At 39.9% G+C, this 144,179-nt stretch overlaps 3 protein-coding genes and 2 long non-coding RNA genes across 17 annotated transcripts; 1 reads left to right on the forward strand and 4 right to left on the reverse strand.

Annotated features, from left to right (window-relative positions):
* Nucleotides 1–4,435: 4,435 nt before the first annotated feature.
* LOC123766881 (uncharacterized) lies at nucleotides 4,436–6,596 on the reverse strand. Of its 3 annotated transcripts, none has more exons than XR_011223340.1 (6): nucleotides 6,406–6,596; nucleotides 6,139–6,298; nucleotides 5,329–5,617; nucleotides 5,071–5,185; nucleotides 4,833–4,923; nucleotides 4,436–4,632 (listed from the first exon to the last, which is right to left on the reverse strand). It is a non-coding gene; the product is annotated as an uncharacterized lncRNA (long non-coding RNA). The 3 variants fall into 3 exon arrangements; XR_011223341.1 differs by having other exon boundaries at nucleotides 6,139–6,208; nucleotides 6,406–6,594; XR_011223339.1 differs by lacking the exon at nucleotides 6,406–6,596 and having other exon boundaries at nucleotides 6,139–6,343.
* Nucleotides 6,597–11,786: 5,190 nt separating this feature from the next.
* On the reverse strand, nucleotides 11,787–50,324 carry Klp64D (kinesin-like protein 64D). 2 transcript variants are annotated; one of them, XM_045756332.2, is made up of 13 exons: nucleotides 50,135–50,324; nucleotides 46,860–47,081; nucleotides 46,069–46,274; nucleotides 44,238–44,428; nucleotides 43,872–44,011; nucleotides 41,885–42,082; nucleotides 41,486–41,657; nucleotides 40,764–40,852; nucleotides 39,612–39,742; nucleotides 39,134–39,314; nucleotides 37,935–38,171; nucleotides 37,044–37,169; nucleotides 11,787–17,907 (listed from the first exon to the last, which is right to left on the reverse strand). In XM_045756332.2, exons 1-13 carry the CDS (start codon nucleotides 50,138–50,140, stop codon nucleotides 17,767–17,769), a joined length of 2,040 nt encoding a protein of 679 aa, XP_045612288.1. In that variant the 5' UTR covers nucleotides 50,141–50,324; the 3' UTR covers nucleotides 11,787–17,766. The 2 variants fall into 2 exon arrangements, with proteins under 2 accessions (XP_045612288.1, XP_069163592.1); XM_069307491.1 differs by lacking the exon at nucleotides 11,787–17,907 and adding an exon at nucleotides 35,719–35,775.
* A 5,710-nt stretch (nucleotides 50,325–56,034) lies between these two features.
* Nucleotides 56,035–78,017, reverse strand: LOC123766875 (death-associated inhibitor of apoptosis 2). 10 transcript variants are annotated; one of them, XM_045756327.2, is made up of 7 exons: nucleotides 77,865–77,932; nucleotides 65,553–65,677; nucleotides 60,821–61,931; nucleotides 60,408–60,584; nucleotides 60,044–60,189; nucleotides 57,610–58,489; nucleotides 56,035–56,947 (listed from the first exon to the last, which is right to left on the reverse strand). In XM_045756327.2, the coding sequence occupies exons 3-7, from the start codon at nucleotides 61,611–61,613 to the stop codon at nucleotides 56,754–56,756; spliced, it is 2,190 nt and encodes a 729-aa protein (XP_045612283.2). In that variant the 5' UTR covers nucleotides 61,614–61,931; nucleotides 65,553–65,677; nucleotides 77,865–77,932; the 3' UTR covers nucleotides 56,035–56,753. The 10 variants fall into 10 exon arrangements, with proteins under 10 accessions (XP_045612283.2, XP_045612278.2, XP_069163593.1 ...); XM_045756322.2 differs by lacking the exon at nucleotides 65,553–65,677 and having other exon boundaries at nucleotides 77,865–78,017; XM_069307492.1 differs by lacking the exon at nucleotides 65,553–65,677 and having other exon boundaries at nucleotides 77,507–77,932.
* A 2,339-nt stretch (nucleotides 78,018–80,356) lies between these two features.
* LOC123766879 (uncharacterized) lies at nucleotides 80,357–105,550 on the forward strand. The gene is made up of 4 exons (XR_006773879.2): nucleotides 80,357–83,999; nucleotides 88,789–88,921; nucleotides 94,278–94,423; nucleotides 105,412–105,550. It is a non-coding gene; the product is annotated as an uncharacterized lncRNA (long non-coding RNA).
* A 26,849-nt stretch (nucleotides 105,551–132,399) lies between these two features.
* Nucleotides 132,400–142,747, reverse strand: LOC123766877 (uncharacterized). Its single transcript, XM_045756331.2, has 3 exons — nucleotides 142,362–142,747; nucleotides 137,525–137,701; nucleotides 132,400–133,141 (listed from the first exon to the last, which is right to left on the reverse strand). The coding sequence occupies exons 1-3, from the start codon at nucleotides 142,462–142,464 to the stop codon at nucleotides 132,768–132,770; spliced, it is 654 nt and encodes a 217-aa protein (XP_045612287.2). The 5' UTR covers nucleotides 142,465–142,747; the 3' UTR covers nucleotides 132,400–132,767.
* Between the last annotated feature and the right edge of the window lie 1,432 nt (nucleotides 142,748–144,179).

Here is a 144,179-nt window from a genome sequence, read left to right on the forward strand (position 1 = left end):
GGAATCTGGAAATGCACAACAGATGTTCTGCTAGCTGCTGAAAGACCATATAGATTTTTTATACCAAAGACTTCTACAAATTAGAGGTATTGTCAGGCAATATCAGTGACAATGTTGCTGAGGTAAGGAGGATAGACCAAAAAGCCAGTGAATGTGAACTGATACAATGTGGTTGCGACTGGCAATCCCAATCAATATGGACGAAGAGGTGGTAGCCGCGGGAGAGAATCAGTAATAGTGAGAATCCGTCTTGGATAAATATCCATGGAGATTCGGAGTGGAAACAGTTGGGCAGCAAAGTTGCAGAATCTGTAGTGATGGACACGGCTTTGACAACTACCCGAGAGTGTGAACATTTTAAGTCATTAGAAATGTGTAGCATAATACCCACATTAAGCTAAGAAAACAAACATACTGTTAAGAGATTTTTCCCGTCTTGCACCTGCACGATAACGTAAGACTTTAAGGATTGACAATGTTGTTCTTCTAGTTTTGAGAAGCTGTTCACGTGATAGTAAAGTCCCAGCTGTGTCTGGGTACAAGTGACAGGATAAACAACCCAGCTATTGGAGTGTTGTACATGTTGCTATGGCGGTGTGTTCACTCACAGGATGAGTGGCGCTGCCCAATAAACTCGCCCCTCGGGGCAAAATCTAAATTTAAAACTATGCCTTGCCCGTCATCACTTGGTCTTCTATATATATGAAGGTACATTGGGTCTGAGTACGTAGCATTGATGATTTAACTTGTAAAGCCAATAACCCGGAGTTTCGGGCAGGTCCTTAATCAGAGATAAATTTTGCTAGAAATTACCTACTTAATGTTAAGTGTTAACCCTCGAATTTTACTTTAATGTACCCGTTATCAACAGGTACATTGTAGCATAATTTGAAGATTAATTAAAGGTGAAATGTAAAATCTACGTTAAATATAACCATATGAAGGCAATGATTACAATGTTGAAGTTGTATGGTTTAGGTACGTTTTGGAGGATTGGGGAGCACAAGATAGTTCTCGTCTAAGAACTTCCCATATTGGTTTCCAAATGCATGATAGAATTGAGTTAGCAAAAACCTTTCACTCAAAGGAAGAATTAATTACCATCTTGGACTGACTTTGAGCAGTCTAAGGGCAGTAATATTCCGGGACTATCAATAAAAATCTCTTCAACTTGGTGAAATTCACAAGTTACTCAATCATGCGGTACTTCCTGCATAATAGAATAAGTCGTCCAATAAGTAATTATCAATAGAAGGCACCAAACCGGGAAGGCTATGTAGCACCATCAAATGTGCGGGATAATCAGAGGGCGCTAAATATCACCAAGGATGCCAATACGAGAAAAAACGCATAAGGCGAACGATATCAAAAGTACCAGTCGCCAAGAATTCTATCGAAGGACAAACGACCGCGAGGGGCGGTCGGAAAACAGGTCATCCAATAAGGGTTAGCAGACGCCTAGATGTCACCACGGCTAGGCTTAGGCTCGGCTAAAAGTACCTCTGGGAGTTTGTAACATCTACTGATGTAGATGTGACTAAATGAAAACTGTCAGCAGAACTATTGGCGTATTTTGCGTCGTCATATACTGGAATGTGGAAAATCGCAGAATTCAGAGAACACCATCAATGGAGTCCAAGAACTTCATCCATAATGATGTGCTGCCGGGCATCTGAGGGAAGTATCCAAAATGTGCCCACTGTAGGTGCAGCCTGCACGTGACTGTAAAGCTGCCGCCCAGTTGGGTGGCGGTAAAACTGCCGCCCAATTGGGTGGCGCACATTACTAAAACTGCCGCCCAATTGGGCGGCGGTAAAACTGCCGCCCAGTTGGGTGGCGGTAAAACTGCCGCCCAATTGGTTGGCTGTAAAACTGCCGCCCAATTGGGCGGCGCACATTACTAAAACTGCCGCCCAGTTGGGTGGCGGTAAAACTGCCGCCCAATTGGGTGGCTGTAACACTGCCGCCCAATTGGGCGGCGCACATGACTAAAGCTGCCGCCGTTGTGGGGAACATGACTAAAGCTGCCGCCCAGTTGGGTGGCGGTAAAACTGCCGCCCAATTGGGTGGCTGTAAAACTGCCGCCCAATTGGGCGGCGCACATTACTAAAACTGCCGCCCAATTGGGCGGCGGTAAAACTGCCGCCCAATTGGGTGGCGGTAAAACTGCCGCCGTTGTGGGGAACATGACTAAAGCTGCCGCCCAATTGGGTGGCGGTAAAACTGCCGCCCAATTGGGTGGCGCACATGACAAGCTGCCGCCGTTGTGGGGAACATGACTAAAGCTGCCGCCCAATTGGGCGGCTGTAAAACTGCCGCCCAATTGGGCGGCGGTAAAACTGCCGCCCAATTGGGCGGCGGTAAAACTGCCGCCCAATTGGGTGGCGGTAAAACTGCCGCCGTTGTGGGGAACATGACTAAAGCTGCCGCCCAATTGGGTGGCGCACATGACTAAAGCTGCCGCCGTTGTGTTGTGAACATGGCTGAAGTTCTCCACCCAATAGGGTGGCTGTTAAGCAAGACTACAGAAAGTGTTACTATAGTGCCATGAATAGTGACTTTAGAGCCTCTTGAATCACTTGATATCAGAAGATTATTGGTGCGTATGTATTTATGTAAATGATTGTATACATGTGTACACGTTACATTAACAATTGTCCAGCTAGCTTCAAACGATTGTCACTTCCTGAACCCATTATGTGACTAACCCTTTTCACCTTCGCCCGCGGGATGGGTGTAGGGTGCACAAGACAAGATCAGACCTGTTATGTGACTATCAAACTTATGAACTACCAACTAATTTGTATATTTAGATGGTTTGAAGAATTTTAGAATCTTTTTACATTCTTTCATACAGTAGTCCAGATGGATACACCCATGACATCAATAGTATGGATAACTAGAGTTCATATTCATTGTCCTACTGCCTCGTATTAATCCAAGATTGAATTCTAAAATGGACAAGCAAACTCAAAATTGAGTGGCAGAGGCGTCTGACAGCTTTCTTCCAAAAGATCAACAGTTAATGTAGTCTCTAGCTCCTACACGAAACCATGTCTTCTTGAGATGTTATCTTGAGATGATTTTTGGGGCTTTAGTGTCCCCGCGGCCCTGTCTTCGACCAGGCCTCCACCCCCAGGAAGCAGCCCGTGACAGCTGACTAACACCCAGGTACCTATTTTACTGCTAGGTAACAGGGGTATAGGGTGAAAGAGAAACTGCCCATTGTTTCTTGCCGGCGTCCGGGATCGAACCCGGGACCACAGGATCACATGTCAGATGCAAAACTTTTAGCCCAAGAGAACAAGAGATCTTTGAAGGAGGACAAAGGTTGCTTGGATTAATGGAGTCAACAATAATGGACCAACGCAGGAGACCAGCGGGAGTGTTCACCAGTCTTCCCCGTTCAGGCGGCAGCCCAAGCGTCCGTACTCTTACTCCACCAGGGCGTCCCAACATGCGGCAGCCCAAGCGTCCGTACTCTTACTCCACCAGGGCGTCCCAACATGCGGCAGCCCAAGCGTCCGTACTCTTACTCCACCAGGGCGTCCCAACATGCGGCAGCCCAAGCGTCCGTACTCTTACTCCACCAGGGCGTCCCAACATGCGGCAGCCCAAGCGTCCGTACTCTTACTCCACCAGGGCGTCCCAACATGCGGCAGCCCAAGCGTCCGTACTCTTACTCCACCAGGGCGTCCCAACATGCGGCAGCCCAAGCGTCCGTACTCTTACTCCACCAGGGCGTCCCAACATGCGACTCACTGCCCGTCAGTGGGCGGCCACACACAAGAGGGAGGTTACAGTCTTCTGCAGTTCACGAGGTTGACGTTACTCTGGTTGTGGCCGACTCGCGCATCTTTCCTATTTTTAAAGTAGAAATTCACCAAATAAAAAGTATATCCATCAATGCAAGTATTAGTTCACACAATTAAAACTGATGGAACAAACAACATGCGTGCATCACTTGTTCCATATTTTAATAAATTTCATAGAAACTTCAGAGGGATATACTTTCGTTACTTTAACATTTATCTCGTGCAAAACTAAGTTTCTTCCAGATACTCTCACTAACAAACAGGCCTCCATCTTTGATACCTCGCGAGGTCACCGAGAACGAGGCCTAAAAATAGTGCCACAACCAGGTTTTACAAGGTAATAATCAAAAAGCATCAAACCGGGAAGGAGGTTTTACAAGTAACCCGCCTACACTCCTGTCTGTTGTGGAAGGTGGGGTGGGGGGGGAAGTTACTTTGTATGTGAACCAAATGTACACTGTCTTGGGACAAGTCAAGCCATTAATAATTTATTTAACTAGTTAAGGATTTATTAATTTTCCTAAAACTAAAAATTACCATAACTTCACTTAAGGTATTTGGTGGCAAGTCGTATACACAAATCAAAAAGTCCTGGGTAAGGTATTCAAGAAAATCATGTGCTAGTTTAAATTTTAATATTTTACAACTTAACCTTTCAACGAACGAGGCCATTTCCTGGCAAAAATATGTATCTCAGGCTGTTCCCACAGACGACAGACTGACATGCTGGCAATGTCCTGCCACTTTATGCCTTCGTTATAGATGTTCTTCAGTAGCCCGAGACGGTCCTCTTGGCCTTCCCTGTTGTCACCCGAGCCTGAGGACGGGAGTAACATCACAACTATTATATTCCTTATGATAAGACTCAAGACATCTTTAAGTTATTACCTTTCACGGACCTCTTTACACTTTGAGACCCTTATGAGTAACCTGCACTTTAATCTACCAAACACCCTGTATATTATGACAATTTGAGCTGTAATGACTAATTAATACAGTCAAACAAGCCATACAGACCCTCCAGTGAGACCAGTTGGTGCAGGACAGTGTACCCGGATGACCACCTCCAGGCCCTCGCCCCGCCCTCATAGTTGCTTCTCCACATGAACTGGATCACAATATTACGTCGTGTTACAACAATTCTTAGTCGTTAAGTAAATTAGTCCAGCAGGATGACCATATTAAATTTTTAATGCACATTTCAATTATTTATGACCATGTTAAACACAAGTCGACTCACTGAAGTGTTCTTTACCTTAAAGTGAAATTAGCTGGAACCCTCTGCCAAGACTAGCAGTAAGAGTTAACTTGATCCCAGCTGTAGGTATTAGTATTCACGCACAGTTCTTACCAGCCGTTGTTTCATGCATCTGAAACGGTTTAAAGTTAATTTAATCGAAATTTACTGTGACAAAAGCCATGTTGCGGCTTCAAACCTGCATCTTGGGTACTCTAAGCACATTTCTCTATGCGATTTAGAGTAACCAAATCAAAACCTTAATATTTTACTTACCAGGTATTCCACAGGATGGAGTGTGTAGTTCCCTGCGGCCTTTAAGGCCGGGAGACAAGCTGGGGGTGAGGGGCGAAGGGAAGCTGGTACACTTCCAGTGCAGGAAGGTGTTGGAAGGACAAGAGTGCCTGAAAGAGGACTTTTGGGAAGGGAGAGGCGAGACGAATACTGGTGCAGACAACTGGTTTTACTCAGGAGACGAAGACCACCACCACCACCAGGGACCCGTCTGGGGCATTGTAGTCCCCCGAGACTACACTCCCACACCAGTATTGTTAGCAGCAACATTCTGGAAAGAAATACCAGTTTAAGACGAGACCATTTACACTTAACCCTCCTGCAAGAATATGGTTAATAAGGCAAGCCAAGGTAAAAATTATTGACTTTTTTTACTATCTTTGTATTACAGTTAAATTAGTTCTAAGTTACTACTTTCGAGGATACTCAAACCAGTGGTTAATCCTCTAAGCTAAAAGGTTATAGATAATCTAAATATTTGTCGACAACTTTCGAATCAGGCCGGCTTTTTTGAAGAGGGGGGGGGGGAGAGCCAAGAAAAAACTATAGAAGACCGATTAATGCTACACCTTTGTAGCAACAGTGACTGCTAAATAATTTAGTTAAGCTGTTAACTTAAAGTAAAAACTAATCAATTGTCTACATTTACCAGAATAAGTGTCAAGATTGGCCTAAGTAACTAATACAGTAAACGTGTATGGCTGTATTGTATATTAGTAAACTACAGCTTTCTGAACTGCTAAAGTAATCCACTGTTGGGAAGTGTCCAAGAGAAACATCTGACTTACTTACTGGGCGTTTGTCCGGCTTGTGACAGCCTTGTGTAGACCTCCGAGGCGCTGACAACTGCACCACTACGAACCTGTAGTTAACTATCGTTTAGGTCCAATGGTCAGGACCAAGTATTCCCCTAACTTCTTACATTACAACTATTTACATAATACACTCAAGTCTGGAATTATACAATCAACTGAAATGCTACTATAAGGCAATTTTACAATATATATACGACAGGAAGTTACATAATTAACGTCTATGGTTATAAAAAAAACCAAATACCATGGATGGACATCCTGAAGATTAACAGAACCTAGTTCATGGCTAAAAAAAATTCACTTCACCCATTGCTAGAATTACATCTCTAGGTTGCCGAGTTAAAGTAGTCGTTAACTTAATATAGCTTAGAATTTATATTTTTTTAAGGGAGCAAAGGGAGGGAGAGGGAGAGGGTGACGCAACAAGGGGGCGAGGGAGGAGGGGGACCCGCCACACACAGCCAAACAGCAAGAGACGAACCTGGAACTAGACCAAAAGTGAGGTAAAACCACACTGAAGTGAGTTTTGTCTCATCGTTTCTTTTATAACCAGCAGCCAACCAACACCGGCCGCTGATTGGTTGGCATTCACCCTAAAGCTCACCCCATTGGTTAACATTTTGCGCGTCTGAAGTGTCAATTATCACTGGCCAACAGCCACTCCTTCACTTCCCCAAATACGAACGAGTCTCTAATGAACCAATAATGATCCCCAGCTTAAATGTTGGAAGTTAATTTCAAAATCTATTTCAGTTTAGTTTAGTTCATTTATTATGCACCCCATACCCATCTTGGGAGCGGTGGTGGAAAGAGTTACAGAGGCACATAATGGGTTCAGGGACTGAACCCAACAATTCATTTAGCTAAGCAAATTACAATCTTGATGAGCTAGTTACAAAATTCAGTATAAGTCTTCACATATTTCACAAACCAAATACAACATTCTATTGTAAATGTTGCAACAGAACAACAGGTACAACAGAGCAACATTTGCAGTAGAATCGGCAGTGAAGTAGTAGTCGTCCGTCAGTCCAGAACTGTTAATGGCCGCTCCACAACTACAATATACAATATATGCAGTAACAAGACTAACAAACACAACAACCAAAATTCCTGACGCAACACTGGATGATGTTAAATATTTGCTTTCAATTGACTTAAGATATTGTTCGTTAATGATAAATTAAGTGATTTTAACTTATTGAAGTGGGAACATTTATGCTTTATAATAACTATTAACGTCCCATGACAGGCAACTATATAAGACCGTCTCGGGATATATAACGAACATCTACAACGACAAGATAACATAACACGACATAGCCTCTCACCACGTCAAGTCTGTCACGTGACGCTAGCCTCTGATGTTGATGCCTCTCGTCGGTGAATTTTGTAACTAGCTCATCAAGATTGTAACTTGCTTAGATAAATGAATTGTGGGGTCAGTCCCTGAGCCCATTATGTGCCTCTGTAACCCTTTCCACTACCGCCCACAAGATGGGTATGGGGTGCATAATAAATGAACTAAACTAACTTGGGAACCTGTATACTGACCATTACTGCCTTCGACACTGCCAGTGTATCCTCAGGATGGATATAGGGTCCACTACAAGTCACTCAATGTGTATGGGGTCTACTACCATCCGTAGGAGGGGGTATATGGGGTCAACTACCACCCGTAGGATGGGTATGGGGTCCACTACCACCCGAAGGATGGGTATGGGGTCCACTACCACCCGAAGGATGGGTATGGGGTCCACTACCGCCCGTAGGATGGGTATGGCGTCTACTACCACCCGTTGGATGGGTGTGGGGTCCACTACCACCCGTTGGATGGGTATGGGGTCCACTACCACCCGTTGGATGGGTGTGGGGTCTACTACCGCCCACCCGTGTGTAATAGTCAACCCCATACCCATCCTTTGGATGGTAGTGGACCCATACTCATCCCATGGGCGGTTGTAGGCCTCATACCTATCCAACAGGTGGTAGTGGACCCCATACCCACCCTATGGGCGGCCGTGAATCATATACACATCATCTTGGCGGTAGTGGACCCAATACCCATCAAACAGGTGGGCATCAGTCAGTCCCATACCTATCCTTTTGGGTGGTAGTGGACCTCATAAACATCGTGTGCTTGTTGTGGACCACCTTACATCCATCCTTTTTGCAGTAGTGTACCCCATAGACATTCCAGTCACATCGTTTTCTGTTGACGTTCCTACAATCCATTCTCTTTTTGTTTTTCCTTAGCTTACACTATTGTATATAATGTTTCGCGAACGAACCATTATTATATGTAATACTTTATAGAGTGCTTCTTATAATTTACTGAGAAGCACCAAGATTTCTCCTAAGTGCTAACCTTTAACACGATGTACGATGCACTGTAGAATAGTGGTTTAAATCATGGGTTGAAACATTAGTTGACACAGGATGAACTTTCTTATAACTTTTTTTTAACAATTTTTAGTAAAGAGTAAACTATTTTAGTAGAGAGTATTCATCTGTCAACAGCTATCATCTTCGCTGACGACTTCACTACAATCTTAATTATTAAGCCTTAAAAATCATCAATACAAAAATAAGGAGCCATCGGTGGTAGCTATATAACGATAGGTGAAAAATAAATCTTAATTAATAATTTTAATAATTATTATTATTAATTATTTAACTTTGCCTCAAGTCAACTAGATTTTCTTAATTTTCTCGGAATATTGCTGACCTCAGGCTGCTCAGAGGCAATCAGAGATGGTAATCAATTTCCTCCTCACGAGCAAATGATTTACCTAAATTTGGAACACTGTGCTCAGTTCCACAAGGTCTCCATGCCGTCTTCTGTGCTCAGTCCCACAAGGTCTCTGTGCTCAGTCCCACAAGGTCTCCGTGCTCAGTCCCACAAGGTCTCCATGCTGTCCTTTATGTTCAGCCCCACAAGGTCTCCGTGCCGTCCTCTTTGCTCAGCCCCACAAGGTCTCCATGCCGTCCTCTGTGCTCAGCCCCACAAGGTTTCTGTGCTCAGTCCCACAAGGCCTCCATGCCGTCCTCTGCGCTCAGTCCCACAAGGACTCCGTTCTGTCCTCTGTGCTCAGTCCCACAAGGTCGAATTACTGACCATTCCCAGGATGCATAAACTGTATTGATTGCTTTGGTAATTATTAATATTCTTTTCACATTTATTGCCCAATACCAATCGGCTCTTTCAGAGTGGGGTGCAGAGCACATGTAGTGATACAGGGTACATACAAGCCAGAGAAAGGAAGACAGTTACGGGCTATTCATGCCCATGCCACCTCTTGGGTGGCTTAATCGTCATCAATCAATCGATCAATCTTGGGTGGCTTAATCTGGGGGAGGGGACGGGGGTAGAAATAGCCTAAGCCTTTGGGATGTATTATTTTGTCTCAATAAACATACTTGAACTTGGCTTACTCTTCATCAATCAATCAAGGAAGCCAGAGTGTATTCGTACACGTTAGGCTTATATCGAGGTCCCTTCCCCCCCCTCCCCACCAAGGACGAATTACTGACCCCCCCTAGAATGCAACCCCACAACAAGCTGACTAATTCCTGGATGCCTTCTCACTTCTAGGTAAACAGAGGCATTAGGTGAAAGGAAATGTGCCCAACCATTTCTGTCCCGCCCAGGATACTAAACCGCAATTCTTGATTGTGCATCGTGAACGAACCCGACTGTACTAGCACAGCACAGGGTGCATGTGGTGGTGCAGAGTACATGTGGGGGTAAAGAGTACATACAGGGTACATATGGAAACACAAGGTGCACATGGTGGTACAGAGTACATGTGCTGGTAGTACTGGATCCAATACCCATTCTGTGGGTGTTATGGTCCCTATTCCCATCCACTGGGGGATTGTGGACCCCATACCCATCCTGTGAACGGTATTTGCCCCCATACCCATCCTTTGGGCGGTAGTGTAATGTACCCTACCCTATACAGTATGTTGTTTATAATACATAATGTACGATCTATTTTCTTTAATTTGTGTAAGCATATCTTATTGTATATAATTTGGCACCAATTGAAATATTTACAGATAATTCATAGAACAATTATTATAATTTACCGAGAACTACCAAGATTCCTCAAACCTAGACTACAACCCTTCAACAGGATGTAGCTGATCCATGATATTCGAATAGGATGAAAATAATTACACAAAATTCTCCTTCATGTAAGGAATCATTGAGAATTTTGTATACCTCATATGTCAGACCAATACTGGAATATGTGGCTCCAGCCTGGAATCCACATCTGGTCAAACACAAAACGAAGTTAGAAAAGGTTCAGAGGTATGCCACCAGACTAGTCCGCGAGCTGAGAGGTATGAGCTACGAGGAAAGATTGTTGGAACTGAACCTCACGACACTGGAAGACAGAAGAGTTAGGGGAGATATGATCACTACCTATAAAATTCTCAGAGGACTTGATAGGGTATTCCAAAACTGACAGAGGAATTCATAAAGATAAACTGTTTAGCACAGGTGGGACACAGGTGGAAACTGAGTACCCAAATGAGCCACAGAGATGTTAGAAAGAACTTTTTCAGTGTCAGTTGTTAACAGATGGAATGCATCAGGCAGTGATGTGGTGGAGGCAGACGCCACACACAGTTTCAAATCTAGATATTATAGAGCTCAGTATGCTGAGGAATTTGTAAACCAGTTGAATGACAGTTGAGAGGCAGGACCAAAGAGCCAGAGCTCATCCCCCACAAGCACAACTAGGTGAGTACACCAGAAGTGGGAATGGAAAATTAAAATTAAAATTAAAATTTGAGCAGACTATTCTGGTGTCCACGGCGATGGGTTGGATACTATGGGACGTACTGTACTATGGTACGTGAAGAAGGGTTGGGAGTCTGGTGATGGCTAATAACTGCAAATCTACCACAGGAAAACTGCGAACATTAGCATCATAGGAACTATGAGCATCATATGACATTAAGTACTATGGTATACCGATGACAGGTTGGTTGAATGTCCCAATTTTCAGGATGTTCGTGTGTCTTACTTTACGACTGTCCCACGCAGTCATTTGTCTCTTGATAGTATTCTTGGTGAATCCGATACTATTGACAGCGCTTTATGCTCTTTTGCTCTCGTATTGGCATCCTTAGTGATATTTAGCACCTTTTAAATATCCTGCAACATTGATGATATTACAGTCTCCCTGGCTTGGTGCTTTTGATAATTACTTGCTTATACAACACACAATTTATCAGGAAATCCATTTAAACCAGACTAAAAAAAAATCAAATGGTCAACTTTTAATTTAAATTTGCCACTTTATAATAATACTGTACCTCCATTTCATCTGTCCTTTCCAAATAATCTTAATACAATTCCAAGAACAAACAAATCCTCTTTAGTAAACTTTCATTATCCTATCGACATGAATGAAAAGGTTAAACATTTCAAACAATTTTCAAATGCCTTGGTGGCTCTGAAGACTGATGCTTTATAGCATTTCCATAAATATAACGAAACATTTATACTTTAACTTCGTTCATAAACAAATACATTGTTTGTAGTAACCAAAGTTCTGGTGCATATTAACATCAAATTATAAGTGCTGTAGGTCCAAATAAATAATGAAGCACAATAGTCATGTTTAATAAATATCAAAGCAGCTGCTAAAAAAAAATGCAAGTCATAACTTTATATAAAATAATAGACAAGCTGAAGCTGAATACAATATTTAGATTTTTTGCAGTTTCAAGAAGCTGACTATACAGATGACTAGATTCTGAATATTTGAGCATATACGTGAGACGAAGCTTACAGCTACATCCAAACCCCCTATTAGAGAAGTTGTAAATTTAACATAATACTGTATTTTACACTGCATGAAAAAAACAAATGTAATGAGAATATCACAGAAGCTCATTGTAATCTGTTCTAAGAGTAGAGTGGATGCTGAAGCAAGCTAAAGCCATCACGCCATGGGCCCACACTAGATAATACAGAATAACTTGCAAAATACAGTATAAAATTCTGGGTAGTACAGTTTTGTTTATAAATTTATATTTATGCATGATTTTATAAATAAATTTATTATTCAAGAATGTGTGTTTTAGTATTATCTAGACTATTTTTAATCTTCTTGCATTGATTATATAAAAAGATTTTATTCATAATACTTTAATATAAAATACCGTAGTTAAAAAAAAATCGCTACAAAAACGCATCATAAATGAATGTATGATTTTTAAAGAATGTGTAAATTTATTGTTAAATGATAACCAGATCAAGAAATCTAAAATGGCATAGTACAGTACAGTATTTGAGTGTGTTAAAAGCTCAACACACATCCACTCCTCACTAAAGCCTTTCACTACAGCACTACTACAGTGTTACTTCATTTACCTGGATCATAATTATTCACCTTTCCTGATTATTTGGGTATATTTCTCATGTATCTGAACAGTTGCCAGATAAATAGAGCAAGGGCTTTCTCACATAATCAGGTGTCCGTACAAAAAAAAAATTACAATACCAACAAAAATATTTTGCCCTCTACATTTTTCCTAATATTAAATAATATTTTACCTGTTATAAATTAATTCCTCTTTTATAATATTAATATAACAGAGCGATCATTTATCCATGATCGCTCTGTGGTGTAACATGGGAGAGGAGCACATGGGTATTTTGTCAATTTAAGGTCTACAGTGCTTGCGTTGAGCACTGTAAACCTGTCAAAAAACCCATGTGTTCCTCTCCCATGTTACACCACAGAGCAATCATGGGTAAATTTCAAGGATATTATCTAATTTCACTCTTGACTAGGAAAGATGTCTTGCAGCAGTATTATGCTAAAGCAGATCACTACAATAATAATGAAAAGCAAAGACTGATTCATACAATTTTACAAAATACAAATATTTTTCCAACATACCGGTATTTCTTTGTATTTACATGAATTTTTATCACACGTCTGTTAAAACATGCTAAACTGTTTCACTATTTCCAATAAAACATCAAGCATTAAATATAATGAATAAATATAAATTAAGAAAGGCCACTTTCTTTTGGCCCTCAGCAGCTCCTAAAGTTAAGCACTGGTCTAGCCAAACCCTACAAACACATCTCATCCTTGCCTACCTGAAGCCAGAACAAGAATCTGGTTCTCCCTCTAGGCGAGGAAAACTTGAGGATCAGAGATCAACTCAAAACTGTGTAAAGACCCACCAGAAAGCATGTATGCAACAAAACAAGCAACACTTGAAGAAAATTTGGTACCCGATGGTAACTTGGCAAATGATCATTGCTACTAAGAAAGTACAGTATACAGTTTAACCACTGTGCTGCTCATCTTCCAAATAAGGCACCCCTCCCTGTGCGTAGGAAATGAATTCTCGGGAAAAAATTCTTTTTGATTTTGAAAATGTTAAATACCCTTCCCTGATCACAGATATGTATAATAATAATAATAAAAAAAAAAAAATGTAATTACTTTGGCTGCAATGGGGTCTGGAAAATGGCGTGTGATGTCACGATTTGGTGGTCGCCCGTCACTTAGACTCCCGAAGCCTGTCGCCCACCAGCTTCAACATGCGCGAGTTGCCACAAATATTGTTTTGTTAATTTTTTGCGTACATTTCCAAATGCATTTGTTTTGTTTTTTCTTGCCAATCCTATGTATAATGAACACACACACAATATTATGGCAGTAGAACATCCATACTGTCCCAAGACACTATTATATGTGTCACAAATGTGTCCACATATATTGCTCATATATCCAATATTTCATGTTCATTTATGTATATTTACAACATATTTACACACTATACACTATCACACACTATATACATTTACCATCAACACACTCAGAACTCTGCAAGTGTGAGCTGCCACACCCAGTCAGCTCTCCCTCACTCCTCCAACACCTAGCTTACTCCTCCCACCATACTGTTATTGTTTTTATTACACTATTTACACACGTTATGTATATGTATCTACATGATTTATTCACCATAACTATACAACTAAGCCGGTACTGTGTCAAAATAGCATAGTGGCCACCATACACCGCATGAGAAATCACACAGCAGCCAGCAGACGACACTACAAGTACAACGCTACCTCTCACCAAAATGGCTCCTCCCAACATACTCCTGTTGCTGTTATTACACTATATACACACACATTGTATATACCCATGTACATATGTGTTCACCATAGCAAACCACTAAGCTAGTATGGTGAGCAAAACAAGAGTGGCTGCCACACACAGTGACGCTATATGAATTCCCTCCCTCACCAAAATTCCTCCTCCCACAATACTACGCACATATGTACATGGGGTATATACACACATTGTATATACCATATACATATGTGTTCACCATAGCAAACCACTAAGCTAGTATGGTGAGCAAAACAAGATTGGTTGCCACACACAGTGACGCTATCTGGACTCCCTCCCTCACCAAACCACCACCTCTCACAATACTACGCACAGCACTACTTATACCACAATCCTGCTATTATCACAATCATGGTCACTAAATCCTGTAAATGAATAATTGCCCAAGTTTATTTTGTAAAGTAACATATGAAGTTGTTTGAATATTCCTAGATGGATGAAATAATGCTGTGGTGCTGTGGCTAGTGCTGTGAACATCGTGAACAGCATTGATTCACTGATATTTGAACTTTGTACACAGTCATTATCACACTCAGGCTCTTCTGTAATACTATCATGGCTAAATAATACCAGTTATATATATATTTTGACATTATTAGGCAATGCTGTGGTCACAAGCTGAACAGCAGTGCTGTGAGCTCATGCTGTGTGCACCAGCCTTGGTTGCTCACTCAGTACTGAGGCTCTCACACCCAGAAATGTTGCTCACGATTTTTTTTTTAAATGGCATCTGTTTACAAGAGCCCTGAGGAAGCTGATGTGAACCCCATGTAGCCGCAGGAGTTTTGAATCATACACTAAAAATATAAGAGCTCGGAGGCGCATTGCACCCCCCCCCCCCATAGAGCGCTTGCAGGCGCGTTGCGCAGTTTAATGGTTAAACACCCTAACAGTGATGTGCTTGACTGCCACCAGGTGGCAGCCCAGTCACCTGGGGACCCAGCCAGCCTGCACCCTCACTCAAGAGCTGCCCAAACCAAACCCTCCTTCCAGGCATAAAGAGCATCTTGCTGCCCAATAGTCACTGATAGGCAAGCTTGATTTCTGGGAGGGTTCCCTCAGTAGCTCACCAAGCTAACTCTCAAAAGCATCATGACCAGCAGTGTTCTGACAAGGCCAAACGATATAAGGTAAGAGTATTAGGCATCATTCAGCAATCGTGGAAGAGCCAAAAAATGAAAGACATCACAATGGGCAATGACAGAAGACAGTTGCTGAAGAGACACATGAAAGGTACACTAAACCATCTCATTCTGCTGCCTCAAATAAAAAGATTAATGTAAAACGAAGTGGTCTGCTACTCTGCTTCCACACAGGTGTACACAAAGCCTAAAAGTGCCATACTTTCAGATCAGTAGTGTCTTAAACCAGCCAAGCAATTGATACCTTGGGAAGGAAAAAGATGGGGATAAGGGTTAATAGGACAATATGGAAGCCAGAAGAAAGACAGGCCCCACAACTGTCTCCAACCTGGATAGCACGAAAGGAAGCAGAGGGACTAATGATTCCAGTCCAGGCAAAACGTATTCACCACAAGAGCCTCACGATAAGTATCGGTGCCATAAATACAGTACTGTACTGGAAGCCACGGATTACATAAGAAGGTAAACTGGTCCATCTGCTTATGGATGATTCGCGCAAAGGAGGCCTAGTCGACCAGCTATTGTGTTGAAATTGGACAAAAGCAAGACAGTTCACGAGAACTTTTGGCACGCACTTGAAAGTAAATGACACCGAGATCATATCCTCAGAGAAGGCCCCACAGGAAATGGAAACATAAAACAATCATGTAGAAGTAAGGAAACAATTATCAAACAGTGACCCTTATTAGAACTCTAGTTCCAGGGATAGCCAACATGACTTAGCTTAAGCATGAAGCAGAGGATGGGCTCAGTGAAACTAATGCTGTGACTAGACTAGTGAGGGTGCAGGCCAGCTGGGGCCTCTAGTAAATTGCTCTACCAACTGATGGCAATTGGGTACATTGTGATTCCAGTGTTTACACCATGGAAAATGATTGCCTTCTTACCTCCAGGTACCTAACGTGTTTGTAAGCAATTACTGGTAGATTTTGGGGGGTTTTGGGTTGATTTCCAATCCCCAAGCTTCTCTTGTCTTGAGAACCAGATATTTCTGAAGGGACATCCTACCCCCTCCAAAAATAATAAAAATTCATTGGGTTGAAGAAGTGCAGAAATTGCTTTATGTGGCCTTTTTGTTCAATCATACTGTACATCCACACATTGATTCAGATAAATGAAATGACACTGTACAACTGTACTAAATATTAAATTAACAGTTAGTGTCAAGGAATGAAGATACAATTTCCAGAAAATGCTTTTAAAAATTTAACCTAATAAAGCTGAGAAATGTTCAAAAAATGAAGTCGAGAAAAATATCTAATGCTATTGACAAATACCAAATATTATAGGTCAAATTTGTCCCATACAAGACCTTCTAGCCCAACAGAAAGCTTAAGGCCTAATGTAGTTCAGGCCTACATTATGAGTGCAACTGGCTCAAATCTTATTGTCTTCTGTATAATGACCAGTTAGTTATAATTTTATTATATTCTATATAATATTGGGCATAAACTAATTTTTATACTGTACTGCATATAAAATCCAGTTATTTTTGTTTTGTTTTAATTTAATGGGAGTCAATACCTAGCAATGAAATATGGGAATATACCACACAAACAATTCCTAGACTTTTGTGGTGAACTGTATTTTTCACAATGACGGAAGGTGAAAAATGTGGTGAAAAATAAGTGATGGCCAAGACGATGTTCTCGGCCAGTGATGTCCGAGAACACCTACAGTACCCAGTCCACACTGGTTTAATACGGTGCTACAGTACATCACTAACTGGGAAACATGTCTGGGAGTTGCTTGCATAATGCCTAAGTTGACACCATTAATACAAGAATACAATTATTATACAACAATAATTATTAACATATTGTAATTAAATAGAATACCTATTAATTTAATTCATCTTTACTGGAACCATATTTTTGTGACAACCACTTAAATAAACTATAAAGTTATCAAAAATAGATTGATTATACATGAAAAACATAATAAATTATAAGTTATTACAATAAACTACTGAATCTTGTGAGCTCAATTTAACTTGATATATACTGTACTGACAAACATCAAAAGTACTATACACCCCACATAGTGGGAAAAAGATCACATGATATATATATATACTTTATACAAATTAGTGTGATACCTTTTAAAGTATGGTATGACACAAGGAAAACTACAAATTCAGATTACACATTTTTGTATAATTACAGTACATTAAAAAACTAAAATCTACTCACTTCATTAGTAGAGATCTGCTATGATCTATTTTCCATGAAAATTAGGCATTGTTTAATGATTGCCAGTAACAGGCATATGTAAAACACTTAGCTACTTATCATATTTTCTTGCAGATCTACTGTGCTTTGGTCGTGGAATGCCTGACCTCTTTCTACGAGGCTTGGCAGTGGGTTGAGAATATACGTCAGGACTGTAGGTCTGGTACACCTGCCACATGTCGCCATCTTGGCTCTGAAAGTCACAATAGAAATGTTACACTCACACACTACATATACAATAACAAGTTTGCATTCCTATAAAAAACTAGTCATTTATTGTATTTTCTCTTTGTAAAGCACCTTTCTTAGAAACACATAATTGGTTATTTACAGCTAATTAGCCACTTCCAAATTATTGAACAGTATTTAAAATTCTAAAATCATAATGATTCAGATCTACAGATAAGGGGAAAAAATAGGCCATAGAAGCTACTGTATAACCAAGTTTCTATGACAAGAAATACAACTAGAAGATAAGAGCTACATACTACATAATGTCCCTTCAGATACAGTAATTCCTATTAATCCTGCTGCAAGCATATGATGTGAACCCTACACACTTATTAAAATCAAGGCCCTCACATCTGGAACAGAGGCAAGTGAAGCCATGTTATGCTGGTCCACAAAAATTCCCCATGACAGCCTAGAAATGCAAATATAAAGTTTCTTAAGAGCCCTGCGGAAACCACCAAAAAGGGCTTCAGAAGCACAGGTAGTCGTAAAGGTGCAGTCATGTGCTGCACACCAAGCAAGCACTTTATCTTGAAAAACCTTGCAAAGCCTCCTATGAAAGGAGGGGTGTCAGCTAGCCAGAAGAAACAGGAAACGTCACATTGCGGACAAGAAGGCAAAGCAGACCCAGACCCGAATGAGGCAGGGGCCAGCAAGGAAGTGACGACTGAACCCTGCAGAAGGAACCAAAGCAACCCTGCATAAGCCAAAACCAGTGCAACATTGGACAATGGGAACCTATTGAATTAAGACAAGTCTGAAGCACTGAAAGGCACATGTAAATGATATCTTGGGAGAGCAATCAAGGATTACCAGATCATGCAACAACATGGGAAGGAAAAAGCTCTCCAAAAGAGCAAAAGACCCTCCACCGAAGAAACCAATGTCCAGGATGGGTCAAGGGTGCACACACACATACTCTTTGGGCTCCCTCCCTAGTTCCAGAAGCCAACCATCATGGCCCTGGGGCAGAGCCACATTCCACGCCCAACCCTCAGGTGTCGTCCTAAGGAGACAACAGAATGGTGTCCAAACGGACAACAGAAAGGTGTTGTCCCGAGAAGAAAGATCAGAGGGAGAGTGTGTAGTGGTGAAGGTGAAGCTCCGCAACTCCAGCAGGAAGAGATAGCTCAGCTGCCTCCACTCTCAAAATGAATGGGACCACCCCCCAGGCCAAGGCCAAGTAAAACCCCAAGTGAACCCAGGCTCGACTCCAAAAAACACACACACACACACATCAGAGCTGGATCCAGGAGGTGGGGAAGAGACTATTAGTAGGGAAACCCCCCTACCCCTGCAGGGGGAAGGAAGAGAAGATGCAGACTTAGCCCAGTTCAACAAATCCATGTCCCTAAGCACCAAAATGGCCATCTCCAGAGCATTCAAACAAGCAACAAACTGTGAACCTTGAGCATGGGAAAATCACACCTGTAAAGCTGGCAAACTTCATAATGAGAAGCAAGCAGAGAGAGGAGACAATATGTGCACACATGATGCAGGACCCTGGGTCATATGTATCATTGATACAGCAGGCAGCTTGGTGTAGGTAGAGAATGATCACCATCCAGTGGTATAACCAACGAGCACCCTTCAAATGTGCACGTAGTGAATGTGGACTTGAAGGGTTGAGCTAAAACAAGCCACATTGCAGACCCATGTGGAAATTACAGGTACCAGAGCTTGAAGGTAGCTAAGAAGGGCAGCCAGGCAATAGAGGTGCTGCCAAAAGAACAGACAATGAATTCAGCCTGTAAACAATGTGGCTACTAAGGGTGTTCGTTGCATGCTTTATAAACATGTGTGTAAAATATACCAGGCCCACGCACTCTCGCCAAGATGTAAACATATGCATGTGAAGCACGCACTAAAAGAATAATACACAAACAAATGGCACCTGTAGGACATGAAATGATGGCCAGAACTTGGCTTAGAAGCAGTGGGTCATGCTGCAAAAGACTGGCCCAGGTAGCCCTCTACAAGTGGACTTTTCCACATCAGCAACATGAATGAGGAGTTAGGACTGAGTGGCAGGGCAAAGATGGTCCAGGGCTCCACGCCACCCGGTGACAGCTATCGGTTTCAATACTCAGTAGCTGTCACTAGTTTCAAAAGATTCTCTCGAAACTTGAAATTTTCAAGATTCATTTGTTTCACCTGAATATTTTGTGGAGTTGTTTTGATGTTTCATTTTCTATGACTCTTACAGTTGTCTGTGTGCTTCACTGAGGGTGATGAAAATAGTCCACTGCTCTGTGCAAGGTACTAGGTTCTGGCTCTGGTTCCCGGTAGATTAAAAGGGCTCCTGAAACTGATGTGACCCAGTGTTTGGGAGCCCTTTCAGCAAGATATCTTCAGGGAGCCCCAAGGGACTCCTCCGAGAAGTGTTTGCTGGATCAAACAAAATTCTTTACAAGAATGTCCGGAGGAACAGAGACCAACCTCTACAATACTCTTGAACTGGCTTTTTGGTTCCCCCTTAACCCTTAGGACTTTCCTCCTGTTCCATGGCATGTCTTCTCTCTTGATTGGTTATGATGAATCATAACCAAATTTACCACTTACAAATACTGGTAAATATACAATAAATTAAAAACTAGCATTAAGGATTAAATACTGTATCTAAAAGTGAATACAAAAAATACAAAAATTGATTTGTGGGATACCAGCCTCTTTAATAATATGGAATATCCTATTCACATGGAAAGCAATGGCACATCCCAGCATGAGAGTAAATAACATCCTCAATGACCTTGGCAACACAGTGAAATAATTTTTTTTCCTGGATAGTGTTATTTTCTGATTGTTTATGTCTATAAAATACAGAAAATGACTATTATTTCTCTCAAATTTTGCTTTACCCTTTGCCTCGGACAGCTTAGGGAAGACATCTTTATCTAGTGCTGCAACACATTGTTTTACAAGTCGCAAGCCTCCAGGTACCTTCAAGACGTCTTTGCTAAACTCTCTTGGGCTAAGGTGAAAGCAAAGTTTGAAGGGAATAATAGCTTTTTTTTTATACTTTAGAGGCATAAATAATTAGAAAATAACACTATCCATAAACAAAAAATTATCTTTTTTTACACAGTGCAATCTATGAGATAATGTACCAGTATGCGTGTTTAAGTTCCCCCTAATGTTGGACACTGGCCGGCAAATGTTGCATACTTAGGGAAACACCACAGCTGGAAGCAGGAATTTGTGTTATGTATAGGTGACCTGTATGTAAACAAGTGAGCACAATCTCCAAACCAGCATAGCATCTGGGGATATGACAGAACAAACCACATTTGTTATCTCCTTTAGCTTGCTGGGGGCTAACAATGTCACCTCAACAATGATGTCACGATTTAAGTCACTGTTCTAGTCTCATGATGGAAATCTCTCATTAATGTACAGTACTATAACTTTATCAATTATAAATACACAAACATTTAAGAATAAAACTTTTGATATGATTAGTTTGATTTGCTATTCTCATTGTGTCTCAATACAGCTTTATTTAATTCATGGTTGCTTGTGCACACACTGAGCAATTGTCAATACTGTATATGCAAACAAAGTGCCTTTATATTCATGTGTTTTACTTATAATAATAACATTTATTTCTGGCACAATGAAATAAGCAAGCAATTATCAAAAGAAGACGCCAAGCTGCACAATGAAATAAGTTATGCTTTATAATGCAGACAAAAATTATAACACCTGTGCATAATAAATTAAGGATATTAAATAGTATTGGTTTATCATAATAGAAACAATCATCAAATAATAACCTCAATCTCAAGGCATGTGATCACAAGACATCTGCAAAATAATACTAACTTATCAGCACAGCAGAAATGATTTAGGCAAACTGGGCATGCATGCAATAATACAGCTGAAGCGTTACAGCATTTTGATGAGCTTAAAACAACTTTCACCTATGCACCCATTTTGATTCTGTAAACCCAGTGATGCCAGGAGGATATGTTAATAAGTTTACCTTCATCCTAAACTCATTAGTCTGTTACATCAGTAACTCTGGCATAATGTTTACTGTCACCAGTTCCATGGTGCTATAAGCCGTGTACATCACCACAGTACTGGGGCCATACAGTCCAATGTTACCATTACAGTGGAATCTCCAAAATCCAGATAGTATTTCTGATTTGTGAAATTTGGGTTTCCAGAGATTCGTCCTTCTGGGAATACTGCATTTATCACCAAATTTTCCAAATTTTTCTTGAATCAGGTGATAAAATATATATACTGTATTCATGCATGTTTAGACAAATAATGATTGTGTGCCTATAAATAATAAATATGGATAAAAAATAAAAAATTATTAACTTCACTTTTTATGTCACTTCTCATTCAACCACTACTTTCCATTTCATGCACAAATGACAGGATTTGCTTTCCTTTTATTTGTCAAATACAACACTAGTACCAATGTCATACTCCTCTGCTAGCTGCTTTCCTTCCCAACCTCTTACCCATGTCTCATGTACCAACATTACTCTTGCTGCACCACATCCCTTCAACTCACAGATAATGATGAATGAAAAGTTGTGTAAATACTTGAGTAATGAGAAAGATTACAAGCATACGGTAAATTGGTCAGTAGATACGCCCTCACAGTAAGTTTGAACACCCCAGATAAAAAAATTAACAAATTCATTTGTACAATTTAACCACTGAAATAATTGTGCCTTTCGATGGTTGGTGAGAATTTTTTAAAATTTAGCAATACCTGTACTGCATTTTGATGTTTTTTAGTGTTTTTTTCACTCTGACTTGAAATGAAAATGTTAGAGTTTGGCAGCATCTTTATATTTTTCTCATTTTTAAAAATGTTCAATGTTAATAATTCATTAACAACTGCACCACGAAGTTGTCACATGAAACAGGTGCACAGTGCAGGGGTTAAAGTACAGTACAGTACAAGCTTAATAAAACATTTATAAAATACAAATGTATTATTTTGAATAATTAAAAATAAAGAGGAAAGGTTAGCAAAAATAAAAAAAAAAATAAAAGTTAATGGAAATTACGCAATTAACAGATGATCCGGTTCACATTGTATTACGGTAAGCAATCCGAATTTCCATTATTTTTGACATCTGCGTTTTGAAAGGAAAATCTGGTGGCCAGATTTGGTCTGCTATATGGAGAGAAGTGTTATAGTGTGGTCCAAATTGGGGGGCGTACTATACAGTATAGCGTTATGAACATTTTCCTTATCAGTATACCTGTACTAGAATGTTGCACAAACACTAATTATATGAATAGTGTATCTATAAAACAATTAACATAATATTCAAATAACTTTGTTATATTCAGTACTTACAGCACTTTGAATTTTTCTTGATATTTAAATTTTCACAGGAACTTAAAAAATATCCATCTGGAACCAATTCATCATCATGCTTACCATAAATATATTAAACACAACAAATTCTATTACAGTATTGCTATATGGGCTACGATTCACTACCTAAATCACTAAACTGCTATTACCTTGCATGTACTACACATACAGTATTCAAATTAAACTTTTCCACTGAAACAAAAACACTAAATGTGAGACTAGGCATGTAACCAGTTAGCCTCAGTGGGCCATAAGAATTAACAATACTCTCATACATACTGTAGATTTTATAAATTGTCACATTACTACTATAGGACTCATTGATTCATTGTCACCATCTATCACCTATATCACTGATGCCTTATTTCCTGTTGGAACTCTTCTTCCTTAAAATGGTGGCCTCGTGTAGAATTACATGCTAATACAATATTTGAATTTTCTTCAGGTATTAAAATCCTTTGATGAATATTTGAGACATGTGCCAAGAATTCCAAATGCTCTCATCTGTGAAGCAGTCCCCACAGAGGTTAAAGGTACTCAGTCTTAGAATCTTAAGAGAAAAGAAGCAGCATAGGGAAAATGATGACTACATACAAGATACTGAGGGGAACAAGGAAAGTACAGTATGCAGTTAAATTGAGAGGCGGTAGGACAAAGGGACAACAGTGGAAGCCGGATATGCAATAATCATAATTCTTTAACTTTTCATTTATTTATTTATATATACAAGAGCTCTTACATTCTTGTACAGCCACTAGTACGCATAGTGTTTCGGGCAGGTCCTTAATCCAAATTTTCACACACACACGTACCTAGGAAGTAGCCCATAGCAGCTGTCTAACTACCAGGTACCTATTTATTGCTAGGTGAACAGGGGCATCAGGGTGAAAGAAAACGCCAAAAGACGCCAAATCCAATTCATATGTGGAGGGAGCGAAACAGAACCCCTCTCTTTGTAACACCAAGCCCCGTTCTGAGGGTACAAAAACCCAGGCAGTGTCCAACTGGGCTCAAGGGCCCCCCCAAGTCAATCCCTCACCTGCCCTGGGAACCTCACCCTGAGGACCCGGGGGCCAAGCCGTCCTCCAAATCTCCCGCTTCTAAAGAAAAGGCAGTCTGTCTGGAGGACTAGGCTTGAATGCCTCTGCCGCCACCCCGGAAGGGGACTTCCCAGAGAGTGCTCGAGTCTCAACACAAACTGAACCCTGCCCTGACTCCAAAACCCTCAGACGTTTTGGAGCCGGAAGCAAAGGGGAGGGGGGGGGGGGGACCGAAAGAACTACCGAAGAGGAAGGACAAGGAGGAGCAGACGAAGCCAAAGTCGAAGTGACTCCCACCTACAAGTCAGTCCCCCTATAACCAAAACGGGGCAGTCTCGGGGCATCCGGGGACGCAACGAACCTATCGCGTTGCAGCAACCTAACCCGAGCATGCAACACCGCAGCTGCCTGCACCTTTATCATATTCAGTAGGTTGGGTGAAATAGAGCAAAGAACAAACATCACACGAGTCCAAGTCCAAGTCAAAGGAATCACTGACCCTACAGGCAGCATGGTGAAGGCACAACCGGATTGTCACCCTGAGATAAGGAAACAGCAACCATCAACCCCACAAAATGTGAGAGGGGACTCAAGGGTCGCATCCATCAGACCAAGGCTAAGGGAAGCCCAGTCAGGGTACTGTGAACCAGCGCCCAAAACTACCGAGCAAACTTCTAAAAGATGAACCCACGGAGGTGTCCACTCACGGGGGGCCTAGAAGGGGGTACCACCAAGAACACAGATGTATATAGAAATACCCAATTGTATAAAGGAGGGCAACCAACCAAAGGCAGACCCCCCAACCAGGCAGGAAAACAAAAACAAAAGAAAAAACCCTGCAAGAGAACAACCTACCCAGGCGGAACAGAGCTGACTGCTATAATAGGTGATAACTAACTGTGTAATACCCCATGCCCCTACCAGTGATGAAAACTACCTCCTACCCAGAGGCAAACAAGGGCAAGAAAACAACCCAGCTGATTCCAAGGGCGGCCAAGTACCGAGAGCAGTAACAGACACAGCGGAGGTAGGTCCCAAAGCGACTTGTGGAAGGTGGCTCCAAGCCCTAAGGGCTTGGAGCCACCTTCACTTACAGGGCACCTAGGGAAGAAAACCTTAGGTGCATGCAGCTCGAGTACAGTAGAATATTACTTCTGGCTTACACACCACTTTAGAGACAGACCACACCACAAAAAGCAGTAACTGAAATCAAATCAGGAGCCAGAGGCACATAACCTGCCAGAGGCACAACAGCCAAGCACTGCCAGTTGGATTGCCGACGTGAGGATCTGGGGCTCCCCCTTCCCCCTCCCGGGAAGGCGGGGTAATTGCCCAAGTGTAATTACCCAAGTGTAGTTACAGGATGAGAACTACACTCGTGTTGTCCCGTCTTCCCAGCACTCAAAGGTGCTGCACACCCAGGGTGCGCAGACAGCAGGGCGGCAACGTGATGATGTCATGCTCGTTTGCTAATTTTCATTTGGGGAGTTCTGTCCACTCGTTCGGCTTTTGGTAGCAATATTTTCACCAGAATAGGGGGTTTGTTTTGAGGCGCCTTCCTTTCTGGGTGCCAGACCCGGTCGATGGCAGACATAGAATGCTTCTAACCACAAAAGGGTTTCACTAGCCCATTGCTCCTCGTGCCTCTCAGAGAGGGGCCAGGTTCTGGCTCGTGGTCCCCGGTAGGCAAGAACTCCATGCACCTTGACTGATGCCAGAAAGCTAATACAGTAGATACATATCAGCCTGGGATAGCTCCGGGAAGCCGACGGGACTCCTCCTAGAAAAGGTGTCAAAGTGACTTTCACCAATAACTTCAAGACAAAATACAGGAGAATGAACATCAAGAGATGAAATTAGCACATCAAGTACAAATAGCTAGAAGGCAGGGCATAATGAGCCACTCTCACTACCCAGTAGTCATAGACAGATAAGCACTGATAGGTAAGCACAGCCATTGCCAAGCATGTGAACCACTACTGCCTTCAGCAGCCATATACAAATGAAGCTGTCACCCCCACCTTCAGGAAAACAAAGTGTGTAATTAGAAAAAAATGGGGAAACAATATTCATAGTAATAGGAATGTGGAGGTAGAGAAAACTGAGTATGGTACAGTAGTATACAATGTGGTTGTGCAATTTTCCTTAAAGAAATCCATTGTTGTCACTGGGTTACCCATTTTCTTTTTCCAATGTTAGTGTTTCCATGGCTGACCAAGGCCAACTGGTCTACACCCTACATCCTATCATTGCCAACATGCTTTTACTGATCAACACGAGTGTCATGCATGATCTTCCTTACACACGTTCTTACATAATGAACTTCACAAAAGCATATAAATTATTCACAATTTCTCTACAATAACAGGAGCTGTTCACTTGAGACAGTTAAGCAAGTCCCAGCTGTGTCTGGGTACAAGTGACAGGATGAACAACCCAGCAGGTTTTCTTATTATTGGGGAGTGTTGTACATGCTGCTATGGTGGTATGTCCACTCACAAGATGAGTGGCGCAATAAACTCGCCCCTCGGGGCAAAATTTAAATTCTGTATAGTTAACTAATTTTGAAAGTCCATTCTCAAACTGCTCCTTATTAATGCTGCCTTTGAGTAAGGTTTCTGTAGAATTATTTTACATTTTCATTCATACTGCAGTAATCTGTGTCTATTCCTTCCATCTTACAATGTTTAACTTCTGTACAAATTCTTGAAGGTGTTAAATAGCCTTTAACCTACTTCCACCAACATCTTCCTGATGCTCACCAGGAACATGTAAATTCTTATATCTTTTGTTAAACACTTTTACACCAACTACGTACTCTCAACTGCCTTATCTTGCATGCCCAGTGCTGACGGTTAAAATTATTAAAACCGACTCTTCTCTCTCACATTCAAGAAATCATCAATATGTTCCCACAACACTTACTTACATTCATTTAGTTTTAGGTGCACAATGGCAATGAAATCCTTTCAAAATTGGGACTTTTTTGTTTACCTTATTACAGAGTATTTATCTAAGCATTCATTATTTCACACTAAGTATGCAACCACCTTAACAAAGGAGAACAGCTTATGCAATGGGGCTTTCAGTTACTCCATGCAGATCATAGTTGGCAACAAACCTCTAGATCCAAACTCCAAAAAATTATTCAAATATTAATTCATGGGATATATAAAAACAATGTACCATAACAGTTCCATGCTGTCTGTGGAATAGATGTCAAACAATGAGCATTTCAGGTGCATTTTATAAACAAGCATATCATCTGTTGTTTATTAAACATGTAATATTATAGGTAATTAAAGTTTTTTACTTAAATGTCCACTCAAGCACTTACTTTACATCATAAAGGAAAAAATCATAGTTTACCAACTTATTTAATGTGTAAAAACATAAAGAGCACATGCTTCCTTATATACATCAGTGTGCTTCTCTCTCGCTCTTCTGGGACGTCACTAGAAAATTACAGGGAACAAGACATCGAAGTCAAGGACAAATGTACCTGTAACTACAGATTTTTATCATGCGTGTCATCTACTTGATGCTTGGTATGAAAATTCAGATGTGAACCATAATTATTAACTAGTAGTGGATATCCAGGGAGCCTTTAATTAGTAGCAAATCATACACTAAATTCTATTGTTTCTTAAACTTTTTAAGATTCAGATTTTAAAATTCACTTAAAAACAGTTATTTTTTTTTTATTCTATAAACAAGAGAATTGTACACCTAGCTGACCCTTATGGGTTTGCTAGTCAACCACTATGTTGTGCACTTCACACATCTATGCAAATAGAGAACACCCATTCCCTCACATACAGCCGTATAACTGCACAACACAGACAGACACGAGACAGACAGGCACAGCACACGTGCTCGTGTCCACTGCATCTAGTAGTCTTGATAGAAAGAATAAGCCTCCAACCTGTGACAGTCCCCCCATGATTTCATCTGATGTATTTTTACATGCATGTGTGTGTAAGAAAAAGAAAAAAGAGCCTGCTAAAAATCATCACGGTTATCCTGTTTTCCACTTTCATAAGGGGAGAAGCATCAAATCAAAGAAAGGAGAATAGCACATGAAAAGAACACTTTGATATTTAAAAATAATACCAACACAATCATCACACTTCAAACACTGCTGCAACACTGGGAATCAGCACAAACATAGATGAGTATAATGCTTCCATCACTTTCTCCTTTGCTTAAGTATCATTATATTTCTAGAGCATTCACTATTATTATTATTATCTGTCCTAATTAAAAAATCTGAATTTCTTTTTCTTCTGTAAAGAATATAACAGCTGCAAAGCTTAACAAGAAAACAGCTTGAGTTTTAATGGTTAATGCACTTCACCAAGATGGTCCTTTTGAATAAAAAAAAAAAAAAAAGCTTACTACCATATCTCCAATACTGAACTATAAAAACATCCTAATCTATGTAGTGTAAACAAAAAATTACTATACACAAGAAAACAGTTTCACATTTGAGAGTAATAGATTTTGAAGGTTTAGCATGAAAAAATTAAAAGCAGCATTTAGGTACAGCATTTAGCGTGGAACCATTTGAATAATCTGCCTACAGCAGACTAGTGATCTATTGCTCAAAGACTTTTGTAAAGATTTAATAAAGCTGAAATTTCTTTGGGCACTCACCAAATATTTAAATAAATTAAACAAACTTTAATTTTGACAATAAAAGACTCCTTTATGTCAACAACTTAAAGCTGTTTTAATAGCTGGTTTAGACAACAGGGAATCTTGCAATCCATATCAACAGTTAAATTTATTAACTGAATCATATTCTCCGCCACACGAATGCCAATAGTCTAGAATAACATGATGTAGAGAAACAAGATCGAAGTAGACTCTTCTTTATAGTGTTATACCTGCAAGGGCTTAATCAAATCTCCAATTAAATAGATTTGATAAATGATTACAGTAACTGGCAGTGTTATTGTATCTAGAAATAAAATCTAATCTAGAGCCTCTACTGTATTGTCAGCACTTTGTGCTCTCCACCAGTAGGAAACTAATTAATCACCAAGTAACTCATGATTCAATATTCTGTTGTATACTATAGTCAATAACAAACTTTATGTAAACAAATCTTATCTCAACCATCAATTCTATAACAATATCATATTCATCATAGTTATAGCCCACTTGTCCTGGAAATCTCACACCTTGGTAATTGCCAAGTGTGCTTCAGAAAAGTTTGACCATTTTCTTCATTCATAAGATTTCACTTCTTACCTACTGCAGCTTTGTTAGTCTGATTTGCCCTTGTTTAGAATGCTACTCGTACATCTGGGGCAGCTCCTATTCTACAAAATGGGTAGTATTCCACTCTACAATGGGATACCTCTCAAACCATCTTCATCATGTCATATGTGGAGAAAAGTCCTACCCAGACTGTAGACAAAATTGCTTTAAATTCATTCAGTACCATTATAATTTTTTCCCCCATTTTCATGAAGTGGAGAGGATAAGATTTACATAAACTCAAAAGCTTTTCAAGGCAAACGTATCACGAGGCTGTGCCCTGGTAACTACCTATTAAAATCTTTATGGTAGGAAACTTCTAAAGATCATGGGCCTGTGAATATGCCTGAAGCTGACTAAGTTTAAACACTCTGCAAAGCAACGGGGAGATACCTGCATTAGTGTATGGCACCCTGGTATCAAACACATCGCAAAGCAATGAGAAGATATGTACATTAATGTATGGCACCATGGTACAGAAATACAGAAGTGGAATACCAAGACCTTGCACAAAAGATACTAGAGCAGAAATGCCACAAGAAACAAGGCATGGTGGACTATTTGACAAGTTATTTCTGACAACCTAAATAGCACCCTGTTAAAATCTTGAATTTTATTCCAGACTAAAAACAAAGTTTGGATAGATATGCACAAAGCAACCTCTAAAACCAAACAAAATATATTCAAGGTCATGGTACAGACCATGTAGTTCATTAACCTGATTGTCCATCACCACAGTCAAGAAGCAGCAAGTTGTGACATCATTCAGATCCTCAAAGGAAAGACACACTTGAAACACACTACATCCTTTACTATCATCATTTGCATCCCTCCCTCCCTCCCTTACATGTTTTTTCGTCTCAAGTTTGCTCCTTATATTCTTGCCCTTATTGTCTTTCCAGTTTCCCTTCTCATTTTGGTCTTACATTAATTATGTACCAGGTAGTCAAGCTAGGTTTAGTAATACATAAACAAATTATCAAAAGAAGGCATCAAGCCGGGGAGACTATATAGCATCATCAGTGTTGCTAGATATTCAATAAGTGCTATATATCACTGAGGATGACAATACAAGAACAAAAGAACATAAGGTGAGCAATATCAAAGGTAATGCATTCACCAAGGATTCTATTGAGGAACAAATAACCACATGGCACAGTTGGGAAGCAAGACACACGAGCATCCAGAAAATCAGAACATTCAACAAGGAGATGCACAACTGAAAGAGGGACAATGCAGTTCGGACAAGTAATACAAAATTTGTCACTCCACCTTACCCAAGTCGCTAATCAATAACAAGTACATTTCTCCTTATTTTGTCCCCAGCCGTCACTTGTCCTGCCAAGTGATGAGCTGCCCTCAGTGGTACTCTCCCAAGTGATATGTTTCCTCTGATGGTTTTTAGGTATTTCTTTTATTTCCTTTCTAGTATAATTTTGTCCTATTTTATCTGCAAGTTTTATCACTATGCCCTTGTCTTTCTTTTTTTCTCAAGCCCTCTGTTAACTTCAGTAGAATCTCTCTATATGACCTTCTCTTGTTTATCATTTTTCTCTTGTCCAATTTATTAACAAAAAAATTGAATGTACCGTACCACTGCAAGACCACTCTTTCTTGCTTACCTATTTTCCATTGAACTTGCCCTTTTTCTCACTTCTGTATTGATTTATCTTTAATCCTCCCCTGATCCCTTGTACAGTATAGACACTCTTGTTGTCAAAACGATATATAGCAGCATATGGCAGATTTTGCAGACAAGCTACACTCAAATGCTATATACAGTAATTAACTTTATATGCATACATAAATGGTAATGCCCAAAGACAATTTCATTAGCAAGCAAATTACAATACAGTGCCTATTTGCTCTAATATGCATCACAAAAATTACTTGTCGTCCTTTTAAAGACACCTGCCGCCTACTTCTCAGGGATGAGTCCACCTGTTGCAGAAGTAAAATATTTTGAAGGTTTTCCAAGTCCAGAAACACAATCATTAAATACAAAGAGTGTAGTTTTCAGTGAGGCAAACAGGCTATATAATAATTAAATTACAAGGGCAGTGTTAATACAATATTGAGTTGTTATACCAACACATTATGCACACAGTACTAGCAAATTTTGAATTTTTCCAAACTTAAACAAGCATAATTTTTTAAAATAAACAAATAAAATTCCATTGCAAAACGTTTAAGAAGAAAAATACGGCATTTAATACAACAGTATGTGCAACATGAAAACATTATAAAACCAAGATAATTTTTAGTTGTATGAGGGGTGACTAAGAAAGGTATCCTGGGCCAAAATATCCTTGGATATGAACAGGGGTACTGTAACGAGTACTCTATGGCTTGATGAGAGTCCAAGACAGACCGATGTAGTGTTGGACATGAGGCACTCAAGGAACAAGCGTGTAAAATAAAGAACTCAAGGATGCCACAAAGAGCAACCATGACAGACCATAAGAAAAGCCACCATAGCCACTGCTCTGTCTGGCATCAGCGTTAGCTGTTCTAGCTCCACTATCAGTCAACTCTGACACCTAAAAAACCCTACAGACTCTGAACCATGTTCACTCACCTAAAATAAAGGCTGCTATATAGTCATAGTGGCTTGGTGCTTTCTCCTGATAATTACCATAAAACAAAGGCGATGCAGAACTTCCTTCCTCTATCCCTGCATCAATGTGAGGGAGCACTTGAAGTCTCGTAGGCCCATCAGCTGCTCTCTAAGATGAGGATTCAAGCATGCTGCTCACCCAAAGATGACAAATTTCACAAACCTTAGGTGAAACTGACCCTGACCCCCAAAAGGAACGTAGGAATGAGAAATTATAAACACAAGTGTTCATAAAACTGTGTACAGCACTCCTCCACAATGCACCAGGGATATTGTTTCCAACTGCCACAGTGCTATAAACCATAACACCCAGCACTAGAAGATGCAACAAAAGTCAAAGATCTAATAGAGGCTAATGAGGCAGATCATCTGGTCTGCTTCAACTGACTGTAGTTTGAGGATGACACGTGGTTGCCGTAACAAGTGTCCATCCCTAACCTGTCAGTATGCAAGTGGTCATAAAATAAATTAAAAATAAATTAAAAATAAAGAACAGGTAACAGAATGTTCCATTACTACACTACACAGGTGAGGAACAACCAGTCGTACTCAGTGAACAGCCTCAAACACCTGCAACCCTTGTTAAAATACCAAAGAATCATGAATAGTGGTACATATGAGAGACCTAAGCCACGGCTTTCCACACTGGTATTAAACTAAAGCACAAGCCAGTAGAACAGAGGACAAGCAAAGACTGGTAACAACACTCATAAAGCTAAATAATATACTGTACTACTATTAGACCATACTACCATATATCTAAACATGACGCACCAACAAATTATATTTCAAAATTAAAAAAAAAGTCTAACTCAACTGAAAACTTGTCCTAGCGTTTTTATGACAACAGATGACAGCCAAGAACTATGTGAGCTGGCTCGGGCCAGTGGACCCAGAGGTGGGTATGGTGCTGAAAACCTGCTTTATTTATATATACAAGAGTTCTTACATTCTTGTACAGCCACTAGCATGCATAGCATTTTAGGCAAGCTCTTAATGATAATTTTCCCCGGAGTATGACTCGCCAAATCATTTAACAACTAGGTACCCATTATAGTGTTAGGTAAACAGAGGCTACAGTTAAGGATTGGTACCTAGTATATCCTCCCTTGCCAGGATACGAACCCAAGCCCAAGCACTCGTGAAATGCCAGGCAAGTGTCTTACTACTTCGCCATGGGGACTGATAGTGCAAGCATTTGTTTAGCAGTTGAAAATTTCCATCAGCACCATACCATATGTCACCTCTGCCTGACTACACAATCCATGTCCAAGGTTACCTTGAGGTGTTTTCCTCGAGGTGTTTTCAGGGCTTAGCGACCCCGCGGCCCAGTCCTCGACCAGGCCTCCTACGGTCATTACGATCTTAATTGGGCGAACAGCCAAAATAATACTTTATTGAATTTTGGATGTTTTTTTGGTATAACACCTAAACTACACCAAATTAGTGATCCCAATAACAATTCTGCCTCCATCCTTTACCACTCTTGACTATCGCCACACCCCTCTCGGTGACAATAGTAACGATTTGTTCCTCATCCTCTCCACCCGCAATCTAGTAGATGAGCAAGTGAAAAGTGACAATACAAAGAAATACAAAAACAAAAAAATGGTAGAGAATTACAAAATATATTTCATATGGGTTTTTGTTCCACTATAATATCAGATCTAACCTGTGCATCTCTTAGATTTGATTAATCCCTTATAGGGAAAATGTCATCTTCAATAAAAATCTACTCACAATTTTGTGCTTCTCTACATTACTGTCAGCACTTTGTGTTGTGTTCACGCACATACCCAGTACACACATGTACCATACAGTATACTGAAAAACACTACCCCCCCCCCCATTGATGTAAATGCACAAGTGTACTTGAAAATCAGTACAGTATACCTAAAGCTACTGGCCGAGAAGACGCTAGAGACTGCAGGTCCATATCCCATAATACCAGGTATAACTGTCATGGTGATTCATACAGCAAACACACAAGCTTCTGCAAAACATAGAATGTACTATCCAACCAAAATTGATATTAATCTTTCAACAAATCATTAAATAATTCAACCTTTATTCTTATTTGCTTAAATTATAATTTCTGAGGGTACAAACACTTCAATTATATGACAGATATACCAGTATTAACATTCTAAATTTTTCAGAGGGAAACTTTCAGCATGTACAAGATTCCAAGTCGGTTGAGGCTTGGACAATTTTCTAAAAAGCAAAATAATGTATCACGCACACACTTCACTTTTGAAGTGGTTACAAACTCTTATTGGCATATAAACATAAGTGGTAATGTTTTTAAGTTGCATAGTTCTCTTACTGCAGGTCACTGCAGTTTCCAGAATTAGAGATCGAAGCCAAAGTCAGTCTTCATCACAAAACTGCATATGGCTTTAACCTTCAAGTACTTTTTATATACAAGCACATATGGTTTCCTATTGTCAGGGACAGGAAGCCCATTAGGCTTATTGTCCCACTGGGCCAATAACCGACGCTCTCCAGGATGCAACGCAAAACAATTGCCATACCTATTTACTGCAAGGTGAACAGAGGCATCAGGTGTAAGGAAACATGCCTAAAGTCTCCATCTTGTGTGGGAATCAAATCTGGACCTTTTGGTTATAAACTGTCTGTACTTATAACTTTGTAATTATAGAGCTGACTATTACAAAAAAGTTCTAGATATTACTCAAAATAAATAATAATAAATACACCAAAAATGGAAGATTTTTTATAAAGTATGCAAAAATATTATATGTAAATACTGTATGTGAATATATGCGCTCAAAGCCACTCATGCAACAGACCAACACTGTAAATCATGAGCAAACCAGGACAGGTAGTGTGAGATTTGACCATGCATGGACTATCAAGGTACAATATACACTCCCATGTATGCTCCCCACAATATGGGACTATCCACGGAACTTACCTAACACTGCATTACATCAGTACATAATATTGCATAGACTATATATGTATCCAAGTGCTTCAGTCTACATGTATGCCTGTGTTGTGTGTGGTGCATATGTAGGTTTGTACGCATGTGTGTTATCTAACCAGAGAATCGGAAATAATCTACTGTTCTAAATACATAAATCATCAGGTCCATGTTTCAACCTATAACCATATTAATTTAACTTCATGCTCTTGTCTGTACCCATATTCAGAATATTACTGGGCTTCAATCCACATCAATATATAAAGGTGAAAGATAAAGAACTGGTGGGGTTGAACAAAAGAACATGAACATTCAGTAAACATAAGCAGAAGCTTCGTATCAGATATTAAAAATAAATGATTTACAATTTAGTTTTTTTAAGAACTTCTTAAATTATGTAAATTTTAGGTGAAGAACCAGAATTATTTAGCATCAATTAGAATGACAACATTTGTATTTAAAATATAAATCAGCATTCTGAATACACAAGATGTGTCCTTTATTATTCCAAGTCATCAAAGGAAGAACTCAAAAATGCATTAAAACTATTTACAATGCACAAATTCATTTTAAAAAATCATATACTTCACCTCATCTTTCCTCTGTGATAACTGTTAACCAAATTTAATATGCAATATCAGTTTTTTATTCTCAAAGTATATAACCATATAGTGATATATGTACTGTGCATGCAGCTATATACAATATAAAGGACTGTTCCTATTTGTGTGTTCTCATCCCCTCTAGCCCTACTGCACTCACTTTGATCTTCTTAATTTTTTTCATTCTATAATTTGTATTATATACAAGTAAAATTCATCAAAACTTCTACTCTAGCACGTTAGCCCATCTCTCACTCTATCTTTAAATTCACTCAAAATCACTCATCGTTTCAAGAATTACCTACACAAAACATGTCCATCTTTCTTTATCTTGTTAGGTTTACCAAGGTAAACTTAAAACTGCAACCCTGCTTACATAGAGCAAACTATTTTCAGAGTTCAATAAGTTCTCAATGTCTTTTTCTACTTTCTCTAACAAAACAACCACAGTAATAACATCTACCACAAAGCCCTTAAAAAGCATCCAATTTCTACATACACACACACACACACACAAAAACTTTCACTCGCACAGCTCTAGCTAGGAGAATATAAAAATCTGTAAAAGGTAGAGTCGAAGCTTATATAATAAACAAGAGGTAAACCTAGCCACTGATCAAGGTGTATAAGAACCAATCTTAGGAAGTATTCTGGTAAGGACACGTGAGTACAGTACTTGGATGAAGCTCAAGAAAACTGATAAATATGTACTCTAGTTATGGGTCTCTTTCTAAATCACAAAATTAACTCAAAATTTTGCATGCATGCAAGCCACACTACAAATTTCAATTACTAGACAGTGGACAAGCTTAAATTTCAACATGCTGCCAGTCTCAGTATCATATTATACTTCCTTTCAGTAGATTTAATTAACAATCCAACATCAAACTTCCTAAATCAACCCCCCCACCCCATCCTAAAAATTGTTTACCAGATCTAATTTATAGTTTTTATTTTCAATTGTAATTTCTACACCATTATTTTATAATAAATAAACTTCCAAAACCACTACAGCTGATGCATATTAACAATTAATTATTAATAAAAGAAAACTAGTTGTCTACCTTAATATTAAATTGTCAATATAGTACCAGAAGTTAAATAATTAGAAGGATAACTGGCCTTTATAATATTATTACTATAAACAGCACTGTATGCCTTAATGTTAAATACAAACCATCTTCATCATCAGAAATGAATATAGCAACTCTCAGACGATAGAGTAATCAATATACTGCATACAATATTCATACAGGTACAGTACTGATCTAACTTACCTGATTCTCTTTCTCAGCATCCCCATTATCCAGCTGCTTCCTCATGTTGTTCCCTGTGTAAGCCACACACTTCAGCTGCCACTCTCCAATGTCTTCATTCCAGTGAACATAACGCTCAATCATTTCCTGTGAAATTGTCCAAAAGACAAACATTAACTAAACACCAAGCAATGATATGATCACAGTTAACATAATCTGCACTTATATTTATACGCACGCGTGTAATTTATAACTGTTGTACAGCAGTATTTAACAGTTACCTGAAGGCGAGGTATTCCACTCTGGCAAGTCTAGTTGGGTTGATGTCACAATCAATGCAACAGAACAAATGTATCAATGGTCATACAGTATATGTACTGTATTATCCTTTCATGAACATTCCCTGCACCACTTTTTTTTGTAAATACATTTGAAATTTAAAAAAACTGATCACATAAATGACCTACTCAAGAAGATAGGAGTTCACTTCACAGTCATTGTATATCCCCCAATTTCCACTCACTCTCTGACAAGGACAAACTATTATATAAGAGAAAATTAACTTTCTATTAAAAATTTCTGTATCCCATCCTTGGCTTTTCCCATGTCCAGTGGTTGTAAGAAGAGATAGACTTACTGCTTTATATAAATGATAGTAGTAGTAGTAGTAATAGGTCCAAAGAAACATGGCAATTTTTTGCTGAATGGAGATGGGAATGTGCAAGAAGGAATGATAAAAATCTAGAAAAAGAAGCAATGGAATTATGATGGAAAAGAAAAATTAGAATGGGAAAATAATATGTATTTGAGTTGAAAGTAATTGCACAGGTGGAAGAAAATGTCAGATATAAATAAGTGTGGTTAGCCATTAACATATATATATGGTACAGTACGTGGAAAATAAACCCCTACCTGATATTCAAGAGGAATAAATGAATCAATGATTAACTGGTGTAACTTGTGTTCACGTGACAGGTGTCGCACCGACTCGAGGAGTGACTCCATCTCTCTCTGATGTTCTGCTTGCATATCTCCCAACTCTGACTTGGCAGCCATCAGGAGAGTCCACACTTTCTTTAGCTTACGTGTCTTGCCAGCAGCCTCCTCCTGGAGACTTGTGTACCGCTCCTCTAAATCAATCCGCTCGGCCTGATATGAAAGGTATGCATTTCATCTATTCAGTTAAGCATATACGCTAATTTTCACATTCATGGACAGATAACTAATAATAAATATTAACTAAGTCACAATAACTGTATGCCAGTAAATTAATTGATGCTTGTTAGTTACAGGAGTTGCAGGGCTTGGGCATTAAATATTGGCACTTGATATACCTTTGCATGACTACCTACCTATATACATACACTAATTCTCTCACTTTTGCTCTCTGCTCATACAGTGTTTCTCCTGTTTATTATTCACACTTAAATTACAGTATACAGCAATACATCATATCAATGATTATCCTTAAACTACCACTACTGAAGGAAACCCCTGATTTTAAACATCCACTGCCTTGCGGTCATACCCCTTTTTTGGGAAAGGCTTCAGGAGTCAACCTCAAGGAAAAATCCGGAGTTGGAGCCCCTAAGGCAATTCGTTGTTGACGTTGACATCGTTCTGGCAGCTCCTGCGACGTTGCTGGAACCATGTGTATTGGCATTTGCCTTTCTATTGGATATTTTCAGCAATGTAGAGAGGGGGGGACCTGCTGCATGAGTAACAGCTTCTCCTCCATATCTACCTACCCAGGCTTTGCGCCCTGTCAGGGCGCAACTCCATAGTCTTCCGAGACTGAAGGATGTCTATTACTGCCACTACTGAACCTTTTCACTTGTTGGCCTTCCAACTCTCCCACACTATGCTATATGCCTTTTCCTCATGCTATGTTGCCCTTCCACCTTCCCCTCCCCCATGCTATATTATCCTTCCACCTTCCTGCTCCATGCTATGTTGCCCTTCCTTCTTCCCCATGCTTTGTTGTCCTTCCACCACCCCAATGCAATGTTACTCAGAGAACATAACAAAACAGATTGTGAGTGTTTCCCAATTTGCACATAAGGTTTACTATCTGCCAGGTTAACATTAGGTCAAGTTTTATATGCACTCGCCTCTTTCTGTGTAATAGCATGGCGAAGTTGCTCCTCGTGCTTCCTCCTTTCTTCTAGTTCTTTGGCAGATTCTTCCAGAAGCCGTTCTTGCTCTTCTGCCTTCTCCAAGAGATTCTCTCCTCCGACTAGAATCTTCCGCTCTAGGCCTTGTAATCTCTGTTTTAGAGCTTCTTGTTCCTTTCTGAAATATACACAAGTAAAAGAACAAAAAATTAAATCCACTCATGAAAATCAGTAGTAATTGAACATTTGTGCATACAATTAATATGCACTTTATTGCTTCATTGCATGGTAAAAAGAAAAATAAGGATTACTATTTATACATACTTTAATAGTACCCCTCCCCACATTGTCCATCTGCTTCACGCCTGAGATAAATTGAGTATTGCATATTGCATCATCAAAGCAAGAATATTCAGCAACACTTAAGCAATTTATCCTTGCAAAATTAATTTCAGCTTTGACAAGAAATACTCACAATGCCTTCTTTACTTCCTTCTCGTGTCTATCCAAATCATTCTTGACTTTATTTCTTTCTTCTTCTTCAAGATCTTTTCGTTCTGCAAGCATTTTGCGTTCCTCTTCAATTTTTTTTCGTATGGCTGCAACCTAAAAGAAAATTAAAAGTTTATAATGCATTACAATAAATAATCAATAACTTGATGCCGCTGCCAAGTTCCATCGCAAAAATACTGTCCATAACATCTTTTGCTCATCTGTGATTACCAAAATTTAATAAATTAACATTCACATATGTTATGGGTCCTTAAGTTTAACTGGTGATCAACAGCAAAACTGCTATAGGACTACATTAGATAAACTAAAATCACAAAGAAACTGCTTCTAGCTAGTTCCTTCTTGTCAAATTTCAAATATTTTATCACCCGTCCAGGCTACACATTCACTGTCAATCAAGCACTAAAGTAATTAGAGAAAATCTCCCTGGTAAAAGTGTTCCTACAGCACCCCTTAAGCAGGTTTCAAATATTTCTTGCATGCTAGTATCCCATAAACCAAAGCCAACAAGTTGAAGTTAACCATCCATTTATGAAAGTACGACTTTACTATCCACTCTCAAATCATTCTGTTTCAGTGAATCCCAAGATTGCTGCTGTAATGTCATGGGTAGTGTTTCAGCCTCGAGTTTCTAAAGTTGTGCATTTCTTAAGTTGCAATTTAGATTCAAAAGTTTCATAGAACTTTTAAGAGTCAAGTGACGGGGACAGTTAGTGAGTCAATAAGAAGGCACTCCTTGGCATTTTTCATTGTTAACAAATGTTCAAGAAACAAGTTTAGTGCATCTCTATTAAATTTGATATAGCCCTTAAATGTGGTATGTGATCTTCAGTAAAGTCTACTCAAAGCTGACATTTTTCTACAGTGTTATCAGCAATTCAACCACCCAAATCTTGCCAGTGCTAAGGAAGTGCCTTGAAGAATTTCATTTTAAGTTTCCTCATACTGAACAATAAAAAATTAAAATCATCTGTTTTATTCTATATTAGAGGAGCCATAAATACTGCCAATGGTAGCAATGTTATCCCCCAGTGTATTTACTTAAATCATTTGCTTGTGATGGGGTTAACTGGCACTATCACACCTGTCCTCCACACACTACCATAAGCCTTACCTCCTCCTCCTTCAGCTTCTTTTTCTTCTTCTTTGGTTTCTCATCTCCTTCCATTTCCTCCTCTTCAGAGTCATCTGTTTCATCTTCATCTATAAAGTGTAACTTCTTTTAAATCAAAGATATGATACTGTTTTTGCCCATGTCACCTTTTAAACAATTTCACAAACAAACTAGAGCCTCTTGCCACACCAATCTAAGAATATAATTTAAACAAAAAGTAAAGTAGCTATGTATGGTGAGAACAATATCAAGTCAGTATATGTAAAGTTTCCTAATGAAATGTCAAAATAAATGCACTTCACTATTCCTTAGATATTTCTCACCTACATCTACACTCCCTTATCCTGGCAGAACTGTCTCTGACTTTCCAATTACCCTAAGGTTTTCTTCAATTTAAATTTTTACACATTCATTTTAATGTCTCTTTTACTTACAAACTATGCAAGAGCCATCAATATGTTTTTTTTTAACATTTAAAACCCTCTTTTTTACATCACTCTCCTATTTTAAAGAAATTACATCCCACCCAATTAAATGGGAAATGGGGTAATAATTGCCATCTAGGAAAATAAACATTGATTTTGTTTATAACTTTAGCCGTCTTTTTGTCGCCATTTGCCTTCCAATTTCTCCCGGCCTGATGTCTTACTACCTCGAGCAAATTATAAAATAGGTAGTAAATTGATGAATTATTTACTGTTTACCTCATTATTAGTATTTACCTTCTAGCTGATCTCTTAATGACTTAATCTCATCTTGAAGTTTACGGAGAAGAGCATCCTTAGGGTCCTCATTAATTTTGGCTTTGTTGCAGATGTTCTTGGCACGATTAGCATACCGGAGGGTACTGATGGTTTCATCGTAATTGTAACTGGCTGGCCCAACATTGGCACACTAATTATCCATGTAAAAATACAACAAATATAATTAATAACAGATGTAATAATGAAATTCAGCTTTAGAGTAACACAAATATTATCTCAATATTAGACCAAACAGGTAGAAATAGTATTCAAACTTTTGAAGAGAAAAAAATGGAGGAAAAATTTGAAATTAATATTTACGACAAGTTCCTTACTCATGCTGCTATAATGTAAATACAGTATTTCCAATGCACTTACCATGACAGTTTTAGAGTTGCCACCTAATGAGTCCTGGAGAAGTCTGGTGAGTTTTGAATTACGATATGGAATGTGTGTTGACCTTCCGTCGACAAGAGCTGATATTACGTTCCCAAGAGTTGAAAGGGACAGGTTAATCTTGCTGGCTTCTTTCAATCTTTGACCCGTTGCTCCAGTTTTACTCTGTCGCTCAGAGCCCTATAAAAATACAATATTGTTTATGATCAGAAACTGTCTTAATGAATATCACAGTAAATTACTGGCAGAGAGGTAATTTGACATCAAAACCTAATATGAATATGGTGGCCAACAACCCTTAGTCCAACAGTCTTGGGACCACGAGCAGTCGAACACAGAGTTTTAGTCGAGTAAGGGGCGTTACCCTCCTGTCCTCCTGAATTATTTTGGAAAGAAAATACTGCACAAAAATAAAAGCAGCATTAGGCCACTCACCAAGATTGAATATTTTGCTCCATGAATAATTTTGTAACAATGTCTATGTAATATTGTTTTGGCCAATTTACAGTTGTAATTGGTCAAGTGGAAGTGAAAAGTGCCACCTGGGAAAGGCCAAATATGTTTCAAAGCCAAAGAGGAAAAAGACTCACCCACCTCCCATTTTACCCCAATCAGACAAAAGTGAATGGTCATCTGTGAGCACATTCAAGATACCCCGAATATGAACTGCACCGAGGGTAAAAACTTTAGTACTGTACCCAGAAAAGAGGTTACAGTTAAGTCCAGTGTCACAACAGGAGAGATTGGAAAGAAAACTACTACCTCCCACTACTGTGCAATCATAGACCAACGCATCAAGTAAGCTACACATGAAGGTGCCATTTAAATCATCGTTATTTTCTTTACTTTGAAGTTAGCACATAGTAACATTGAAAACCAGAATTCTTGACTGGTGTAGTGATGAAAGCTGGTGCCAAAAACTAAGTCCACTCAGGGAACATTGGCAAACAGCTCGAACAATGGAGCGGGAAGCTGCCATGGAAATAAACACTGAAAAATCAAGACACTGTAAAACCTAAAAAGCAGAAAATTATGGAGTGCAATAGTGACACAAACAAGTTGATCCCTGAAACTGCTGTAAACTACTGATAGGAGAAACCTCAAGTCACAACCTGCCCAGATATACAATATACAAAATAGCAAAGGGGTACCACCTCTGGTGCAAGTGTAGGGACCCATAGCCTCGGAGAAGAAAATAATGAGTACTCAGGAGACCTTGTGGATCCTCACTGAACACTGATATTTTCTTCCCCTACCACCCCTATTCTTTTAGTGTGTGTATATATATCTAACTTTATTTAAAATTTCATTACACAAAAAGGGTTACAACATTGGTTACATGCAAGATGCAAGACTACTTGTCACAAGTTGTACAGCTCCTCAGATGGTGGGCAGGAACCATGGATGCAGTGAGCATTTCCTCTCTGGATCACCACACTAAGGCGCTGAAAGAGAAAACTGGCGGCTCTAGGGTCTCTAGTTGTTTCAATTAGCTTGGACCCCAGTTCCTTCAAAAAACTTGCAGCACTTCTACCCCAGGCACCAAGTGTCTCTGAGGCAATGGGGACAATATACAATACACACAGACAATATACATACAGTTCGGTCACCCCAGAAAACATATCCTGACAGGACATCCTGCACCTCCTAGGAATCCAACGAAGATCTGAGGCATGCTAACACAAGGCAGTCTCTAAGAGGAATGCAGTCTTGGTATCCCAAACTGACCCAACCAAGGGAGGCATTGCAAATGAGTGAAATAGAATTATGGAAATATTGAAAACCATTACAAAATATTTGCAGCTTAATGTCCATGGCCAGCAGGCCATGACAACTGGAAGCCCAGAGTAACCAATTGTTGAGGAAGGCCAGGAACTGAGTGCTTCCAGAGAACATGAGACAGCATGTATTATAATACTGAAATATATAGAATAAGGAATACAAATATTATAAGAAAATAACAACTCACCGCAAGATCAACCAAATGAAGTTTACCAACTCGCCAGTGCTGTTTGCCATCTAACCCTCTCTCAGCACACTCTATTGTGATTGTGAAAATTGCATGTGATCGGGAACTGTGGGCATTCATGTTTGTTGCTCCTACCGCTCCTGCAAATGGAAAGATTCTCATTAATTGTATTAAATAAACCAAAAATGGCATAAGTGCACGGCATGCACAATTCACACTCAACCTTCACTTCCACTCTTACCATATTTAGTAATCTCTCCAGCCTTCATCTCCTCCTCCCCATAAATTCACTCAAGTGTGCTCTCTACACCATCTATGCATTCAATGTGATCAAAACAAACAGAAAGCTAAACTCCCACCACTTACGGTTCTTATTTCCAAGAGTCATGATCCTGTCCATCTCATCAGCGTTGTGAACAACATGGGTAAGAAGGTCTTTCACATAAACACCTACATCGGGTCGTTCTTTTACCTCCAAACGCACAGACTGATCTTGTCGAAGAAGGTCACGGACTTCTTCATTGTATATTTCCAAATATGACACTCGTACTAAAAATCTGAAACAAATCAGACAATTCATAAATTTAAATGTTGACAAACAAATAGAACAAAATATAATCACAATTAACAGATATTGTAAAAAGAACTCTCCAGACTGCTCTCAAGTATGACGTACTGCACTATGATTAAGAAAACTGCAATAAATGAATTTTACGTTCACAAATTGTGAACACAATTAGACCACTTATAGTCAATACTGTACTCTCAAAAGCAAACTTTATCAAGATTTTGTTGCAAATAATTTACATTATCGCCGACACCTTTTCCCTGAGAACACCACTTTCCACTGTGCTCCATGTAGAATATTCCTTAAGTAGTTAAACTATTACAACTTCAACTGTAAGTGTACTGTAAAAGAGAGAGAACTGTACTGGGAGTAAAGTAAACCAAAATTAATGGAACTACAGCATGAAACCAAATTGAGGTGCAATCCAAATCAACATCAGAAGCCAAGATACTGTATCATTATATGCCCACTAGGGGAATATACTTGTATAGTACAAGTAAATATAGATATAATAGCTAAGTACTAAAGGTTGAATTCAGATGACCAACCCACATTTGACAGTATGGAACCCTGGTGATATTGCAACAAAACTGGTACTGGGGAACAATGAAAGAATAAGTAGAAAGAATAGATGGGGTGTTGTGAGTGACAGCCTTGCTTCTTGCAGGTTGGCATTCAATCCCTGACCATACAAGTGATTGGACATCATTCCTTTCTTCCGTTATCCTAAATCCTTATCTTCATATTCCTTTCAAGTGCTACATAGTTTTCCGAGACTGATGAATGCCTACTACGTACTACTATAGTCGTAATGGCCCAGCACTTTCTCCTGTTAATTAGCTTTACTAACTTCAGATGCTCACTAAGCCACATCCATTATGGTCCATATAGGACTTGTATCCTTCCACTAGATCCTTGTGCCCTTGTCTCCTAGCTTGGCAATTACAGCATATAGTCCTTGCAAATGGCATTTTTCAAGGAAATAATTGACAGGGGATAATGGCAAGAATCGTACCATCACAGAAAGAATCGTTTGCTATATGACAAAAAAAAATAGACTCAAGCTATAGGAAAAGAAAGTGGAAAGGGGCACTGGAGGTGAACTGTCAACAGGTTAAGAGAACTTCATTAGAAAACAGACAAGATGTGATATGTTCATAAACTTTACAACAAATAAGGTACCGAGAGGAATACATGAAGTAGATAGTCTTTTTTTTAGATGAATGAAGGTATGATAGACCTTCCTTCATCTAAAGATGAAGGAAGGTGGATATAGTTAGCAATTTATCACACAAGCAAGTTACAGGAACAATGAAATATTTAGTCTTGGAGGTAAGCAATGTAATACACTTGAAGCAAAAGTTGTAGAAGATATCAATTCAAAACTTCAAGAGAAAGTATAACAAAGCATTAGACCACCAAAAAGTGTAAAAGCACCAGAAACAATAACTTTGAGGCAGAGCCCCAGAACTATGGCTCACTTCTTCATAGACACTGGCAAGCACTTCCTCAATGGCAGCACCAGCCATGTTATTTTTGCCTTTGGCCCATGGCTGACCAAAATTAAAAACACATCTATCACCAAAGCAATGAAACACACTGAGCATGTAATATAGTAACAATTCTTACTTTTTATCTTCTTCAGCTTTTGCTATGTGCCCAAATATATGTGCAAATGAATTTGGAATGATGCCTTTGAGTTCTGAGACTGATCTGACACCTTCCATGGTGTAAGTCTTGCCTGTGCCAGTCTGCCCATAAGCAAATATAGTTCCATTGTATCCTTCAAGCACATTCTCTACGATGGGGCGGGCTGCTAAATTATACACATCAACCTGAAAAATAGTGTGAATCTTAATACAGTATTGCAATTAAATATTTAAAAAATTTGAGTAATAAATTTCCAGTACTGTACATTAGGAAAATGGAAAAAAGGCAATTACTGAACTGAGAAAATTAATTAAAAAAAAGTTATTGAAGGAGAAAAAATCTTCCACACCCCATTACAAGGTGAAACTATTCTCAAGCTATACTACAAACTTAAGTACAGTATTACAGTAATGTTACTGTATTCAGTAACATTGGCAACTTAACTGAACAGAACCCAGAAAAATTCAATATCAGATGCATCGGAAAGATTACCTCTGGTAATTGAATGTTGCAATAAATTACGTGAACAAACAATAAGATAATCCTGATAATCAGAATTTACAATACTAAAAACTTTAAATATTCAAATGAAAAACTAATGAAATGAGAACATCTGGAGCCAGTCATTCCAAATAAATCAAGATATCCCTGTGCTGCCAAAACAGCCTCAAACAAATAACCAAGTTAATATGTCACCAGGCATCAATTATAATTTGTTTTCCCAATTACAAATTAAGAAAACCAAAGAATGATTATAAAGAGCCTTTTACCTGTTTTGAATCTTGGCCAAAGACGGAGTCAAAGGTGAAGACTTTGGGAGGTTCACCAGCCTGTGCATCAGGGTTGGTGACTAGGAGAGAGCAGTTGAGATCATCACACTCCACCATACTCTTATAGCCGGAATGGGTTTCTTTCTCACTCAGTGGGCGAACTCGTACCACCACTCGAACATTTTCCCTGTCCTTCAAGACTGTCTCTCTATCTTTGTCAGGCTAAGAATCAGGAATGACACAAATTATAACAGTACTTGCTCATCTAGCACTTAAGTTATAAATGACAATCATTAATTATACTGTATAAAATAAAAATATCAGCACACCTTCAAATTGTGTCAGTGATGATATTTAAGCAAAACTTGAAGAGCAAACATACACAGACTAAGTCATACCAAAATTTCCATAAGGTTAGATCACACTACAGTACAATATAATATGGTAAAAAAAACTTTGTGAGAACAGGAATTTGATTCAGTGTAACATTTTACTCACAAGAGCTTAATCAGAACATTGTTTTAAAGGATTCATGCCACCAAATGAAGGAAATAAGTTTGCTGACTGGTGAGGCCGAGTCAACAGTAGGAAGTACTGTATTGTGAACATTTCAAAGGTTGTCCTAGAAAGAATTCTTCAAGGACTAAACATTCTAAAACATTCATTGTTAAGTACCCCTTCATTGTAATGCAAGGAGGTACTCTCCAATGAACATTTTGAAAATTTACAGACCTTGAAAAAGTCTTCCTGGAAGAAAAGAAAAAGACCCTTGAAACAGGCACAATATTTCCTATTGTTGACTCAGCCACACCAACCAACCAACTCATTTCCTTCATTTGGTGTCATGCATCCTTCAAAGCAATGATCTGAGCAATGGTTTCTTTGCTTAGTACCTTTAAGTGCCACATGGATAACATAATACCAGCAACACCACTTAACTACAATAAAACATGACACGGTACCAGAGTGAGACACGCAACACAACCACTCACTATAAATACCCAGGGCAACTAAGCCTCAGAGGTATGTGGCTCTAGGGAGCTAGTGGGCGCCATGACGTCATGTGCCCAGTACAGTACATATTTCTGTCTCAAACATTTCGCACAGAAGACTATCAATCCTTTTCTGCCGTAAGTATGCGCTGCCTCAAGCATGGCAGCGCATATTTTTGACAAGTACTGTATGTATAATTGTTACGCTTAAATATGTAGAGTATCAGTAATATATATACTCCCTTTTATTTCATAAATATTTTAATATACTGCACATTGTTGTTTTTCATTGGACCCCATTACTATCCATTGTCATTCTCAGCACCTTCACCTGACCATTCAGATCATCCATTATAACTACCTGTACTTTATAACTCATAGATAATACTTATCTCTTTCACTAAGTTACTCCATATAAACTCTTTCACTCTCACTTCTCATCACATGGTATAAATGTAATAACAATCACTCATTCTAACTTGATTCTCAAACCACAAACTACTAGTATTTGAACTGCAGCAAGAGGAGAAATTTATTGCCCTATAACACACACTCTTCATTAAGAGCCATAATCCTGTTATACTTTTCTAATATTCTTTCACTCCTGTTTTTATAACATCACTTCATTCAGGTCTTCATTACTGTTTCCTTTTAGCCAAGACTTTCCTAAACGTAGAACATCAAACTTTCCATCGTTAAAATCTTTGGCAATATTTTAACCTGTCCCCAACGCATTCTTCTCACATTCCAAGTAGCAATATGAACGTGCATTTACTCTCTGGTTCCTGGGTAGGTGCAGACCTCACCTCTCTCACTATGACGACTCTTGTTGGAAATAAATTTTGGTCTAGTGTCCGTCAAAGTATTTACATGCTGAACAATTTGCTGGTGCTATCCTGTTCATTATCTGAAATGTACTTCTATGAAACCTGCCCTGTCATGTCTTATTTGAAAAGCAGTTAGTCCTGTAATCTTCAGATCATCCTGGTGAATTAATTTCAGAATAATTTTGGTCACCTGGTCGAGGACCGGGCCGCAGGGACACTAAGCCCCGAAATCATCTCAAGATAGCCTCAAGATAACCTTGCATGTCTTTCTAGAGAATGTAAATTAAGCTCATTTAATTTTTTTCAAAGGGAAGGTTTGTAATTCATATTAATTATATTATGCCTATCCACTGTACTATTATGAATGTTCTGTAAGTCTATGTATCTTGAGATTATCTTGAGATGATTTCGGGGCTTAGCGTCCCTGCGGCCCAGTCCTCGACCAGGCCTCCTTTTTGTTACACACCCCCAGGTAGCAGCCCGTAGCAGCTGTCTAACTCCCAGGTACCTATTTCCTGCTAGGTAACAGGGGCATTCGGGTGAAAGAAACTTTTTGCCCATTTTTCTTCGCCTCCACCGGGGATCGAACCCGGAACCTAAAGACTACGAATCCGAAGTGCTGTCCACTCAGCTGTCAGGTGGTAAACACCAACATTTTTACAATTTTGCTTTACTGTGATAATGACCATCCTTTTAATTTATATATGAAATAATTTACATGAGTATAGCCTAGCCCAGTGTCAACAACCCAGGAGTCTGCAGGATGCCCAAGCATCATCTTGTTAACAAAATAAAGTACTGTACTGTAATGCTGTTTTGCAGCATATACATACTGCACAGGATTCGTGTATACTCAAGGCAGTACAAATGATTGGCAGTCATCTTCCCACCTTATCAGTTTGACCCCTACCAGTAGTACAGTTGGCTTCATTCTTGACTCACAATAGGCAGGGGGGGGGGGGATCCCGGGTTCAATTCCTAGGTGGGACAAATGTTTTGGCACGTTTCCTTTCACCTAATGCAACTGTTGTGGGGTTGCATCCCGGGTAGGGTCAGTAGTCACAACACTTGGGGGTAGGATGGGGGATGGGACTCTATATACACCTAAGGCACATACATAAGCTTCCTGCCCCCATCAACATGAATTATTACAATTATAATCTAATCTAAAGTTAGGGGAAGTATTGGCAGCGGACAAAGTGACAAGGTAGTCAAGATAAGCAGCAACCATACAAGTGTCAGGTCAACTGTTAGCAGTTCTCTTGTTTTGAATGACAAACCAATAATTTATGTTGTCTCAATTAAGGATTATTACAAATTAATTATCAATAACCGGTGAGCTTCATGGCTACATAATTAATGTGGCTCTGTAATTTCGTGTTTTTTTTCCTTTCTAGTGCAACAAAGAAACACAAACAACAAAATAGTCAGTAATAAGGCTGCCTACATGACTTACCGCCATTTTATGAGGTAGAAATTGAGCTCACGTCAAAGATACAAACAGCTGCAGCCTACAATTAACCAGACGCGGCGCCAACGCTTACCAACCGCACGTGACGCAAGGAAAATTGGAAGAAGAGAGGAGCGAGTAAGGAGTGAGAGCGGCGGTGGCGAGCCAGCCTCCCTGCACTGGAATGTTGTCATGCGAGACTCCCGCACCCGCCCACAGATGGCGTGTACAATGATCAATAACCCCGCCTAATTTAAATTGTTAAACCTATTACACTAAAATAAAATATAATTATATTGGCTAATTCCGCATTTAAGCCCAAAGCGTTGTATTACAAAACATGATCAAATCCAGTTGATTTTTCACATTGATATATATCACGCTAGTGTGATTTCGGTGTAACAAAAGGTACATATACTGCTAAAAGGTAAATTTGCTTTGATGTAATATAATTCATTGTGTAGAGTGACAAGCAGCCAGTGTTATACACTGGATACAAGTTATACTTATATCGAGGTCCCCACCACATTCCAAAGTCGAATTACTGACCCCACCCAAGATGCAACCCCACAAGCTGACTGACTCCTGAGTACCTACTTACTGCTAGGTGAACAGATGAATTAGGTAATAGGAAATGCACCCAACCATTTGTCCCGCCCGGGATTTGAACCCGGAATTCTCGATTGTGCGTCGAGAATGAACCAGACTGTACTACCGGGACATACCACCTAAAGTAGTTGGAATCTTGCATAGCCCATCATAATGAATTACGAATTATAAGAATAACAAACTGCAGAAGGCCTATTGGCCCATGAGGCATGTATATATAACATTAATAATTTTGTAACTAGCGTCAAAAATTGTTATTTGCTTAGCTAAACGAACGGGTTTACTTAGCTAAACGGGTTCAGTTCCTGAACCGATTATGTGCCTCTGCAATCCTTTACACCACCGCCCACGGAATGGGTATGGGGTGCATAATAAAGAAAGAAATTGAATTGAGGCAGCTCCTATATTTAAAACCACCCAAACTCATTCATATAACTTGTATCCATGATTTATTTTTTCATTTTTTTACCCAGTTATAAACCCATGGAACCGGCTACATCTAGATCGTCCTTTCATGATTTTGTATTTCTGACCAGGGGGAGAAAGATACTGGCAGTATGGGGCGTTAAAGTTTATTGAAGATTAAATTCTGCAGAACATGTAAATGTATAAAGTTCAAATATAAAGTAAGTAATTATATAAAGTTTATATTAAACACGGTTTATATTATAGGCTTATAACAAAGTTGATATTATTAAACTTAATATTGAACATGTAAATATATAAAGTTTCAAAATATATAATTTAAGGACTATATAACGTTTATATTAAAATATATAAAGTAAATATATAAAGTAAGAATTAACAGTAACAATTCCAAGTCCGAGGACTAGATTTAACTTAAAAGGTACACCCGTAGTAAGTATGAGACCTTAGCCTATAGTGACATGGAAACTAATTCTGCAGAAACCTAAAGGTTAACTGGTACTAGAATTAAGGCCGAGTGCAAATGTGTAGTAATTATATAACACTAGGATATAACAGGCAGGACACAAAGAATAACTAATAAGTGAGAGACCACATAACACGTAATGTACCCGGCCAAGAGGCCGTAAAAGACCTAATGGATAAGGAGAAGGGGGTGTGACTACAAGTAGGGCTTACTAGCACCTAGACTGGGCAAAGTATTAGCTGCGGACAGCGGGACACTTGGGGACCGGCGCTGCACCCCCCTTCCCACATGCAGTGGGGAGACAATCGGGACAACTGTGCAAAGCATGACGGGGGTACAAAAGCAGCCGCTTGCAAAGGGGGGGAGGGTGGGGTTTTGCGAGGGCAGCGGCGAGGGCAGGCGGAGTGAGGCAGAGCCCCAGTGTGCGCCCGTATTTATACAGGCCCCAAACTGCCCGTGCAACGCCGCGGGACGCGCTGCGCAATTGTTTCTTTCTCCCCCGCCAGAAAAATCCCCGCTTGCGATCAAGCAGTGACCATTTCTTAATATTTTTCCTTGCTATTTTTGTGTCTGCACATTTTCAGATGTTGCTATTCAAATAGTTTACCAGATATGCCACTAATGATATGAAAATTACAGATATGCCACACGAAAAGTCCCGGTCAAAAGGCAAGTAGAGTACACCTAAACTGCAAGTAAAGATCATAAATTAAACTTCAAATCAATGGAAAGAGAGAGGGAGAGAAAACAATCACTACATACAGAATTCTCAGGGGAATTGTTAGGGAACACAAGGACAGAACATGGCAGTGGATGAACACTAGAAAGAGTACACAGTAAGTGGAAGTAAGTGCCGTGCAGTATTGGAGAAAGCTACGGGCTTTACTCCACTGGATTGGTGTCCAAGAAGTGACAGCAAATGGCCTGAAACACTAGCCAGATAAGTTAATATGAGAAAGAGGAAAAAACATTTGGAGGAACTGGATGTAGCAAAAGCAGTAGGACCGGACCTTACCACCATGGTAATTGAAGGAACCTAATTTTTGTGTTACCCATTAGCTAGTGTTAAATGTTAACACTAGACAGGAAAGCTACTGGAAATCTAGAAAACAGGCAAATGTAGATCAATATTCAAGAAAGGCGATGAAGTAAGTAATTATCAAAAGAAGGCACCAAGCCGGGAAGGCTATGTAGCGCCATCAAATGTGCGGAAAAATCACAGGGCGCTAATATCACTAAGGATGCCAATCTGAAAACAGAAACGCATAAGGCGAACGATATCAAAAGTAACCGATTCACCAAGAATTCTATCGAGAGACAAGTGACCGCGAGGGACGGTCGGAGAGCAAGATACACTCGTCCTGGAAGTCAGGGCATTCAACAAAGATATGCACGACTGTAGGAGGGACAGTGCAACTTGGACAATAAGGAGCATGGTGGCACTCCATTAAACACTTTCCTCCTCCCGGCAAACGACAAAAGAACTAGCGCAAAGTGCTCTTGGCGTTTCGGGCGATCGAGCGGCAACACTGAAAAGTGTATACTCTTTTTCACTGTCTTGATCTTAACTTTCGATGAACATATTTCATTTTTATACCAATGTGTTTGCAATATAATGTTCTAGAAGAAAATATATATAAAATGTCACCAAAGCACGAGTTAAACCACCACCAAATAAAGAACTACATTGATCACTAGCCGTGAGCTCCAAACAGCGACGAAATGTTTCTATTCTTTACAGTGTTGTCAACTCCACACTTGTCCTACAGCGTTAAATTTGGTATCTGAGATCGCAATAAAATTCTCTACACATAAATATGCATATAAATGTAGAATCATGATCGCGGCCCACCCGCAAGAGTGTGGGAAGTGGGCGAAGTGTTACCCGTTACCGCACATCGGCGAAACCAGTATTGAAAAGTGAATATTCTTTTCACTGTCCTGACCTTATTTTTCTATGTACGTATTTCATTTTTGTACCAATGTACTAATGTGTTCGCAATAGAATATTCTAGAAGAACATATGTATACAATGTCACACAAGAATGCGTTAGACCGGCACCAAATAAAGAAACTTCGTCGATTACACTTGTGTCAACAATACAATAGTTTTACCACGAAGATACAAGACAATTCCGTTCTCTCAAATAGGCTATGTGGCTATTAGAGAAAACGTAAATTTTAGGGCAAACATCTTCATACTAGGCAGGCGATGAGTCACAATAACGTGGCTGAAGTATGATCGACTTGAAAATGGTCCAGGACGGACCGAAACGTCGTCGTCCCTTCAAATTCTAGTGTGTGGTCTGGTCAACATCTTCATACTATCCCCAAGTCGATCGGATAAAAATTGAATGTTATAGAACTATTTGTTCGTCAGACATAAAAATATGTCTCCATATGGTAAGTGGTAAGACACTCGCCTGGCGTTCCGCGAGCGCTATGTCATGGGTTCGTATCCTGGCCGGGGATGATTTACTGGGCGCAATTCCTTAACTGTAGCCTCTGTTTAACGCAACAGTAAAATGTGTACTTAGATGAAAAAACGATTCTTCGCGGCAGGGGATCGTATTCCAGGGACCATAGGATTAAGGACTTGCCCGAAACGCTACGCGTACTAGTGGCTGTACAAGAATGTAACAACTCTTGTATATATCTCAAAAAAAAAAAAAAAAAAAAAAAAAAATGTCGCGCGCTCACATTCAAGAGAAAAATAGTTGTCCCAGTTTTGTGTCCGCGTGGGAGGAAAGTGTTTTTTAAGTGTCCGTGAATTAAGCGTGTATGGCCAATACGCAACCTGGCCAGAGCAGTTTCCCACCACCAGTTACGATGGTAGTGTAACGTACGATTATGTTACGTTGTTGAGTGGATTAGATACAGTGTTCAGCGAGTTTCATATTTATTTAGTAGTCCTGGATACAGCAGTGCTGTAGACGTTGAGATGGAGCTTGGTGCAGAGAGCCGAGTGTGGCCGGAGTCGCGGAGCTCTATGTGGGAGAGTGTGTAACTCTCCTTAGTTTCATGAGTTTGTGTAACTCATGAATAATGGGACAAAACCTTAAGTAGGTTAAGGGCCTTATAGCATTCAACTCCGAGGTTAGAGATATGGGGCGACCAAGACAAGTGTCAAAGATTAACCCCAAAATCTTAGCAGAATCTATGTACACAAGGATGACCATAAAGCAACACAGAGGGACGAAGAACGACTTGCTTCCTAGTAAACGTCATAGCACAAGTCTTAGTTAAAGAGAATATGAAGCCATGATTGGTGGCCCAAGACGACATGGCATCAATCCCAAGTTTGAGCCACCGTTGAAGGAGAATCATCACTTCGACCCCCACAAGTCTTTGGCCTGGAACAAAGAAATAACACCCACCAGGGCAGCTAGAGGACTGAGCGCGTGCCAGTGAAGGAAGGGGCGAGTTGTCCCCAGCAGTGCTCCCACTTTTTAACGAGAGTCCTACTGCTTCGTCTATTCTTCCACACTGATGAAAAGACCTCATTCTCCCTTTTGCCCCAGCCTGGACACCCTTCCAGCGGGCGATCCGATGACTCCAGGACCCTACATGGTGCTCTTCTGCACGTACAACACCCAAAGAGGGGGCAAAGCCCCTCACCACAAGGCGACATGAAACACTACTATAGAACAATCATTAACATCCACTCCATGCAAAATGCTGGAGAAAAGAAAGTAAACAGGAAAAGGATTGTAGAACACTGCAGAGCTAATTTTTTTAACAGATGAACATTAGCATTTTTGTGCAAGAGGGTTTCAATCCACCTCTTCTCCCAAAACACATCGCAATTTAAATTTATCAGGATAAAGAGCCAACCACTACGACTATACAGTACATCCCAAACTTTCCTGAAGGCAGTACCATAGGAAAGGGGGGCTGGCCAATACATTCAAAGACCATCCCTCCCCCCTCCAATGGATCTTAGAAAGTTAGTGGTAGGATGAGATTGTTCAACATCATTCGACCCTCCAGAAGAGTCCCTAGTAATTTTACACGTGTGGCTCAGTGTAGTCAGTTCACAACCAAAAGGTTTCAGGGTCAATCCAGACATTTAGTTACACTTATGCCTGTTAAACAGTGAAATAGGTACCAGAGTTATTAAACTATTGAAGGGCAACCCAAAGAATTTACTTAGTCAGGGACTGATAAGTCAGTTTTCCTGTCCAACAATAGGAAATGCAGGAAACCTGATGGGTACCATTGATTTAATTTCTTTGAAAAGGAATTTAATGAATGCAGACATTTTATATATCCATGGTTACACACTACTTTTAATGAATGCTTACAAACATGTTTTCATCATGTTACAGTATCATTGCCTACTATAATTTTTTCTTTGAAGATAATTAAAATGCTATTATTTTAAAGGATATTAAAAACCACCAAGAGAACTTTGACTAACTGTACTATAATGTCCATTACATGTGCATCATGTACAATAGATAATCCACACAATTGCACAGCACCTTGCAATAAATGCTGGGTACTATTTGGACTGTCTGGTAAATGTCAACATACCTTATTATCTTTAATGACAAATGAAAAATAATGCTATTTACATAATGAGTGATAAGAAAATAAAGATACCGACACTAGCCCAGTAAGTTTGCAATACTTAACATTTACCACTAGGCACCCTCAAACTTAATTGTTCAAAGTGCAAAATATTTTTGTGAAATTAAATGTTATTTTCATAAATAAAACTGGTATTTTCCAATACTGGAAAAGTTATTTGCAAGTCAAAATAAAAGTTGAATTGCGCAACAAAATACAAAATTTACAACTTTAAAAAAAGTGAGAAAACTTCACAAAAAATAATATTTTTTTTTTATAATTACAAGTTTATTATGGGTTACAAGCTATTCTGGAACTATAATTAACCAAGCATAGCACAGAAGTGATTTGCATTGTTTTGATAGCTGCACTGACAGATCTATTGAGCAAATCTTTGGATGACCGAAATCTTTGCTTTAAACTTTTACAAATTGAAATAATAAATATTTTACCTGTATTAGTACAAAAAAAACTTGTTGGCAAGAAATGATAATCTTTAATCTTTCCCCATTTTGTAATACCAGGAAAGTTTTATACTTTCACTGACATTATTCAGGAAAGAATTGGCTTAATTGTATACTTTATATCTACTCTGCAGATTGGGCACTGTGCCAAGGCTAAAGCACAAGAGGAGCAAGTAACCATGTGTTGGCAAGGCAGGAACACTACATCCATCTCGGCATCCATGCAAACCTTGCACATTCTAATATCCCGTATTCTTTCCAATTCTTCTGCAAGTTCTTGAGCTGAGGAAAATAAAGAAATCAAACATACTATGTTGAACATTTAAAAACATATTTTATAAAGTGGTAAAGTGCTTATATGGTTTGCAGACCATGAATCTTTCCTGTGCTGGCTGCAGTAAGCCATTTCCTAAAACATTCGAATGCATTTGTAAAGTCTATATTTAACTACCCCAAGGATACAAAACACCTGCCAGCAAGAAAAGGTACCTTAATCTAAAGAAAGACAATAGAAAAGTGATTGTAGTTTAGGAAGCGAGGCTGCACTACTGCAAGGCATCGAAAGTGCTAATTATCATTATTTTATAGTGTATTTTTAAATACTCACACTTATAGCAAAGAATCTTGCTTTAATTCACATTACCCAATAATTATAGTTATTAGTTTACTAACAAAAATGAAGACAAAGTTCAATCCAAGGTGTCCTCATATAACAATCCTAATTGTGTAAGATTAAAGCAGCTAAAGGTAACCAGTTGGAAACTGATTAAAAACTATTTACTGTAGCTATACATAATTATAATAGACAAACAGAGCACAGGATTATCTCTATAGAGATAGTAAGCAAAACATCAAGATACTAAAATATTATGAAATTCGAGATATTAACGCACCAAAAACTTCAGAATATTTATGACTAGCCAAAAGTTTAAGAGCATACTTACAAGACTGAGGTGCATTCTTTTCAAGCCCTGATGTAGAAGGGTTTTCAAGCATTTTTTCACCAGATGCCTGCTCAATTTTCATCTCAATTTGACCAAGAGATGAAGGACCAGAAATTGGTGGCTTTAGGGCAACTTCAGCAATTCCCATAATTTCATCAGCTTCTGTAATAACATCCATGGGCTGAGCTAAAGTTTCAGCAGCTGTATTCTCTTCAGTTTCCATTTCTTCATGTGTAGTTGTTAATGCTGGAGACACTGTCAAGCTATTATTGATAGAAGCTTCAGGATGTTCCCTGTCTGATGCTGAGGAAGAAGCCGAGGCTGAGACTGCTGAGCTTGACGCAGAAGCAGTTGGAATGGAGGCTAGGGTACTTGCAGCAGACGTGGAAGCGGCAGATGTGGAAGCAGCAGACGTGACTAGAGGGGAGGAAGATGTAACAGCAGAGGGTGTAGAATTTGTAGATGTTGAAGCAGATGAAGAGGCAGATGATGTAGTTGGCCTGTTCCGATTTTCAGGACCTAGAGATTGCATCTTGGCAGCTTGCTGGGCTGTCGCTTCATTTTCTATTTCTTGACTAGAGGCCTGATTTAGAGCTTGTCTGGTTTCCTCCTCCATATACTGCAGGACTGCTTCAATGCATGGCTCAAGGCCAAAGAAAGGCAACCCTGTCTGCTCAAGCTTTCGTCGGAGAGCAGCTCTCACTTTATCTTGAGGGAAGCCCATGGAAATAACAGCTCTAATGATGTCTAGTTCCATTAATGGATTTAATTCATTTTCACTAATAAGTGTTGTAGTCAACGGTGATGTGGAAGCAGTATTACTTTTAGAAGTCTTGTCAGTAGGTTGACTGCGAATATATGGAGGCTTTTCACGTCGAACCTACAAAGAAAATGAAAAAGCAACATACAATATATTGCCACATCATAAATGATTGGGCCCATTGGTACTTATCCAATTTACATTAGGCCCAATTTACAACTTCATGGTCAGAAAAACAACTATTTGATATTAAAATAAGTAGGCATATCTGAGTGGAAATGGACTGATGAAGGAATCTTTAGATAGTTTATGCTTCTGTTGCCAGAAAATAAGTGTCAAAACAGAAAATGAGACCATTGTAGGAAGGAAGATAATGGGTTTTAAAATAAGATTTAGATACTTAGACCTATGGTGGCAAAAGTGACCAACTGTATAATGAAAATTGGGGCAAGAGATAACAATTGGAAGAAAGTTTTAAATATCTGGGAGCATTGTAAGGAAAATGCAATAATGGAATGTGAAATCAGTAATTATCTGTGAAGTCCATACCAATTTATTAGTCATTGTACCTGGCAAAGAAATTATGTATTGTCTGATGCAGAGAAGCACTTGCCAGATGTGTGGGTGAAGGCGAACACCACCCTTAAATTATACTCAGAAGCTTGCATTTGCTTTGGCTTGTGCATCATTATGTATGGTTGCACTGGATAAAGTCATGAGCACAAAGTGGGGAATGCCCAACAAGCGAGAAGCTGGGACTATGATGATGATTCTGTTCTGCTCTAATCAACACCACCTCAATGATCCTCCACATTTAGGTTCGGTGGGTGACAGGGAGGGAGGCGACTGACCAGAGGGAAGTGTGGGAGGCAGTCGTTTGCTTGCCAGTAACTTACTATATACCGAAAATGCCCACTACATAGTTATGACCAAGAATTACTGTACTGTATTTACAGTTCTGTCCGACCTCTAAAAATTAGCCTATTAATGCTACTAAAGCCCATATCAATTTCAGAAATAATTCATAAAGAATTACTCAAGTGTTGTCACTGCCAGCCAGCCACTTCTGAATACTGCCACTACTCACCCTTGAGCATTCAGCCCTGGTGTCAAACACCAAACTGCCTATTAATCACTAAACTATAAATATGATGACCAATGGAAGTCCCTTAAAGTGCATCAATGGCACCGAGGAGTCTAAACAACCAACGTGGATCATGGCCCGGTGAAGCTAATCTAAGGGATCACCACAGGACTCTTACTAGACTGTACACCCAGTCCCTGTACTCTTGCTCTTGTGTTGCTGAATTCTGACAGCTTTGTGAAGCTGTATGCCATTGGTGATGTTGCATACAAGTGCAGTCAGAAAAAAGTAATATTACCACTAACACTTTTGTACACGTTAATACTAAAACCATTTTGAAATATTTCAACTTCAGATCATTTTTTTTTAAATTTAGCTGCAAATTAACAGTTTTCTATCAGAACCTCATGTACCTTTCCTACATATGCAAATTTTCAGCAGCATGTACATTATTTTCCTAGTGAGAATGCTTTGAGTAGCAATTAACAATTTGAATGTACAGTAGATAAACAATTTCTTAAAACTTACATTACAACCAAATTCAAAATATTCAAATTCATTTAACAGTCTTAAAATAAAAACATATATACCTTATCAATGAATTCTTGGCCCTTCGTCAAAAGAACGAAGTTGCACTCTGGATACCAGCGAGCATGCTCATTCCAAGGTGCGTCATCAGATTCCCAATTGCGGAGTCCATTTCCACAATGGAAACAGCGCACATGATCACTCAGACCTGTAATTATATTACATAATTATACCAGTGTGACAACTTAAAATAATGGGTAAACAATTTTTTTTATCTCAAGGAAAAACATCGGAGGTTGCATGAACTTGTCTAAACTCCTTAGGTCTTTAGTAACAATCATTAAATAAACACTTACTAGCAACTTTATAATGAGCTATGAAAAATTAAGCTTTAAACTGAGTGCAATAAAAGTTTGAGCAACATACCACAATAGAAGAATCCTGCTTCAGCCAACTCCTTTGGTTTCTGCTTCACACGTTCAGGCCACTTGATAAAGCTTGCAAGTCTACTTTCACATGTTAGGTAGTCCTTTCGCTTGGGGCCAGTGTGCTGAGGCAGTCCCATACCTTCAAGGCTTATTCCTGGCTTTTTAGGAGGTCCATCTTAAAGAACAAATAACAAAATTTAAGATTAAAAAAAAATTAACCAAAATCTTTTGCAATGCATAATTTTATTGAATAATTGAATTTAGGATTATGCAAGTATATATAAAGTCAAGAACTAGTTTTGCCAATTATCTAGGAAAAGCCATTGTATATTGTACAGTATACGTATTACATTTAATGGTAATGAGTTATATCAGTAAAAATATTTTTTACAAAAAAACTTCTTTACTTACGACACTCTGCGTAAGAACCTGCCATAAGCCTTGGGGAAGGAGTACCACAGACATCTATCCCTCTTGTGCGTCTATTGGCATCCAATCCCCTTGCTTGTCTATTGGCATCCAGTTCCTTTGCTTGTCTATTGGCATCCAATCCCCTTGTGTCCCCATCTGCAGCTTGTGGGTTACTGGGCGACAGCTTCGAGAGTAATTCACCATGAGTCAGTGGAATATTTCCCACGGGTTGGCCCCGGATGAATGGACAGTGAGGAAAGTGCCGCTGGTGCTCTCCTCTGGGAGTGTCTCCTACCTCCCAGGCCCCAACAATGCCTCGGCAAAAGACACAAGCACAGTGGTCAGCAGTTCTCAGATAGTAAAAGCCATCTCGAGCCAAATCTTCTGGTTTCAACCATTCCACTGGCCACTCTATGAAGGTTTCCAAGCGTTCTCTCTCAAAACGCAGACTGTCATAGGAAGCAAACTTCTTTGATCTACTTAAGTTCTGAGCAAATGTGCACTCTGCTTTCTTTTTCTTGTGTAAAGCAATTATGTCTTCATTTGGGTCAAGGGTTACAGCATCAATTTGTAAATGGCATGCACAGCACTCTAAAATACTGTCTTTATTTGTATAATAGAAACCAGCCCTTGCAAGTATAAGACTATCCATGTTGAAATTATGACCCTCAAAGGTCTTTAATCGATTCTGCTCTATATGAAGCAGCTTGTTATCTTGAATAGCATCTCCCATTGCTGTATCTATTTCACAACTTTCAACCTGTGATAGCACAAGCAGTTTTCTTAAGGGCATGGATATGCTAGATTATGTAGCTTTGGCACTATTACTTTTATAACGAATATTAGCAACTTTTATATGCAATTTGATTTACTAACTGTTCTTTACGAGATTCTATTCAAACTTATAATTTCTGTATTATAATTATTAAATCAAGTTCACTATAAAGTTCTTCCACACAACTGAGTTTTAAACATGTGGTAAGTTAGTGTTATAACCACATGTGTTCTAGAGTATATGGGACGAGAATCCGGGATGAGCGAAGCGAAATTATTCTCTAGGCATGTCCCTCCACATACCCGACTGTCATCATGCATCTACTATTCATCTTGTCTGGAAAAGAAAAAATATACACATTGTATTAAAATGATTAATGGTTAAAATTGTGAAAATCTTACTAAAGGTAAAGTGTCCTTTGTAAGTTTGAAAGTCAAATCATGGATAAGAATAAAGGTATACTAGGATACAAATGGAAAAATGCTACTCTGGATAAAATTCTATTTGCCCTTCAAATTTGTGAATACAATTGCTGGTACCACTAAACAATTAAAAATGCAACATGTAATGTAATGTTGAAATGTAATCAACAAAGCCCTAGAACATGCAACCAATGCCTAGAACTACGAGCTTTTGTCAAGTATCAAATTAGCTCTGCCCTTAATCGTTTAATTAGCAAGAGCTCGCTAGTAATCTGGAAGGCACCAATCCAAGTTTTATATGTGACCATCTTACATTTATGTAGGTGATAGGGTTCTTCCAACTTCGAGGTCACCTCCGGAGCTCTCAGTTCCAGCGACAGCGCTGGAACCAATCGTATTGGCGTTTGCCTTTCTATTGGAGGCTTTCGGCGCCGTGGAGAGGGGGCACCTGCTACATGGGCAACAGCTTCTCTTCCGTATCAATATACCCTGGAGAGGCCGCTCCAGATCGACAACCAGAGTGCAACTCCATGTGTGTCTCCCCGAGACTGATTGATGCCTACTACTAGGGTTCCCCACCAAACACTCGCTGCGTTGTGCATTTTATGGGCGTTTATGCAAGTGTAAAACATTAGATATTGACTTCGTGCCTACAGATTCCTAGCAAGTCCAGATGAATTGCAGGTTGTGTAACCTTAAACCTATTGTGATCCATAGGTACTGCATGCATTGCAGGTCTCCCAAGAGTCTGGTTCAATCCTGCAATCCTGCTTCAAGTATTTTTTAGGCATGTTACTGCAATTTTAGTATTAAACTATGTTTTGGTAATATTCTTTGGCACAAGTGTTGCAAACCCACTCCTACAAATAAGGTGCAAGTTTGTTTGGCCAGTGCTTATGTCACGCTAGAAATTTAGCGGCCACGGTGAAGGGTTTTCAATAACACCCACTTTAGCATCCACTAGTGGTCAGCTGCCCTTGAATGAAGGCAAATTTAACCATTGATGTCAACTCCCTTTGAATCCTTGAAAATGGGAAAAATTTGCATGCTACTATAAAATGTCAACACTATTGCACATCATACTGTACTTTATCTATGCAAACAAAAGGAATTGTACTACAAGAAGAAAGGGAACTGCAAGGCTTACCGACATGCGAGGCAGTTAATATTAATTCTTAAACAAACCTTCATATACTGTACACCTAACTTTTGCTTTAAAAAATCCAGTGATCACACATTGCAGTTACACATCAATTTTTCTTCATAGATCAACAACCCTATTCCCAAACTAATATTTACATGCATTTTTTCCAAATGAAAACCACCAATTTCAATCCATTGTTTAATTAAAGATTTATTTTGTTTCTATATACTGTACAGTACTTAACACCTTACTTAAACCCCCCCTTTTCATCCATTTGTATAATTCAATTATATCACCTGCTCTTTGCCTTTCTAGAGAATGTAAAGCAAGCTTTCCCCCCCCCCCCTTCCCACTTGGAAGGTTTACAATTCCTTATAATAAATTTTGTAGTCACTTCCCTGCAAATGTTAAGGTAATTTATGTTAAATCTTTAGCATTGGCAGCTGAAATTAACCTGCATAATCTGAATGGGGCCCAACAGAACTTCAGGAGCACATTATACACGACAACCGACAAACGAGCCAGGATATGAAACCTTAACAGTGGATGGCTCCGAAGCTCGTACTACAGTGCGTACTAGAAAAATACTGTATCAGTCTAAACTCGAATGTATCCTTTATTAACAACTGTTGAAATTGAGAATACTAGTTATAACAAACCATTATTTCTGGGTAATGTGCATTGTAAAAGTGTACGTCATGCAACATGCAGTGACAACATTGAGCATAAGAATGAATTGGGCCAATACTACAATGAAAATTTTTCTTGCCTCAATATTATTTAATTTAAAAAAAAAGACAGTTTTTAATAAAAATATAGCTACAAAGGTTAAATACTAATATAATGCTGGCTTATCTTATTAAATTACCATTACTGTACTGGCATATCTATACAATTTGTAATCATTTTTAATGCTGGTGGGTACTTTGATACAGCATTTCAGTAAAAGTATACCAAACCTGTGCATTTTCTTGTTACAAAAGCCTTATTTACAAAAAAGAGCACAAACAGCACGGTGCTCAAGCAACACCACAAACAGCTCTTCAATACTGGAAATTAAACACCTTACTTTACCCTAATTGTGGACTAATGATAAATGAAAGTAAACTGAACGTCATAACTTGACATGACACTGTATGGTTTATCATGTGCCACTCGGCATGCGAGGAGGGAGCACTATTTGGTAGGTACTATTTGGGAGCACACCCCCAAACAGTACCATATTGTACACTCCGGCTCCAGGGACTCGCAAGTTACAGCCCCGCGCCTGTGCCAGGTAAGTCCACTACGGGCTCACCATAGCCCGTGCTACTTTTAACTTTTTGTTCCTAGTAGCTGAATCTTAAACAACAACCCAGGGACTAGAGTATGATACAATGTAGTGTAGGGGCATTATTACACAAGCTAGCGTAAAGCCAAGCAAGTGTGTACTACAAGCCCCCGCTGCCCCTGGTGATACAAGTATCCTCCACGCGTCTCTACACAAAGAAAAATGGATACCGAGCATGCGGTATCCATTATTATACCAGTATTATTATGGAGAGTACCTTTGACAAGCCTCCGGCTTCTTGTCCTCGTCGAGAGGCCACTGGTATGAGTTGCCCTCAGGTAAATTCGGGTAAATAAATAAATTATACCAGCTACGCAGCGAGCGTGCCGGCCTCACCTCGCCGTCTATGTATCCTCCACGCACCATGTATCACCTGCAGTGCTGTGTCCTTGGACGAGGCGTGTATCCTGGCGTGATAGGAAGCAGCAGGGTCCACAAGCTACCACTAGGACGGGAGACTGGCTGGCTGGCTGCCTCAGAGTGGTGAGAGTCAACATGGAGAAGAGAGCCGTCACCTCACCTCCCACACCCAACAATTGATTTACTCGCCAACTCTATTTGCCTTAATATCAAGCAAAATTGAGGATTTGTATACATTTTTATGCGAGAAAATATCACCAGAGCTTTATTTTTTGATCGGGGAATATTCCGGTAGGGTTTTAGTCATTTATTTCTTGGTTTTTGTAATGACGTAGATTCGAGGAAGTGACGTCATACCGCCGGGATGGCCAGACTACAGGACTTTTCAATTTGCTTTGGTATATGCCTTTATAGCGCGGAGACGGCCACTTTTTCATTCATGTGTATTCATTTATTTGAAACATACATATAGGAAATAGTATGAATTAATTTTAAAGCCACGGAAATGGTTACATTATTGGCAACTTGTAGTATTTTAAATAATAAATAATAATAATTCATTGTGGCGGGGACAGGAAGGCAGTTTATTCATATACGTTAGGCTTATATCGAGGGAACTCCCCCCCCCCAACCCCCAAGGTCGAATTACTAACCCCGCCCAGGATGCAGCCCCCACAACAAGCCGACTCCTGAGTACTTACCTACTGCTAGGTGAACAGATGTATTAGGTGATAAGAACTGCGTAGAACAGTTTTAATCCCGCCCGGGATTCGAACTCGAAGTTCTTGATTGTGAGTCGAGAACGAACCCGACTATACTAAGGACCCTAAATGTAAAAATGAATAACGGTGATTCGTGGAACTATATATATATATTGATTCGTCCCACTGTCATCAGTGTACTTGTATGTTAGTTAAGTATTGCAGAAATCTGCATGATCACACCTATAATTAATTACTTGCTTTGCATTCCTTTAATATGGCTCAAATATTTGCAGAATACTGTAGGTCTTTTTTTTTGGCAGAAGCATTTTATGAAGATCTAATTAAGGAGGCAGATGTATTTAATGCAACATTGAACAGAAGAACGTCCAGTATAAAAAAAAGCATCTCCCCAGAAAATACAATTATACACAGGATAAGATGCTAAGGGGTGGACATTAACAAGAAAGAGAAATCACTGGGAATAGGAATGGTAGGACTGAGGAAGGGAAAAATACTTTACTGGCAGTTGCTAGGCTGTGTGGGGGGGGAAGAGAGGAAATTAGGAAGAATTTGCAGAGAAAGTTGGGAGTAACAGAAACTTGAAGGAAATCTGGCAAGACGTAAATAAAGTAAAAGGTAAAAAGCATAATTTTGTTACACGTCCTGACCGGTAAGGAATTGTGAACAGTCTCGTAGAAAAATGGGCGGAAGCTGCCACACTTGTTGTTGTTAAAGATTCGCTACCTGGAACAGAGTTCCAAAGTTGCACGGGCTATGGTGAGCCCGTAGTGCCTTCTGCCACACTTATTTATTGCCCGCGGTAACGAGAGTGTCATTAGATTCTTGGAAAGATCTAAGCAAGTACTTTACACTTACAGCAGTTAACAGTGGTGACGTCACTTGCCCAGGTATTACCAGAGATGAAGAAATAATGGAGATTAAAGTTGGGAAATTTACCGCCCCCGGGGAGGATGGAGAACTCATGAAATATTTAATGAACTTGTCATTATGGAGAAAATAAGCCCACTGTTAGACCTCTTTAATATTAGTTATAAAGAGGGCAGAATTCCTAGTAAATGGAAAAAAAAGCTATGATCATCCCTATCCCTAAAGCCAGTGGAGAGTACAGACCTGTGTCCTTAACCTCGTGTTTTTGAAAAATGATGAGAGGATAATTTTAAATAGACTTATATATATGATAGGTGGTCAGCTGTCTAGTAATTTGTTCGGGTTCCTCAGAGGCAAAAGTACCTCTGACTGTATTATTAAATGTCTAGCTAATGATAATGATTACTATAGAATTTTTATTGATTTACAAGCTTTTGATAAAGGCAACAAAAGAATTTATCTTAAATGAACTAGCTGGTCTTGGTGTTAAGGGAGATTATTGCGCTGGATAGAAGATTAACTTCACGAAAAAAGGCTCAGGTGTGGTATCAAGGTTTATGTCAGGTGTGAGATCATTGGAACTCGCACACCTCAGGGAGGAGTGTTGGGTCCCACCCTGTTTAATATACTAATGAATAAGATAGCATCTGAGAGATACTCAAATGGGGTAGAGTATGCCGATGATATTTTGTTTCAGGGCAAAGATATTTCAAAAGTTCAAACGGTGATACACCAGGTATCAACCAGGTGTCGGACAATTTCGGAAACCTGTGTCACCATATGGGACTGGTGGTTAATGAAGACAAAACTAAGTTTAAATGTAGAAGTCGGAGGCCTATTATATTGAAAATAAACGGTAAAAATATAGTTAATATATATAAATATTTAGGCATATGTGTTGGATATACCCATGAGAGTTTGGAAGCCGAGATGAACAGACTGTTGGGTCAATGTCGGAAGAGACATTGACTACAACCTCTGAAGGCCTTGGCATGCTGTGGAAAGGGAGTGGGAGTCCCTGTGCTACGAATGATTGTAAATGCTTTACAAGATTGTAAATACTATGCTATGTATTCTCTCAAACCCAATGTACCTTCTTGTATATAAATAAATAAATAATATACTTGAGTATTGTAAGATCTCTTATTGATTATGATGCACGTGTCATTTCTTGTTTTGGTAAAGGTAGGATGGGCAAGTTGGAGAAGGTAAAAAATGAAGCCATGAGAATAATTTTAGGATGTCCAAGAAATGTTATAATTGAGATAATGAGGATGGAATTGAATCTGAAGAGTATTGGGGATAGAATTTCAGAGATAAATGTAGCCTCTGCCATTAGATTAATGAGTGGTGGGGAAGCTAATGAATTAATCCTCTCAGTTCAAAAGTTGGGAAGTAATGAACAATGTATGTTAGAGTATAATAAGAGAGCATATATGAGTACCTTATGTTCTAATGTTATAAAGTAAAATGTTATTACAGAATGTATTGCTCTGCCTAAGAGACAATTCACACCACCATGGGAGGATTGTAACGTAGATGTAGTAATTATTCCCTTGCAAACGAAAAAAAAGTATGTATGAGATAGGAGAGCTGAGGGCAACATATGATTGTATAATTAGAAAATTACCTTCAGAAAACACTACATGTATATTGTGATGGGTCAGTAGCTAGGGATGGGAAGGCAGGCTGTGGAGTCTGGATCAGGGAGTACACTGACATCGGCACTGTAGATACTGTTATTGGCCGCCGCTTAACTGACAATGTCTCTTCAACGCAGGCTGAACTCCAATGAGTATTAGCAGGATTACAGGAAGTAGTCAAATATGGTGATAATGCCTGCTTCTTTATTGACAGTAGAGGAGCGTTAGAGTCTTTAAATAGCAGACGACCAGTTTACCAGAATATTGTGATAGAGCGTAGAGAGATCAAGAAATTAGAAAAAAATGGGTATAAAGTAAGATTCATGTGGATCCCTTCACATGTGGGAATACGGTAGTTGATGAGATAGCGAAGAGAGCCACGGAAAAAACTTTTATAAGAATCAAGATGATCCAAGAGGATGAAGAAAAATTAAAGAGAATGGCAATGGAATGACAGTATTAACACTTATTATTAACACATGGAATGACAGTATTAACACAATATTCTTATTGCATAATAAGAATTATGCAATAATAAATACAAATTCGTTCTTCACTTACGGTAGAGTAAAGTCTACTTGGAAGTACTCATAAGAACATAAGAACATAAGAACAAAGGTAACTGCAGAAGGCCTATTGGCCCATACGAGGCAGCTCCTATTCTATAACCACCCAATCCCACTCATATACTTGTCCAACCCGTGCTTGAAACAATCGAGGGACCCCACCTCCACAATGTTACGCGGCAATTGGTTCCACAAATCAACAACCCTGTTACTGAACCAGTATTTACCCAAGTCTTTCCTAAATCTAAACTTATCCAATTTATATCCATTGTTTCGTGTTCTGTCCTGTGTTGATACTTTTAATACCCTATTAATATCCCCCCGGTTATGTCCATTCATCCACTTGTAAACCTCTATCATGTCACCCTTAACTCTTCGCCTTTCCAGTGAATGCAGCTTAAGCTTTGTTAATCTTTCTTCATATGAAAGATTTCTAATTTGGGGAATTAACTTAGTCATCCTACGCTGGACACGTTCAAGTGAATTTATATCCATTCTATAATATGGCGACCAAAACTGAACTGCATAATCTAAATGGGGCCTAACTAGAGCAAGATATAGCTTGAGAACCACACCAGGTGTCTTGTTACTAACGCTGCGATTAATAAATCCAAGTGTCCGATTTGCCTTATTACGAACATTTATGCATTGATCCTTTTGTTTTAAATTCTTACTAATCATAACTCCCAGATCCCTTTCGCAATCCGACTTCGCAATCACAACACCATCTAGCTCAGTTTACTTGAGATTAAGATTAGGATACAAATATGCCAGTAAAAAAGGTAAGGAGTGTAAATTATGCCGCACGCCCACACCTTAGATCATTATATATTAGAGTGTCAACTTATTGATAACTATAGAAATAAGGAAATAAGTAGTGTACCACATCAAATTGTTTGGATGTGTGATAATGGTATGATAGACAAAATACTTAGGAGCTACAAGAATTTTGCCCCAAGAGTGTAACACTTATATGCTTTGTTTGCTACACTAATTAGCCTACAATGTTAAATGGGATTTTTGTATTGTGATTTGATTTGTACTCACTGAAATTGTGCGCCCCTTGAGGGAAGTAGAGCGGGGGTGGAGGGGGTGAAATAGCCTAAGCTACTCTATCCCTTTGAGATGTATTTTCTTATGTCAATAAACATACTTGAAATTGTTAACATTGCTATACTCATCTCACTTATTTGTCCTTGGAGGGGTTGAGCTTTGGCTCTTTGGTCTTGCCTCTCAACTGTCAATATACTGATGTACAGATTCCTGAGCCTATTGGGCTCTATCATATTTACATTTGAAACTGTGTATAGAGTCTGCCTCCACCACATCACTTTCTAATGCATTCCATTTATTAACTACTCTGACACTGAAAAAGTTCTTTCTAATGTCCCTGTGGCTCATTTGGGTACTCAGTACTTTTGATGTGGGCTTCAGGAAACAGGTTCGGTTATAACGTATCTATAAAGTATCTTAGGTGTATCACCACTGATACCACCACCAACAAAGTTGTTACTAATTATGACTTAAACTTAAAGTTACTTAATGCCGCCACCACCTTGGCCTTAATGTTAACGAGTTACGTTACAGTGACCGTCGGCGAGGGGTACCAGTCACGGGAGAGTTAATGGTGGCAGGGGGAGGGGGTTGAGAACACGGGTCAACTTCCACTATTTACTGGCAACTCTATGAATTACTAACAGGAACGAATGGATATACCAGATGGACAATTTAGTGATATATATATTGATTTAATTAAGTTCAATATAAAAATCCTAATCTGTCTTCCCTACCAAGTAAGTAAGTAATTAACAATAGAAGGCACCAAACCGGGAAGGCTATGTAGCACCATCTTCCTTATCAAGGCAATAGAATGATCAACACTTGTGACGTTAGAACATAAAGGACCAGTACTCACTCAAGATACAACAGTGATGAAGTTTGTCAGTCGTCCTCTCTCTGCGATGGCCAACACTACGCTCTTAAGAGTCCTCTCTATGTGATGCCCAACACTACACTCTTAGAGTCCTCTCTTGTCTGAGACACTGAACACAACTGTCCACTCCCGCTCTCGTGGCCAGCTTTTATACCCGTCTATCCCCAATTTATCGTTGAATGGACTGATTTGAATCTGGTAACAAGGGATAGCCTTCTAATCTTTAAAACTACTCGAGGTGAGGTTTGCGTCACCTTACCTCACCTCCCTGCTAATAATGTCTGGTAAGTCAGGTACCATCCCAAGTCTCTACACAAGTCACCTCAACAACTGTTACACGGCGTGATACGAACGCCTAGTTCTTCCTCTCTGTCCATTTCATGGATGACTTCGTCTCCCATTCAGTATCCTATGTCTAGCATCCTGTTCCCTCCAACTAGTTTCATTACCTTACATTTACTTGGGTTGAACTTTAGTAGCCATCGGTGCATCATTTGTTCAGTTTGTCTAGGTCATCTTGTAGCCTCTTGATATCTTCCTAGGTCTTAATCCTCCTCAAACTTTTTGCATACTAAACAAACATTAAGATGAAATAGTCTATTCCCTTTGGAAGATCATTTACATATATCAGAAACAGAATAGGTCCAAGGACTGAACTCTGCGGGACTCCACTTGTGACGCCTCGTCACTCTGATATCTAACCCCTCACAGTGACTCGCTGTCTTCTGTTGCTTAAGTACTCCCTTATCCAATGGAGTACCTTCCTTTTCACTCCTGCCTGCATCTCCAGTTTGTACATTAGCTTCCTATGGGGTACTGTGCCAAACGCTGTCTGGCAATCCAAAAATATGCAGTCTACCCACCCTTCTCTTTCTTGTCTGATTTTTGTCGCCTGGTCATAGAATTCAATTAATTCTGTGAAGCAAGATTTGCCATCCCTGAACCCATGCTGATGCTGTGTTACAAAGTCTCATCTGTTCAGAGCATATCAAAAAGTCCTTATCAGGTATCAACTTCTAGGCCTCTAAACTCAAATAACATTGCTTCAATCTCCACTCACTTCATTCACTTATCAAGGAAAATGTCGTGGAAAAATATCTATACAAAGAAGAAAAGTGTTAACACAAAGTTAATAATATAAAAATGTTATTTTAGTGATCAATTATATATTAAAGAGTTGGAAGTTGTGATGGCTACTACCTTGGTGAGGTTCCGAGGATCAATGCCTCGTGGCCCGGTCTCTGGCCAGACCTACTGGTTGACTGCCTGGTCAATCAGGCTGGTAAGACGTCGTCGCACACAACCTGACACCAATCAAAGCCCGGTTGATCACGTACCTTGTGGAGATGTGTCCCAAGTTCCTTCTTGAACTCCGAAAGTGGTCTACAGGCTCTATACAGAACACAACTAATGCAAGATACCAGGAAACTATTGTGATAAATGAATCAATGAACTGGTATCTCAGAGTAAGTGTAATGACCAAACCACTCATCAGAAAGTGAAGAAAGGACAACGTTTCGGTCCGTTCTGGGCAGGACGGAAAGTGAAGAAAGGACGCTTCTTCACCTCCCGATGAGTGGTTTGGTCATCATATCTTCACCCAGGTTATTGAGATTCGTCGTCCTCACAGAAGGTCTTAATTAGGCCAATCTCACAATCGACTTGAGAATGGTCCAGGACGGACCGAAACGTCGTCGTCCCGTCAACTTCTAGTGTGTGGTCTGGTCAACTTAATTAGGCCAACATTAGAGGAACCATTGAAACGTAAAAATAATAAAAAGCAAGAGTTTTTACCCTAAAAATAATTGGTTAAGATAAGAAAAATTTTAAGTATTTATAACAAATAATTTTAAAATTTAATTACAAGGCGACTTCTATTATAAATCTATCAGTTGGTACCTTATTTGTACTTGAATTATTATATATATAGGTTAACCATACGTACTCTGGTTCTAAGACGTTTTTAACATATGTCTAATTTAAATATATCCGCATATTGTTGCTATAAATTTTTGTCACAAATAACTGATTCAACTTGCCTTAATTGCAATACACTTATTAAATTACAAAGTGTATATATTCATTGCAAGCTTATATTACAGTGAAAGTTGCATATAACCTACTTCTTTAACTACACTGAAATGCAAAATTTACTTATTTAATTCATCCACAAAAATGCTATTTGAAAGCGCTATGTGTGTCCACTCACAAGATGAGTGGCGCTGCCCAATAAACTCGCACCTCGGGGCAAAATTTAAAAAATTTAAATGTTACTGACTCGCCAACAATCACGTGACCAGCGCGCGCATACTGAAGTCACAGGTTTACCGCAGTGCTCCCTCTAGTCTCACAACGCTCCAAGGTTCCGTCTGCGCCACTGGCCGCTTGCCAATCCTGCTCTTGTCAACTATTTATACACTGGTACTGATGGAGCTTAGTTCATTTATTTACTATGGAAAGGCATGGTTATACAGCTATCGTCTTATAGTTATATTCACAGCACAAGCCAGTCTTTGCATTAATATAGCAGTTTGGACCTGTGCGGCTGCACGTACTAATGTGCGTGAGCGGTTATACTGACTGTCATAAAGCACTCATTTACAGCACCAATGCATATATATATATATATATATATATATATATATATATATATATATATATATATATATATATATATATATATATATATATATATATATATATATATATATATATATATATATATATATATATATGCGGAAAATCCACAGAGAAATATGAAATGAGGTGAACGTTTCGGCTTTGTTAAAGCCTTTGTCAACACCAGACTGACTTTGAGTCAGTCTGGTGTTGACAAAGGCTTTAACAAAGCCGAAACGTTCACCTCATTTCATATTTCTCTGTGGATTTTCCGCATAAAATGATCAGTGTTTTGTGATCGTCAATTGCATATATATATATATATATATATATATATAAAAATATATATATGCATATATATATATATATATATATATATATATATATATATATATGCATATATATATATATATATATATATATATATATATATATATATGCATATATATATATATATATATATATATATATGCATATATATATATATATATATATATATATATATATATATATATATATATATATATATATATATGCATATATATATATGCATATATATATATGCATATATATATATATATATATATATATATATGCATATATATATATATATATATATATATATATATATATATATATGCATATATATATGCATATATATATGCATGCATATATATATATGCATATATATATATATATATATATATATATATATATATATATATATATGTCGTACCTAGTAGCCAGAACTCACTTCTCAGCCTACTATGCAAGGCCCGATTTGCCTAATAAGCCAAGTTTTCATGAATTAATGTTTTTTCGTCTACCTAACCTACCTAACCTAACCTAACCTAGCTTTTTTGGCTACCTAACCTAACCTTACCTATATATATAGGTTAGGTTAGGTTAGGTAGGGTTGGTTAGGTTCGGTCATATATCTACGTTAATTTTAACTCCAATAAAAAAAAATTGACCTCATACATAGTGAAAAGGGTAGCTTTATCATTTCATAAGAAAAAAATTATAGTAAATATATTAATTCAGGAAAACTTGGCTTATTAGGCAAATCGGGCCTTGAATAGTAGGCTGAGAAGTGAGTTCTGGCTACTAGGTACGACATATATATATATATATATATATATATATATATATATATATATATATATGACCACCGCACCAATGATGCGGTGATCACGGTACTGTGTACGTTTAGGGGTGATCCTAGACGGCATGGGTTCGAATCCTGGCCGGGTCAAAGAGTTCTTAGTAATCTATAGCTTGCGCGTTCATGCAGCTTTCTCATATATATATATATATATATATATATATATATATATATATATATATATATATATATATAAGTAGCAGTCTTTCTTTTAAACATATTTCGTTGAAAACGACAGAAAGTTTTAGATTTATGATTCTAGCACGAATCTTCTCGATATTCCTTATGTTTTTCTTCGCTGAAGCAGGAAGATTAAAAATTAACTCTCCAAAATTAATTTTGACTTATTATTTTTATTATTTATTATTTTTATTTTTGAGTATTAATTAGTAATTTTTATTACTTATTGTTATTTACTCATTATTTTACTTATTTATTTATTTATTTATATATATTTATATATTTATTTATATATATATATTATATATATATATTTATATATATCTATATATGAAACCTTATCAGGTTATCTCAAGGGTTTTCTTGAGATAACCTGGTTAGGTTATCTCAAAAGTACAGGAAATTACAGACATTTCTGAGTGATGTATAAGACGGGTTCCGTGAAGGAAGAGTGTGCGTGTGTATATAGATCAGATATTTACATTGCCACAGATTGCCGAGAAGGCACGCAAAGAAGATTGTAAGGTGTACACGGCATTTATGGACTTGGAAAATGTATATTAGAAAGTTAATACAGAAAATCTTTGGAGAGTGATGAACATATCAGGAGTGATGAGTTATGTGATGGGTTACTCAGTACATATATGGATGGGGTCATGAGGGAAGCATAAATATGAATGTTAGATGGGTGAAGAGCCTAGCCCAGGTCTTTGGCTAGGCTATGTCTTATATGAATAATTAAGAGTCCTGCCAAAATTCTGGCTACAGTTCTTTTTAGCAGAGTGAAGGGAAGTATACAAGGCGACACATGTATTAGGTGTGCGAGGCAACACATGTATTAGGTGTGTGAGGCAACACATGTATTAGGTGTGTGAGGCAACACATGAAAGTTAATGTGGACACAAGTAAGGTTGCTGTGGAGGAGAGGGAAGTAAATTGTGTGAGAAATAAAGAAGATAGTGAAGTGGTGGAACAGTTGAAATACCCAGAACATGGGCATGATATGAGCAATTTACGTGCAATTGTAGTTGAGGATATTGGCAGTCAGTGGATTAAAGTAGATGGTGCAATGAAAGCCTTGGAATGTTAGTGTGTTTTTTATCCCTGATGTCATACATTGTATTGTAAATTATAATATTAATGGATTATTTATATTTTTGTTAATGTTTAAAAAATATTTGTGTCTCTTCGTTTATCTAAGGAAGGTCACACACTTGGGGCTAGCTTCACCTAACTTTCCAAGATGACATATGAGTGGTATAGAGGTTGACCTTAATGTGTTAATACAAAAATATCATATCACATTTTTGGGGAAGAATTTAGACGTCATTTAGAAGAAGACAAGGAAACACAGAGACAGCGAGATTAATGTCTCAAAAATGTTGCCAGTAAACTCTCACCCAATGGCATAATGTTTTTACTATCATCGACTCTTTTAAGGCTATTTTAAGGTGATCGACAATATGGTTTTTAATTAGGCCGTTGTGCTACTGATGTGCTAAACCTCTTCACTAAGTGGCATCATTTAATAGATGAGTTCAAGATGAATTATGTTGTTGCACTGAACATTGCAGGAGCCTTTAATCGGGTATATAACTCTGGAATACTAGCTAAGCTTTAAGCACTAGGTATCTAGGCTCCATTTTACATGGTAGTAAAGGACTACCTTCAAGAACGTACTCTAAAAGTAGGATGAATCTGGGAGCCACTCAAATAGTGCCACAGGGAAGTGTGCTTGGCCCTCTGTTGTGGAGTGACTACTTCAGTGATCTGTTACGCCTCATCCCTGAAGCTCAGGCCTATGCTGATGCCTGCACTCTAACCTTTACACATGGAAAAGAAGACATACCAACTGCTACGAGGGTCATTAATCACAAACTTGTAGCAATATTTATTCGGGAAAGGCGATGGCAGGTCACAGGCTAAGAAAACACCGGCGAGAGAGAGAGAGAGACCTACGTAATATATTCTAGGTTAGAGAGAGTGCATGTTGGTGTTCCACATACTGGACCTATATTGAATTGGAACCACTGAATTATACAGATGCCGTCTTTTGGATCTTGGTCGCTGCAGTGATCTTGGTGTATCATGAACCAGGCTTGGCAGCTGGCTGCATCTGGTGGGACCAATATAATCCGGCAGGTTGCAGGATGGCGGCCGTCATCTCAACACCGCGTCTTCCCCACTGACGGGGATCCCGCCCTGCCTCACTAGCTCGGCGAAGATACTCTTCCCTTTATAGGAGTGAAGACCTCTCGTAGATCGTAATTTAAACCCTCGTACAGCGAAACATGGCGCGACCAAAATAACTTTACTAAAACGAGTCTTACTCTGGTATGACTGGAAGAAAACTGAAACACCCGAAGACTATTATAATCCTTGTACAAGTTCAGTTTTGAGACTATTTTGAAGACATGCATAATTCTGTAGTGGAAGTCTTCCCCTGAGCCGTGTTGTTAGTGTGTGAGGCAGGCGGTCAACCTCACATTCCTTCCTGCGGACACCATGCACCTGCTGCAGGATTTACTTGAGGGCCACTAACACTAGTGGCCTCGACGAGGACAGGAAGCCGGTGGCTTGTCGAAGGTCCCCCCATTAGAAGCGGGCCATGTCCTCCAAACACATTTTTCAGAGATGGCTTCTGCCATAGTATAGGTTCCACAATCACATTACTTAGTTCAAATGTTTTAGGCACAAACTGTACTTGAGATCCAGTCAGTACTTGGCGGTCCAGAGAACTTTCTATCGTACAGGAACCGTCATTATAAACTGTCATTGTATGACACACTTTCTCAAGCACTCACTTCTGTATTTGTCTGTAGAAAAAGTCACGTAAAGTCCCAGTAATTTTCTGTTACCGCTCACAGAGACATTAGAAATATTTCTTTCAGTATTAGAGTAGTGAACAAATGGAATGCACTATATAAGAAGTGAAGTGGTGGAGGTAGATTCCTTACACAGTTTCAAACGTAGATATGGTAGAGCCCCGTGCAGTTGGCTCAGGAATCTGTACATCTGCAGATTGACTGATTGTGGAGAGGCGGGACCCTATAGCCGAAGCTAAACCCCTGCATGCACAATTAGGCAAGTACGTTGATTGACAGTTGAGAGGCAGGACCAAAGAGCCAGAGCTCAACCCCCGCAACACAACTAGGTGAGTACAACTTGGTGAAGTACGTCGCACCAAGCTTCAGAACTAGTCATTAAAAATACTCAGTCCCAGGACTGCGGGTTCCCACTGCTCAACCTCGTCCCAGGCTGGTAGTCGCTACTACAGTATATAAAACGAGTTAAACAGCATAAATAAAGACTCACTATATGAGAGATCATCGGTAAAAGTGGGCAACACTGCAGTGCGTGTGCGCCCGTTGACGGCGCTAACGTTACTGGGGAGCGGGGACGCCACGCAGTCGTACTCTATCTACACCACCGGCACCACCACTTCCCACTCTTGGTGCCACACACACACACACACACACACACACACACACACACACACACACACACACACACACACACACACACACACACACACACACACACACACACACACACTAGAGTTGGAAGTGTTTACTAGAGTTGGATGTGACAAAGGCTATAGGCCCAGATGGAATCTCCCCTTGGATACTAAACGAAGGAGCAGAAGAACTGTGCCTACCACTCTCCATAGTGTATAACAAATCTCTGGCAACAGGCGAACTGCCAGAAATTTGGAAAGCAGCTAACGTAGTCCCGATATACAAGAAAGGGGATAGACAGGAGGCACTGAATTACAGGCCAGTGTCCCTAACCTGCATACCATGCAAGCTGATGGAGAAGATTGTGCGAAGAAAGCTAGTGGAGCACCTGGAGCGAAAGAACTTTGTAACACAGCACCAACATGGATTCAGGGATGGCAGGTCCTGCCTCACAGGGTTACTTGAATTCTACGACCAGGCAACAAAAATAAGGCAAGAAAAAGAAGGGTGGGCAGACTGTATATTTTTGGATTGTCAGAAAGCCTTTGATACAGTGCCACACAAGAGGCTAGTGAAAAAGCTGGAGTGAAAGGGAAGGTACTCCGTTGGATACAGGAGTACCTAAGCAACAGGAGAGAACGAGTCAGTGTGAGGGGTGAGGTCTCAGATTGGCGAGACGTTAGGAGTGGAGTCCCGCAGGGGTCAGTCCTTGGACCTATACTGTTTCTAATATATGTAAATGATCTCCCAGAGGGTATAGAATCGTTTCTCTCAATGTTTGCCGATGATGCAAAAATTATGAGGAGGATTGAAACTGAGGACGATAGTAGGAGGCTACAAGATGACCTAGACAGACTGAGTGAATGGTCCAACAAATGGCTGTTGAAATTCAACCTGAGTAAATGCAAAGTAATGAAACTAGGCAGTGGAAACAGGAGGCCAGACACAGGATACAGAATAGGAGATGAAGTACTTAATGAAACGGACAGAGAGAAAGATCTAGGAGTTGATATCACACCAAACCTGTCTCCTGAAGCCCACATAAAAAGAATAACGTCTGCGGCATATGCGAGGCTGGCTAACATCAGAACAGCGTTCAGGAACCTTTGTAAGGAATCGTTCAGAATCTTGTACACCACATATGTAAGACCAATCCTGGAGTATGCGGCCCCAGCATGGAGCCCGTATCTTGTCAAGCACAAGACGAAGCTGGAAAAAGTCCAAAGGTATGCCACTAGACTAGTCCCAGAACTAAGAAGCATGAGTTACGAGGAAAGGCTGCGGGAAATGCACCTTACGTCACTGGAAGACAGAAGAGTAAGGGGAGACATGATCACAACCTACAAAATCCTCAGAGGAATCGACCGGGTAAACAAGGATAAACTATTCAACACTGGTGGGACGCGAACAAGGGGACACAGGTGGAAACTGAGTGCCCAAATGAGCCACAGAGATATTAGAAAGAACTTTTTTAGTGTCAGAGTGGTTGGCAAATGGAATGCATTAGTAAGTGATGTGGTGGAGGCTGACTCCATACACAGTTTCAAGTGTAGATATGACAGAGCCCGATAGGCTCAGGAACCTGTACACCTGTTGATTGACGGTTGAGAGGCGGGACCAAAGAGCCAGAGCTCAACCCCCGGAAACACAACTAGGTGAGTACACACCTTGCTGCTCTTAGTGTACTGCTTCGCACATCATAAGATTGACTTATATCATACTTCTATGTGTGGTTAAGACGTAGCGAGAAATAGATGCTGTTCTCTTATACTCCTTTCATTCCATAATTAAAATAGAAACATTTGATTGAGTCAACTACTTTAAAACAAATAGTCTTTATACCCAGTGCGGGTATAATATCAACCAGCATTGTAAGATCTGTTCACTTGAGAATGAACCATGGAGGTTCGAAACGTTGTGCAAATTGTATAAATAAGTGTAATACACTCTATAGTAAATCACTTCTTTTCTTCACCTTAAAAGTACGAAAATGAGTTTTGGAGAACTCCTATTTCAACTAAGCCCTGATGCTAAGAAAATAGTTAGAGGGATAGAAGCCCTAAACCAGAAAATAATAAATACAGAATATGTGGTCATATTCAATGAAACATGTTTGAAAGAAAACCTGCTGCCAGTATACACCAATATATATATATATATATATATATATATATATATATATATATATATATATATATATATATATATATATATATATATAATATAATATAATATAATATAATATATATATATATATATATATATATATATATATATATATATATATATATATATATATATATATACATACATATATATATACAAGCTTCCTGTCGCCGACTATTTTTTTTAAAGTAGTTGACTCAATCAGATGTATATATAGTAGGCATCCTTCAGTCTCGGGAGACTATGGAGTTGCGCCCTAGTTGTCAATCCTGGTGCAGCGTCTGGTGTGACTGATGAGGCCAATCCGAGAGTGGCAGTCCATCCCACACCGAGCACAAACGAAGTCCGATTCTGGTCTGTCTTCCTGGTTACCGGCTTTCCTTCTGTCTCTTTGCCTCCGATTCCTTGGCAAGTGACTCCTCGAACTTGGAGAGACCTCTTTGAACAGACTGCCTCCAGGCTGAACGGTCTGCAGCCAGTGTCTCTCATATAGCAAGATCGACGTCCATGGCTTTCAGGTCCCAATCAGATGTACATATATACAGATATATATATATATATACCTTAGGCTTGTATGTAGGTCGTCCCAAGGTCGACCAGTTGACCTTCCTCAGGATGCCACCCCTCAGTAGTTGATAACTCCAGGATACCTATTTACTGCTAGGTGAACAGAAGAATTAAGCGAAAGCAAATGTGCCCAAACATTTCTGTTGCACTCGGGATCCCTGATTGTGAGTCCTTGTTGGTGCTGTGTATTTCAGTGACTCACGGAGATTGCTGCAAGGCGGCCAAATGCTTCTCTCTGGCCTCACCTTGGCCTACTTCCTGGGCCAAGCCTCAAGGACTAATTAAAACAGCTTTCATTCAACATGGAAAACAAAAGGTAGATTAAAAAAAAACGGAGTACTCATAGAATCGTTTTGAAACACATCTCAAAGGGATAGAGTAGCTTAGGCTATTTCTACCCCCCTTCGTTCTGACATTATCGTGCCGTTGATGCATTTGGCATGCGGCCCCTAAATACGTATTATTCGGCCGGCAGTATAAGCTGGAGGGTGAGGGGGAAAGCCTTACTTTTTGCTGTAGTGATCTCTATCCGCCCATTAGTTACTAGCGTTAGTGGTAATGTGTAGTCTCTCATCTCCCAACGTGTGCAGTATTGCCTGGCTAAAAGCTCGTAATGTTATAACACCAAGTTTAAGCTCGAGGTTGTAGCCAGCGCGAAGCAACATGATAATAGGGAAGCTGGGCTTCAAAATCACTTCCAATACATTCGTGATGATTCATAATACAAAATAAATTTTCCACAAGATATCCATCTTGTAAAATATGGGTGAGTCTTCAGCGGAGGTGCGTCTTATGCGCCGACAAATACGGCCAATATTTGCATACAATAGTTTGTTATCCTCGTCCATGTACCCGAGGACCCTGCAGGCCTGCACACGTCACCTCCCTCATACTGCCTTAGAGTGATATATCAGTTTTGCACCAAGATTGTAAACTTTTGTTAAATTGTCTGAATATCTCTTGCAAATTGTCTATATACCTAGTAATAAAAGTATTTGTGTGTGTCTCGCAACATACTACATGTGTAAAGGAAGAAATATATATGTTTATCACTCAGAATGTTTAGTGAATAGCTTGAGCTACCTCATCCCTTTGTGTATATTTTATCTCAATAAACTTATTTCAATTTCAATTCATACTGCCTCACCCTCCCTCAAACCACAAATTGCGTGAAGCAAAACAACCCCCGAGTTGTGTGTGTACTCAGTAAAAGAGTTGTAGCCAAATATTGTCTTCATAAATATTATTACAGATTCAGTACAGATATGATCTGTTTATGTATTAATTAATGATAAAACACCGCTAACATCACCATCCAGATCAGGTGACGAAGCATCTAAAGAATACAATTGACACTGATAAACTATGACTTTGTTATCACTTTGGTTGGCATGAGCAGGTACAGATGTAATCTGGCGAGGACCGTGGGCGTGCAAGGGCTAGAGGTCCCTGCCAGGGACGAGGGAGAGTTGCTGTTGTTGTTTTAGATTCAGCTACTCAGAACAAAAAGTTACAAGTAGCACGGGCTATGGTGAGCCCGTAGTAGATTTACCTGGCACAGGAGCGAGGTTGTAACTGGGATGCGAGGGAGAGGACTGGTGGAGACAAAACCCCCATGATGCCCCTGTATCTTAGGCTTGTATGTTACGAATTTTGGCCCATCCTGGGAGATGGGGATCTCAGCATCACGTGCTCTGTGATCCTTCATGTATCTTGAGGTTATCTTGAGATGATTTCGGGGCTTTTTAGTGTCCCCGCGGCCCGGTCTTCGACCAGGCCTCCACCCCCAGGAAGCAGCCCGTGACAGCTGACTAACACCCAGGTACCTATTTTACTGCTAGGTAACAGGGGCATAGGGTGAAAGAAACTCTGCCCATTGTTTCTCCCCGGCGCTCGGGATCGAACCCGGGACCACAGGAACCCGAACCCGGGACCACATGTAGTTCAGGGTAGCCACATAAACACCCACGTTAAAGAAGAACAACGAAAAGAGAGGCATCTCTGAGGGAAGATGACAGACGTTTTGCCAGGAGAACGCCATTTGACTGCATCATCAAAAAGGCTTAAGAATGACTGCAGGATAGGTGACCATGGGCAAATTGGCAATGTTATTACATTTTACGTTTGATCGTAGCCCAAATGCCGTGAAGTGATCGATAATGACCACGGTGTACCTGGAGATAGACGCTCTAAAACTGAATCACATCTCCCGCCAGGCATATAGAATTACTGAAGCATTGAAGAGGGACGTCAAGGATACGGTGCGTCAGACATCTTGAAGGACTGACTCTTAAGTGTCTTACGTCAGACAAGAATGAGTGTTCTGCTTCAAGGAATGAGTTTAAAGTGCTAAGCTCCTGTAAGAAGAGTGAGGGGAAATGAACAGACAAATTACGTGCTAGCTAGCCGGTGGTTGCTGGCAAGCGCACCTCTCAGTACAATTGGGCTCGTTTTCGACTTGCAGTCGGGAATCCCGGGTTCGAATCCCGGCCGTGACAGATATGCCTAGGCACATTTCCTATCGCCTAATGCTTTTGTTCACCTACCAGTAAATAGGTACCAGGAAGGTAGCCAACTGTTGTGGGGTTAAATCCTTGGGAGGGTTGGAGGGGGCCTTACGGCTGAGTGGGCAGCGCTCGGGGTTCCTAGACCTAAGGGTTCGGGTTCGATCCCCCTGCGGAGGCGAAATAAATGGAGTTTATTTCACCCTGATGCCCCTATTCACCTAGCAGTAAATAGGTACCTGGGAGTTAGACAGCTGCTATGGGCTGCTTCCTGGGGATGTGTGTCTGTGAAAATTAGGATTAAGGACTTGTCCTGTTGATCATTTATATGGACTAGTAAGTCATTCACTATGCAGACACACGACTGTATAATGGTCCAGGACGGACCGAAACGTAGCCGTTTCTCCATCTTCTGAGGTGTGGTTTGGTCATCAAATCATTCACTATTTTCTGTGGAGGGTGAAAACATAATTGTCCATTTGCTGCTACAGAGGGAGTCAGGATTGTCCATTTTCAATGACGGCGTAAAGGAGTGTCCACTTTCTATGACCGAAGGAACATAGAATGTTCATTTTCTATGTGACGTTTTCTGCGAGGGAAGGATAGAGCAAAGGATACCGGGAGCAGGTGGGGGATGGCAGGTGAAAAGGCATCCTAGTGGAGGGTAGACGCGCGCGGTGCCTACCATCTTCCCGCCACACCTACACCTTCAGCTTGTGTCTGTGTGGTGTTTCCCCGCCGTGTTTATACCTTGGGTGAGCTCCCCGGTGTCCACAGTCTGCGTGGGACTGGCTCTAAGAGCCCCAAGTAGGACTATCGTACCGGACTGTACAATATGTTAGCAGATCGTTAAGCATACTGGAAATGTTGAAGAGCCCTTTGACGGTTTTCATAAACTTGTTTCGGATAACCCGAACATAGAAAATTATTTATTAAATGGCAGTAATAATTACATAATTGCGGAGAACTAACGAATGTAGAGCTTTCTATACTTATTGGTAGTAACACGCGTTGCATTGCTAGCAATAATTGGTTCTGGAGAGTGGTGAATGAGGCGAGTGTTTTGATAGTTATGGTGAGGGAGGAGTGAGTCACTGGGTGAACAAGAGTCCATCTGACAATTTAATGACTCGGCCCCGCAAATTATCAGTATCAGGCGCCATATGGCCATTATCATCACCGGGGAAGTCCTCGGTGTATAGATACTGAGTATATCTCAGCCCTTAACATGCTCAGGGCTAAAGTATACTTACTGCTTGGTCATTAAGCCATTGTGGTGCCTATAGTAACCCTCCAGTGGTTGATAGGCCTGAAGTCCAACACCTAACCAATCGCCATTTCTGTATCCTCTCCTTCCCTAGCCTCGTCCCTCATCCCAACTCCTCCAAGCCTCATCTTTCCCTCACCACCTCTAAGCTCCCTCCCTTATCTCCTTCCCTCACCCCAACTTATCTGGCAGCATCACGTGCAACAAGTTCACCATACAGCTCGCTGCAGTGCCGGGTAAACAAAGCCCGGCGGCTCTCCACAGATCAATAGCCAGTGTAACAGGTGTGACGTCACATGTAAACATCGCTGGCCGCTGACCTTGACAAACTTGTGTTGAAAGCGTTCAAGTCTAAAATTACCAAACAAATGAATCAGCATTAACTAGACAGTACAAAAGTATGTACATGGAGAAACCGACTCTAAAACAAAATCTAACGAGAGTAATTTCATATTACGTACTTAATAACTCATAAAAATACATTTCCATCTCTGACAAATCATGACAATAAAAGTTACATTCCCTAAGTAAATAGTAGAATTCATTATATTATATAAACATACAATATAACTAGTCGGTAATATGTATAATTACCCAGACAAATGTTTTGTAAATCGTTGGCAGCCTTACTGTGATATATTAGTGTCGACAAGCAACACGTGTTACAGTAAACTTGTCAGATCTAAACACTCTGCTTATAAATAACAAAACTATAATGTAAAATATAAATAAAACATTTAAATCAAGTGTTATTTGACTGTACTGTTGAGTCCCTTAGGTGAAGTGTGTGTGTTTACCTAGCTGTGTCTACGGTGGCCGGGGGGGGGGGGGTCGAGATTTAGCTCTAGGTCCTCGCCTTGATAGTAGCTTACGCGCCTCGTGCATATATTATATCCAACGTTATATTGCTGTTATACTTTTCTGTTGAAGCTCTGACTGGTGCTTGATTGATTGATAAAGATTAAGCCACCCAAGAGGTGGGTGGTTGCTTCCGGGAGTCCCATTTATATATACCAAGAATAGAGGAAGCCTACAAGAAACCACTTCCCTACATGTTGACATTTTCTGTCCCTACTTTCTATGCCAGTCCGGTATTTTCCCGTCACCTTTTCATTCTTGAGATTTTTCCTCTCACCATGACACTTTGTTTCCTATCGGAGAGTTACTCTCTAATCCAATTTAGCACCCTCCCACTTCGCTTGATTCTCCAGTTTGTGCGTCAGTTGTATCAAAGCCACACTCTGACCATCCTTCCATTATCGGCTTTATCGCTGTTATACATGATTTACCTTCTCTGAAGCCATGTACGTGTTTGAAGACAAGATATGTGCCGTCTACGTGACCCACTAATCTCCTGATAAGCCTCTCTGCTACTGTGTAAGGAATGCATGAGTTACACCGCTCTGTAGTTAGGGGCTTCTCGTGCCTATTTGCTTTCTTGAATATTGATACAATATTGGTTGGCTTCCATTCTTTTGGGATGATGTAGATCTTCGCTTGTTCAGCCCTTCAGAGGCCTCCTTTATGATTGTTGGGGAGATCTTCTTCTTCTTGACGTTATCTTGAGATGATTTCGGGGCTTTTAGTGTCCCCGCGGCCCGGTCCTCGACTAAGCCTCCACCCCCAGGAAGCAGCCCGTGACAGCTGACTAACACCCAGTTACCTATTTTACTGCTAGGTAACAGGGGCATAGGGTGAAAGAAACTCTGCCCATTGTTTCTCGCCGGCGCCTGGGATCAAACCCAGGACTACAGGATCACAAGTCCAGCGTGCTGTCTGCTCGGCCGACCGGCTCCCGATCAAGTCTTGATACTTCTGTCTCCTTAGTTTCTCTAATTGCGCTCTTCACTTCCTCTGCTGTTCTGTGGATGTTTCTAATCCTGTTGGTTAGTTGCACATTGGTCCTACTACCTGTGTGACAGTTCCTATTCAGTTCTGTAAACTACTAGAAATATTTCGTTGTACATATTCCTTGTACGTTGTACATATTCCTTGTACGTTGTACATATTCCTTGTACGTTGTACATATTCCTTGTACGTTGTACATATTCCTTGTACGTTGTACATATTCCTTGTACGTTGTACATATTCCTTGTACAATGTACATATTCCTTGTACAATGTACATATTCCTTGTACGTTGTATATATTCCTGGTTATTTTCTGTCCTTCACCTCTTGTGTATAGCCTGGACGCCTTGTCGTTGGCCGGTATCTTCTTCGTGATACAATAGTACAGCAGGTTCGGTTCTTGTTGTGTGTTTACCACTCTCACTTTACGCCATTTCTCTGCCTGCCGACTTACACTTACATGTCTATTTATAGCAATGTTTCTTCCGGGGTCATGCAGTCCCTCTATCTTATCCATGCCACTCAGCTCGACATTTTCTGCACTGAGGAACTCTGTACTAAACAATGTAGATTTCTTAATTATGTTCCTTTCTCTCTGGGGATTGGTACTCATCTTCTCACCATTCTTGGTGACAACGTTCATAGCTTCTTGTCACTTTGTCTCTGCTTCTCTTTTTTCAGTTAGCTTGTCATAGTGATTTTATAATTTTGGTAAAGTTCCCTTTACTGCATGGTATCTTTATTATGTTGACCAGACCACACACTAGAAGTTGAAGGGACGACGACGTTTCGGTCCGTCCTGGACCATTCTCAAGTCGATTGTGAGAATGGTCCAGGACGGACCGAAACGTCGTCGTCCCTTCAACTTCTAGTGTGTGGTCTGGTCAACATACTTCAGCCACGTTATTGTGACTCATCGCCTGCGTAGCTTTATTATCCCTCACGTTTTTTCCTTATAATGGCTGTCGTCATCGCGCGCGCGTGTGTGTGTACTCACCAATTTGTAGAATTCAATTTCTTTCTTTATTATGCACCCCATACCTATCCCGTGGGCGGTGGTGTAAAGGATTACAGAGGCACATACTCGGTTCAGGAACTGACCCTCTAGTTCGTTTAGCTAAGTAAATAACAATCTTTTGACGCTAGTTACACAATTATTAATGTTATATATACATGTACACACTCTCATACATATATGTACATATATATATATATATATATATATATATATATATATATATATATATATATATATATATATATATATATATATATATATATATATATATATATATACGTATACATATATACATACACATACATATTTAATCACCCATACAAATACACACATCAATAATCTTTTGTGTCACAAGTGATCAACAAGAGGCTCACAACAGTCACTATACAAGGCACTTTACATCTATGATGAGTCACACAGTTACTAGTCTTGCTGCACACCCACCCATCTGGGCGGCAGCTTTACAGTCATGTGCTCCACACCCACCCAACTGGGCGGCAGCTTTACAGTCATGTGCTCCACACCCACCCAACTGGGCGGCAGCTTTACAGTCATGTGCTCCACACCCACCCAACTGGGCGGCAGCTTTACAGTCATGTGCTCCACACCCACCCAACTGGGCGGCAGCTTTACAGTCATGTGCATGCATTACTTACAGTAAGCAAATTTTGGATACTTCGCTAAGATTCCGGGCAGCACATCATTATGAATGAAGTACTTACACATTTCTTGGACACTATTGATGGTGTTATCTCTAAATTTGTAGAACTGAGCTTCAGCTCCTAGACCCTGCCTTTCCAGCTACCGGTTGTCTAATGTAGTGACTCCATCATATCCATTTTTTAAATCATGAATTGAGTTTGCTTCTGCAATCTGCCGAGTTAGTTCATTTAATTTCCCTACAACAGTTACGCTAAACGAACACTCTAACATCACTATGGCTCATCTGTGTCTCAAGATTCAAATCCTAGTTTGTACTGATTTTCAATATAATTTTTTTTCCGATCTGTGAATACCATCTAAGAGTTTTATATTTCAATAATGTTTCTGCTCTCTCTCTCTCTCTCTCTCTCTCTCTCTCTCTCTCTCTCTCTCTCTCTCTCTCTCTCTCTCTCTCTCTCTCTCTCTCTCTCTCTCTCTCTCTCTCTCTTCTCTTTTCTTTTCTAGCGACGTTAGGTCCAGTTCTTTCAGTCTTTCTTCATACCCTATCCCTCGTAATTCTGAGATGAGCCTTGTTGCAAACTTCTGTACCTTTTCAAACTCTCTTATGATCGTATTGAATCGTATTGAGATGAAGGTTGCACGATGTGTGCGGGGAATAATGCGAGAGGGAGGACACCATACAGGACAAGACCAAACTGCCCCGTGCCGCAGTAACAAGCTCACCATCACCCGCTACCTCCATTACAGTGCCATCCAGTGACATCCTACACCTAGGCCTCCAGTGACATCCTACACCTGAGCCTCCAGGGAGATCCTACACCTCAGCCTCCAGACGTAGCTCCTCTTCACCGTGTGGAGAGTCACAGCAGTTCGCCCTCAGGTAAGTGTGTTAACTACATACTAATACTTCAAAGTTACCTTGTGTGTTGAGGGTAATCATGTCCTTGTTTGTGTGTTGTCACCAACGTGTTCTTCCTTCCATATTAGGCGGCAGGGCGGTCACGTGACTCATGTTTACGCCGCCATCTTGGGTGGTAAAACAGTCAACAGATCTAGTAATAATTAGTTTTGTCGGGGGACAGGAAGCCTATATATATATATATATATAGCCTATATATATATATATATATATATATATATATATATATATATATATATATATATAAGTATATATATATATATATATATATATATATATAAGTATATATATATAAGTGTGGGAAGAGATATATATATATCTCTTCCCACAACCAAACCATCGCCAGAGAAATCCTAGTAAACAACACAGAAATCATCGATAGATACAGCGATAGCAGGCGGCTTGACGTTTGCGAGGCACTACACATCAAGAAGTCAACACCAGCAATCAACAGCCAATTATTGCACAACTATATTCTACCCACCTCAATAACTCCGCTCCAATATAGAAGCATCAAGAAATATATATATATATATATATATATATATATATATATATATATATATATATATATATATATATATATATATATATATATATATATATATATATATATAAAAGTTGTTCAATGTCAACCAATATTATTTGACTAGTTGTATATGAAAAGTGCTGAAATTGTCCCAAGTTTCAGTACTGCAGCGTAAATAGAAAGGGAGATTTTTTTTTTCAACGTTTTTTACACATTTTCAAGTCTACACTTCAGAACACACGTTTCAGATATTATTAATCCGTGACACTTTTCTGACACATTAGCATATAATAAAGGACCTTGAGATATAGAATTTCCAAAACATCTTTAGTTTTCCTAATACAAATGTTCAAAGTTCCCCCCCAAAATTATGCAAATATGGCATGTTTATTGCTATTATAAAATCAATAAATGAACTTAAGAGAAAAATGAAAACTAGCAAATGTAGAGACATGCCCTCCACATATACTGTGTAAGTTTCATGTAAATTGAATAAAAAATAAATCAGTTTTGTAAACGTTTGTGTCAATTGAAAAAAAAGAAAAAAGAATAAAGTCTAAGGTTCTAAAATCTCTGGCTGAGGTTGACATCAACCAATTTTCTCCAAAATTGGCATCCTTACAGATAGGCTTACGTACAGTCAGGTGTGTAAGTTTGATGCAAATCGCCCGAAAAAAAAAATGAAAAAAAAAAAAAAAAAATTTGAAAAAAAAAAAAATTCTTCAAATTTTTTTCCAATTAAACTAATTATAATATTTGTTTAATATATGCTATTGTGATAGCAAAGAGTCATAGCTATGATTTCAGTTGACACTTTTGATTGATAATCGATTTTGACCATTTTGGCATAATTTTCACAACTACTTCAATATTTTTTTTCTCCCTTCCTATTTATGCTACGATGCTGAAACTTGGACCAGATAAAACACTTTTTATATAGAACTTGTCAAAAAAGTTTGATTGAAATCGAACGAGTTTTCATTTATTGCATTTTTGGAACCTAATGCCCCCTTAAGGGACATTATATGACCTGTTTCTCGGCTGCATAATATCCAAAGCGTCTGGCGTAGGTGACCTGTTGAACGTCCTCTGGAGTCCGCCAGGAAACATGTTATTTTCGTCACAATGGTCTACATCCTGGGCTCACAACCGGGGGACCCGGATTCAATTGCGGAGCAAGGCAGAAATGACTTGGGCATGTTTTCATTCACCTGATGCTTCTGTCCACCTAGTAGTAAGATAGGTGCCCGGGAGTAGACCACTATGATACAAAAGAAAAGTTATGTTGAAAATTTGGCAACATTCATAAGAACATAAGAACATAAGAACAAAGGCAACTGCAGGAGGCCTATTGGCCCATTATGAATCTCTAATATATATATATATATATATATATATATATATATATATATATATATATATATATATATATATATATATATATATATATATATATATATATATATATATATATATATATATATATCCCTGGTCTAGATACCAGCGTAGAAAAAACAAGGAAAACTTTGAGGAATATTGTCATAGTTCTCAACATCCTTCCTCATTTAAGGTGACAACAGTTTACCACATCCTTCCAGACGTGAGTATGACGTCACCGTGAACTTAACCAATCACAGCCCTCCAGGAAGGGCGGCGGGTGACTACTCAATCACCCACCACTGGCACTCTGCCCACTCACCCACAGCTCATCCACGGAGGTGAGAAAACAAAGAGCGAAAAAAACCACATTCACCCATCACTTCTCATCACAAAAAAACCAAAGTGGTTGGGCCACTTACCTGTAACCTCCTCCTTTTCCTCATACCACAATCCTTTTTCAAGTTTTCCCAAATCCTCCCCCCATCCTTCTTGTCCCAGCTGGCCAGTCCCGTGCTCCTTGGAATTCTGATGGTGTGGAGGAGTGTGACGTCACAACGTTGCAGCTGGTACAGGTGTTAGAGCCTAGACTGCCCCTGGACAGGGTGCCAGGGTGACAGAGTGCCAGGGTGACAGGGTGGCACCCCTCTGCGCCCATCACCTCCCCGCTCACACTCTGACATACCGTGTTGCCTAGGTAGTAAACACATTAGACTGTTTGTATATGCCTGACGGAACCATACGACGACGCAACTATACGACGACGCAACTATATGACGACGCAACTATACGACGACGCAACTATACGACGACGCAACTATACGACGACGCAACTATACGACGACGCAACTATACGACGACGCAACTACACGCCTGACGCAACTATACGACGACGCAACTACACGCCTGACTCAACTATACGACGACGCAACTACACGCCTGACGCAACTATACGACGACGCAACTACACGCCTGACGCAACTATACGACGACGCAACTACACGCCTGACGCAGCTATACGACGACGCAACTACACGCCTGACGCAACTATACGACGACGCAACTACACGCCTGACGCAACTATACGACGACGCAACTACACGCCTGACGCAGCTATACGACGACGCAACTACACGCCTGACGCAACTATACGACGACGCAACTACACGCCTGACGCAGCTATACGACGACGCAACTATACGACGACGCAAATACACGCCTGACGCAACTATACGACGACGCAACTACACGCCTGACGCAGCTATACGACGACGCAACTACACGCCTGACGCAACTATACGACGACGCAACTACACGCCTGACGCAACTATACGACGACGCAACTACACGCCTGACGCAAGTATACGACGACGCAACTACACGCCTGACGCAACTATACGACGACGCAACTACACGCCTGACGCAACTATACGACGACGCAACTACACGCCTGACGCAAGTATACGACGACGCAACTACACGCCTGACGCAAGTATACGACGACGCAAACAACATTTCTTAGATTAAACCGTCAAGAGACCGCGGATATCAACCTCAGTAGATAAGCTGATAAAACGGAATTTTAAAAGCAAAACAAGATTTTTCAAAACATGCATATTTCTATTTCTTGAATGGGTATCCGGGTCTGTATCTGTCGATCTGTGTTTGTTGGTCTGTGTCTGCCTGTCTGCCTGTCCCTGCTTGTCTCTGTCTGCTTGTCCCTGCTTGTCTCTGCTTGTAGGGGCCTGGGGCATGTGTAAGGGGGGTGTGGGCGGACAGGATGGGTGTGGGACCTACCCACATACCAACACACCCGCACTGGTGGTATATATAGACGTTGACGGCAGTCCATTTTTTTTTTTTTTTTTTTTTTTTTTTTTTTGAGATATATACAAGAGTTGTTACATTCTTGTACAGCCACTAGTACGCGTAGCGTTTCGGGCAAGTCCTTAATCCTATGGTCCCTGGAATACGATCCCCGGCCGCGAAGAATCGTTTTTTCATCCAAGTACACATTTTACTGTTGCGTTAAACAGAGGCTACAGTTAAGGAATTGCGCCCAGTAAATCCTCCCCGGCCAGGATACGAACCCATGACATAGCGCTCGCGGAACGCCAGGCGAGTGTCTTACCACTACACCACGGAGACTGTGGTGTAGTTTTAACAATGTTTTAACAATGTTTTAACAATGATGATGGAAGACCTTATTTTGAGTCGTACGTTCGAGGTTGTGAGAACACAGCCGTGGTCTGTGGCTGTGATCATTTTGAACTGTACTTTAAACGTTCAGGTCAAAGAAAGTTCACTTGGGCTCGGTCCGTCTAATTACCACAAGCTACCACAAACTACACAAACTTCAGAAAGCTTCCTGGCAATACGTTAGTAATGAATAAATATGATATATTTACTCATTATAATGTTGGTGCTGAATGTACAACACGAAAAAACATAATTTTAATCTGAAAAAGTATCTTTTTATAAAGAAATTAGACGAAAATAAAAAGCTGGTGACGCCAAATCAAGTCGACGATCCAAGCGTCGGTTAGGTTAGGTTAGGTTTGATTAAGTTAGGTTAGGTTAGGTTAGGTTAGGATAGGTTAGGATAGGTTAGGTTAGGTTAGGTTAGGTCAGCCTAACCTAACATATCATATTTATTCATTACTAACGTATTGCCAGGAAGCTTTCTGAAGCTTGTGTAGCTTGTGGTAGCTTGTGGTAATTAGACGGACCCGCTACACCCGCTACAGAAACCAGTTAACCCGCTACATAAACCAGCTACACCCGCTACGGAAACCAGCAAGCATACTAAACATAGTCCAGGTCTTTGGGATACTCTCAGTATATATACACCGAGAAGCTGAGTATACCTCTCGGAGAACAAACCCACAAGGACCGTGATGAGGGTTCGAAGCTACGTGTGAGAGGATCACAGCTGCGCCTTATACCTCTCGGTGTATATATCCCTGTCTCTCCACTCGGCAACTGTGGTGTGTATCTCTGTCTTAACTGGCCACTATCAAGGGCGACTAAGGTATTCTTAGGTTTGCACAAACAATCGTGTTCCCGTTCAGCGTATGAATCCATTTTTTTTTTAATATAAAATTGTATTTAATATAACTTGCAATAAATTTAACTTATCATTTAAATGTTTTCCACAAATAATAAAAACACTTTATCTACTTTTATAAATCTTAAAAATCTTACATACAATATTTATTTCATTTATGAATTAAATAAAAATTTGAATAAGGCTTTCATTTCTATATCGAAATGTATTGTATAGTATTAATATTGCAAAGACAAACAAAATATTTTTGTAGTAGTATTCAACTTTAATATAATACGAATTATATAATTAAGTCGCCTGCTGTGATGTCTTCAGCAAAGAGATCAGTAACCTCCAACCCTCAGGTGCAGTAAGACGACTCTCACCAGCTCCAGGGACGACTTAGCTAAACCCGGCCTGAGGTGGCCCAGGCCACCGTCCTTGTTGGAGTTAGCCACCCAGATCTTCTTATACATCAGGATAGAATGTTGTAACCCTGAGTGCTGCAAAGGTAAACAGACCAAGGTGATGGTTTTAATCTCTGAATTTACGGGCCGAGTAGTTGATATAGGGGTCAATAACTCCGTGGTTTATTGAGAGAAGGGCTTTGTTTGCTGTTGGGAATAAGGTCTGTCAGCCTTAGGGGGGTTATTAAGGTCTATCAACCTCTGAAGGATTATTAAGGCCTATCAACCTCTGGAAGGTTATTAGGCCTTTCAAACCCTGGAGGTTTATTAAGGCTGGTTTCTGTAGCGGGTTAACTGGTTTCTGTAGTGGGTGTAGCTGGTTTCTGTAGCGGGTTAACTGGTTTCTGTAGTGGGTGTAGCTGGTTTCTGTAGCGGGTTAACTGGTTTCTGTAGTGGGTGTAGACTTATATGGTATGATGTGGTGGCTTATATGGTGTGTTGTGGTGGCTTATATGGTGTGTTGTGGCGGCTTATATGGTGTGTTGTGGTGGCTTATATGGTGTGTTGTGGTGGCTTATATGGTGTGTTGTGGCGGCTTATATGGTGTGTTGTGGTGGCTTATATGGTGTGTTGTGGCGGCTTATATGGTGTGTTGTGGTGGCTTATATGGTGTGTTGTGGCGGCTTATATGGTGTGTTGTGGTGGCTTATATGGTGTGTTGTGGCGGCTTATATGGTGTGTTGTGGCGGCTTATATGGTGTGTTGTGGTGGCTTATATGGTGTGTTGTGGCGACCGAGAACATAGACAAGAGCAGCTGCGTCCACGGACAGCAGCTGCGTCCACAGCTGCTCGAAGCTGCCCCGTTATACTGTCGACGTATAGGACGTTCACCTGCCTCCCCTCCTCCCCCGTTACCTGACCTCCCCCCCCCCCACCCGCTCCCTATACCTGACTCCCTGACCCTACCATACCTTTCACCCCCGCCCTACCTTACCTCACTCCCTCTTACCCGTCTTCCACAAATTTCGTTACCTATACCTCCCCTCCCCCTCTCCGTTGACTGATTAAGCCACGCAAGAGGTGGCATGGGCACGAATAACCCGTAAGTTTTCCGTTATTGTTATTTTAATTTAACTTGCTTTACATGACTCTCTCCCAACCCCCCTCTCTTATCTCTCTCTCTTCCTTACCTCTATCTTATCTCTCATCACCTACCATTTATCCTACCTATCTTTCCCCATTCTCTGTTGTCTCTACCCTACTCCTTCCTTACCTGATAGTAAGAGTGGACAGTGCTTCTCATTAGTAGTCCTGAGGTTCTGGGTTCGATCCCCGGTGGAGGCGGAAACAAATGGGTAAAGTTTCTTTCACCCCTAATGCTCCTGTTCACCTAGCAGTAAATTGGTACCTGGGAGTTAGACAGCTGTTACGGGCTGCTCCCCGGGCGTATGTAACAAAAAGGAGGCCTGGTCGAGGACCGGGCCGCGGGGACGCTAAGCCCCGAAATCATCTCAAGATAACCTTCCTTATCTCTCGTGCTGAATGTCCGGTCCGCCATCACCTGTGTCCCGGGGTCAGTGTCCACCTTATCCCTTGGGTGGCCGCCCCATCCTCCTGCTGCTTCCCCTCTACACTCCTCTTTAACTCCCACCCCATATCTTTCCCCTCCCTCCCTTCCCTTCCCTTCCTTCCTCCCTTCCTTCCTTCCTTCCTTCCTTCCTTCCTTCCTTCCTTCCTTCCTTCCTCCTCCCCGTCATGGCAACTGTCCCAGCTCTACATCATCGTTGCTGGCATGCCAAGTGTGAAGGTCGTTAAGCAACGGCAGCAGACAAATGTGAGTCGTTGGTACACAGAATACTACTACTACTACGACTACTACTACGACTACTACTACTACTACTACTACTACTACTACTACTACTACTACTACTACTACTACGACTACGACTACGACTACTACTACGACTACGACTACTACTACGACTACTACTACTACTACTACTACTACTACTACTACTACTACTACTACTACTACTACTACTACGACTACTACTACTACTACTACTACTACTACGACTACTACTACTACTACTACTACTACTACGACTACTACTACTACTACTACTACTACGACTACTACTACTACTACTACTACTACTACTACTACGACTATTACTACTACTACTACTACTACTACTACTACTACTACTACTACTACTACTACTACGACTACTACTACTACTACGACTATTACTACTACTACTACTACTCGGATTACCATCCGAGTTGCCGTCGGGGAAGTGGCTCAAATAGCCTCGGCTATCCTTCCTATCACTTATCACTTCCTCCCTTTTAGGAGCAAGGGAGGAGTCCCGATCATATGTGGCATTCTTCCAAGAAAGGGAGTGGGAAATGAATGGATATCGAGGGCACTTGGTGTCAATTGCCGGCTGGAAAGATATTGCAAATCAAATGCAATATCTTTCATAGACAACTGGGAACACTTCTATGGAAGAAATGAAATGTATGCTCGTGATGGGGTGCATCTATCGAGAGCTGGGGTTGTTGCTGTTGCGAACTCGCTAGAAGAAGTGGTTAGAGGTATTTGTTTGGGTTTAAACTGTTAGTAGATAGAGGTATGGGAATTGATTTGGAGGAAGGAGGTAATAAAAGTATGTGTTTGTGGGAGAAAGGAATTGGCAAAACGATCAGGGAAAGAGAAGGTCCGCAAAATAACAATTCACTTAGGGTATATTACACTAACAGTAGAAGTCTAAGAAATAAAATTAACGAATTAAATGCTCTTGTCTGCACAGAAAAAATAGATATTATTGCACTTACCGAAACGTGGATGAATGTAGAAAATAGAGAACTATTAGCTGAATATCAAATATATGGATTTAAACTATTTCACACAGATAGATATATTAGACGAGGAGGTGGAGTAGCCATATATGTTAGGGACAATTTGAAATGTAGTCTCAAAGAGGGAATCAAAACAGAGCCACACACAGAAACTATTTGGATTGAATTAAACGAAAAAGCTAATAATATTATAATAGGAGTAATATATAGGCCACCAAATTTAGACAGAATGGAAGCAAAGCATCTATGGGATGAAATATCTAGAGCATCTAGATCTAACAGTATTTATGTCATGGGTGACTTTAATTTTAGCGGAATAAACTGGTTGAACAAAACAGGGAATAGTGAAGCAGAAGATTTTCTAGAATTAATTGACGATTGCTTTCTTACGCAACACATTAAGGAACCAACACGGGAAAATAATATTTTAGATTTAGTGTTAACTAACAGGGAAACGCAAATTAATGACATCGAAATAGGGAGTGAGCTAGGGAGCAGTGATCACAAAGAAATCAGATTTAGCATAGAATGGAATAGACCAGTAGGAGAAAATTCTGTTAAAGTGCCAGATTTTCGAAAAGCTGATTTTAATAGCCTAAAAAATTTTTTGGGTCAAATTGATTGGAATGGCTTGGGTATGGGGTGTGGGCCGGTCTTGGAGCGAGACATGAACCCAGCGATAGGTGACTTAAATGGGGATTTCGATGTGGATTCAATATATAACTTATTTAAGAATATTCTAAACAAAGCACAGGAACGTAGTATACCATACAAATTGAATAGATCGTATACTAATGACCCAAAGTGGATAACAAAGAATTTGAAGAACCTTATAGGTAAAAAGAGAGCTTGGTACAAAAGGATTAAAAATGGGGAGGTCACTTTAGAACAGGAATTCGTACAACTGGTTAGAAATGTTAAAAAAGAGATAAGGAAAGCAAAAAGAAACTATGAAGTTCGCATAGCAGGGCAAGCAAAGACAAATCCTAAAGGGTTTTTTCAGTTATATCGTACTAAGACTAGGGAAAGGATAGGTCCATTAAAAACTGAGACAGGTCAAATAACAGATAGTGATGAAGAGATGAGTAGTATTTTTAATAAATATTTTGTATCTGTATTTACTAAAGAGGAACTTAACAATATGCCTTCAGCCGAACAAGTCTATGTGGGTGGGGACGAGGACAGGTTGACGAGTTTAGCAGTTACCAGGGAGGATGTTCTTAAACAAATAGTAAAACTCAAACCAAACAAATCCCCAGGGCCGGATGAAGTGTTTGCTAGGGTGCTTAAAGAATGCAAAGAGGAGCTTTGTGACCCACTGTCAACCATATTTAATAAATCAATAGAGTCAGGCAGAGTGCCAGAGTTTTGGAAAGTTGCTAATGTGATACCAGTTTTTAAGAAAGGAGATAGATCACTTGCGTCTAACTATCGACCAATTAGCCTAACGTCTATTGTGGGAAAGTTACTCGAATCTATAATAGCAAATAAAATTCGTCTTCATCTTGAAAAACATAAATTAATAATTGAGTCGCAACATGGTTTTATAAATGGCCGTTCATGTTTAACAAATTTGTTATCTTTTTATTCTAGCATTGTTGAGGCAGTTGATAGTGGTAAGGATTGCGATGTTGTATACCTTGACTTTAGCAAAGCTTTTGATACAGTGCCACATGAAAGACTGATTAAAAAAATAGAGTCTCATGGTATTGGGGGTGCTATATTAAGCTGGATTAGGGCATGGCTATACCAAAGGAAACAGAGAGTTAGTATAAATGGAATCAAGTCAGAGTGGGAAAATGTTGTAAGTGGAGTGCCTCAAGGCTCTGTCCTGGGACCTCTGTTGTTTATAATATATATAAATGATTTAGATTCAGGTTTGAGTAGCAACATTTGCAAATTTGCCGATGATACGAAAATCGGTAGGGAAATTAATTCGGAGGAGGACTCACTATCACTTCAAGTTGATCTAGATAGGGTTTTTGAAATGGTCAAAGGATTGGCAGATGCAGTTTAATGCTGATAAATGTAAAGTTCTGAGGTTAGGTAATGATGATAGAGTTACAAGATACGAGCTAGATGGTGTTGTGATTGCGAAGTCGGATTGCGAAAGGGATCTGGGAGTTATGATTAGTAAGAATTTAAAACAAAAGGATCAATGCATAAATGTTCGTAATAAGGCAAATCGGACACTTGGATTTATTAATCGCAGCGTTAGTAACAAGACACCTGGTGTGGTTCTCAAGCTATATCTTGCTCTAGTTAGGCCCCATTTAGATTATGCAGTTCAGTTTTGGTCGCCATATTATAGAATGGATATAAATTCACTTAACATAAGAAGAACATAAGAACAAAGGTAACTGCAGAAGGCCTATTGGCCCATACGAGGCAGCTCCTATTCTATAACCACCCAATCCCACTCATATACTTGTCCAACCCGTGCTTGAAACAATCGAGGGACCCCACCTCCACAATGTTACGCGGCAATTGGTTCCACAAATCAACAACCCTGTTACTGAACCAGTATTTACCCAAGTCTTTCCTAAATCTAAACTTATCCAATTTATACCCATTGTTTCGTGTTCTGTCCTGTGTTGATACTTTTAATACCCTATTAATATCCCCCCGGTTATGTCCATTCATCCACTTGTAAACCTCTATCATGTCACCCCTAACTCTTCGCCTTTCCAGTGAATGCAACTTAAGCTTTGTTAATCTTTCTTCATATGAAAGATTTCTAATTTGGGGAATTAACTTAGTCATCCTACGCTGGACACGTTCAAGTGAATTTATATCCATTCTATAATATGGCGACCAAAACTGAACTGCATAATCTAAATGGGGCCTAACTAGAGCAAGATATAGCTTGAGAACCACACCAGGTGTCTTGTTACTAACGCTGCGATTAATAAATCCAAGTGTCCGATTTGCCTTATTACGAACATTTATGCATTGATCTTTTTGTTTTAAATTCTTACTAATCATAACTCCCAGATCCCTTTCGCAATCCGACTCCGCAATCACAACACCATCTAGCTCGTATCTTGTAACTCTATCATCATTACCTAACCTCAGAACTTTACATTTATCAGCATTAAACTGCATCTGCCAATCCTTTGACCATTTCAAAACCCTATCTAGATCAACTTGAAGTGATAGTGAGTCCTCCTCCGAATTAATTTCCCTACCGATTTTCGTATCATCGGCAAATTTGCAAATGTTGCTACTCAAACCTGAATCTAAATCATTTATATATATTATAAACAACAGAGGTCCCAGGACAGAGCCTTGAGGCACTCCACTTACAACATTTTCCCACTCTGACTTGATTCCATTTATACTAACTCTCTGTTTCCTTTGGTATAGCCATGCCCTAAAACACTTGGACACTTGAACGTGTCCAGCGTAGGATGACTAAGTTAATTCCCCAAATTAGAAATCTTTCATATGAAGAAAGATTAACAAAGCTTAAGTTGCATTCACTGGAAAGGCGAAGAGTTAGGGGTGACATGATAGAGGTTTACAAGTGGATGAATGGACATAACCGGGGGGATATTAATAGGGTATTAAAAGTATCAACACAGGACAGAACACGAAACAATGGATATAAATTGGATAAGTTTAGATTTAGGAAAGACTTGGGTAAATACTGGTTCAGTAACAGGGTTGTTGATTTGTGGAACCAATTGCCGCGTAACATTGTGGAGGTGGGGTCCCTCGATTGTTTCAAGCACGGGTTGGACAAGTATATGAGTGGGATTGGGTGGTTATAGAATAGGAGCTGCCTCGTATGGGCCAATAGGCCTTCTGCAGTTACCTTTGTTCTTATGTTCTTATGTTCTTATGTACTACTACTACTACTACGACTATTAAGAACATAAGAACATAAGAACAAAGGTAACTGCAGAAGGCCTATTGGCCCATACGAGGCAGCTCCTATTCTATAACCACCCAATCCCACTCATATACTTGTCCAACCCGTGCTTGAAACAATCGAGGGACCCCACCTCCACAATGTTACGCAGCAATTGGTTCCACAAATCAACAACCCTGTTACTGAACCAGTATTTACCCAAGTCTTTCCTAAATCTAAACTTATCCAATTTATATCCATTGTTTCGTGTTCTGTCCTGTGTTGATACTTTTAATACCCTATTAATATCCCCCCGGTTATGTCCATTCATCCACTTGTAAACCTCTATCATGTCACCCCTAACTCTTCGCCTTTCCAGTGAATGCAACTTAAGCTTTGTTAATCTTTCTTCATATGAAAGATTTCTAATTTGGGGAATTAACTTAGTCATCCTACGCTGGACACGTTCAAGTGAATTTATATCCATTCTATAATATGGCGACCAAAACTGAACTGCATAATCTAAATGGGGCCTAACTAGAGCAAGATATAGCTTGAGAACCACACCAGGTGTCTTGTTACTAACGCTGCGATTAATAAATCCAAGTGTCCGATTTGCCTTATTACGAACATTTATGCATTGATCCTTTTGTTTTAAATTCTTACTAATCATAACTCCCAGATCCCTTTCGCAATCCGACTTCGCAATCACAACACCATCTAGCTCGTATCTTGTAACTCTATCATCATTACCTAACCTCAGAACTTTACATTTATCAGCATTAAACTGCATCTGCCAATCCTTTGACCATTTCAAAACCCTATCTAGATCAACTTGAAGTGATAGTGAGTCCTCCTCCGAATTAATTTCCCTACCGATTTTCGTATCATCGGCAAATTTGCAAATGTTGCTACTCAAACCTGAATCTAAATCATTTATATATATTATAAACAACAGAGGTCCCAGGACAGAGCCTTGAGGCACTCCACTTACAACATTTTCCCACTCTGACTTGATTCCATTTATACTAACTCTCTGTTTCCTTTGGTATAGCCATGCCCTAATCCAGCTTAATATAGCACCCCCAATACCATGAGACTCTATTTTTTTAATCAGTCTTTCATGTGGCACTGTATCAAAAGCTTTGCTAAAGTCAAGGTATACAACATCGCAATCCTTACCACTATCAACTGCCTCAACAATGCTAGAATAAAAAGATAACAAATTTGTTAAACATGAACGGCCATTTATAAAACCATGTTGCGACTCAATTATTAATTTATGTTTTTCAAGATGAAGACGAATTTTATTTGCTATTATAGATTCGAGTAACTTTCCCACAATAGACGTTAGGCTAATTGGTCGATAGTTAGACGCAAGAGATCTATCTCCTTTCTTAAAAACTGGTATCACATTAGCAACTTTCCAAAACTCTGGCACTCTGCCTGCCTCTATTGATTTATTAAATATGGTTGACAGTGGGTCACAAAGCTCCTCTTTGCATTCTTTAAGCACCCTAGCAAACACTTCATCCGGCCCTGGGGATTTGTTTGGTTTGAGTTTTACTATTTGTTTAAGAACATCCTCCCTGGTAACTGCTAAACTCGTCAACCTGTCCTCGTCCCCACCCATTATTACTACTACTACTACTACTACTACTACTACGACTATTACTACTACTACGACTACTACTACGACTACTACTACTACTACGACTACTACTACTGCACGATTTACGAACACATGGGAGGCGCCGGACACATACAAAATAAACAAAAATACGAATATGCATAAAGGCTCGTATCCCCCCCCCCCCCCGTCCCGTCTCTCGTACGTACCCACACACCACACTCGTGACAGTCACAAGGCAACACCTGTCATATGACACGTTACCCCGGCGTGACCACACTCCCCCCCTTCCCCCCCCTCACTATGGCGCCTACCTCCTTACCTACCTTGAGGTTACCTTGAGGTGCTTCCGGGGCTTAGCGTCCCCGCGGCCCGGTCGTCGACCAGGCCTCCTGGTTGCCGGACTGATCAACCAGGCTGTTGGACGCGGCTGCTCGCAGCCTGACGTACGAGTCACAGCCTGGTTGATCAGGTATCCTTTGGATACCTGATCCTCGCACACACTTCCCAGAAAACACCTCGGGGGATTAACATCAACGGCCGATGCCCATGTCACATGAATTTGTGGGTTTGTACTCACTGGATTTGTATTCACTGGATTTTTACTCACTGGAGGGACTTGAAGTAGAGGAGGGGTAGAAATAGCCTAAGCTACTCTATCCCTTCAAGTTGAAGTATGTTTATTGAGACAATAAAATACACCTCAAAGGGATAGAGTAGGTTAGGCTATTTCTACCCCCCCCCCCCCCCCTCCTCTCTACTTCAAGTCCCTCAAGGGGCGCACAAATTCAGTGAGTGATACACAAATCACAATACAGGAATCCCATTTAACATTGCAGGTTAATATAAAGAGAAAGAGAAGGGCCTCAAAATAACAATACATTTACTGTATATTACACTAACAGTAGAAGTTTGAGAAACAAAATAAACGATTTAAATGCTCTTGTCTGTACAGAAAAAATAGATATTATTGCACTTACCGAAACGTGGATGAATGTAGAAAATAAGAGAACTATTAGCTGAATATCAAATAAATGGATTTAAACTATTTCACACAGATAGATATATTAGACGAGGAAGGGGAGTAGCCATATATGTTAGGGAATATTTGAAATGTAATCTCAAAGAAGGAATCAAAACTGAGCCACACACAGAAACTATTAGGATAAAATTAAACGAAAGAGCAAATAATCGTATAATAGGAGTTATATACCGGCCACCAAACTTAAACAGGATGGAAGCAAAGTACCTATGGGATGAAATATCTAGAGCATCTAGGTCTAGCAGTATTTGTGTCATGGGTGACTTTAATTTTAGTGGAATAAATTGGTTTAACAGAACAGAGAATAATGAAGCAAAAGATTTTCTAGAATTAATTGACGATTGCTTTCTTAGCCAACACATTAAGGAACAAACGCGGGAAAATAATATTTTAGATTTAGTGTTAACTAACGGGGAAACACAAATTAATGACATCGAAATAAGGAGTGAGCTAGGGAACAGTGATCACAAAGAAATCAGATTTAGCATAGAAGGGAATAGATTCCATTATTGACATACTCTACATCACGGTGTTACCGTGATGTAACACGTGTTACTACGGTTACCGGTCTGCTAATACACCTTGGAGTTCAGCCTGCGTTGAAGAGACATTGTCAGTTAAGCGGCGTCCAATAACAGTATCTACAGTGCCGCTGTCAATGTACTCCCTGATCAAGACTCCACATCCTGCCTTCCCATCCCTAGCTACTGACCCATCACAATATACATGTAGTGTTTTCTGTAGGTAATTTTCTAATTATACAATCATATGTTGCCCCCAGCTCTCCTCTCTTATGCATACTTTTTTCGTTTGCAAGGGAATAATTACTACATCTACGTTACAATCCTCCCATGGTGGTGTGAATTGTCTCTTAGGCAGAGCAATACATTCTGGAATAACATCATACTTTATAACATTAGAACATATGGTACTCATATATGCTCTTATTATACTCTAACATACATTGTTCATTACTTCCCAACTTTTGAACTGAGAGGATTAATTCATTAGCTTCCCCACCACTCATTAATCTAATGGCAGAGGCTACATTTATCTCTGAAATTCTATCCCCAATACTCTTCAGATTCAATTCCATCCTCATTATCTCAATTATAGCATTTCTTGGACATCCTAAAATTATTCTCATGGCTTTATTTTTTACCTTCTCCAACTTGCCCATTCTACCATTACCAAAAAAAAAAGAAATGACACGTGCATCATAATCAATAAGAGATCTTACAGTACTCAATTATATCAACATCGCTCCTGTGCCTGAAAACATAAGAATATTTTTTGAGAGATATATACAAGAGTTGTTACATTCTTGTACAGCCACTAGTACGCGTAGCGTTTCGGGCAAGTCCTTAATCCTATGGTCCCTGGAATACGATCCCCTGCCGCGAAGAATCGTTTTTTCATCCAAGTACACATTTTACTGTTGCGTTAAACAGAGGCTACAGTTAAGGAATTGCGCCCAGTAAATCCTCCCCGGCCAGGATACGAACCCATGACATAGCGCTCGCGGAACGCCAGGCGAGTGTCTTACCACTACACCACGGAGACTGCATTGGGAATATAGGAATATAGGAAACTGCAGAAGATTTCTTAGCCCATACGAGGCAACGTCTATTTATTTCATAAGAACATTTTGCAATCGTTAGTTAGACAAATTGCTAAATTTATATTTTTTTATTTTCCTAGTCCTCCGAGCACTCTGCCGGGCATTAGAGAAAGCAGCTCAGTCTTGAGGGCCGCACGATCCCGGATCGAGCCGAACGTTCAGGCAGTTTAGAGGTCAGCGTTCTTAATCCGATAGCTGACAAATGTCAACACAGGCGCCGGCTAACGTTCTCCACTACCACCACCAGCAGAGTCAAGCACACACCCGATGATAACTACTGATCAAACAGCACAGTGACTGCTAACTCTAACACGACACATGTAAAGAACAATAAAGTTTTCCTATTTGGAGACAAAAGAGCATCACCTTGATACTTTCTCCCCAGAAGGTTGCCTCAGAGGCTGAACTGTTGCCAGAACTGACATAAATATTGGTGTCTTCAGCCTGGTGTGCTCGGCGACAGGGCAAAGCCAAAGCAACAACATTAAGACCTTGTGTATCCTCTATAATCATTTTGCGCACCTATCACAGATGACTGATGACAGTTGTGAATGCTACAACTATTGATACAACAAGAACAACAACTATACCACACAGGTGAACGACGTGAGAATAGCTTTTTAAATCTGAATTGAATGTGAACTACAACACAGAAAAAAACGCTATCGTAAGAGCCTGCGAGCCCGAACGTTCAGGGGAAAGATAGCGGGCGTGGGACATCCGCTGTATACGTGACTCGTGCGTGACTTGGAATATATACTAAGAGAGACTGTCTTAGGCTTGTTTGTTTCGCTTGGGGCTAGAGTCATGCAAATGTGCAGGGCGAATGGTCTGGGGTATGGGACGGACATACACTTAGGTAATTACATACACACACACACAGTAGTAGTAGTAGCAGCAGCAGTAATAGTAGTAGTAGTAGTAGCAGCAGTAATAGTAGTAGTAGTAGCAGCAGCAGTAATAGTAGTAGTAGTAGCAGCAGCAGTAATAGTAGTAGTAGTAGCAGCAGCAGTAACAGTAGTAGTAGTAGCAGCAGCAGTAATAGTAGTAGTAGTAGCAGCAGCAGTAATAGTAGTAGTAGTAGCAGCAGCAGTAATAGTAGTAGTAGTAGCAGCAGCAGTAATAGTAGTAGTAGTAGCAGCAACAGTAATAGTAGTAGCAGTAGTAGTAGTAGTAGCAGCAGCAGTAATAGTAGTAGTAGTAGCAGCAGCAGTAATAGTAGTAGCAGTAGTAGTAGCAGCAGCAGTAATAGTAGTAGCAGTAGTAGTAGCAGCAGCAGTAATAGTAGTAGTAGTAGCAGCAACAGTAATAGTAGTAGCAGTAGTAGTAGTAGTAGCAGCAGCAGTAATAGTAGTAGTAGTAGCAGCAGCAGTAATAGTAGTAGCAGAAGCAGCAGCAGTAATAGTAGTAGCAGCAGCAGTAGCAACAACAACAGGATTAGTAATTGCAACAGCAGTAGCAATAGCAGCAGCACTAGAAGTAGCAGTAACAGGAGTAGTAGTAGGTATTAGCAGCAGATGTAACAGCAGTAATAATACCAGTAGCAGCAGCAGCAGAAGTAACAGTAGCAGCAGAAGTAACAGTAGCAGCAGTAGATGCCCTAAATTATTGGTCAGGTGTAATGAGCTGAAAGCGGAAGGAGTTAAAGCTAACCCCTTACCAAGAGGCAGAGCCCAAGAGCTGAAACTCGCCCTGCAGGCTACCTGTACCCATAATAGTAAATGGAGCTTTGACAAGAGATTTGACGGGAGACATTGCATTACACGGAAAACTGAGAAGGAAAACAAGGCCAAGAAACCGAAGTTTGGCCATGGAGAGGGTATTATGTAAGAACATATAGGTGAGCGCATCAACACCGCGTCATAATATCAACACAAGCACGTGGGGCGAGCGTGTGTGGGGGAGGTGCTTGGTGCAATTATGGACGTGCGTTTTTGTGTACACGAGGTAGTACGTGGGGCCGTGTAGGAGAGCACACAGGGCAGTGTGGAGTGCGGGTGTCTCACACACCGCCCTCCTGCACCACACCCCCATGACTTGGCCTGCACCACATCATATGACTCGCCCTACACCACACCACATGGCTTATCCTGCACCACACCGCATGACTTGTCCTGCACCATACCACATGACTTGCTACACCTCACCACAGTTACCACCCAAATCAACATGTGATTTGGGTGGTAACCCAAATCACCAGTGGTGATTTGGGTTACCACCCAAATCACCATTGGGTAACCCAGTGGTGTCGCTGGTGTTGCCAGCGACACAGTATTTTGTGTCGCTGGCAACACCCGTTGTTGCCCATTTGTCGTCTCTTAATTTGGAGTTTTGTATTTATGTATAGGGAGGCAACCTGTGCTAGTTAGGAGGCCTATGAATTGGCCAAGGTATGGCGTTGTGAATAGGCCTATGAATTGGCCAGGTATCTCGTTGGTGAGTAGGCCTATATATGTCAAATCAAATCAAATGTTTATTCAGGTTAAAGTACATACATAGAAGATGAGTTACAAACATAACGTTGGATATATAGATAGAAATACATATTTCTTGAACATTCGTAATATCGTAGTCTCTGAATTCTGCGATGTTTTCACATTCAGTTACACCGTGATGTCAATAATTCTGCTTATCGTGTTTAGAGAGGGCGATGTCTGGGGCCTCGCCACTCCCAGAACACAGCCCCGCCAACACTGTTACCACGGGCGCTGGCGTCACGCTCCCACGCACCTTAGCTACCACTTATTACTATACAACGAATCTGGCAAACATAAGAATGACGTTCAAATATCTAAAGAATGATTGAGTTTAACCGGAGCTAGACCATGCCAGCCCTAGAATACAGATCACTGGTACGCAGTACACATCCTAGCTAGGACCTAAACTATGTATCCCCTCACGGAGATTGGGTAACATAACAGTGCTGTGTAACGAAGCTTGTTAATGCGACTATAATAATCTAACCAGACGACGGCAGACCGGGTGTGAACAGGTAGTAAGACGAGTGAACCGATATGTTAGGGAGGAAGAGTGAAGCCTGATAGAGTGCCAGAAAGAGTAAGCGACACTCATGCAGCAGTATGACTTGTGGCGAGGAGTAAATGTTGTAACTCATGAGTAAGCTGAGTGTCTTGACTGCTCACACAAGCTCCGATACAGGACTGTTGACATGGACAAGTTAAACTCTCCAGTAAAGTCAATGAAAAGTAATCAACGTTACACAGGAAATGAAAGAAAGTTGGAAGGAGAGTGCGACTGATGAGATTATCAAAGAAAACTGCTAAAAGGATAAATGAAAGCTACAGTAAAGACTTGAAATTCCAAGAGAAAAAAGGAAAGTAGAGGACGGTACAGTAACATCTCTGGAGAGAACTTGGAAGAGAAGTGGAGGTGGACAATGATACATAGTCTTGTTTTGCATGAAGCGCGATGCATGAGTCCTGCCATGGGAGGAACAATTACTGCTGCTATCATGGTACACCTTCCCCAGTGTTGATATCAGTTATCAACGCACAGTGTCTTATACCTCTCTTTTTGAGTCATCATCAGCGGCAAGGTCTTTATAGTGTGTGAGGTTCACGTAAATTATGTAGTGTGTTCGTATACATTGTGACACCTGAGTACGGAAGTATAATCAATAATTCCCCTTGTCGGAGAGAGAGAGAGAGCCTATGCTAAGACTTTTGGAGACCCCCTTATAAGGGTCTTAGGCCAACTTCTTACCTTGCACATCATGCAAGATCTTCCCAAAATATTCCCAAACATTTTTGTCCTACCCAGGAATTGAACCGTTATCTTGGTTGTGAGTCGAGGACGTAGACTATTGTGCTACAAGACCATGCCTGAGAATTTTGTATTTGTTTATACAAGAGTTCTTACATTCTTGTACAGCCACTAGCACGCATAGCGTTTCGGGCAGGTTCTTAGTCCTAATTTTTCCCTGGAATACGACCCGCCAAATAGTTTAACAACCAAGTACACATTTACTGCTGGGTGAACAGAGGCTACAATTAAGTATTGGTGCCCAGTCAATCCTCCCCGGCCATGATACGAACCGACTGCACAGAATTAGTAATTGGTAAAGAATTAATAAAGAGGTATGCAATACTCGTCGATACTGGTCGCCAGGCATCCGTGTTTATATTTTGAAGCAAATACAGAGGCAGCTAAGTTGGTAAAGCCTATTATGAATCTCAGTCATAATGCTCTCTATGTAGAATGTCAAGAGGCCGGAATGGAACTTTAACTATTACTACTCTGTTGCCATATCATTAAAAGTAATTGTCTGCATTATTCATACCAAGAAGCAATGGGGAGCCAGTCAGCTGACACTTAACACAGTATGTCCTGGGTAAGTGTGGGCTAAGACGTGCTAGGCTCCACCTGAGAACATCTTCCACCACGGTGCCACGACACACCATAAAGTTATGCTTACTGAAAAGAAACGGGGCCTTCAATACTGCAGAACTGTGTACAGCATTTAAAACTTGAAAACAAGAGTGTTTAACAAAAAGAAAGACAAAGATATACATGAATTATTTTCCCAGGTAGAAAATGTTCATTGGCAAGTGTTCTCTGGCTAGTGACGTTGTTAGCAAAGTGTTTGCTGGACAGTGATCTCGTTAGTATGTGTTTGCTGTCTAATGCCTTAAAGGGAAATTGATTTGGAAATTCTTATTCCGTAATTTAAACAAGCTTCTAACATGCAACGCATCCCTCTCACCAGGTGTTAGACATAATGTTACATGGATTTTGTCTTTGAAATTCAGCTCGAAAACAACAAGTGATGATTTTCTTAATTAAATTTATATATTATACAACATACTATATGTAACATGAGACTCCAATATGGAGACAGAAATTCTATTACGCTTATCGAGGTAATCCTGGACCAACGACTGACCTTCCCCAGGATGCAAAACACAACAGTTGTCTAACTCCCGAGTACCTATTTCCTGCTAAGTGAACAGACACATCAGGTGAAAGGAAAGTTTACCGCGGGAATTAGGCTGTTGCTGCGACCCGTATGCGTTGATCATTAACGGCACAAGACGTTACCAGGCGTGGGGCGACTGGCTGAAACATCAACACCCACAAGGCAGCGTTCCCGCGGTGACGTGCAGTCAACAGGTAAACAAATGCACGCTTAAGGAGTGAATGAGACTAAATATAGTACAGAGACAGCCATCCTTGCTTCTTGTTGTTTTAGATTCAGCTTTGGGAACAAAACCTTCCAAACAGCACGGGGTATGTGAGCCCATCCTACTCACGGTCGGGAGTCAGTACATTAGACAACCGACGGTTAGAAAGACGGGGTCCAAGAGCTAGTAGTTCGTTCCTGCAGGCATAAATAGTAAATACAAATAGCAAATAGTAAACACACATCGCTTCCAAAGATTAGGGGGTTAGTGAGGATGTCAAAAGTGGTTCTACTCAACGACTTTACAATTTGTCGGAAATACCAAAGTTGTTCAGCCTGAATTAGTGCCCAGTGGTGCAGGGATGGGTGGCGGTGCATCTGACACTTGAGCAGGCAGCGTGTGGTGATGGTGCAACAACCTGCACTCAGTCAACGAGAATATTTGGCCTCATATAACGCCTACGATCGAAAAGCGAACGTTCTATGTAGGACAAGTTGCTCCATGTCCACAATGCTGCTGTTTACCCCACTTCCGTTCTTCGAAAATTTACGCTCTAGAAAACTAGGGAAAACTGACAATGCGTGTTTTGTAAATAACCTGAAAATTGTCAACTTGTTTTCCTGTAAAAATGATGTTCACAAAGGTATTAGAAAATCAAAGTTATGCTATACAAATATAACCAACAAAAGTATCAAACTATCATAGCCTAACGGACGTCCTGAATTGCGTTGTTGCTAAATTTCGCCAAGTTTAATATGTTACATTGGGAGGCGGGACCAAAGAGCCAGAGCTCAACCCCGCAAGCACAACTAGGGAAGTACACACACACACACACACACGGATTTAAAGAGGAAACGCTTGTTTGACAAACTTTGTTTCAGTTCTATGACAGGGTTACTAAAATAAGACAGGACAAATAAAACTGGGTAAACTGTATTTTCCTACTTTCTATAAATGTTTTTATATTGTTTCTCATGAGAGACTGGTGTACAAGATGAAGAGGCAGGCTGAGATTAGTGGGAAAACACTGAACTGGTTCAGGGAAAACCTGGAAGACAAAACAAAGAATCTAAGTCAGAGACTGAGTTCCCCCAGCTTGAAGGTGGGGGAACATTACAAGTGAGGTCCAGCGAGGCTCTGTCCAGGGATCACTGTTACTCCTAATTTATGTGAACAACCTACCTGAGGGAGTATATGTTAATGTTTGCAGATGAAGGAAAGCTAATGATGAATGCAAACACAGAGGAGAACTGCAGGAAGTTACAGAAGGATCTAGACAAACTCCAGGAGTGGTAGGTTGCTGAAATTTAATTCCAACCAGGTAACGAAGATGAGAAACTGAGAGAGGAGACAGCAAGGCCTCCACACCACAAAGAGGAAGGCAACTACAGGGATCGGAAAGAGACAAACACCCACTACACACACATACACCCACTACACACAAACACACACACACACACACAGGTCAAGCAGGATGGTAAGACAACAGAACAAAGTTGGAGGAGAGGAACAAGACCAGCCATACATGGAGACGATTGCAAAAACAGGCCCTCATCAGACTCTGGCTAAACTAAACCCACATACAGACTGGCTAAACGACTCAACGGGTTGCTGACTCCTTATGTATCTTGTGCCTTCAGCCTGAAGTCTCCCAAGGAATTTGTTGACCTACTGCGGGGAGCACAGGCCACAGGGATAAGAGCCTTGTTGGATGTAGAGTCACTATTTACCAACGTGCCGGTGGACGAAACAATTGGGATGATAGCAGACAGAGTGTATCGTGACCCAGCTTGCACTCCTCTTGACATGCCAGAAAACATGCAGAGGAAACTACTCCAAGCCTGCACTAAAGAGGCACCCTTCTCGAGCCCAGATGGGCACATGTATAAGCAAATAGATGGGGTCGCCATGGGTTCCCCCCTAGGTGTCCTGTTTACGAACTTCTACATGGGCACCATCGAGCAGAGGGTCTTAGTTGACATGTGCTTGAAACCCGCCATATACTGCAGGTATGTTGACAACATTTTTACACAGGTACCTGATGGCAGATGTCTGTTTGGAGGTTTCCACACTGCAGGAAACCAACATAGGAATGTGCCTCAATGCCAAGAGTGACTGACCAAACAGGTACAAGAGGAGTGTTGTCAACACTTACGTCGACCGTGCTCTCAGCCACAGCTCAGATTGGAAGCAAGTCGATGAAGAACTCTGTAGGGTAAGGCAGCTCGTAGTTAACAACGGCTTTTCTAACGGTTTCGTTGAGGACATCATAAATAGAAAGGTGAAATGCCATGCAACCTCTGAAGAGTCAACCAACACAACACTTGTACCCCCCTATTAGACTATTTTACAGGAACTTCTTTTCGACTGCTCATAAAACAGAGGAAAGGGTCCTGAAGGATATTGTTGATAGAAACGTTATCCCTACAGACAAAAATCAGAAGATACAACTGACGATTTACTATAAAACCAAAAAAACGGCCAGCCTTCTCATGAGAAACTCTCCAGACACAAAGCAGAACGCTTTGAAAGAGACCAATGTCGTCTATGCCTTCAAATGCCCACTTGGGGACTGTAAGCCTCAAAGAACTCAGTATATAGGCAAGACAACAACGTCTCTTTCCAGGCGATTAACAATGCATAAGCAACAGGGCTCCATCAAGGAACATATAATCTCTTCCCACAATCAGACCATCACCAGAGAAATCTTAGCAAACAACACAGAAATCATCGATAGATAGATACATATATATATATATATATATATATATATATATATATATATATATATATATATATATATATATATATATATATATATATATATATATATGTATATATATATATATATATACATATATATATATATATATATTTTTTTTTTTTTTTTGAGAGATATATACAAGAGTTGTTACATTCTTGTACAGCCACTAGTACGCGTAGCGTTTCGGGCAGGTCCCTGGAATACGATCCCCTGCCGCGAAGAATCGTTTTTTCATCCAAGTACACATTTTACTGTTGCGTTAAACAGAGGCTACAGTTAAGGAATTGCGCCCAGTAAATCCTCCCCGGCCAGGATACGAACCCATGACATAGCGCTCGCGGAACGCCAGGCGAGTGTCTTACCACTACACCACGGAGACTGTTAGACTGACCACGGGTGAGACTGACCACGGGTGGTCATATATATATATATATATATATATATATATATATATATATATATATATATATATATATATATATATATATATATATATATATATATATATATATATATATATATGCAACAATTATCACAAAAACACTGATCCAAGTATGCGGAAAAACCACATGTGAAAAATAAAGAATGCTAAACTCGTTTTCGGCTTAACTCGCCTTCATCAGAGCAAAGTAGAATGAAAGCCAATCCAGCGTTCAATCCCCGACGGTTCAAGTGGTTGGGCACAATTCCTTCCTCCCTCCCCGTCCCATCCCAAATACTTATCCTGACACTTCTTCCAAGTGCTATATTGTCGTAATGGCTTGGCGCTTTCCCCTGAAAATTCCCTCCCTTCCCTCGCCATGGCAAGAGATCACAGATAATTTTCTTCAAATCAGTCACTATTGAGGAATGCGCGAGCCTCAAATGTACGACAAACTTGCATAAACCATTAGCTATATGTAACTGAAAAACTCGAATAACTATCGAAAAACTATCTAAGGTTCGAATCCTTCACGAGGAAGAGTATTTCATTTACATGTGGCTTGTGGTTTAAGCAAGCTTGTTGTATATTTGAGGCTCGCGTTTAGGACAAAAGGACACAAGTGGAAGCTGGAAACGCAAATGAGCCGAAGGAATATAAGGAAATACTCGTACCCTGTACGGGTGGTCAACAAGTGGAATACACTGAAAGAAGTTGTAGAAGCCACCTCCATCCACAACTTTAACGCCAGATTTGGCAAAGAATTTGACCGTCAAAATAGTTAATTTATATCGCAACAAGTACAGTACAATAAGGATAGTAGGCGAGGCATAAGGTGCTAAACATCATTCCTTCGTAGATATTATTAGGTAAGTTATTAGGTAAGACGGGGTGAGTTATTCAGCCCGTCCTCCAAACAAAGATCCAAAAGTGATTCCATGCACCCGCCAAACCCCCTGTTTATGAATGAAAAACGGTTTACACACGACTCACAACTGATTTCGTTCGAACACTTCTGGAACAAGTGCTTCACTGACGAATTTTGTTCGAACCACAACACTGTAAATGCTTCACCCACGTACTACAAATACAAATAATCCCCAACAGAACCTAAACACCTAACCTAACCTATTCACAATATACTAATGTATTATAATATTAATTCATATTTGACAAAATTCCTGTTTTGAATGAACAACATGTTAAAATTTACGAATGCGTTTGTGGGGTCGACCACTGGATGTAATGGACTTGTATTGTATTTGAAGTACATGGGGTGAAGCATTTATAGCGACCCATCCTCAGACCAAGTCCATTCCATCCAGAGGTCGACCCCAAAGACGCTAAATATAAATTAATATTATTGTATATTAGTATTTTGTGCATATTTAAGCATTGGTTAGGTTAGGTGTTTAGGTTCTGTTGGCGATTATTTGCATTAATAGTACGTGGGTACATTTGTATATTTACAAATGAACGTACGTACATTGACCAGACCACACACTAGAAGTTGAAGGGACGACGACGTTTCGGTCTCGTCCTGGACCCAGAATCGACTTGAGAATGGTCCAGGACGGACCGAAACGTCGTCGTCCCTTCAACTTCTAGTGTGTGGTCTGGTCAACATATTCAGCCACGTTACTGTGACTCATCGCCTGCAACGTGCGTACATTTACTGTGTTGTGGTTCGAACAAAAGTCGTCGCGAAACACTTGTTCCGGAAGAGTTCGGACGTCATCAGTTGTGAGTCGTGTGTAAATCGTTTTTAATTCATAAACAGCTGGGGGTTTGGCGGGTGCATGGAATGAACGTTGTGCCTTTGTTTATGAAGAAAGGCTGAGAACAACAGCGTTACATACCGGAAGTCAGGATTCATTGTAATTACAGTGGTAATACCAAGATTGAACGTCTTGACCTAGCCTCGCCCCGTCCCTCTGAACTCGGCTAGACCGGAATTGGGGAAACCTTTACTACCTTCCCCGGTGCTACTTTACCTACTTTAATTCATATATTATGTACCTCATATCCATCCTGCGAGCGGTAGGGGAAAAATTAGAGGCACATTAATTGGGTCAGGCACTGGACCCCAATTTATCATATCATGTTATAGCACTGCTGAACAAGTTAGCGTTTTTTTTTTTTTGAGATATATACAAGAGTTGTTACATTCTTGTACAGCCACTAGTACGCGTAGCGTTTCGGGCAAGTCCCTGGAATACGATCCCCTGCCGCGAAGAATCGTTTTTTCATCCAAGTACACATTTTACTGTTGCGTTAAACAGAGGCTACAGTTAAGGAATTGCGCCCAGTAAATCCTCCCCGGCCAGGATACGAACCCATGACATAGCGCTCGCGGAACGCCAGGCGAGTGTCTTACCACTACACCACGGAGACTGTTATATATTCAACATCAACAGTCTAGTCGCAGCTTTAGTTAGCTTAGCCTAGTAAGTTTATTAGATCCCAATTCATATGCCTGCCATGCACCTAACAGCCATCCAATGGCACATAACGAGCACAGAAGCCGGTAAAATATTGGTTTAGCTGTAAGTTACAGCTTGAGGAGCTGAGAGCAATCGGGGATGACAGTCACAATCAATCTCAATCTGAAATATATGTACACGTTTGAGTGGAACAGGAATGACAAATAATTACATCTGAAGAATGAAAACCCAGTAAACTACATCAACTCCTCACTCAGAATAGGAGCCGTCTTTTATTGTGACGGCAACTGCATTTCCAGCAGCACCAGAGGAGTGGCGCAGGGAACCATGGGAGCGCTTTGTGAGCACGTCATCAGTCTGGCTTAAAGGAGATGGATCTTGTTCCTTGAGGCGTTCTGACCGGAAACTCCTCTGCGTGCTACTGGTGGTTGGCAGCCCACGAGCGTAACTTCAGTATTGTGTAATTATTACCACATCGTTGTCCTGGGTTCTACACTTTAGCTTGTTAGGAAGCTCACGGTGCTACTTTAAATAATAATTTACTTACATCTGATGCCTCTGTTGTCCTAGCAGTAAACAGGTACCCATGAGTTAGGCAACTGTTGTGGCTTGCATTCTGGGTGAAGGTAAGTAGTTGGTGAACAAATCCACAAGGGCTGTGATGAGGGTTTGAACGTACGTTCGGGATGATCCCAGACGTGCCTTAGTCGGTTGCGCCACGACACGATAAAACAATTGCACCCGGGAGTGCTACTGCCCTCGCAACGTATCACGCTATTGTGATTTCTGTGTGTAAGTAGTTGGTCTAGGCGACACCAAGATGACCTAAATAAAACTAACAATCTTCCTGTTCCCAATATTGGGAACCAAGCCAAATTCCTCAGTATTAGGGAGCTGCAAAGCAGAGCGCCGAGGTCCTTGGGCTTGTGAAAGAGCGTCCTTCTGGACGAAAGACTTTCCGCAAAATCAATGGTGGGTGAATCACATCGCCAAAACCATTCATTTTTGTAGCTTATTTTAGGTGTTCTTCTGAAGAATACAGGACTCATGTTCATATCATTAGTATTCACAGGACTACTTCTATTTTGATAAGCCTTGTTAGCATATAAAAAGCCTGGGAACGGCCCTTGAGGACGGGAACCACGCAGCTCCTCTCCTCTATCCCACTACCCCTCATGTCCCGCCCGGTGAAGGTCAGCTGCCCTACCAGATGAGGGAAATGGTGCAACGATACAGGATGAGTATGGGATGCACAATAGACTTGTTTCCGGCGGCAACGATCAAGTGCTTTGAGCTCCTTTATTGATTTTAGACGCTCGCCAACGTCGCCAACACAAATGTTTTCTGTAAATACTTCAGCAAAGCACAACAAAAACTGACTTTTAGTGCTGAGAGAGAGAGAGAGAGAGAGAGAGAGAGAGAGAGAGAGAGAGAGAGAGAGAGAGAGAGAGAGAGAGAGAGAGAGAGAGAGAGAGAGAGAGAGAGAGAGAGAGAGAGAGAGAGAGAGCGAGCAACTCCAGAACAACTATGTCCTTCTGAAGATGTGGTCTCCATGCTTGGATACAGTAATCCAAATGGAGGCGCACCAGAGATTTATACAATTGAATCACTACCTTCTTTTCTTTAAAGTCAAAGGTACGCTTAATTATTCCAAGGGTTGGGTTTTTTGTTGCCCCTACCTGCTGAGCAACTTTCATGGAGTGGTGGATTTTTACTCCAAGGTCCTTTTCTTCCTCAGTCTGCTGTAATGTAATGTTATTAATATAGTAGTTGTGGCGTGGGTTGTTATGGCAACTCATGTATGTTAGGACCACAAGCATGGTCTTGTATTTGTCAATATTAAAAAGCATTTGCCAGTCTTCTGACCATTTGTGGAGTTTATGAAGAGCTCTTTATAAGGCTACAATATGTGACGTGTTCACGCTGTGAGCATGAGTAACGCGTCTTGGCAGCTACAGGTCGTGCTTAAGAGCGTGTTTGCATTTAAGAAGAACATTAGAGAAAACTCCAGAAGGCAGATTGATCCATGCTCAGTAATATCCACAAGGTCTGAGTGTGTGATTAAGACGAGACTTACATCTCAACGTCTAATCTCGATTAGATTAGATCAACTAGATGATTAGATCAGTCTAATATGTGATTAGATGTTGAGATGTAATTAAGTCTCGTCCTAATCATTCAGACCTTGACAAAGCACTCGTAAGAGTGCGAAAGATTTGGTGTAAATTCCTTACGTAAATTTCACAAATACATACGTGTGGGTTTTTATCCTCTATTATTATTATTATTATTATTATTATATAATGGGGTTCAGCTCCCAAGCCATGATGCAACAATCTCAACACTCCCCCGCTCACAGGACGGGTACAAAGTGCTTAATAAAAGAACTGTAAACAAAGAAATTCCATCTCCCTAGATAAGCAAATGTTGCCTATCTACCTACCTACCTACAGTGAACAAACTTACCGTAACGATACATTCACTCACATAACATGAATGACTGCTCAACCAATTCTTTCTCTCGGTGCAAAACATGCACTCAAAAGAGAAAGCAATAGCAGGAAACGGATCCATGATTCATGTTCCAAAACAACACTTGGCAACTTCTCTGGCAGCGAACGTTCGGTACCGGGGGATGACTAAGGGGGGGGGGGTCCGGGGCGGGGAGGGCCCAGATAAACGCCCTCAGGGACGGCATTTTTATATATTTTTTTGTTTTGCTGAAGTTGGAGTTTTGTGAGCCTGATAGGAATGTTGCTGTTCAAGTACCACCACACGTGAGAATATTGATAATTCTTGATGTTCAGTTCAGTATTAAACGGCAAAATTCTATGGAATTTTGTTTAATGTAGCAACACACTTTTACACAACAGCTGGCGTTCTTGAAATTGTCACGTAATGATGATAGCAACTTCCTGTGTTGCGCTATCGTACTCGTACACCCAGGCTTTTTTATTTATTTATGTACAAGAGGGTACGTACGTTGGTGTTTGAACGTTACATTCTTGCAAAATATAGCTCACCCCAAGTAATAATACCAAACCTAGCTCACTCCAAGTAATAATACCAAACCTAGCTCACTCCAAGTGATAATACCAAACCTAGCTCACCCCAAGTGATAATAACACCAAACCTAGCTCACTCCAAGTGATAACACCAAACCTAGCTCACTCCAAGTGATAATAACACCAAACCTAGCTCACTCCAAGTGATAATAACACCAAACCTAGCTCACTCCAAGTGATAACACCAAACCTAGCTCACTCCAAGTGATAATAACACCAAACCTAGCTCACTCCAAGTGATAACACCAAACCTAGCTCACCCCAAGTGATAACACCAAACCTAGCTCACTCCAAGTGATAACACCAAACCTAGCTCACTCCAAGTGATAACACCAAACCTAGCTCACTCCAAGTGATAACACCAAACCTAGCTCACTCCAAGTGATAACACCAAACCTAGCTCACTCCAAGTGATAACACCAAGCCTAGTTCACCCCAAGTGAGCTAGGCTTGGGTGTTATCACTAGATGTGTGCTAGGCTTGGATATTATCACTAGGTGTGATAATAATCCTTGTAAGGCCTACTGTAGTGGCACCCGTTCAGCCCTCATTCTTCCTTGGAGGATAAATGTAGTGTCTAGGCTCATTGATACATTACAGTACTTCCCCTGCCCAGGGGCGACCATAGGAGGCGACGCAATTGAGCAAAGAATGTGGCCGTCGCTTCCTCGGTCTAGGGCAGAGCAGTGGTATGGTATGGGTAGAGGCAGGCAGCATGCTAACAGGCTTGGGCATCGGGGCAACGGGAGGCGACACAGCATAGACATCGTACAGTGAAGAGGCGTCGTAGACAGGGAGAGGCTTGATGGTGGCTCATCAAATTGGGTAGGACAACGTAAGAGGGAGTTACGGGACAGTTGTAGGTCTTGCATTGCCTTGTAGCGACGGAGTCGGCAGTACAACAGCTGTAGAGCTCCAGATGCATCTGACGAAGCCAAATAGATAACTCGACCAAGCGATAACACCCAAGCCCAATTCACATCAAGTCAAACCAGGCATGGCAGGGCAGATCTCATTGAAACTTTTAAAATACTGAACAACTCGGAGGAATGATGTTCCGGAAAAATTCTTAAATTAAAAAGGTCAGGTGTAACACAAACAAGGAGCAACGGTTACAAGCTCAAGCCACAATGTAGAACAGATGCTTTTTCACCCACAGGGTTATAAACCCACGGAATCGTCTACCCGCCGAAGCCGTAAATGTCAAAACTGTTAACTTTTAAAGTGCAGCTGGAAAAGATCAAGGTAAATATGGGGGGGGGGCGGGGGCTACGACAAGCCGCCGGCTTCCTGTCCTCGTCGAGGCCACAAGTGGTAGAGTGGTGGTCTGTAATATTTGTATTCATTCCAAGTAGTACATATTAGAGGCTACAACATTTAATAACATAAATGACTTAGCCATATATATATATATATTTCTGAAGAGACGTCTAGTGACAGAAGTCGACATTCATGCTACCTCCTCTAAGTCTCGTCACCAAATGATATCGAGCCAGACGAGTGTGACTGACTTGAAACTGGCAGAGCTGCCGGCATCCCCCGCCCAACTATTCGTACGGCTAGTTTAGTTAGTTTAGTTCATTTATTATGCACCCCATACCCATCTTGTGGGCGGTAGTGGAAAGGGTCCACAAGATGGGTATGGGGTGCATAATAAATGAGCTAAACTAACTAAACTACCCGTAGCCGTACGAATAGTTGGGCGGGGGATTCCGGCAGCGCTGCCAGTTTCAAGTCAGTCACGGGTAGAGTACATAATTATTCAAAGACAAGTGTTAAGCCATTATGGAAATACAGTTTGTTTTCAGTTTAATTTGTATATTAAGAACCCTCATACACATACTGTTCGTAAGTGGTTAGTTCATTTATAATAAACCGCATGCCAATATCCTGTGAGTACAGATATATGTAAAACAAAAAAATACATTTTTGTCCTTGTGTTCCTCTCCAAGGCATAGAAAACGGTTATTATTCCCCTTAAACTGTGCTCTGAACATTTCCTTAGACAGCTTAGGAAAAATATCTTGACAGTATCTGAAGGCTGCTGACTCCTGTGACAATTTGTCACAGATGTTGATAGAAGCAACCTTTAATATATCTTCCATAAGCTGTTAAAGCAAAGTTTAAGGTGAATAATACCCATTTTCTATACTTTGAAAGCATAAACAATTAAATAAAAATAAATAAAATAAAATATTTATTTAGGTAAGGTACATACATACAATAAATTTTTACAAAGAATGGTTGACTTATAGGTAGAGCTAGTACATACAATGCCTAAAGCCACTATTACGCAAAGCGTTTCGGGCAAGTTACAATCTTACAATTTGTTATGTACAATTCTCAAGTTACAATTAGAATATAACACTTACTACCAAGAACCCTAAATTGTTACATAGTTTGTAAGTGTATACATCAATAGTCAATTCACAGTTTTTTAGCCGAATTAGCAATTTCTAATGGGTTCTAACGGGGAGTATGGAGACCAAATAATGGGGTTATGTGTCTCAAACAATTAAAACAAAAGCTATTGTTAGATTATAATTAACTATCACCGTCAGTAACTGTACACCGATTTCATGTTTTGATGAAAAAAAAAGCAAAACATTCACTAGATGTTCATATTTTAGTACCTTGTGCTTTAAACTCACACTGTAACTTGTATTATCCACTTCCCCATTATTATTAAGACATATCATTGACTGTTTCATTTATTTATTTATTTATATATATACAAGAAGGTACATTGGGATTGCGAGGATACATAACATAGTAATTACATATACATAGCATAGTAATTACATTACTATGTCTGGCAATCTTCCCGTGTCTTACGACAGATGAGACCATAGCTGCCGTATTGATATATATATATATATATATATATATATATATATATATATATATATATATATATATATATATATATATATATATGACAATGTCAGACCACGGAGGAAAAATGAAACAGGAAATTTCCTTAAGTACTTTCGTATATTAAATACATCTTCAGAAGGTCCAGGACCTTCTGAAGATGTATTTAATATACGAAAGTACTTAAGGAAATTTCCTGTTTCATTTTTCCTCCGTGGTCTGACATTGTCACATTCTTAATCACGTGTTTATTTTCGTGATATACACATATATATATATATATATATATATATATATATATATATATATATATATATATATATATATATATATATTGTACAAATTATCAATATACCTCTTTGGATATTATGAATTATAGTCTTTGGAATTATATTATTAAAATTTCTATACTATTTTGATAGTTATCCATTCAGGTTTTCATTTATTTATGTCAACTAAAGAAAACAGAAAAAAAATGCAATAAAAACATGGGTGACTAAAGTAAATTACCAAATATGGTCTGCACCTAATTTTCGATAAATATTCTTAAATAGAAAATTGAGATAGAAACATATATGACAGAGAATAAAGATTGTACAAGGAGCAATAGAGGAAGATGGTGATATGGAACAATAAAAAGGAGGCGTTAAGATCTTTTTATCGTAAATAATACCTGCCTGAAACGCTATGCAAGAATGTATAAATACCAATCTTATGCATCTCACATACCCCATTGTTCCTTCTCGTAAATAAATATTATTATTATACTCTCGCAAGACGGGTGCCTGCCTTAACCTACGCTGTTTCAGTGCATTTTCCTTGCTTTGATGAGTTGACTAAACTTACGACCATTCAGGGCTCGTCACGTCACCCAGTCATCACCTTCCCTTCTACTTTATTCATCAGGCTTTTATTCCAACGGCTTTAGAAGCCGTTGTTTGTAATAGAAAACGAATAAAAGCTTTTATTCAGCTTTTACTCTTATTTATTGTTCGCCTTCCCTAGACAACGGCACGGCTTACTTACAAGGCATTTTAATGTCGGTCTAGACATAAATTGACGACGCATTTAGCCTCAACAGTTCATGCTTGCACATGTAAAATAAATTTCCTACTACACTAACTCCCTGTTGGAGAAACGTCCTCATGTTGTTTGCTCCATACACTATTATTTATTTATTTATATACAAGAAGGTACATTGGGGGTTAACAGAAAACATAGAAATTAAGTTGATTTTACATTCTTGTAAAGCCACTATAGCACGCATAGCGTTTCGGCAAGTCCTTAAACTAACATAATTTTTAGATAAATCACAGAAAATTGACAAAAAATTTTTACTGGTACTTTACAGCTTTACTTTACAGGTACAGATAATTTTAAGTAGAATAATTACAGTAAAATTGTCAATTTTTTTTACAGGTACATTGCAAGAAATTTTGTAACAAAAGCAGATTAGAATAATATACAATAATGAACAAGGATTACTAGGTACACTAAGATAACATTACAGGGTTATACACTGGTTCACTGAAGCACAATATGAGGATCATTTCCAAGGAATAATGCAGTAGAATATGTACACAATACAACAACCATGATATCAGATATCTAAGATTACAATGATAAAGTAATGTGGCTTAAGTACAAATATTGGGGGATTGGGTAGCACTAGGTAGAAAAGGTAGGTAGAGTTACCTACCTATAAAGCACTAGGTAGAGTTATGTAGTCCATTATTAAATTTCTTATTTATTCCCACATATCATGTAATTTAATTGGCATGTAACACAAGGCTTCAACTGTCACATAACCTTGCAAAATCCATTCTCTATGTACATGTTAATTTACATGTAAAACATTGCCACATCTTATGCTCACAGTACTTGTAAAATATTGTAACACGTTAAATTTTCATCTACAACTTATCTGACTAAAAATGTGAACCACTTAGTGACTTTTTTTCCCATGCTGAAAGTAAACAATCAGGATTGACGCTCACGGCTGTGTACAAGTAAAACATACCACAAACACCATATAAAGCATCCTCGCATCTTTCCCTCAACTGTGTTATCAATTAAATGAGTAACGGAGCTGAATAATTAATGATTCACCATGAATAATGGGGAGGACGAATCCGGCGTGAGGGCACTGCATGGTGGCTCCACCCACTCCCACTTACCTTTCCTTCCCTGCTCATCCACCGGGAAGGTGATGGCCAGCTGCCGTCGCTCGACACCTCCATAGTCTGGAAGGCAGCAATCTCGTCACTTTGAAATACCACCATTCCCTCACTGTCCAGATATTTGGTAAAATGCTACTAGAGTCGACGTGCCTGAAGACGACACTAAGGCAGCCAACAAGGACTTGAAACCTCGCTTTCGATTCCAAGCTTCACTCTGTAAAATTATGCCCCGAAGGTATTCTATATCATTATACTCTTAAATTATTGAATATTAATGTGTTTCAACAAGTGAATTAAAGTGTATAACACCATATATTTATTTAATAATTATTAGTTTGGACATATCAACGGTTGTTGTTGCTGTTATTTTAAATTAGGTTATGTCTATTTTTTTTTTAACAAGCTTAGGTATACACAGCAATGTGCTGCTACCCTATTCTATATGAAAGATTACACAGTATAGATAAAAAAAAAAACTAACTATAAGTTCATCTAATATTGAAGTGACACGATTTTAGGATCGGATACATCCCGGATTCCTGAGAAAAAAAGAAACGTTCGGAGCCGTTGAGCAATATTTACTAATAATTTAATTAACTTATTTTTACATACCGAAAACTAATAAATATTTAAAGCATCGTTTTATATTAAGCAACCATATTAATAAATGATTCACAACATGGTTTTACAAATGGCCGTTCGTGTTTAACAAATTTGCTATCATTTTATTCCAATATAGTTGAGGCAGTTGATAGTAGTTTAGGATTGTGATGTTGTCTACCTTGACTTTAGCAAAGCTTTTGATACAGTGCCACATCAAAGTAAGTAAGTAATTATCAAAAGAAGGCACCAAACCGGGAAGGCTATGTAGCACCACCATATGTGCAGAGTAATCAGAGGGTGCTAAATATCACCAAGGATCCCAATACGAGCACATTAACGCATAGGGCGAACGATATCAAAAGTATCCAATTCACCAAGAATTCTATCGAGGGACAATTGACCGCGAGGGACGGTCAGAAAGCAAGACACACACTCGTCCTGGAAGTCAGGACATTCAACAAGAATGTGCACGACTGTGAGAGGAACAATGCAATTTGAACAATAAGGTGCAGGCCAATTTGTAACCTAGCCAGAGCCGTTTCCCATCGCTGGTTACGGTGGTAGGAGGAAGGCCACAGGGACACACGACTCTTAAGAGTACGCAGTTTGTTACTAGTAACAGAAGACCAACAACCCTGCCAACAGGCAAGGATGGAGGAATGAATAACTGGGTAAAAGTCGTAATAAGGAATACCTTTACGGGAGATGGGACAAGTACGGATAGCTTCCTTGGCGGCAGCATCCGCACGCTCATTTAAAGAGATATTAACATGGCTGGGAACCCAGCAAAATTCTACTGACTTAAATTTACTGGAGATAAGAAACAGCCTATGTTGACTCTCGATGACCACCGGGTGGACAGGATTAAAGGACCCCAAAGCCATGAGGGCACTACGAGAGTCAACTACCACCACAAAGGAGGATTGACAATGAGAAAGCAGGAGACGAAGAGCACAGAGAACAGCATAAAGTTCTGCTGTGAAAATGCTAACCTCCGGAGGAAGGCGACACATTTAAGTGTGGTCAGAAAAAACAGCAGAGTAGCCCACACCGTCAGTAGACTTAGACCCATCGGTGAAGATGGAAACAGAGTCGGAGTGTGAAGAAAAGTGCTCAAGGAAAAGGAGTTTCAGAACCGTAGGAGGGGTAAAAGCTTTAGTGATGCAGGTCAGGGAAGTACAAAATTTGGGAAGGGGGACCCTCTACGGGGACAAGGACGGAACAATACGAGGAGAAACACTGGTAATACGAACCGAAAGAGAATCTTGTGAGACAAATGGACAGAAAGATGAAGGTGGTGAAGAGGAACAGGAACTACAGGAGTGGTAAAAGTCAAAGCACGACAGAGGCGAGAGTGAGGATGCTGTAAGGTCCCTGCAAAATAGCAAAGACAGTAGCGATCACAGCGGTCCTAGAGAGATAGGAGGCCAGTGTCAGCATACAAGCTGAGGGTAGGAGTTGAACGAAAGGCACCAGAGCTGAGACGCAACCCAGTATGGTGCAAAGGTTCAAGACGTTGAAGAGTAGAAGGAGCAGAAGAGTATGCAGAGCAACCATAATCGAGTTTAGACAGGACGAGAGAGGAGTGAAAATAGAGGAGTGTGTGTCTATCCACTCCCCAAGAAATATGGGACAAAACCTTAAGTAGGTTAAGGGCCTTAGAGCATTCAACTCGGACGTAAGAGATATGGGGCGACTAAGACAAATGAGTATCAAAGATTAACCCCAAAAGCTTTGCGGAATCTTTGTACACAAGGGGAGGACCATAAAGTGACAAGAAGGACGAAGGATGACATGCTTTCCAGTAAAAATCATAGCACAAGTCTTAGTTGCAGAGAACTTGAAGCCATGATTGGTGGCTCAAGACGACACGGCATCAATCGCAAGTTGAAGAAGCCGTTGAAGGAGAGGCGAATCATCACCTCGACAGCAAAGAGTAAGATCGTTGACATAAAGAGTGGAGAAGATGCCAGAAGGAAGGGAGGAAAGAAGACCATTGAGGGCAACCAGAAAAAAAGAGTAGTGCTCAGAACACTACCTTGGGGTACACCTTCCTATTGCCGAAAAGAGGCAGAGAGAGTGGTACCAAGCCTGACTAGAAAGGAACAACGAGTGAGGAAGCTTTGGAGGAAGAGATCGAGGGAGATTACCACGAAAGCCAAAAAACGAAGTTGGGACAGAATATGGTATCTCCAGGTTGTTTCATAAGCCTTTTCCAGGTAAAAAAGGACAGCAACAATGGAGGTCTTTGCAGCAAAAGCAGTGGGAATATAGACCTCCAATTTCACTATGGCATCAGTTGTGCTGCGGCATTTGCGAAAACCAAATTGAGAGGGAGAGAGGTGGTGGTGGTGTTCCAAGAACCACATCAGACGAACATGTACCATACGCTCAAAGTGTTTGTGGACACAACTCGTGAGGGCAATAGGGTGGAAGTCCTTAGGGGGACGTCCCGATCGAGAGACCCCGGTTTCCGAATAGGAAGTACAACGGCATCGAGCTAGTCCTCACGAACTGACGATGACTCCCACACCTGGTTATACAGACTCAGTAAATACCGAGACGTGCAAGGAGGGAGATGGCAACGCATCTCATAATGAATGACATCCGAGCCCGCGGCCGTAGAACCGCAGAGGGCCAGCGCAGACTGAAATTCAGAGAAGGGATCGTTATAGGGAAGGCGGAGATGAGTGCGGAAATCTAAAGGATGAGATTCAAGAACGGGCTTACGAAGAAGGAAGGATTGAGGAAGATGTGAACCAGAGCTAACAGAAGAAAAGTGGGAACCCAGTTTGGTTGCGACCTGCACTGGGTCTGCCACAAGGGTACCATGGAGGTGAAGAACAAACGAGATATTTGGAACGAACTTACCCACAATCTTGCAGATCTTCTTCCAGATCTTCAGTAGAGGAGTATCTGTATTTCCAACTCTTATGCTTAGGTGTATGGATGGTCCTATGGGCCACTGCACTTGCTTACCTAAACAAAATAAAAGAATCAGCTATCTGTCGGCGTTGGTCTTTCTTTCAGGCTGCACGCTTACAGCGAACAGCTCGAGCACAGTATACATTCCACCAGCGAACAAACTTTCCCGAGACGTAGTGGGAAATGACACTATGCCCGTGCATTTTGCCTTTTCCCATGCACGGTCATAGCCACAGGGGGTATCCATTTTTCCCCACGCACGGTCATAACCAAAGGGGTGTTTTCAAATTTTGTATGGGAAAATGGTTTTCAAATTTTGTATGGAAAATACCCCTGTATGGCTTTATATACCCAATATAGAGGTATTTTCAAATTTGTCTCCGGGCGCACGGTCATAGCCACAAGGGTTTTCAAATTTTTTCTCCAGGCACATGGTCATAGTCACAAGGGAGTTTTCGGATTTTTTCTCCAGGAGTACGGTCAAAGCCACAGGGGTGTTTTAAATGTTTCTCAAGGGGCATGGTCATAGTCACAGGGGTGTTTTCAAAATCTTATACCATGTCATAGCTCAGTCGATTAAGGCAGCGTCTGGGATGCTCTTGGACGCAGGTTCGAATCCTCGTCACAGCCCTTGTGGATTTGTTCATTTGATACATCATGCATTGTGATTTCTGTGTGTTATGCAGTTCAGTTTTGGTCGCCGTACTATGGAATGGATATAAATTCACTTGAACGCATCCAGCATAGGATGAAAAGCTAATTCCCCAAATTAGAAACCTGTCATATAAAGAGATTAACAAAGCTTAAATTGCATTCATTGGAAAGGCGACGAGTTACGGGTGACATGATAGAGGTTTACACATGGATGAATGGACATAACAAAGGGGATATTAATCTTGAGGTTATCTTGAGGTAATCTCTGGGCTTTTTAGTGTCCCCACGGCCCAGTCCTCGAACAGGCCTCCACCCCCAGGAAGCAGCCCGTGACAGCTGACCAACACCCAGGTACCTATTTTACTGCTAGGTAACAGGGGCATAGGGTGAAAGAAACTCTGCCCATTGTTTCTTGCCGGCGCCCGGGATCGATAGGTAAGATAGATAATTAATAGGGTATTAAAAGTATCAACATAAGATAGAACACAAAACAATGGGTATAAATTGGATAAGTTTAGAGTTAGGAAATACTTGAATAAATACTGGTTTAGTAACAGTGTTGTTGATTTGTGGAACCAATTACCGCGTAACATGGTGGAGGTGGGATGCCTCGATTGATTCAAATGCGGGTTGAACATGTATATGAGTGGGATTAGATAGTTATAAATAGGAGCTGCCTTGCATGGGCCAATAGGCCTTCTGCAGTTACCTTTGTTCTTATGTTAACCCGTCCTCGACTCGAGTCCATTACATCCAGCGGTCGACCCCACAGATGCATTCATAAATTTATCATGCTGTTCATTCAAAATGAGAATTTTCTTAAATATAAATTAATATTATAATGTATTAGCATATATAGGCATAGGTTAAGTGTTTAGTTTCTGTTGGCAATTATTTGTATTTGTAGTACATGGGTGAAGCATTTACATCGTTGTGGTTCTAACAAAGTTTGTCAGTGAAGCATTTGTTCTGGAAGTGTTCAAACATCAACAGTCGTGTGTAAACCGGTTTTCATTTATAAACAGGGGGTTTGGCGGGCGCATGGAATCACTTTTTGGTCTTTGGAGGACGGGCTGATATTAAGACCAAAGCTTCAAACACCGTTTGTCAAATCTGAGTCCAGCCCGTCCTCTAAACAAGGGCCCAAAGTCCATTCCATTATCCCTGCTAGGTTTATTTACAAATCAAGTAAGGAAGCTTCAACCAGTTGCAGAAACACATCTGTGACTGGATTTCCTGTTCATTACCCTCAGCCACTTCTATACAAATTATTTCCATATGGTCCATGTCTTTATCTCTGGCATAGCAATGAATTTCTTATTCCCTTATAAATCTCACCATTCCACTTCTACTGCCTGTTTTATCTACATGAAAGTAAGTTAGACGCCTCTAATTTGATAGAGAACTGTACATGGGTTTAAAGGTCTTTCGAGTCCACGTTTAGCCACGTCTTCGTAATTGCTACTAGATCAATTTTCTCTGTACACATAAGTGCTTTATGATCATCCGACATATTTGTTAGGCTTCTGCAATTTACAAAATACAATCTAAGAGAACTTTAAAGATGGTTTATTATGTAATTTTTGCAACTGATGTGCACTTCCTTTCTTGCAGTTTAAAGTCCTGCTCACTGTTTTTTCCATCAAATACTCTAAAAATTGCCACCCGATCCCTAGACTGATGAACCTTGATAGGCAAAGAATAAGGACATAATTGAGGTATACAAATGGATGAAAGGGTATATCAAGCGAAACATTAATAGTGTCAATTGTATCAACACAAAATAAAACACACAACAATTGAAACAATTTGGATAAGTGCTTGATATTTCAGTTTAAATACCTGTAAAATGATAAAGGTAGTAGTTATGGAATCAAAGAACATGGCAAATCAGGAAAGAATGTAGCTGGTACAATTCAAGAGTGCTAGAGCCTTCCTTATATACAGACTGGCTGTAGAAATCAACAGTCTGATAAGCATATGTACCATTGGGAGAAAAGGAGTAACAAATGAAAATATCATAAAGTAATGTAGATAGCACACGATGAAACATCACAAGATTGTGAAGAACACAGGACCAACAGAAACCGCAGAAAGCCTATTGTCTCATTCGAGGCAGCAGCTATTTACATCCAACCACACCCAATCATATTTACCTGACATACATTTGAAATAAGATTTCTTAATCTCTCTTCATATGGGAGGTTAGATATGCAGAATATATATGAATGCGTTTGGGTAAATATAAATATGAGCTGCCTTGTATGGGCCAATAGGCCTTCTGCATTTTTTTTTAAATCTTATGTTCTTAATTTGACAAGATTAGATTAAAAAACACTTGGGTATTTTTTTTTCTTTGAATGGGGAAGTTAGTTTATGGAATAAATTACCGGGTAACATATCATATGTGGGATTGCCAGAGTGTTTCAAGCATTGGTTAGACATTTATAGTATAGTAGTACCTCGGTTTAAGAGTTTAATCCGTTCCTGGAGACAGCTCATATTCCGAAAACTCGTAATCTGAAGCTAATTTCCCAATAAGAAATAATGGGAAATGAATTAATCCGTTCCTGACTACCCAAAAACCTCACTTCAAACTAAATTTTATACCAAATTTATCTAAATAAACCTACAAAACTATGTTCAAGTTATTACTTACCCTTGTTGATGAATGCTGTTGGCGTATGGAAGATGGTGAGGAGGGGGGAGGAGGAAAGGTGTTACTGTTTGGAAGGGAAGTCCCCTTCCATTATAACATCAGGCAGTGATGACTTTTCTGGGATACACTCTGGCATGTTTTGCCTGCATGCCACTAGAACCTGCTTGTGGCTCACTGTTTGCTTGTCTTACTAAGAATCTGTCTAAAGACACTTGTTTTTCCCTATATTTTAACACTTGTCTGTAGTAAGACATCACATTGTCATTTAAAAGCTCAATGCAACAGCCTGCTACAGCTTTATCTGGGCGAGTTTTTTCAACAAAACTTTGCAGTTCTTCCCATACTTCACACATTTTCTTAATGAAGAAGGGACATCCTCTACTGCCTCTACCCACAGCTATTTTCTTAGGTTGAACCTTACCACTGGCTTTCTTGAGACCCATGGACAGATATATAATAACTTTTATGCTCAAATGGGCAAAAAAACGACAAAAAATTGTAAATCCTTGTGAAGAATTCAGGCGGGATAGTCACTGGGCACGAGGCACTGCTAAACTGAGGCGCGATCGCCGTGCTACCACGAGCTAGTCGGCTTGTACGGGTATCAACACCCTCGTCTTCCGAGCAAATCCTGCTTGTATTCCGAAAAACTCGTATACAGGGACACTCGTATTGCGAGGTACCACTGTATATGAATTAATTTTAGTAGATATAAATAAGAGCTGCCTTGAATAGGCCAATAGGCCTTCTGCAGTTACCTTTATTATGTTCTTACCTAGAATTAACTTTACTAATGTACACTTTCTAAAGAATTTATAGTCATTCTATACTATGATGCAAAAAATTAACTGTTCAGTGTATTTTAATAGGACATGACAAGGAAAAGATTAAGGTGAAAAATAATTTATTACTAGCACTTCCTGCCTCTTGCCATACGAATGGCCTGTAGTAGGGGACATGACTGGGTGGGGTGAAAACAGTTTGTAGAGTGTAAATGTATTTGTTTGTACTGTACACCTGGTCTTATGAAAACAGAGTACTGCAGTGGAGAACTACTAGAGCGTAATGGTACATGTTTATCCGTGATACTACAGTATACTGCATAAATATTGCAATGAGTGGACAAATAATACTTTTATATTGTAATATCCCGATCCTTTTTCAGTATATTATTCATCTTTTATCTATAGACTTATGCCTTCCAAGGAAATAAACAATAGGTAATGTAAGAGTGGTATATTATTACTGTAGTAAATATAAATGAATTAACATGCTGTTGTACAACAAAAATTTAACTTAACAGTTTAATTAATTATTTATGAAAGATTGAAAGTCAAGTAAAAGTTAAAGCTTTTATTGGTTCTGCAGTAAATAAATAACAAAGTGGAAAAGATGTGCCAGCCAAAAAACTTTTTTCAAGTATAGATATAAATTCTGATATAAGCAAGTAGTCGACTGAGCTACGATAGGGTTAAAAGGGTTGAAACCGAAGTTCTACTGAACTTACTGGATCCCATAGCCTCTCTGAGGCACAAACCAGGATTTTACACAATGCCCCCCCCCTCCCCCCTGCACCTGAGTTATGTCAATAGGCCGTTTGCCCTTACATCATTACACACAGAGTTTATTTGATGCATCACTAACGTGATGCATCAAATAAATCCACAAGGGCTGCGACGAGGATAAGCAAGTAATGTTTATCTGCATTAAAGTAAATTACTCAGATATACACTATGGATTTGGGGAAAATGACCCGCAGGTCTGCTATTATCTTCCACCCCAGCTCTCTCAGTAGTACAATAACAGCATTGATCTTCCATATAACCTATATTCAGTTTATACATTTTTCCTAAGTATTCTACATCAACTGATGCTGTTGTATTTACATAAGTTGCTGCCCTATTATACTTGAAAGGGTACTTGCAACCTTCTAGTGGAGTCAGACATCGCATCACTTTGGGCAAAGGACCACGAAAATTTAATTTGTTCAAATATTCTGGTTCATTTTTGCCAAGATCTTGTTTGGCATCTTCCAAAAAGGCATCTTCAGTCGCTTGTGTAGGTTTATGAAGTAAACATTCTGTGAAGAAAATATAATTATATCAAGATATACAGTACTGTATTGTCAAATTTTCTTCCAGCCTCTGGCATCAATCCTATATAATCCAATTAAATACATTAAATCAAGAAAATTACTAAGTACAATTTTGCCAGATATTTACAATCACTACCACACATTATAGGTACACTGTACAGTACATCCTAACATAAACATGTCTTATAAAATGATAAAGAAGCTGTCATTAACCCCTGGATGGTGCAGCTGTTATATTAACCCTCAAAGGGTGCAATACATTTATAGCTAGGGTGAGTAACTACAGTACAGTATTGCAAAACAGCACAACAGCTATGAATGGTTGGGAGTACCACGAAAGATTTAAAAGTCCCGCAGTTACACAGGGTTCACATCAGCTTCCTCAGGGCTCTAGTAAATAGATCCCATTAAAAAAAAAAAATCGTGGGCAACATTCCCGGGTGTGAAGGCCTGAGTACTGAGTGAGCAACTAAGGCTGGCGCATGCAGCATGAGCTAACAGCACTGCTGTTCAGCTTATAACCACAGCATCACCTAAAAATGTCAAAAAACACATATATGTAACTGGTATTATTTTGCCATGATAGTATTACAGAAGAGCCTGACTGTGATAAAGACTGTGTACAATGTTCAGATATCAGTGAACACAATGCTGTTCAAGATGTTCACAGCACTAGCCACAGCACACTGCCACTGTTTCATCCATCTAAGAATCTTCAAACGACTTCTCATGTTCCTTTACAAAATAAACTTGTGGAAAATTATTAATTTACAGGATTTAGTGACCAGGACTCTGATAATAGCAGGATTGTAGTGAGAATTAGCAATGTGCGTAGTATGGTGGGAGGAGTAATCTTGAAGGAGGGAGAGGTGGTATTGTCTGCAGACTGTGTGTGGCGACCTGTTATTGTCTGGACTCACCATACCAGCTTAGTGGTTCGCTATGGTGAACACAAATGTAAATACTCATATGTAACGTGTGTGTATATAGTGTAATAACAGCAAAAAAGTATGTTGGGAGGAACCATTTTGGCGAGGGAGGTTTGGTGAGGGTGGGAGTGAGGCTGTCATCTGCTGGCTGGTGTGTGACTTGTCATGCAGTGTATGGTGGCCACGATGCTGTTTGGACACCATACCAGCTTAGTTGTACAGTTATGGTGAATAAAACATGTAGATACTTATATATAACTTGTGCATATAGAGTAATAACTGCACAAACAGTAGTGGGATGAGGAATGTTGGTGAGTGAGGTAGCATAGTCTGCTGGTTGGGGTATTGGTAGCCACTATGTGGTTTGGACACTATACCAGCCTAGTTGTTCAGTTGGTTCACACATTTTATTATATAAATATATCACACTACACCCTACTAAATAATATTACTGAAGAAAAAAAAAAAAAAAGACAATCAATCAGATATTGAAATAATTAGGTAATACCATCTTTATGTGGAACTCCTGCTTGTCAGTGTGGGTGGAGCAGACCGCCACAGGATGCTTACTTTTTCAATACCTCAATTTTGCCAGACTTCCCTGTGCTATTGCGACCATAATATGTCACCTATGATTCCCCCACCCCCGTGATCAGAGAATACAAATGAACACTTTTCTAAGACGAAAAACAAATTTGAACTTTTTTATTTCTTGCACCTGGCGGTGTTGAAGGCTATTAACCACTTGACTGCGCCGGCCGAGAAAACTCTGCCAGTGGGAAATTGTGAGAGCCGAAAAAACACCTTTTTAATATTTTGCACCCATTCAAAACGTGCATGGGGTAGATTGTGTACTAAATGAACTTTTGGGACCTTCAGTGAGAGGCAGCCATCTTGGAAAAAAATTCCCAGAATGATCTAGGGCTGCTGGCTGGCTTAGTTCTGAGTGAGCAACCATGGGTGGCACACGTGCCTCTGGCTCCCAACCACCTGTCCGATGTAGTGTTGAAAGATCGCTCTGTCGGTAAAATTCAGACCTTATTGTCTGAAGAAAATAAGGGTCATAATATTGCTGAAGCTAGGCACAATAAGGACCTAACACAAGGGTCAGATGCAAGTGATACAGCACCGATTAAGACGATACAGCGAGTGTATCCAGTAGTAGCTGAGCGCCACCCATGCTCACCCATGTTATCCCCAATTTTTATAGATGATACATGGATGAATCATTTTCTGGGTTAAATGATGATGCATCTGATAAAAATAGATGAAGATGAAGATAGAATGAAGTGTTAGCAGCTTCCATGATGGTATTTTCCATCAATCTTTTCAAGAATAGCTGAATCTCTTCCAGAACAGCTGAATCACTCCAGAGTACCTTACAAAGAGATCTTTTCAAGACTACCTAACAAATTGATCTTTTCATATAATTTGTTCAAGAATACCTTACACTTACAAGCTTGGCTACATACCACCTACAGGTACTAAAGCCAAGGGTGTACATGGGTGCATTATTTGAAAGCACACAGAACGAAGAAACAGGAAGTGAAAATCTGTTTGTACCTGGTGCATCGAGAGCGAAGTCGCTCTGTCTACCATGGACTGCTTCTTTGATTATCATTCACTTCTAAAGTATTGTGTAATACAGTGTGTTGCTGTGTAAATAGTGTGTGAAACTGTACATAATGTAATATTAGTGAATTCTGAACAAGCAATATTGTGACAGTAAACATTTATTGTGGTCATATTACTGACACATGAATCACAGTTCTACTGTATTAATATTGGAAAGGACATATACATGCATCAGATACAAAAAAATTACTATAAAGCATTGAAAATACATAGAAATATTATTTGTAATTATATCTGTGGCAACTCGCGAGGCATGAATGGTCCGCACAACCGTGTCTGGGAGCTTCACGCACGGGCAACCAGCCTGTGATGACGTCACGCACCACTTTGTCCACGTCCCTACAGCCTGTAACACCCATGCCCCCCCCCTCCTTAGAGTTCTCACTCAGGGAAGCCTTCTCCAAGAGGTCAGCCCAGATGACCTCCGGATTATCTTGTATGTTGATTAAAAATTCCTGGGTTAGTCTTAGTCAGCATAGTTTCAAGTACAGTATATAATATTTCGTGATACTCTTGTCAAACATTGCAATGGAATTAGACCCCAGATTCATATGTGTAAACATCCATGGATCTCCCCCTTATGGCCAGGTCAGAGGTCAGTCACACACGTAATTAATAACTCCTCTCTTGAAGAGTGTATGGTGAATGTCAAACAAGTTTAATGAAACTTCTTGAGTGTTTGTACACGTGTGGCCGATCTCTTACATTCTTGGTGGGTAGCAACAGCAGATCTCCCCCTTCCCCCCTGTGGGGGTTGTATATAGAGGTCCTGTAGGGACTTAGTAAGAAGAGAGTGCCGGACACTGGGGTCCAGAGAGGGCTGTGGAGAACATCGGGAGGTGACAGAGGGAGAGACAGAGGTCTTAAGGTAATGTGTGTGATCTCTGAGGTTTTGTTCCATGTCCAAATTTCTTAACTTTTTTTGCCAGTGTTAGAGTAGGATTTATAAGTGGTGATTGACATAATTTTGGTCTCAATAAACTCATGTTAAATTTCCCGTCTGTGTCCATTGTTGAATCCTCTTAGCCTTTTGGATATAGTGGCTGACAACCGTTCTCATAATTAATGACAGTCATAGAAAGTACTCTCCAAGTCAAGCAGTGTTTCTTGCCTCGTTGCTTGATATAGTCTCAATGGTCAAAGGCAGATGGTGGCAGCGTATTTAATCCTGTGTTAGCATTTCCTTGTTGGCAGTGTACCTTTTAGTTCCGGTGTAACCATCTTATGTCAGCTCATAACGGTGTTACCAAGTGCAACCGATGGGGAAGTGTTACTCAGGATAAGTAGTGTTTACATTATTAGTTTAGTATCCATTATAGTGGTGTTACAATAGATTGGTGTTACATTAGAGCGGTGTTACAAGCCAAAGTGTAATTTTATATTTTGTTTTACATGTACAGTACATGTTCAGGAAAGGAAATTTATCATTTTAAAATTTTTTTTTTTGCGAACACTTGATATTCGGCGCACAAGGAGAATTTCACAATAAACGCAGTGCATTACAGAGATTAAGATGAGCATACAGTGTATACAGTTGTATACAGTGGCACATCGGGTAGCGAACGTCCCTCTTTAAAAAATTTTTTTATTAGGAACTAAATTTCTTCGGAAAATTCGAATTGGATTACGACCTTACAAGTTACAAGGTGAGGCAAAGTTTGTAACCCGATTCAAATTTTCCAAAAAAACTGAGCTCATAACCACAAAAATTCGTAAAAAGGGACGTTCGGTACCCGAGGTTCCACTGTAAAGACAGTATTTTAGAGAATTAAAAGAAACTTGTTTTTTAACAAAATATACTTACCAGAACCATCACTACATCCAACATCCTTGCACGCATGTGATTCATTCGTAGCAGGGTTTCCACTACCATTGGTGCTCAGTATTACATAAAATAGTATGGTGGCTACCATTACTACTACAACTGCCAGTATTATAAATAACACCAATTTCATTCTTGGCCTCAATTGCCTCAATTTACCTGAAATAATAAATATTAAATATTCAATAAATGTATAAACACTATAATATTTATACAAATATTATACAGTATTATACCTGGTCAGAGACCGGGCCGTAGGGACCTGATCTCCAAAATTGTCAACAGGTTGGAACAGTACAGTATTAACAAATTACATAAGCTGCAAAGAATGATATACTGCACTGTTGACAGTATTATATATAAATGAATGTAAAGTCACCATCTTTTAAACAATGTTTTTGTCTTTGTCAGTGGATTGCAAAATACATTATTAATATTTTTTAGTTCTGCAAAAGTTATGATATGAATCAAAAGGGAAGATATCTTTCATTTAAATGACACTGGAATGGTTGCCATACATTCAAAACAAACTGATATATCAACACAAACCTCACTATATATATATATATATAAATATTTGCAGGCAAAGTGACCCGAGAAACAGGTACTTCACCAGTTTTTCTCTTGCTTACAGTGGTATAAACATGTAAAACATCTATATCATACCACCAACCATATTTGCAGAGCAAAAACAATGTAAATGGTCACCAAAGTTAACCTGAAACATTTTCCATATGATCCAAGGTGATCCAGATGTTGCCTGTGTTGTATTAGTTTCCCCGATGAGGATATAGACTTACTGAAAACCATTAGACGTTGTAACCTTAATTACTAAGGTTTAAGTGCTGTAACAAATCATGCAAGCAAAATTACAAAAAAATTTATTATTGCAAATTACAAAAAATGTCTGGCACTACAGAGGCCAAGACAATGATATGAACTACATTCACATACAGTATTACAAGATATTTTGTACTATTGTGGGAAAATGGTATGAACTATGTTTGCTAGCAAAAATTGCAGGTTTGAGTTATGTTAATCCCAGCATTGAAAATGCCTTTCTCCAATTAATAGCCTAAAAAAAATTAGTTTCTCACACATTTGTGTCAAGTTATGTCACTCATATTTTTAGGATACGTTGATAGGTAAAGTATTTTTTATGGTTCACTTTTGTATCTATCTTCTTATTGTTTAGTTCTCAAGGTGGCTCACATTTTGTAGATTTCTAATGTGTTCACTGATGGACTCTTGGTCTCATCTAAATGAGATGGAACTGGGGAGTTGACAATGCTTCCTTTCAGTGGATATGCACTAAATTCTATCATCCTCAATTGGACCTATTTGCCAACACTTGGAACCACAAGACTCTTGTGTGTAGCCCATTTTCAAATCAAATGGCATTTGCATTGGATGCACTATTTCAACTATGGTCATTGGGAGATAACTAATCCAATTCCCTTAGTCCAAATCATGCACCCTGTCTTGACAAAATTGGTGTTTTGTTAGCTGCATTTTATTATGGGGTCCCATATGGCCTGCTCAGTCCAGCTCTTCCCACCACTTCTGGACTGGTATCCAACTTGATCCTTCACATACATCAGTTTGCAGTTTCTGTTGCTTTTCTAGGTTCTTTATCAATTTTCACATTTGGATTATCTAAACCATACTTTTGTGACTTCACAAAAGCCTTCGACAAATGTGACCAAGGTGTTATTGCACACAAGGAATTACTGGAAAGTAGGGAGATGGATCTTCAACTTCCTAACAAACAGAACCCAGAGTGTAATAATCAACAAAGTAAAATCTGAATCATCCACCGTGAAAAGTTAGTCCCCCAAATGTACTATGATTGCTCCAGTACTTTTCCTCATCCTCATATTAGACAAGGCTGCAAACTATAGTACTCTATCATCCTTTGCAGATGACATTAGAATTTAAATGAGTAGACAACATAGAGGACACAGCAAACCCCTAATCTGATGTTAGTCAAGTCTTTCAATGAGCCACAGAAAACAACATGATGTGTTTAAGTTCCAATTACTGCACTATGGAAAAAATGAATACATCAAAGTGGAAACCACATAAAACAGTCAAACCACAATATGGAAAGAAAAAGCAACGTAGAAGTTTAAGTAGTACAGAAATCATGTCAGAAGACCTTACTTTCAAATAACACAACAAAGATGCTGTCACAGCTGCAAGAAAACTGACAAGTGGGATAACAAGAATCTTCCAAACAAGAGATACCATGCCAATGATGATACTTTTTAAGACATTAGTGTTCTCTTGACTGGAATACTGTTGCACACTAATAGCCTCATTCAAAGCTGGAGAAATTGCTGACCTGAAGAGTGTGTAAAGATCCTTTACTGCTAGAATCCACTCAATAAAACATCTAAATTATCGGGAACGCCTAAAAATGTTAAATCTGCATTCCCTAGAGTGCAGGCAGAAATGATATAGAATAAGTTACACTTGGAAAATATTAGAAGGACAGATACGAAATCTGAACACAGAAATAAGACCAGGAGGCATGGAAAGATCTGCAAAATAGTTGCACTGAAGAGCCAAGGTGCAATAGACTCACAGAGAGAACTCATCAATATCAAAGGCCCAAGACTTTTTAACACACTTCCTCTACACATACCTCTTGCAGTGTTCAAAAGAGAATTCGACAAACGCCTTCAAAGGATACCTGATCAACCAAGCTGTAACTAATTCATCAGGCTGTGAGCAGCCACATCAAACAATCTGGTAGATCAGACAAGCAGGCCTGGTCAGAGACTGGGCCAAGGGGACATTGATCCCAAAAATTTTCAACAGGGTAGGTAACAGGTAGCCAGTCGATATAGTGCTAATGCATATTATAATACTGTAATATATACACTTATACGTGATCTTTATAGACTACTGTATCATGCAACAACCTATGTTTTATATTATAACAAAGTTATTGATACTCTATAATGTTGATGAATGCCCAATTATCAATGATTTTAGACCAAATGACAAGTGATATGGGCCTATAGGCATTCTGCAGTTTCATTTATTCTTATGGTATCAGGAGCTGTGTAATTTCATTCGCTCAAGAATATTCAAAGATATCCTAATGCTTAAGTATAACTGAAGTTTGCTGAAAGGAAGCCTGGTCAGAGACTGGGGCTTTGGAACCTTTACCCTCGGGATCACGGATCATGGTAAAGCTGTGCAGGCTAACTAGTGTATCATATGCATGGCAAATTATCTGGCGAGATTTGAGATACAGTACAGGTATACTGTAGTATTGCTACACTTTAGCAGTCCCGGTGGTGTAGTGATAAAGCACTCGCCCGGCACTTCATGAGCGCTTTGGCCTGGGTTCGTATCCTACCAGGGAGGATTGACCGGGTGCCAGTCCTTAACTGTAGCCTCTGTTCATCCAGCAGTGAATGGGTACCTGGTTGTTAAACAATTTGGCGGGGTGTATTCGGGGGAAAAAAATAGGATTAGGGACCTGCCCGAAATGCTATCACACTAGTGGCTTTACAAGGATGTAAAAATTCTTGTATAAAAAATGTATTAGGTGATCCCAACTAGCTCTTGACCACTTACACTCTGTAACCTCTCATATACTCTCGAGTAGCAGTAGAGTGCTGGCTACCCAGTGTTGTTAACAATATAGACAAAATATACCTCAACACCCTTGAATTGATATCTGCTTAATTCTGGCCTTGTAAAAAGTTCAAGGAGTAATTCCGGTTAACTTTGTATTTAAGTGAAATAGGTACTGTATGTCATACTCCTTGCACTCAAATGTGCAAATGTCTCCAACTTGACACTAATTTTAGGAAATTCTTTATCAACTTTAATTGTGCTGAATTGTTCTATCATCAGTGTCTGATGATAGAACAGAGATGGGTTGGGCAAAGAATATGCCCTCAAAGGAGTTGACTATAACCTTAGATTACTTATAAGATGCCTTAAAACAAAAAGAACTTCAACAAAACCTTGCAGATCTAAAACAAAGTGAAATTTACACTAGCTCTTTCATCTATCACACTACCACCATGCAAGATGACCAAAGAGCAAGGGATAATCAAAGAAAATTATAGCATACTCATACTTGTTATTACTACTTAGTTATAAGAATCTTAGAGTATGCATTACACTGCCAATACAGACCTGATCAAATATAAACTGTCAAAAATTATTTACACACCCTGCATCACTATGTGAGGGAATGTGCAAAAAAAATGAGTAGAGATAACTATTGCAAATTTAAACAAATTATTTAATTCAAGATGATTTAAAAGAAATTTCAACCAATTATCCCAAGTTTGCAAACCTAGCCCAATCAAGCCTAACATCCTAACCTAATAATGTACCTGTATATGATTCTGACAGTCGGAAAATGAGCCGTGTCATACTCTCTTGTGTATCTTAACACACACAAATTTTATCTTAGAAAAAGACAACAATAGCTAACACAAGCTAGTGTACATACTGTATTTTAATCGTAGATAGTAGATACAAAAGGATTCCTGTACCCTATATATGAAATCTACTGTGGTCAAAGTTGTGTACTGAACCACTTTGCAAAATATCAAAATGCAAAAGTTCATGGTTATTAGGTCAGAATAATTCATTGTCGAGGGGGACAGGCAGCCAGTGTATATAGATATATTGGGCTTATATTGATGTTCCTTTCCCCCCTCCCATAAATATTTTGTTATCAAATTACTGACCCTTTTGCTAAGTTAACTTTAAACCTCAATTACTAAACTCGTAGTAAATGTAAATACAGTATTTACCCTTACAACTAAATTCTAATCAAACTTACTTAAAATAGGGTACTTATTAGGCGTCATCACGGGGTTATGGTCAGCTGAAGTATAACAAAACTGGTGGAGCAGGTGTCTAATACCTCTGACTTCACCCCTCATGACGAAGCTTCCTCTGTCCTCACACCTCCCGAGAACCTTCCAGAACTTTATCTAGTTCCCGAAAGCTACCACCAGCTACACGAGCTTCACAAAGCTTCCTAGCAATAAGTTAGTAATGAATAAATATGATATATTTACTCATAATAAGGTTGGTGATAGCTTTCGGTATTTTGGCGGGATACCCCCGACACACGAGACGGATCGCACACATATTTTTTTTTTTACCATTTCGGACACATTTGTACGTTTCGTATATCATATTTATCAGCTCGTATTAATAACCATCTCACTCACACAAATATATATATATATATATAAGTTCTAATACTGGAAAATATATGTCACTGGAATAAATAAACGCAGGTTAAATGGAAGATATAGTCACTGCTTTTCCCAAAAGCGGTGAAGTTCTGCGGGGAACGAAAACGTATTACTATGATTTTGTGTCTAACCGACTAAATAGCGCGCGCGCGGGAAATCGAGTGGGGTACTTAAACGCGCGTGCGCGGACTCGGCGACCTCTTGCTCGCCTCTTCCTCGCCAGTTCACTACAAAACGCCCACCCTCCTCCCGGGAAACCCTGCTTCCCCAGTTTTATTTCCAAGGGAAAACGTTAAAGCAGTTTGCTGGGGACACTGGTTCCATCTTGCAACGAATCTGTTACCTTGGGGGTGCTCCGACGGAACCCCCAAAACTAATTAGAGATGTCACTTCACTGTATTTGATTTAATCGTCATTATAACGGCTATCCATTAATATTATTTCAGTATAATAATTTATGGTTATTCACTAATCATTATTAGTCACCATAATTAATTATCCACTTTAATTATCTATTTATTCGTTATAATGAGCTAGTATGCTTCTTCATTTAAGAATTATCAATTACTTAATCACTTATGATTATTAATTAATTATTTGTATTTAATAAATAATTAATTATTATTTATTAATATAAAAATAAATTAAGTCCCACTCTGTGAGCGTTTTCTTCCAATCCGCAGAAATATTGTATTGACGTGCTATATTGAAGCTTATATGGGGATCTAATTTGTACATGCCAGGGCTTACATTACGGCTGTTGTTACATTGTTTGATCAAAGCTGACTCAGTCACATTTTGTTCAACGAAATTAACGATACATTTCGCCTTTCTGAAGTCGATAGAATGATCACATAAACTAGAATGTACAATGGACTCCAGTTAGCTGGAGCACTCCTAATTAGCGCGAGAAGACGCGCTAATTGTATGATCAAGTGCTATTTATTTATTCATATTCTTGTGTGTTCATATTCATATTCTATTCTTAACTTATTAGCAACTTTTATTGTCTCGTTTTGGTCATAATAGTGTCTTCCATGGAAACACAAACCGAAACTGTCTCTATTTTCTGCTTGTTACAACTTGTAATAAAGTTGTTACATCTTGGCTTAACGTGTTCATGACGTATTAGAACGTTGTTACAACTTGCAGGCGATGAGTCACAATAACGTGGCTAAAGTAAGTTGACCAGACCACACACTAGAAGATGAAGGGACGACGACGTTTTGGTCCGTCCTGGACCATTCTGAAGTTGATTGTTGTTACAACTTGCTATATTGGTTGTTATAACTGGTTAGGAGGTGTTAAAACTTGTTCGAACGTTGTACCAACGTCGTAGTTTCGGTGTGTGTTTGGCGGGTTGGAAGACGAGAACAGCAGCGAATATGTAAATA

This window comes from Procambarus clarkii, chromosome 60, assembly GCF_040958095.1.
Source record: "Procambarus clarkii isolate CNS0578487 chromosome 60, FALCON_Pclarkii_2.0, whole genome shotgun sequence".
Classification (NCBI taxonomy): Eukaryota; Metazoa; Arthropoda; class Malacostraca; order Decapoda; family Cambaridae; genus Procambarus; species Procambarus clarkii.

Excerpts from the sequence above, each read along its gene's own strand:
- Klp64D (XM_045756332.2), bottom strand. Across the intron at positions 44,012-44,237 it reads GACTCTTGGAAATAAGAACC|GAGCGGTAGGAGCAACAAAC; the intron begins GTAAGTGGTGGG and ends TTCCATTTGCAG. Across the intron at positions 41,658-41,884 it reads GCAACTCTAAAACTGTCATG|TGTGCCAATGTTGGGCCAGC; the intron begins GTAAGTGCATTG and ends ATGGATAATTAG.
- LOC123766875 (XM_045756322.2), bottom strand. The coding sequence starts at position 61,613 with ATGCCCTTAAGAAAACTGCTTGTGCTATCACAGGTTGAAAGTTGTGAA. Across the intron at positions 60,190-60,407 it reads AGCAGGATTCTTCTATTGTG|GTCTGAGTGATCATGTGCGC; the intron begins GTATGTTGCTCA and ends ATATAATTACAG. Across the intron at positions 58,490-60,043 it reads GCCAAGAATTCATTGATAAG|GTTCGACGTGAAAAGCCTCC; the intron begins GTATATATGTTT and ends TTTTCTTTGTAG.
- LOC123766877 (XM_045756331.2), bottom strand. The coding sequence starts at position 142,464 with ATGAGGGGTGAAGTCAGAGGTATTAGACACCTGCTCCACCAGTTTTGT. Across the intron at positions 137,702-142,361 it reads TAATAAGTACCCTATTTTAA|GTAAATTGAGGCAATTGAGG; the intron begins GTAAGTTTGATT and ends TTATTATTTCAG. Across the intron at positions 133,142-137,524 it reads TGGATGTAGTGATGGTTCTG|AATGTTTACTTCATAAACCT; the intron begins GTAAGTATATTT and ends TTTTCTTCACAG.